This window comes from Crocodylus porosus, unplaced genomic scaffold, assembly GCF_001723895.1.
Source record: "Crocodylus porosus isolate Cpor-Errol unplaced genomic scaffold, CroPor_comp1, whole genome shotgun sequence".
NCBI lineage: Eukaryota > Metazoa > Chordata > Crocodylia > Crocodylidae > Crocodylus > Crocodylus porosus.
The window spans coordinates 88,299,573-88,422,100 of NW_017728947.1; the positions used below are offsets into that span (position 1 = coordinate 88,299,573).

The 122,528-nt window shown below is 42.9% G+C and overlaps 2 protein-coding genes and 1 long non-coding RNA gene across 5 annotated transcripts; 1 reads left to right on the top strand and 2 right to left on the bottom strand.

Moving 5' to 3' along the window:
- Positions 1-6,380: 6,380 nt before the first annotated feature.
- Positions 6,381-7,282, bottom strand: LOC109320952. The gene is made up of 2 exons (XR_002103896.1): positions 7,103-7,282; positions 6,381-6,819 (listed from the first exon to the last, which is right to left on the bottom strand). It is a non-coding gene; the product is annotated as an uncharacterized LOC109320952 (long non-coding RNA).
- Positions 7,283-12,245: 4,963 nt separating this feature from the next.
- On the top strand, positions 12,246-61,662 carry CUNH14orf159 (chromosome unknown C14orf159 homolog). Of its 3 annotated transcripts, XM_019552408.1 has the most exons (13): positions 12,246-12,321; positions 13,349-13,460; positions 19,018-19,171; positions 19,923-20,121; positions 24,112-24,262; positions 26,858-26,980; positions 30,415-30,609; positions 37,146-37,406; positions 39,536-39,635; positions 43,527-43,675; positions 51,951-52,070; positions 55,449-55,600; positions 61,051-61,662. In XM_019552408.1, the coding sequence occupies exons 1-13, from the start codon at positions 12,289-12,291 to the stop codon at positions 61,189-61,191; spliced, it is 1,890 nt and encodes a 629-aa protein (XP_019407953.1). In that variant the 5' UTR covers positions 12,246-12,288; the 3' UTR covers positions 61,192-61,662. The 3 variants fall into 3 exon arrangements, with proteins under 3 accessions (XP_019407953.1, XP_019407955.1, XP_019407956.1); XM_019552410.1 differs by lacking the exon at positions 37,146-37,406; XM_019552411.1 differs by lacking the exons at positions 26,858-26,980; positions 30,415-30,609.
- Positions 61,663-64,990: 3,328 nt separating this feature from the next.
- Positions 64,991-76,475, bottom strand: GPR68 (G protein-coupled receptor 68). Its single transcript, XM_019552412.1, has 2 exons — positions 76,320-76,475; positions 64,991-67,749 (listed from the first exon to the last, which is right to left on the bottom strand). Exon 2 carries the CDS (start codon positions 67,617-67,619, stop codon positions 66,528-66,530), a length of 1,092 nt encoding a protein of 363 aa, XP_019407957.1. The 5' UTR covers positions 67,620-67,749; positions 76,320-76,475; the 3' UTR covers positions 64,991-66,527.
- Positions 76,476-122,528: the final 46,053 nt, after the last annotated feature.

The following is a 122,528-nucleotide window of genomic DNA, read 5'->3' on the forward strand; positions in this document are numbered from 1 at the left end:
CCGACCCAACAATTCACCCCCGCTCCCCCAAGCATAGGCTGGATAAATACCAGCCCAGAGCTCCATCCCCTCTCTTCTCCCTCTCCCATCATGCAGACAGCACTGGGGGTACAGCTGGCCTATATCAACTCAGTCCTGATCAGAGAGGATTAATGAAGGTCCTCCACTTCAGCATGCCTTCATCTGAACCCTCATGTAATGAGGATTAATTTGCTATGCAGAAGTCAACTTTCAAAGTGCTCTGCAGCCGTGTACTTCTGTAAGGGCATAACTAGAGCACTTTCAAGGGGCCAATTGCCTGACAAATGCCACTTCTGTCAGTGTCCTTTGAGAAAGCCAAATGAGAATGCTTTTTGAGTACAATACCAGTTAAAATGGCAGGCCTAAAATTATGAGCAATGATATTGCCTCATTTTATATTTGATCCTACTGTACTCAGAGACTGAACTTCATGTACATTCTCTCCAAATAAATAGGATTGCATCAGAAAAATGTTCAATTATCAGTTTTTTCTGACATAAAGAACCTGCAAGGCCCCAAATATTGGCTAACTGAATTGGCCAAAGGAGGCAACAATATGTGGCTAAGTTCATTTCACTTTATCTGAGAAATGTGTGAAGCAAAACAGCAAAGTCAAATATCCCTGAACTTCATCCAACATCATGTTAAGCTGAATGAATTGACAAGTGAATTAGTGTCTAAACATACATAAGTACCTCTTCTATATATTTGTAATGATTCATAGCTGTGGAGGCACAAGTACCATCTACTGATTCTTTAACTCATAAACTATGCAACTGATTAGAAAATGGATAATAAATACTAAGAGCATTCTCAAAAATATGCTTTTTTTTAGAAATGTAGTTGATCAAAATGTTCTAGTCAGCTCAGTAATTCAGCAACAGAGCAATTTAGGCTGTCTCTACATTAGTAATTTCTGTAACTATAATTCACCACTAGTACAGCTGTACTGGGGAGAGATATACTGAAGATAAAGCTCACTTAGATCCTAATGATATGATAAGGCAAGTGGTGCATGTCTGCTTCAGTTTATACTCTTTCTCACATAACTGCAGTTTAGCTTGAGGGTATTTACACAGTATATTTGGAGCCTTTCCAAAAGGAAACATTTCCAAAGGACAGCAGCTGTTAGGTTCTAATTGTTACATGTTGACAAGGTGGGAAGGATATAAATGTAGCAAAATTTCTCCAACTTTTAACATTTGAAGGAGCATGAGTAAAGTTGGAGCTGTTTTGCTATATTGGTATCCTTCCCAGTTTGTCAACATGTAACAATTAGAATGTAACAACTGCTGCCCTGTTGAAACCTTCCCGTTTTAAAAAGGCTCCATACTCACAGATGAAATATGAAATGTCCTAAATAAGGCCTGAGATTAGACCACTGTACTGAATTGTCCTTTAACATTAAAGCTCAAAAGCGGTGACTGATTTCCCCAAAAGAAAGCCTTTCATTTTGGGAGTATAAACCCATTGTCTCACCCTTGAGTACCTGTGAAGTGACTGTGAAATATTGAGATAATACCACCCCCACACCAGGACAACTGCAGCTAATTCTAGTTCATTGCCATTCAAGCTGCTGTGTAAACAACTGTCTAGGGCCAATTTTGGTGGGAGTCAAAGAAAGTCAGGGATGATCAACCCAGAGATAAACCAGTCCTCTGTTTTTAGCCTAAGGTACTGGTAGATCCATAGAAGTAATTCAGTGTTCCATAATATCAGAGACATGAAATAATGTTTAAACATCTTATTATCTTTAAACTATTTTTTTCTTTCCTGTAGTTAACAGTGTTGTTCCTACTTCTTTTGATAAAGTGTCACACTTTCATCCAACAAACTGAAGTGCTTTAATTTGATTCTATAGCAGTGATTTTTAAACATTATTTTCTTAAGTATTTGTAATCTGAAATGGTAACACCAATTCTGAAGATATTTTCATTCTACTGAGTCACTTTTATCTGAAGCAATATATTGCAATTTTATCTGGTGTAATTTAGCACCTCTTTATATAGGCATACCCACTGCATCACTTCAGTCTTTCTGACACACAATTTTGCTTACACAAGCTGTTAGTGAAAAATGTTATCCCAGTTGTGGTCCTAAGAGGAAACCATACTCTGTTTAAACATCTGCAATTTTCTCTAACATTTCTAAATCTGTTCAGTATTAATAATAAAAAGGTATCCCATTTCCTCTTTTGTAGCAGGTCAAAATCTATTTTCAGTGTGAGTATCTAAAAATATGACACTACAGCTTTTACCTGTCTCAATTATATGGGCAGTCATAGGTGAATGAGTTTAATGTAAAAATATTAGCTTTCTATATGGACAATCTAAAACCTTTCAGGCTCAACATCTAGCCTACCTTAAAAATCATCAGGGTCAAATTCTTATCTGTTATAAATTTGCATAACGCCACTGGGTTCAGCTTTCCAAGCTATCATTCCTGGATGTGCTTCCCAGATTAGCATCACCAAGGAGAGAAAATCTTTCTAAATGCATATTTTTAAAAACAAAAAATATGTAATCTGAATGCAATAGTGTTGCTGATGAGGATGCTATGGGTATCCTCTAAGTCGCATAGCTCAGGATTCACTCCAATCCATACTTGTATTTATATAGCTTCTTACGGATAATCATGTTTTCCAGATTTGAAGCTCCACCTTTTGCCAAGACTTGGTAGTACAGTTCAGAATATCCTGTCCTTCATTGTGTTGTTACATTAAATGTGAGAGCCATTAATATTTTAGACAGCATAAACACTGATCATAAAAGTTCACATTCCTAAAATTTAAACTTTGCAAAGGAATATGTTGGACCTCCATATGAGCAGCCAAAAAGAAAAGTATTTGTTTAGTGCTGACCATTTCAATAAAATCTTTGTGCACTTTCAATAAAGATTTGTGCACTTAAGTAAAATTAAAGTTATGCAATATGATGAAAACAATTTGATGTTGGGCAAGATTTTCAAACCTGAGTACCTAAAGTAAAAACAACAACAACAAAAAACTTATATTTGATCAGGCAGTTAAATAAGTGCCTTGGTTTTCAAAAGTGCTAAGAATCTAACACTTAAGGCAGGGGCAGGCAATTATTTCGGTAGGAGGGCCACTTACTGAGTTTTGGCAAGTCATCGAGGGCCGCATGACAGGGAGCCAGGGGCAGATAAATACTAATTTTCTAAATTTTTTAGGGGCCCTGTGGGCTAGATAGAATGGCCTGGTGGGCTGCATCTGGCCCCCAGGCGACATTTTGCCCAACCCTGTCTTAAGGGCTTCAAAGAGGTGCTAGTGTGCTTTTTCAGTTGCTGCCATTTAACAGTGTTTAGGTTCAGTGAAAAGAAACCCTCCAACAACCTTATTGAAACTGGAAAGGAAAACTAGAGAAGCAAAATATAACTTTTTGAAGTTAAGGTAAGAACAGTGAAAGTGATACCTCTGTCCGAAAACTGATGAGAGGAACTTTAATTGCTACAGATGGTCATGTGATTTTAAATTTCATCTAAAATACATGAGTCAGGCTACTTTGGCAGGATAACTTTGGGAAGTTAACTTTTAAAGTTTTCATTAATAATTTACCAACACTATATGTTACTTTAAAACTAGGAGCCTAGATTCACAAGTGGGACTTAGGCACCTAAGTCCAATATTCCAGCCCCAATTACATTTATAAATACCACATTAGCTGCCATCTAACCTTAGAGATGCCTAAAGCCCTTATGTGCCTACATTTTAATTATGACGTTCCTGAGGTCCCTACATTTCTGGTGCAGGGCATACCCACAGATGCTGAACTCTTAAAACTTGCATAGGTTTAGTACCTTGCTCATTCCTCTGCTCTGGCTCACTTACCCTTGCCCTTCAGTCTTACCCATATGATCACGTATGTGTTTTTAGAACATGCACAAAAAAGAAAAACAGAAAGTAATTCTGCCAGCCCCACTAACTGCCTCCTAGGCTAGGGACAGACATTACACACACAGTGGCTTAAGTGATCAGAAACTGGTTGAAACCTGTAACAGAAAAGATGTTCAGTGCACATAAACCAGTTTGAAAATGGCTGAAACTGGTTAGAGATAAACCTGGGTGAATGTAGTATCAGACTTAACTGATTTGGCTCAAACCAGTTTCTGCAATGTTTGTCCCAGACCCCTTGCTGGTTTAAGATAAACCAGACTTCCCCAGCATCCCAGCATGTTCTCTGAGCTGGGTGGGGCTTCACCGCAGGGCTGGCCCCTCCCCTCTGCTCCCTGGCTGGAGCTCCAGCAGAGACTGCAGGTACAGCAGAGTCTGCTGGCTTCCCTCTGCCCTACCTCTCCCTCACTGCTTGCTGGAGAAGCAGGGATCCTCCCCTCCCTGCCTCCCTCCTATCTCCCACAGCACAGACCCCAGCCCAACAGATCCTAGGCATGTGGTATGCTAACTAATGCCTAGAGGTGCCTCTGTGTGTGTGTCTCCAATTTCACTGGGACAAGCAGACAGAACAGTAAACACTTAGGGCTTTTTGGAGCTAATCAGGAGATCAGCTGGTAAGCTGTTTAAGAGGAGTTTAAACTAATGGAGAGAGGATATTGTTTTGCTGATGAGGTGAAACACTGTTATCAGTCCCCTGCTGGCTTGCTTGCCTGTCTGCTGCAGAAAGTATGAAGAAGCAGCGAGAGGGAGATTGAAAAGCTCTGCATCATCGACAGGACCACAGGTATAGATGGCTATACCTTGTACAGGAGAGATCTTGTGGAAAAAAGGGGTGGAGGAGTAGCCCTTTATGACCAGGAAAGCTACATGTCCCTGCAAGCTGACATCGTCACCCATGGAGGATGACTGGAGACCCTCTGGGTTAAAATACTTGGGGAACGTGGCACAGGGGACACAATGGTAGGAGTCTACTACAGACCTCCAAATCAGGAACGAGAGCTTAACCAGGAATTTACCAGGGAACTGGCTGAGGCTGGACGCTCTCAGTGCATGGTTGTCATGGGAGACTTCAACTACCCAGACATCTCATGGGAAGAGCACTCAGCCAAATCTGAACAGTCACAAAGCTTTCTCATGTGCATGAATGAGCTCTACTTGACTCAAGAAGTCTATGGACTGACAAGAGGTAAAGCGCTGCTGGATCTGGTACTGGCCAAAGGGGGTGATCTAGTCAGTGGCCTAAGAATTGAAGGAAAGTTGGGAGACAGTGACCACCAGCTGATCACTTTTACTATCCATCCCAAAGCTGACAAGTCAGTCAGCAATGCATAAATCCTCAACTTTAGGAAAGCTGATTTTGACAAGCTCAGGAAGCGTGTTGTTGAGGCCCTAAGGAGCCATGACTTGACAGGGAGGGGAGTCCAAGATGTGTGGTTGTTCCTCAAGGGAAAAATCCTGAAAGCACAATGGGTGTCCATCCTATCTTGGAGGAAAGATAGCAAAAGGGCATAGCAACCCCTTTGGCTTAGCAAGGAACTTGTGGACCTCCTACATCTAAAAAGAGAAGCTTATAAAGGATAGAAGACCTGAAACACCACAAAGGAGGAGTATTCTGAACTGGTCAATACCTATAGGGAGTGAACCAGGAAAGCCAAGGCTGCAACCCAACTCTAGCTGGCTACATGTATCAAGAGCAATAAAAAGTCCTTTTCAGATATGTAGGGAGTCAGAAAAAAAGCAAGGGTACCATTGGACTTCTGCTAAACTGAATGTGACAACTGACAACCAACACCCAAGAAAAAGCCAACCTGTTTAATGGGTACTTTGCATCAGTTTTTCACCAGCCCAAAGGGACCGCCCTGCTTAACATGATATGGGATGGCCAGGGTGAATTTATACCCAGCATCGGTGTAGACTATGTAAAGGGACACCTTGAGAGGCTGGACACCTTTAAGTCACCTGGTCCTGACAGCTTGTACCCCAGAGTACTTAAGGAGCTGTCAGGCATCATAGCCCAGCCACTGGCAAGGATCTTTGAGAACTCATGGCCCTCAAGTGAAGTACCTGAAAATCGGAAGAAGGCCAATGTGCCGCCTATCTTCAAAAGAAGGGGGAAAGAAGATCTGGGTGTCCGGTAGCCACCGGGTATGGGTGTGTACCCTTACACCCTGATGATATCCACCCACCCTCTTGGAATGGCTACAGCCTGTGGTCGGTCTAGGTGGGGTCTTACGCTCTCTCTCTTCTCGCCTGCCATAACTTTGATGTTGAAGAAATGTTATTGAAAGGGAGGCAGTTACTACCCACCTCCAGCTCAACTGACCGCCGGTCCTTGCCCCGGTGCCCGAAACCCTGGAAAAGGATGAGGAAAATAATCATCCGGAGGCAAATCTTTCTTTCTTTTCTTTTTTTCCCTTCCTTTTATTATATTTTTTTTTCTGGGGTTTTTTTTCTCCTTTTTAGTCTGACTGCTGCTGAACCAAGTTTCAAGACACTTGGGTTCCCATCATTCCGCAGGTGTGGCAGTGGCTTCTTCACAGCCTTGGGTTTTCCTTGTGTTCCTCAGCACATTGGGGAATCTGCTGTTCTCTTCTGCTAATTTCTGCCCTGCCAGACTTAATTGGTGGCATCTGACCCCTTAACAAGCAGGGGAAATCCTTGCCACTGATAGGCAGCATGTAGTGGGGAGGGTTTGGTGTTCCCCGTCACTCTCTCCTGGCTTGTACCAGCTTTGCATCCCCGGGTCCCACAGTGGAGCCACTGGGGCAATGGATCCTTCTTCCCTCCACCTGGGAGTCGTCTGTTTCCTTTTAAAAATCTTCATTTTGCCGCAGCTGTCTCAGGCTGAAATGGACAGCCCGCAGCGATGGATCCGCGCCTCCCCGGAACTGGAGCAGAGCAAGAAAAACAAAACAAAACTGGCAAACCACAACAAAAAACCCAGAGCCAATGGCTCAGGAGCACCCTCCTCTTCACCCGTTTTTAGCGTGGTTCATCTGGCTCTTCAGGGCCCAATTGGATGCTTACCTGACCCTTGCCATACTCCCCCCGTGTCTCTTACCCTCAGGCTTACTTCTTGCCATCTCCTCTCGTCCTCGCTCCTCCCCCTTTCACTCTTTCCCTTGCCCCTGTATATTGCCCTGGTGGCAGATGGGCACCAATCCATCTCACCTGCTGAGGTGGTAAAGCTGGACTGGGGTGAACTGGGAGCTCCCACCACAGCATGGAAGTCTTGCTTCAGTAAGGTCCTTGTTCCTGCTTGGTAAGGCATCCTGGGTAAGTGTCTTCCAGCCCCTTACACTGGGGAACTACAAGTCAATCAGCTTGACCTCAATCCCTGGAAAGATTTTGGAAAAAAGTTATTAAAGAAACCATTTTAGACATCCTGAGGGATAGCCAGCATGGGCTTCTTGCCTGACCAGTCTCATTTCCTTCTATGACCAGGTGACATATCACCTGGACAAGGGAGAAGAGATTGATATAATATATCAGGACTTTTAAAAAGCCTTTGATCTGGTGTCCCATGATTTCATGGAAAAATTGGCCAATTGTGGCCTCAGCTACATCACAGTCCAAAGGCTGGGGAAATTGGCTCCGACGTCAGACCCAGAAAATGGTAGTTGACGGAAGTGAAACATCATGGTGCTCTGTGTCCAGTGGTGTCCCCTAAGGCTCCATCCTTGGACCTGTACTCTTTAACATCTTCATTAATGATGTGGACACTGGTGTCAGAAGCAGACTGGCCAAGTTCGCTGATGACACCAAACTTTGGGGTAGAGCATCCACACCTGAGGACAGGCTGGTGATCCAGGCTGACCTTGATAGGCTTAGAAAGTGGGTGGATAAAAACCTGATGACATTCAATATGGAACCGGGCCTCTGGTATGTCCTGCTTCAAAATAGATGTCATGATGCGTGTTTCTGGGCACCCTAGCCTTATGGGCTATGTGTGGCTCCAACCACATCTTTACCACATCCCAACCCTTGCAGATGGTACTGATGTTGTCTGGTCTGGGCCTTGTTGTAATTTGGCCCTCTTGTCCTCCCTGGGCTCTCCGCAGCCCTGTCTCACTCTGCGCCTCACTGGCGCCAGGGCTTTCTGCAGCCCTGCAAAGTGCTGCACGTAACTGGTGCCGGGACTCTCCACAGTCCTGCAAAGTGCTGTGCCCTCTGGCGCCGGGGCTCTCCGCAGCCCAAATGCCATGCCCTCTCCACGCTGCCATGGGCCCCCAATAAGGCCTCCTGCTTCCCCTAATAGCTTCATCCAAACCACTGGTCTTCTACAACAGCAAACAAAACACAAGCCCCTGGGCTATAACATCATTCAAGCCACACCAGGGGTGCTCCATCCCTCACCAGTATCAAAAACTTTACTGGTAATCAGGCCTCTCCCCTTTGCTTGCTCTGAGAGAGTTCCTTCCCCCTTGGCTGCTGGGAGGGAACTGCCTTCCTGGCCTCAGCCCTGGGGTTTATATATGAGCCAGGCCCTGCCCCTTCTGGTCAGCTTACCGGTGGTAGGTGTGGGCCCCTAGCTCGTTCTGGCTGCCCTGGTAACCAGCAGCTGGGGCTTCCAACTCACTGCTAGGGCTCTTCCCCTAGCAGTTTCAGCTCTTTAAAGGAGCAGGGCACCATAGTGCCCTGCAATACTCCACCTTGGGGAAAAAACCCCACATCATGCTTTTAGGCTCAGCAGTGCTATGCTTGCTAGCACCACGGTCGAAAGGGACTTGCAGGTCATGATTGACCACAAAATGAACATAAACCATCAATGTAATAGCACAGCTGGTAAAGCAAAAAAACCTCTGGCTTGCATCCATAGATTCTTCTCAAGCATATCTCAGGATGTCATCCTCCCGCTGTACCCAGTCTTGGTGAGTACTGCATCCAGTACACAGCTGGAGTACTGTATCCAATTTGGGGTTCCACAATTCAAGAAGGATGTGGAGAAACTTGAGAGAGTCCAGAGGAGAGCCATGTGCATGATCAGAGGGCAAGAGAACAGACCTTATGAAGATAGGCTAAGAGCCATGGGACTCTTCAGCCTGGAAAAGCACAGGCTTAGGGGTGACCTGTTGGCAGCCTATAAGTATATAAGGGGTGTGCATTAAGATCTGGGGGAATGCCTGTTCGCCAGAGCACCCCCAGGGATAACAAGATCCAATGGTCATAAACGCCTTCAAGACCATTTTAGGCTGGACATAAGGAAAAACTTCTTTACTGTCCATTCCAAGGCCTGGAATAGACTTCCTCCAGTGGTGGTGCAAGAGTCTGGACTCTTTTAAGAAACGTTTGGATGTTTATCTTGCTGGGATCCTTTGACCCTAGCTGACTTCCTGCACCATGGGCAGGGGGCTGTACTCAATAATCTTCTAAGGTCCTTTCCAGCCCTCATGTCTATGAAATTTATGAACAGATGCATGCACTACACACACACACCCTTCCCTCAGAGTGCTAGTAGGCATCTGGCAATACTTCCACCCCTTGAGCAGCCAGTGGGGAAAAACCTGGGATGGTGCAGGCAGACCTCCCTAATCATAGCATCCTGCCAGGGCCTGGCCAAATTCCCCTAAACTCAGCCTTGTGGAAGGGAAGGGAGGACTGCTCTAGCACCGCCCCCAGCTTCTAGTCTGAGCCACTGCAGGCATGTGCCTGAATTTCCTCAGTCCAGATAGAATGTCTGTCCAGTTACAAACCGGTTCAGCCTAGCCAGGTTAGACTAACATGTGAGGGTTGAATCAATTTAGGCTCAGGCTTTTTGAATATCTGTCCCTAGCCCAAAAGCCTGTAAAGGGATGAGTGTGACCTGGATTCAAATTCTTTATCCTGAATTAAATTTATGTCTCCCATGAGAAAGCCATGATCTCTATGCCATATTCTGCAATAGACTCCTCTTAAATCTCAGCTATTGAAGATCTGTCAATTCATATAAAATACTTGATTATTAAACCAGGGAGAAATTAAATTGGAGGTGTGGAGAGATGCTATAACTTGGCAATTACATCTCTAATCTAGGTGAACTGGGTTCCAATTCCTACTCTAATGAATATTTAAGTACTTGATACAACATCTAAGACTCCTTGGGTACATCTACATGTGCAAATGCTGCTTGGTGGGTTTATTCTAGAATAAATTACTCTAGAGTGAACCCACCCCTGGCAGGTGTCTACACATGTGGGGATGCAGGACCAGATTTGCTGTTCCTGGCAGCAGTCTAGTCCCACCCCCTCCAGCCCTGCACCAGCCCCCTGTAGCATCCAGGGGGAGCTCTATCTCCCTCTTGGTGCTACCCCAGGTGCTGGCAGGGAACATGGGGTCAGGAGACAGCTATCTCCTGGCAGGGGCTGAGGCATTGCTCCCTGCCTCTGGGAGCTGCCTGTTGCAGGATGGGTTCCACCACCGGATCCCAGGGAGGGACAATGTCTCACTGCCCTGACAGCATGGAGCTCCTGGTTGGGGTTCCCCAATCAGGGGAAGGGGCTTGGAAAGAGCTGCAGGGGAGGGGCAGTTCCCAGTCCCTTGCCCCAATCTGCTGATGGAGCAGCTAGCAGTGAGCCCCTGGCTTGGTAGGCAATCCCTGGTTTTTCAGTGGAAGAATTTCTAGCCAGCTCTGGGCTGCACAAGGAAGTCTGCACATGCAGCCTGAAGGTAGCTAGGGACTGTCCCATTGTCCCAGTCAGGGGTAGGTCCTGATTGGACAATTGAAGCATGAAGCTTGGAAGGAACTGCAGGAGAGGGGCAGGTCCCAGCCCTGATCCACTGCTAGCTGCTCCACTAACGGATCGGGGCAGGGGGCTGGGAACTGACCCTCCCCTGTAGCTCTTTCCAAGCTCCATGCCTTGATTGTCCAGCTCATTGGGACAGGTCAGGAAGTGGAAGGCATGGGTGACCACTGTGACATTGCAGAGGTCACCCACGTAGAGGACTTTGGTGCCTCCCTGCTGGTAAGATGTGCAGATCTTGCTGCTGACCCAGTGTGGCAGGTATAGCCACTTCTTCAGCAGCCACTTTTGGACTCAGGCTCAGTGCAGAGAGCGCCAGTAGGTGCAGCATGGGGGGGGGGGCGCACTGACTCCGAAGGCCAGTGAGGGTGCAGTGTTGGGGGGGTGCCAACTCCAAGTGCCAGTGAGGGTGCAGTGTGAGACCAAAGAATGTCAGTTCCATCTGCAAGGCTTGGGGCGTGGTAAAGGGATGGTCGGAGCCATGCATAGCCCATAAGGCGAGGGTGCCCCAAAACACTCAATACAGAACAGGTGCCATAGGGGTGCAGGATCCCTGGGGCCAATATACAGCCAGAAACTGTGTCCAAGAGGACAGAAAGGCAGCCTCCCTATTGTATATTATCCATCAAAGACGTAGCGGGTGAGAATTGAGGGTGCCCTTTAGGACCTTGGCATGGCCTTAGGGGAGATCACGGTAACCCCTAAGATACCAGGCTGTTACGGTCAGGTATGATCTTCCTTTTAATAAAGGCTTGATGATTTGTCCTCAGCAAGTCCTGTTCATCCATATATTAAAATACGTTTTTATTATTATTGTTACTACCAATTTACTAGGAACAGAATTTGTACTCACTGGCCTGTAGTTCCTTGGGTCTCCTCTGGAGTCATTTATAAAGATAGGAGTTATATTGGTAAAATATATCCTTCCAGGCAGTTATCAAGATTTTTCAAAGTAGTTCTAATTGGCAGTTAAATTTTGGAACATAGTGATAGCTCTATTCTATCTCTGTTATCTAAAGTATTACTATAGTATCTGATAACATGGCAATGTGTAGTTCTCACTGCAGCATTTAACTCTCATATTCCTGTAAAATAATTACCAGATAAACTGAGAAAAGGAAGGAATTTAAGGAAAAGGGATTAATTCACTAAAAGAGTGGGTTTTTTCCCTACATTATTTATCTGGGCTGACAACCTAATATATAAACACCTCTAAATTAATGGTAGAAGGTTTAAAAACTAGACCAAAAAATCTAATCTCAGTTTCACAGTTGAGCAAATCAGAACACTACATTGGAGTACCTGATACTTTTGGAGGGATTTTGAAATGTGGATATAAAATCTGCTGAGAATTTTACAATCAAGGCCCATCTATTCTTTTTGCAGATTAACAAGAAATATGTTATCAAGAAATGTACATTCTCATAGTCATTTGTGCATTACCTCTTATGAAAAGGTTCTTGTAGATCTTATACTATTACAGTAATAACCCAAAACACTGTTGAATTTTAACAGAAGAGTTAACATTTACTAAAAAAGACACCCCTTATTGTACATTAACTTACCAGCTTTTAAAAGTACAGCAGTGAGTTTTCCATGTTTACAACTATTATTACTTCTTAAAGCGTTATAATAAAAATGGCTTCTCCAGAGGTAAAAATAGCCTTGGAGGTGAGAAACTTTGATTTTCTTGGAGGCTGTTTGGTTCTTTACAAATTTTATTTTTAAAAATGAGAAGTGGAACCTAGTCTTAGATAACTGGAATTGGTTAATGATTAGAGCTGAGTATCTCTTCTCTCAGGTTAGCTTAGCTTAGAAGGAAAGGGCCAAGGTTTTTTTTTTTACGGCTAAGTAACATGTATTAGTTAACCTATTCTCAGGATTTTCTCCAGTATAGATCTAATTAACTCCTTTTACCTCTGTTAAGCTGCTTGAAGTTAAAGAGGAACCAGTGTGATCTTTTTACCTAAATCAAGGTAAAAGCTGTTAGCCTACCTCAACAAAATGTCAAAGGAGGGTCAAGTAGGCAATACAAGTAACTATGGTCAGTTTGCCCAGTGTAAATCAACTCTCATTGTATGACAGATCAATTAAATCTCTTGATGTCTATGGAAAAATCAGCATGAGACTATCCTTTTCTGTATGGTAGATACTTTTGCAAAGTACAATTTATTTTAAACTATTAAGAAAACAACTATGTTAAAAAATATATATTTTTTTATCACCAAGTCAAATTTCTAATATTCTATTTGGGCCTTTTCAGATACAAATCAATTCTGTAAATTAACTTGTGGACTAACCCATTTATGTTATTTCAGTTCTAAAATAGTAGAAGTTTGTCAGAATGAATACTTTAGAATTTGAAAACTTAACAAAGATGATAACACTGTACAGTGCTGTAAAAAAGCTAACTTGATTTTGTATTCCAGCCAAACAGATAAGCTGCACTCTGATTCGTTTGTTAGGAGATCGACACTCCCTTTAATCACACACTGTTCTGTGAAACAAACCTTTGAATTGGTTATTTGCATTTTGTCTTGAGACTAAGAATTCCTCAGAGAAGGATATTTCTGCAGAATATGATGATGAAACACCAACCTTGAAACTGATGTCCTGCAATAAATTTGATTTTGAAGCACTAGTAAAATGCAGCTATGTGTTTAAGCCTTATAACAACATTACGGTTCTTCTGTTCAAGAGTGAAGAGATGGCTTTTACAGGAGGCCTGAGATCTCTTCTTCCCCTTGCAGTAAGAAATCTAATTCGTTTCAACAAACTTAATACCAGCAATACTTCTGGAATGGCTGAGGGTAAGTGAATATTACATCTGTTAAGTAGATGGGCCCCATTATTTAGATAAGACAAAGCTTGGATTTTGGGGGGAGCAGGTGTTAGATTTTAAAAAGCATCCAAGTATGAGAAGCAAAAGTCCTATTGAAAATCTAGAAGACCTTTGCTTATAAGTCATTTGGATGTTTTTAAAAATCATACTCAAGTATCTAAATCACTTGGGTACATTAAAAATCCTACCCTACTAAAAGGTAGGCTTCTAAATCCATATTTACGCACTTAAATAAATGGCCTTGATTTAAAAAATACACAGCTACTAGTGATGTCAGAAGGAGAGTTAATGGGTGCTGAGCACCTTGAAAAACTTTACTCCAAATTCAGCCCTCCTGTATACCTGCATTATGAGGTAGATTTTTTCCCCCCCCAAGGGCTTCTGCCTTATTTAGTACATAGGATACATTTGCTTTGGGGAGACTTCAGGATTTGAGTGAAGGAGAAAATTAGTTGTAGAACCCTGCTTCATTTGGTCCAAAAGTTGGAAGGGTACATAATGAGCAATGGAGAAGACTTCAGGGAAGAAAAAGAACAGTCTCATCAATGATCATTAAGGCTGTCTAGCCTGCCTCTATTATAGGGTGTACCAGCACATTGTTCTGTAACTTTTTTCATAAGTTGTCACTATTGTAGAACCTGGATACTTTTCAGGGTTGTATTTCTAATCCCAAAGATAAAATGGAGGCCCCTGAGGTGAGGGAGGGAGTAGGGCAGAAGCAGGGGCCGGGGTGGGTCATTCAGAGGCATGGTGGGGAGGTAGAGGTAGGCTGCCCACTGTGGGCTGGGGCTCTGAGCCCTGCTGCCTTGCCCTGGGAGCTCAGCTGCATGACCCCAGTGTGCCTCCTGCCACCGGGCAGGCAGAGGTTGTGCCATATGACCAGTGTGCCCCTTGTCCCTGCCAACCCAATGGGTGGCAATGGCATTTTGTGGCTGAGCTCCTGGGGCAAGGCAACAGGGCCCAAAGCCTCAGCCTGCAGCGGGCAGCCCATGCCTCCTTCTCCCCCGCCCCTCATCCCTTTTCCTCCACTTACCAGATTGGAAAAACCAGAGATCTGAGGTTTGGATCAGGAGATCGAGAGTTGGAGTTATTGTGACTGAAATCCCATGTCTTGCTATGGTTTCACAACAGTTGGCATTACTGATACCCTCTGAATAAAAGCTTCAGCACACAGCTGATCATCTTATCCTTAATTTGCTAACCTACTGTGACTTCAGTGGGTTGTGGACTACCCAGGTACAAATAATCTGGGTTCTACTGTACTTGTGTGCTCATTTTCTGAGTAGCCAACTCAAGATCTGGATTCTATTTTACAAAAGCGCTAAGTGCTCATAGCCGCAACTGAAGTTACAGGAGCTGTGCTCTGAATATATAAAGTCCTTCAGAATATTAAGCACTCTGATATTTGGGCACCCAGAATTAGTGAACATATTTGATTTTAATACCTTAAGGCTGTGTCCAGACATGTGTGGACATTTGATTCCCTGGGGACAACTGGTGGTACACCTTGTGCCACTGCTAGTTGTCCCTGGGGAATGCCTGTGCCACGTGTGTGCTGGCTTGTGGCAAGTTACTCCAGGTGGGGTAGGGGAGTCTGGGTCCAGTACTGGGATGGATATCCAGGGGTCAAAAACTCTTCCATGTTGCTCCTTTGCAGCATGGAGAACAACAGAACTAGTGGCATGGCTGCATTCACCTGAATGCAGCCTGGGAGTCCTGTTTTACAGGAGATTATGGTAATCTCTCACCTCGCGGGTTATTGTCAAAATAAGTACATTTTGTGAAGCATTCTGATGCTGTAATAATGAGCACATATAAGTATATTCAAATCAATTTTCAACAGCATGTAGTAAATAAGGAGAGGGACACGCACTGAACAATGAAGATAAGGCTAAATGTGGAATAGATGCTCAGTCAGTGAGCATCACCTATTTTGTGCAGTGGGTTACAGAGGAGCCTTGCAGAAAAAAAAAGTTGTAATATAATTAAAGACTATTTTGCATAGCATACACACAAGGTGCCCAAATACAGACCAGCCTAATTCTGACATTTTCTACATTCTGAGTTCTTCACTGTGCAAATTGAATGTTCTTTTATTTTTTTTTCTATTTTATTTTATATATATTTATTAATAAAAGGGTTAATACATTATATGCTATTTTGTTTAATAAACTTCTACTCAGGGTTTAGTTACATATATGTTTTACAGATAAAAGCATACAACACACAAAACAAAAATAAATCAAGCTAAAACAACACTGCACAGCATACTAAGGATGAAATTTTGACCAAACTGAAGTCCAAGGAGACTTATGGGCCAGGTTTATGCATGCCAAAGTTTATGCATGTGCTCAGCTTTACTATCATAAGTAGTTCAATGATCAGTCTTTGCAAGATATGAGTGGAAGGGATTTTAAACCAAAACATGGGAGAAAGATAGGCAGAAAGTAGTTCCTTAACTTGGATTTTAGTGAGGAAACTGATTCATATGCCTTGCAACAAATGTCATGCAGATCATTAATATGAAAAAGTGGTCAACACTTAACTTGATTTACTTAGCACTAATGCTGCTTTACACCACTCCAGCTGTAAAAAAGAAAATGAATGAAGGTTTAAGGCCTTGAAACACAGCTCTGGTAATGTAACTGGGTGCATCTACATGTGCTATTAATGTGCAGCAATAAACTCCGGGGTAGTTTAAGCTGAGATTTATTGCTCTTTAGTGCACTGTTTGACTGTGCACCTGGAAGCAATTAACTCTGGAGCAATAAGCTCCAGAGTTTATTCATGCACAGCATATGGAGCTGGGTCAGAGCAGCCCTGGCTAGTAGGTCAGCCTGCCAGCTGGGACTGTTCCCCTCAGCTCAGTGTGCTGTGGAGGAGCTGACTGAGGTGCAAGGGAGCTTCAGCATGGGGCTTGCTGGCAAGCAGCCCCCACACTAAAGTACTTTCATGCCCCAGTCAGCCCCTCTGGTGTCTATACATGTGCTGCTGCAAAGTTTTTCTCCTTGGCAGGATGGTATTTATATTTGCAAAGTAAATTTAAGTTTACTCCAGCCTCATAAGGGTACATATGTAGATGCCAAGACCTCTACTGTGCAGCTAATTGGTATATGTGCAGTAAATGCCTTGTGTAGATGCACCCACTGAGAATAAAAGGCCAGGATTGCTTTTTTTGTGTGTGAAGACTTTTATTGGACCAACTGTATAAGTTGTGAGAGACTTTCTATGCAACTGGTTCAATAAAAGTTATCATAAAAACCCTTTCCTCTCTCTTGTTTCTTGTACTGTCATAGCTATAACATGCCAAACCTACCACTGAGGATGAGTTCTTTCTATTTTTAAGGCTCGTGTGAGATAATTACATAGTTTTGAATCTTGACATTATAGTTATCTTTTCCTTTGGCATGAAGTAACCACTAAGTTGATCAATATACATACAAATATTTAACGCTATTTAATTACAACTTGCTCTAAATATATTTTAAATATATATATTTATTAATGTATCTGTTTTAAATCTTCAGAGAGCATGTTTTTGCTACTTATGAACAAAATATTTAGTTTAAATATAAATTGGGCTTTTAACCCTGTTATTTGGAGATTTTGAAATGCACATAATTGGCAATATCTCAGAATCCCTTAAAGAATCTTATATTTACAAATGGTGTACTGACATGCCCAAGTCCTTCTTGTCATTCTACAAAAGAGAAATAGAAAGGCTTCCAAAACTTGTCTTGAGAGAGAGAGCAACCAAATAATACACCAAATTAATGTGCGAGTTGGTTAGCTCACCCAATTTTGCTAGCATTTCATCTACCTGAAGGATACATCTGCATTTTGTTTTTGTCATCTAAGAATTTGTTTGATCTGGAAAGGAAAAATACTTATCCTTGAAATACTTTTTAGCTTAAAAAATACTAAGGATGGGTCAGAAGAGGATGGATTAAGTTGTTTTAAGTACAAGACACTTAAATAGCATATTCTGAATTTATAGTAGGTTTATACAGTCTCTGGATACAGTATGTCAGATGATGTGATTAGTGTTTTTAAGCCATATGTGGACATTTTCAGTCCTACTGAATTAAAACAGATTTATGCATTCTGGAATATTTTCAGTGAACAGGAATGCCAGTGGATTTCATGGTGAGTGATGAGGGACTATTTTAATTTAATATTATATTTATTTAGTAATAAATTTAGCACATTTACTTACTAATAAAATATGTCTATTTAATACCTGTATGTAGTAATAAAATGTATTTCTGTGCAGAATGTTCCCTGGAGGCTGGCTTGTGGGGCAGTTCAGTACATAAATATGCTTGCTTCATTTTTCACTATTGCTTTTCTGTTCTTTAAGGTCAGAATAAATAAAATCTTAAAACTGTCCTCTGTCAGTTTAGAACAAGTCTATGATATTAACTTATTTTGTATTTTATTCTTTAAAAACTGATATTTTATTTCAGATATTTCAATAGAATTGGTGCAACTTGGATACAACACTATAATAATTTAAGGCAAATACGACGTGCCATCTGGCCTTTTACTTACAGATCTCTAACAGATAACATAATAAGAATTTATCTCAAGACAATACAATATATGACTGTGCTAATAACATGGTTAGGAATTCTTAATCTGTATGTTATTTACAGCACAGATCAAATTAGATCCCTTGACTGTATCCCTATTTTTGGTCATTAGTATTTACATATGAAAAAAAACCTCAGCTGCTTAATATAGAATAGCTATTTAAAGTTGAATGTCTATTTAAATTTCTATACCTGGTATTTAGCATAAATTGTACCTGCCTCTTTCCCAGACTTGAAGGAGGACATTTTGTGCTCAAAAGCTTGTCTAACATCTCTCCCAAGTAAACAGTTGGTTTAATGAAAGATATTACCCGGCAAATCTTGCTTCCTCATGTCTAACAGGCAAAATGTAACTCTTGGACTACAACTTCTTGTGCTAAATTGCAACCCAAATATGTTTTCTTTACCAGGAAATACCCTCCTGTTTTTGGGGAAAAAAAGAGCCATATACCAAAAATATAGGCAGTTATTTACTCATTAGATGTGCCTTGCATCACGGTTTTGTCAGGCCTAGAAAAATGCTGAATATACAAGATACCTTACAGTGTTTTTATGCCAACATTTACATCAAATAAGATGTTTCATAGCATTGTGATTTGCCAGGCTGTTTCAGCAAATAGCCCCTTTGTAAAGTCCAAGTTTCCTCGTAAAATAGCTAATTAAAGAAAATATATCAACCCTGGTCTAAAATATTAAATGTGAATGCTAAGTATTTCAAAAACTGAAATGACTGCAATGGGCACTGTCAATTGAGTGTATATCTAGGAGTTAATTTTTAAGTTTAGTAGCCTACCTTTATAGTTTAAAAATAAATAATAAAAGGGGATTTTTTGGGAAAGAAAAAATCCCTAGGTAAGATCCATACAGAAATCATACTGTAAAATATATACAAATTGAATTTAGAACTGATCATTTTTTCTTATAAAATTTTAGGCTATAAGCAGGCAAATGTTGTAATCTTGCATAAATCCCTTGCTGACAACTTTGAAAAGTTTTGCCGAGCAAATAATGGGCCTCTGCCACTGCTGTACAGAAGCAAGCCTGGTGACTGGAAATGCCCTTCTCTGAGCAGCAATTCTGACATTAGGTAGGTGTGGACATGACTCTGTCACAAGGTCTAAGTGAAAGCTAGGATTAATTGGACAATAACATTTTCTAGAGTACAGGCCAGCCACAGAATTGTATACAATAAGCTTTATTTCTTCTCAGTTACAACAGTCAATTGACTACATTGGTGTAATAGACTTAACATTTTGCCAGTTTGACAAAATGATCCTTATCATAATGTCAATGTTTCACTGACAGCAAAAAAGAAGTTTTGTTTAGTTGCAAAGATCTTCCAGTAGATCAAAGATCTCTCAGCTGAGAGTCAGCTGACAGTATTCCCTACCAGTATTCCCTCTTCCTAATTTTATTCAATACCAGTACTAACATGGTGACTCTGCGTTACTTGGAATAGTCTGGGAATTAGAAGGACTTCTGAAGCAAGTGGTCAAAACAGGAGACAGAACTTAAACAATGTCTCTTAAACATTTTATTGAGCAAAATGGGGGATTTCTAGGGCTTTCACCTGTTCACAGCAAAAAGTGCATTTCGCTTCATCACATGTACCCAGTTTCTGGCTTTCTGTAGCAAATGTGTGGAACACACAGACTTTTCTATTCTTGTGACCTAGACTGGCACCAGAAAGGAAAACAAAATGGACAGAACAGGAAAAATCCTGTGCTTTTAATGTTTCATTAATGTTGATTAACCAGCATTTCTTCTTATAATGTTTCATTCTACTTAAAGTCTGGGACAACTGTGAAACTGATAGACTGTTCCTTTACGCCACTTAGAACTGATTGCCTGCAGTACAGAATATACGAGTATGGACTTTGTACTGGAACTCTGACAAGTTTGAAGGAGTATTCTGACCAGCTTAAAGACATGGTGACTTTCTACTTAGGCTGCAGCTTCTCATTTGAAAAGGCAGTCCAGAAAGCTGGTGTTCCTGTAAGGAATATTGAGCAGAAAAGTAATGTAAGCATGTATAAGGTAAGAAAGTCATTAAATTACATCTACATTCAGTCAATTGTATTGGCACATTTTTCTGTAAAAACTTGCAGTGATGACCATGTCCAATAAATACAAAGTTAATGATTAAGAAACCATTTTTAGTATCTTTGCATGCTTTTTCAGGCCGCTCAAAGTGTAGCTCTACTAGGCAATAATTTGCATCTACACATGTGATTAATGTTAATGAATAAACTCCTGAGCTTATTGCTCTGGCGTTTTTTCACTCCCAGGCATGCCATTTGACTGTACACCCAGGATCAAAAAACTCTGGAGCATATTGCTCCAGAGTTTATTCATGTGCAGCATGTGGAGTCTGGTCAGAGCAGCCTGGGCTGTCAGGATGCCTGGTGGGGGTCAGCCTGCCAGCCCAGGGCTGCTCCAACCCGGATCCATGTGCTATGGAGTGGCTGGAGTATGCGGGTGCTTCAGTGCAGGGGCTACCTGGTGGCTAGCCCCTCACTGAAGCACTCTCATGCTCCAGCCTGCTGGGACAGCATCTACCCATGCACTGTTGCACACAGAAAAGCTCTGCAGCAGGGTAGTACTTACAAATAAAAGTACTACCCTGCTACAGAGTTTATTAGTTTCGTGTGCCCTAATAGGGGCTCACATGTAGATTCTAAGACATTTTAGTGTGCAGTTAATTAGTCAACTGTGCAGTAAACATCTCGTGTAGATGTGCTCACTGACTTTTTTTTCTCAATGAAGAGAAAAAATATCACTCGTTATTGAGACCTTGTGTGAAACTTCAGCTTGAAGGAAAAACATGCAGTGATTTGTAAAGCAGGATTACTTTCTAGAATTAGGAAAACATCTTTACTGCAGTATTGTCAACATGATAATAATATAAAATTAACATAGACCCTTTGTGTGGCACCTGTCTCCTTAATTATATTTCTGTACTTTATAACTGAAATCTAATGGTGTTTAAATATTTCCCATGCAGATAATATAATTTGTTTACCACTTCTTGAGTGCCATTTTATCTAGACTTGTTTTTCTGAATAGGAATGACTCATCAACATCCTGATAGTCAGGACCTTAACATTCCTTCAGGTCAATCTGTGGCGTCTCTTTTGCATCACAAAAGACAATGGCCCTATGAAACTTGTGTATTCCTACTATGATAATATGAGATTACTAGTATTGGGCACCTGGCATCAGTGGGTTTGACCTCTGCACTTCTATAGGAGTTTGGCTGGATTATAGTTTCCTTTTATTCTAGGATGCAAGAATGGTTTGGGCCCGTCAGTCTGTGACTGTGCTTTTATTAACCTCCTGTAAAAATATAGCACTAGGTCTACCATAGAAAGTCTATCTGAAATATATGTTCTTGCCAAGTTGCATACTGTAAGTACTGAATATGGATTTAGACTTTAAAATGATTCAGAATGTTTCAGTATGATGCATCTTGCTAATAAGAATTAAAGAGCGGTTTGTTTGGTTTCTGCACTAATGATTGTTGTGAAAAACTGATTATTTTAATTGGATGCAAGAAACAAAATTCACAAGAGCATTTAAATTATATCATAAATGGTGCCCCTTTTCACTTTCAATATAGTAGATTCCTTTTTATTTACATGGCCATTTTCTCTTAACAAAATTATGCAAATAAGTGGACTATGCCAGTAAACAGAAGGGAGGGGAGATGCACCAGAATCAGGTAGTATAATTCCTGATCCTAGGGGTGCTTGTACACATGATGAAAAATTGGCCATTTTTTGCAGTTTGAGTCACTCTGTACACCTGTGTGGGGGGGGGGTTACAATTTAAATGAGTTGTTACATTGCAAACTAAACCACATCAGCTTGTACTTTGGTTTGCAATGTAGCTATTTGTAATGTTGCAGCCTTTTGACAGCTCCCCCTTCTTCCCCCCTCCCCCTGCCCTGCCATAGGAAAGGTGGGCTGAAGGCAGAAGTGGTGAGAAGCCTGATACTTTTTTTTTTTTTTTGCCCATAAAGCCTGCCCGCATCTCCTGCGGCCAGTGAGCAAGCTGCTGGCAGTATGAATGGGCTGTGGGGTGCCCCTAGTCCTTCCTTACACGGTGGCAGCACCCCTTGGGACCACACGGGTGGGCTACTAGTGAGTGGGTGCTGCCTCAGCTTAGGTTTGGATCGGGCCAGGTGCTGCCTCTGAGCTGGGGCAGCACCTGCATGAATGATGTATGCCCCTGGGAGTTGGGGGGGCATGGCAGTGACAGGAGCACAGTGATGGCAGAGGGAGCGCAGCAGTGGTAAGTGGAGAGCTCCTGCAGATGCCGCCGGTGCTGTCAGCACTGTGGTGGGGGGTGATGAGCACTGACCAGGGGTCAGCGACCGACTGCAGACACTGCTGGCAGCATTGGTGGTGGCCAGCAGCAATTGCTGACCACCCGCAGATGCCACCAGTGATATGAACAGCAACTGACCACAGGTGCCACCAATGCTGTCGGTGCAGTCTGCAGGTGGTTGCCAACCCCTGGTCAGCGCTTGCCACCCCCCGCCACTGCTGACAGCACTGGTGGCATGTGCAGGAGCTCCCCGCTTACCACTGCTGCGCTCCCTCTGCCATCACTGTGCTCCTGTCACTGCCATGCCCCCCCCCAGCCGCCGGTGTGGGGCACCACCACTGTGGTGGAAAGGCCCAGGGCCCTCAGCGGCAGCAAGGGGTCTGATCCTTTTTTTCCCTTGCAGAGCCTGCTTGCCTCTCCCACAGCCAGGGGGTGAGCTTCTGGCAGGCTCTGAGCTGTGGGGGGGCCTTGGTCCTTCCCTCCATGGTTGCAGTGCCCCCCAGGGCTGCCCAAGCAAGTGGCTAGCAGGTTAGTGCTGCCCTGGCTCAGAGGTAGCACCTGGCCCAATCCAACTGTTCCCTGAGCCTGAGCTGGGGCAGAACCCACCCACTACCAACTCATCTGGGCAGTCCTGGGGGTGCTGCTGCCACTGAAAGAAGGATTGGGGCCCCCCACAGCTCAGGGGCCTCAGCCCGCCGGCAGCTTGCCATCCCACTGCAGGAGATGTGGGCAGGCTCTGTGAAAAAGAAGGAAAAAAAATTGGGCCCCTCACTATAGCAGTGATTTAAGCCCCTACTTTGAAATGGTGCAAATATTTAATTATTGCCATTAAAAACCCACCATATCAGTTTAGGGGACTAAACCCCCATTACATGTACAAGTGCCCTAAGATAGCATTTCAAGTTGTTTCACACTTTTTTTGGTCAGGTCAGACTTTCTAGAAATACATTGAAAATTATAGCTGTTCAGTTGTACAATCATACAACTGAACAGCAATTCTCAATTGAATCTTAGGCCCCATTGTACCCTCTAATTTGACCATGTGCCTATGGTCAAATTAAGAAAGAAAGCCTCACACACAAAAACTTAATTCTGTTTCTTTTAGCTGTGCCATTGAATGGGTATTTTAATATGGCAGCTAATGGCAGTTAAAGACAGGAAACACACAAACTATACCTCCCAGGTGGAATGTGCTTATTAACTTGATACAACAAAATTCACCATATTACAAAAATGTTTCACAATTTGAAACATTTATGATATGAGAGGTAAGGATTTCTTAGGGTGATTTATCTTTTACTGGACCAGCTATATAGTTGAGATAAAGTTAGATAAAGGTTTTGAATACAAGACATTATATAAATTCTGTTGTGAGTAGAAATCTCTCTCTGTCCACTATACACTCTTTACATTATTCAACTGAGCAATATTTGGGTGCTTTGGGGTCTCCCCCCCCCCCACACACACACACTTTTTTGGCTTATTCAATAAATTGAAATATACTCAAAGCCAAAATGCAAATAAGCAGGAAAAAATGACTGAACAGCTAGGACACATTTTGTCCTATGAGGAATTATGCAAACAATTGAAATATGTGAATGTGATAAAGTGGCATATATTGTAGTAGTTTTTTTAACTGAAAATTAGTCTTCAGGCAGATTCTTGCTAACATCCTGGGTCCTTTTTACATTTTATCAGACAGATGTACCTTGCCACAGTGTTGCTACTTTTTGCTGCAACTTAGTGGTCACAATGAGACCCATTCCTGAAGACAAATTAGAAGCAGTTGTGCTAGCAACTTATCCATTGAAAGAGTCGCATGGAGCACCAGTTCACATTGGTGATGCTGGTCAGTGTACTTTCCATTTATTTAATACTTTGTCTGTGTTGCTTAAATCTAAGGAGAAAATGATAGAAAATGGTGGGATAATACATTCTTCTTAAAAGAAATAAAGAAACAAACAAACTCTGACCTTTAGATAGGTAGGTAGGTAACCACTGACTTGTTTTAACTGAAAATGCAAGTTTTGAAGTGACTAAGCACAGAGAGCGTGTTGGATAAAGAAGTGAATGTCTGGTACAGGGGAAGTAGTGAAGTAGTCTATTTGGTTTTGATAAAGGATTCAATTTAAACTTGTAAATATTTATGTAATTTAGCTTATGTACAAACACTGTCCATCATTAGAAGGCTCCCAGAAAAGGGGTATCAGTAAGTAGCAGCATGGGGAGCTATGTACTTGGATACCTATAGTGTCTCTAATGTTGGCACTGGATTTATGACCTAGATACCTTGATCTGAACAGGCCCAAACCCTCAGATGGACCATAATTTTTTCCATTCGATAATAGGCAAATGTTATTGACACACAGTGATAGTGGATAAGAATAATGCAAACCATTCTATATCTACTAGTCCCAGGTTCACAGAGTCAAGGTACATCTGGCAACATGAACGTCACTCCTGAGGTTCTTTCTTGAATGTCAGATATCAGCAGCCTGGACGTTGAAGGCTGAGGCCCCCTCCCCTGCCCCCCCAATGCTCCGCAGTGGGATGGGTGAGACGGGCTGGTGGTGTGCCTTCTATCCATGGTAGCCTCGGGTTTGCTGGTCTGAAAACGCAAAGATGAGTCCTCCAATGACTCATCTTTGGGCATTGTTGATTGGTCTCCCTGTGGTTGTCATACTGTCTACATTCTAGCCTGTTAACATATTCCTTTGTTTCACATCACATGCACACATCCTATTTTGGGTTTCTCCTAATTTGGTCCATCTACCAAAACTGGAAATCCCAAGTGCTCTGTGGTGGGGCATTGTGACTTAGCCAATGGTGCAGAGTCCTTTACCTCTCTAATGGAACAGCGTGGTACGTCTTCAATTTCCCAGCCTGTGCATCTGCTTGCCACTTGCCTGTGTCAGACACAGTGGGCCTTGAAACTGTCACAAACAGGCTTTTAGAAATCAATTAACCCTTGCTATCTCCCTGGAGCATTGTTGTAATGCATAGCTACTTTACCTACAAGCCAATTCCCAAAAGGAAGCCCCTAAATGCCATTTTTCTAGCCAGCAACCAAAGTGACCTTGAAATTTAAATACAAAATTGCATTCAAAAACTTTTAATTAGATTGTATGGAAGATACCAGGAAGTACAGGGGAAATCCAGTTGACTTGCATTGTTCCTCTATGTATTTGAGTTTTGTAAGAGACAAGGATTTTTGTGGGTTATCTTTTATTAGACCAAATGTATAATTGGGAGGGGTATAAAAAAGGTTTTGGGTACCCAGAAACCTGAGGAAGGATACTAGTTGCCTGAAAGTTTGTCTATAGCCCTCATAACTATATAGTTGGTCCAATAAAAGATATAACCCACAAAAATCATTATTGCATTTTTCCTGAACCATCGCAACTGTCACCCTCAATACTACAGGAAAAATCAAACTTATAATCAACATTATTCAATACTAACAAATGTAAGCTCATTCTTGTGGGGAAACATTAAACAATTTAATAAGATGATTAAGTTCGCAAAGTAATCTATCAAAGGTGCTAGCAGAAAACAATTTTTTTTTTGATCTGGCTCGAAAAAAAAAAAAAGGTGTAGCTTTAGGCTGTATGTGCCAAGGGATCACATCATAGAACATGGAACTGATAACACAGTAGTTATAACAGTACATACAAGTCTGGTTATTTAATTCCTAGAAAGTTAGCTCCAAATTGCTGTTTGGAGAAGACCAAAAAATTATAAAGGAGCCATTAGATCTTACAAGAAACTGAAATAGTAATATGTATTGCCTACTTGAATTAATTCCAAAACGAGTGGAGGGATTGCAGAAATGCAAGTATCTGAAGAATGTACACTTGGAGCTGTGGTCCAGAATAATACCTATAATGATTGAATCAAGCAAAGGAAAATTTTAGTTGAACGGCAGAACAATTTCATAGCAGTGAAATGTAATAGCATATGGAATAATCCACAATGAGCGTGGCCTATTTCTTTGTCCAGCCTGCTTTTTTGACCTACAGCAATCTAGACTGGTGCAGAGAACATATTCAACTGGGAAATCTGAATAAGCTATCAGAACTTTATGAGTATAGGTCTTCAGTGAACTGGTAGTTAAGCTATTATAAGAATGTTTCCTGGGAAGTTTAGTACTCAGAGAAGCCCGTGGGTTTTCTTGTTCCAGAAGCAGAGTGAGCTGACACATAGAAAAACAAAAAAACCTCATAATCCATATGTTACGATGATAAAACTGGAAAAGGTAATTTAAGGAGTACAGTACTAAGACAGGTATGAAGGCCATGCACACAAAAGGAAAACTATGGAATTCTGGATGTGGTTTGGGATTGTTATTGTTTCAATTCCAGATCAGTGCCACTGGGTAAGCTTGGCTCCATACCACTGCTGCTTAACTAGAATGTAATGTGGCTTTACTGTTTACTAATTATAGGCTTATTAGGAATCCAAGACTTTTCCAACCCAGACTATGGAGATCCAGTACAGCCTCATCCTGGGGATGTTCCAGTGTTTTGGGCCTGTGGAGTAACAGGAATGGAAGCAATCAGTAACTGCAGTACGTACTGTATATAATAGAATTTTTAGATTGAAGTTCATTTTTACATAGTTTTCATTACGCATTTCTAATTAGCGTGATGTGGTTATTGGGTTTCATTTCCATTGCCCTGCTTTATGCTAGTTAGAAAATGTTGGATAAAGCTATTTCCACTTCAGTGGAACTAATAGTTTATTACTGAGAATTTTTTTGTGTGTGAAATAGAAGAGTTAGTATTAATGTCAAAGCATCAGACATTGTTTTTAGCATTCAACACCAGAATAAGATTTCTTATTTTGAAACCTCATTTCTTTGAATGTTGTTCTTTCATTATAGCAATTCAAAATCAAGTAAAATATTTAATCTGAGTCGAAACAAATGTTTTGATTGATCTGAAATATATCAGAATTTATTTTATGAAGAATTACAAAATTTTAAGGTTTTGTTCCAAATTGGAATGAAAAGAAATGTCATAACTTTGACATCTTCACAAAACAGATTTTTTTTTCTGCAGTGCCACCTTGTAAAGTAATTTATAGCACTGCAAAATGAGTGTACAGGACATGCTTCCAAATCAAAATGGCTGTATTAGTTACTAACCTAAATGACTACACTGTGTAAGACAACAAAGAATAAGATTCAGCATCTTTTTAGGGGCATTCAAAAAATGAGCTCAGTAACACAGCCTGGTATTGTGCTTACAGTTGTGCGCTATATGTTTTACCAATTTTTTCCAACTGAAAATATCTAAAAATTGAATAACACGGGTCCAAATTCTGATGGACTTAAATGGGAAGTTAAAGTGCTCAGTGCCTCTGTCAGGCCCTAAGTTACTCAAGCTGGATACCAAAACATATTTACTTTTGAAAATGTAAAACCAGGTATTATTCATATTCATTTTCATGTAGATATTTCTTAAATGCAAAATGCATTATCTGATCCATAAGTACACAGTTCGTTTCTCAAGATCAATACCTGCTGCAATGCTAGTAAGAAAACAGCTATCTTATGGTGGCTGAACAAAAAGAGCTGTTGTTTTGTACCAATATAAACAATTGTATATAAAATTTACTTTTATTAGTTTCCTTTATACCCTTCATAGGATTGTAGGATCCTATGATAGTAGGGCTGGAAGGGACCTTAGGAAGTCATCTAGTCCTGTCACCTGCTCAAGGCAAGATCATACCTGACTAGGGGTGCACCGATAAAGATTTTTGGGGTCAATATGAATGGCTGACTATTAATGAGCCATATCAGCATATACTGATGTGATTGCCAATATGCAAGCCTAGCAGCTTAGAGAGCAGCATCTGGCTGGTAAGTCTGTTGCAGGGAAGGGGTGGGCGTAGGGAAGTAGCATTCAGGGGGGCATGGTGAGGGAGGGAGTGGGGCTGGGGCAGGTGCAGAGGCAGGCACTGCCCAGACAAGGTGGGGTGAGGCACAGGATGGAGCCATGAGCGGCTCATTTGGGGTTGCAGGGAGTGGAGGGTGGCTCCCACTGCTGTGTGCACCCCCAAGGGAGGCATGGGGGGGCACATGCCCCCTGGATCTGTGTGCAGGGTGAGAGTGCGCTGTCCACTGCAGGCTAGGGCTGGGGGTGGTACCAGGCTCTTCCTGGTGGGGGGTTAGGCCAGGGCTGTGCTTAGGGTGGGTGGTGTGGTGCTGGGATGGGGTTTGGGAGGGGGCTACAGCAAATTGTGGGGTGGCCATAGCCTCCCTGAACCATTCCTCCCAGTGCTGCCACTGCCTGCCCCAAGCATAGCCCTGGCCCAACCCCCCACACCAGGAAGAGCCTGGTGCCACCCCAGCCCATAGTAGCCTGCCCTCACCACACACAGATCTGGAGGGCACATGCCCTCCTATGCTTCCACTGAGGGTGCAGATATTGGTGGGAGCTGCCCCCCCAAGATCTGCTTGCAGCTCTGTCCCATGCCCGTCCCCGCCCATGAAGCACTTGTCCCCAGGGCTGGATTAACACATAGCCAAACTAGGCACATGCCTAGGGCCCTAAGTGAAGAAGGAGCCCGGTTGTACTCATTTTACAAATTATAATTTATTGAGTGAAAAAAGTAATATGAATATACAGTATTAATTTGGGGCCCACAAGTTTGTTTGCCTAGGGCCCACTAGAGGATTAATTTAGCCCTGCCTGCCCCTGCCCCACTCCTTTCCTCACCATGGGAGCTTCCATCTGCTTCCCCCGCCACACACACAATCCCCTTCTCTCCCCACTAACAGACTTACTGCCTGGGCACTGCTCTCCAAGCTGCCGGGCTGCACTCCTGGCCACATGCATGCTGCAGCTGCACCCATGCATGCAGCATTTATCGGTGACATTATCAGCAGCATCAGCCAAAAAAAGCTGATTGCCAATAATTTTCGTTTTCCTTTTATTGGTGCTGATACGATATGGCCTGATGTACCAGTGCACCTCTATCCTTGAGTATACCATTCCAGCCAAATAATCTTTCTAACTTGCTCTGTAATATTTCCAAGGGTGGAGATTCCACATTTATTTTAGGTAGCCTAATGTTTAAACATCCTCATAGTTAGAAAGGTCCTCCAAATCTCCAAATTAAAATTCCTCTGCTGCAGCTTGAGTCCTTTGCTCCTAGTCCTGTTTCCTGCAGCCACACAGAAGGGCCATCTCCATCCTTTCTGTAATCACCCTTCAGGTATTTTAAGTTTGTTATCAAATCCCCCATCAGTCTTCTGTTCTCCAGCCTAAATAACCCTAGCTCTTTCAGCTTTTCTACCTAAGTCCTGCTTCTGAGGCTCCTAGTCATTTTTGTTGGTCTTCACTGGACTCCTTGGCTGTGCCTCCACAAGTGAGAATGTGCACTTTGTGGCACCTCAAAGGCTTTTGTGTTGCCACAAAATGCACACAGCACACATGAATAGGTTCTGCATTGCAGAGTAAAATTAGGTAACTACAACTCCTGGTATCATCCCCCATCCCCTTCCCCCCCAAAAACAAAACAAAAACAAAACAGGGCAGAAAAAAAGTGAGGTGGTACATGTGACTGCAGCATGTACTGCCTGTAACTGGAGCCTGATCAGCTAGAGCCATACTCTGGCCACCGCTCAGGCTCCACATGCCTGGATCACTGCCGTTGCAGCCCTACGAGGCCCCTGGGGCCTTGGGTAAGGCTTCTGGTCCTGCCCAGGTGCTGGCCCCAGCCTCTCCTACCCCATTTGGGGCAATTTACTGCACTCCAGAGTGTGAACAGGGGCATTTCCCCGGGGACAACTAGCAGCAGCACAAATATACATGCTCATGGGGATGCACCCCATGTGTCACTTGAGTGTTTTGTTTTATTAAGACTTATGTGATGGAGACAACATTCATGTTTAATGATGTAGCTTTTCATAATTTTTGTCATTTTAATGATTTTTTGATTAGTTGTTGTTGTTATTATTATTAACAGTAAGTGGAAATCTTTCATCTATTTTAGAATCTCCACTAGCTTTCACTCATTCCCCTGGCTGCATGTTTATTACTGACCAGAAAAACGAAGATGCTGAAGCTTACCTGAAAGAAATCCCTGAGGTCCACTGCATTTCTCAAAGTCCTTTGTATTACAGCATTGTATCAGCTGCAGCAGTAAAAAGGATAAGAGATCTAGAAAGTCTAATTGGAATAGATCCAGGTAAAAAAAAGTTTCTAAGTTGCTTTTCATTTAGTGAAGAATAAATAGTTCTGGAAACTAAGATTTTGTCATGTAAGATTAGTATACACGATCTATCCAGTTCATTCAGATAGTATTTTAAATCAGGAATGCAGTAAGAAAATTCCAAAAGTTACAATGCCTTTGTAAGGTTATTCTGAATGATACTGTTGTTCTCCCTTTCCATCTTACCATACTGATCAGTTTGAGCCAGCCAGTCTGCTTTAGCTAATGGGGCATCAGTATACTTTCCATTCCTAGTTTTATCTGCATGTTAACATATACTGCTATCAATCTCTAAGTTCTAGATCTGGCTTATACCTGTGCTTCCAGCATGACTTAGGACCCACAGGGTTACTCCCATCAGAAGGGAGTCTAATTGTTGTGTATAAACTGATAAGTAGCAGGAATTGTCCATCTGTGAATAGCGAAGTAGGATAACATATTAATACCAGCTCAAAAAATACTCCTTATGGTGAGCAATACAACATCCCTTAAAACTTCTGCAATACCATTCTACTCTTTCAAGTGTAGAACGTTCTAGAAGTTGATTTTTGTATCTGTTCTTTCAAAAACTGATGTTTTCTAGATGAATTAATGTCAAGCTGGGATGAGGATTACCTGATTATCTCAGAAGTGGGTGGGAGGGATAGAGAAAGATAAAGGATGTAACAGTTCCTAAAACCAGTATTGGCATGCCTCCCTTTCTGTCACCTACACCCCATTAGTTCTAGTCCTATTTTACCCATACGTTCTTCTGCCTTACTGAACAAGGTATAGATTTTAGAAGGAGAAAGTAGGCCTGAATTTGTGATCATAGAATCATAAACTAAGGTTGGAAGGGACCTCAGGAGACTATTTAGTCCAACCCCCGCTCAAATCAGGACCAGCCCCAACTAGATCATCCCATCCAAGGATCTTAAAGGTTTCCAAGGATGGAATAATGGCCACAGATTGTTAAAGAGAAGGTTCAGACTAGACATCAGGAGACACTACTTTACAGTTAGGGTTGCCAGGCTCTGGAATGGGCTCCCAAGGGAGGTGGTGCTCTCTTCTATCTTGGGGGTCTTCAAGTGGAGGCTGGACAGATATTTGGCTGGGGTGATTTATGACCGTGGCACCTGTTTCTGCCTGGGGCAGGGGATCGGACCTGATGATCTGTTTAGGTCCCTTCTAACCCTAAGCACTATGATACTATGATAGAGATTCCACAACCTCTCTGGGTATCCTATTCCAGGGCTTTACTACCCTCCTTGTGAGTCTTCCCCCAATAACCAACCTAAACTTCCCTTGCTGCAGCTTGAGACCATTGCTCCCTGTTCTGTCATCTGTCACCTCTGAGAACAGTCCAGCTCCATCCTCTTTGGAGCCCCGCTTCAGGTAGCTGAAAGCACCTATTAAATCTCTTCTCAGTGTTCCATGACCCACCCCTGGGCATTCCACTTGATATTGGCTGCCACCTAGACATCAAGCCATTGATTACTACCCTTTGAGCCTAACGATCCAGCCAGTTTTCCATCCACCTTCAATCCACAGCATTCAACCTATAGATCCTTAGCTCACTTGCAAGAATGTTTTGGGAGACTTTAGCAAAAGTCAATGTATATCATGTACACTGTTCTCCTGGCACCCACAGAGCCAGTTATCTAATCACAGAAGGCAATCAAGTTGGTCAGGTATGACTTGCTCTTGGTGAATCCATGCTGACTGTTCCTAATCACCTTCTCTTCCAAGTGCTTAGAAAAAGCTGTGATTAGCTCTTTCATACTTGATACCATTCTTCCCCACAGTGTTTCCAAATTCATGGGAAATTTGTCGCTGCTGTTACCTGCATAATATATCACTGGCTTTTACAGAAAAAAATAGCAGTGCTATAAACTCTATCTAAACAACCTGCTTTCCTCCAACCCTTTTATCTAAGTTCTCCATAGAAATGCATGGACTAGGTATATGAGCTTTCTTTATCCAATAGTGCTTTTACTATCCTGGCATTCAAAGTAGCAAAGAACATTTGCAGGCTCTTTTGAGAAAATAATTCCTTTTGAGGGAGATAACATAATTTTCTATGGTAACCAGGAATCCTGGCTTTCTCTGACTTAAAAAAAATCCCCAACTTTTGAATTAAAAAAAGTAACCCCAAATCCACATTTTTCCATGATTAAAATGAAACACCTCTCTCTCTCTCTCTCTCTCTCTCTCTCTCTCTCTCTCTCTCTCTATATATATATATATATATATATATATATAATATTAGCGGTGTTTCATTTTAATCATGGAGAAATGTGGATTTGGGGTTACTTTTTTTAAATTCAAAAGTTGGGGATTTTTTTTAAATCGGAGAAAACCAAGACCCCTGAGGATAACATGTTGTAACAATTTCTTAATGGGAAAATTCCAGTCTTTGTGTTTTAGTCTGACTACAGTAATAGTAAATCTGCATATAGTGAATAATACTGCAAAAGCCATTTGCAGTTCACCTTTAATAGATCATTTCATTTTCCTTAAGGACCATCCTAGCCCATAGGCTTAGTTATCTCACTAATTCCCAAAGTCTTAGAGTAACTGAAACATTTTAAAGGTGGTGTTGGTGTGGCTTGATACATTTCTATAAAACAAATTCTACTGCTTTGCTGCATCTACATGTAAATTAGGACATCCTCCTTGATTCCTTGTTCTGGCTGCAAGTAGTGCCTCAGTAAGCAAATGGGATGTGTCTGCATCTCAGTAGGGACTTCACCTGTTGGCAGCAGTTCTGAACAACAGAGATATCAATGTCTCTTCTCTTTTTCAGTTTTTCTACTTAATTTCCACCTTTACTTCTGTACAAACCTTTTACCTCACTCATGGCATGATATGCATTTAATAGCCTTTCTTACCAAAAGCAGAACCAGATAAATGGGTTATACCTGTAGCCAGGTCTGTTGTTACCATTCATTCAAACTCTTAAATAAATTAGTCTATGTTTTCTCTCTCAACATATTGGAGTAATTTTGGCTCTCTACAATTCCACAAACTTACAGTAGTCCACCTTGGGTCATAATATGGAAGCTGATATTTATATATCTGTGTTACAGGGGTGTTGGTTGTAGCCATGTTTGTCTAAGGACATAGGCAGACAAGGTCCTTTGGGCAAATGTGATGTCTTTAATTAGCTCTAAAGAACTGGATATCTTTAATTAGCAACTAAAGAAGTGGAAAACAAATTCTTTTAAAAGTTCCTGTTTACTGGCCAACTAAATAATTGGAAAAAATGTTCTTTAGCTGGTCTAATAAAAGAGATCATATTTACCCAACAAACCTTGTCTACCTATACCTGTGTTAAGCGCTCATACAAGGCCCTCCCCTAAAAAAAAATCACTTGACTTCAAGTGATCTTATCAGGTATTGAATAGCCTCATATTGGGCCTCTCTCTTTCATCATTGTCCTAGTCTTCCACAAACTGCATGAAAAAAACACTTAAATCGAGAACAGATACCTTGATTCTTGAGGATAGTATTCTCCAAACAAAATGAGATTCAGGAATTGCCAGTTTCTCTTCTTATCCCCTCCCTTTTCCTCTTACACCCTCACATGGAGTGGACAATATTTTTTTTAGAAAGAGATCTAGCCTCCCTGCTGATTTCAGAAACTGCAGTCATTCCTGTTTACTGGCTCATGTTCCTGCCTGATCCCCACGAGGACCCCACCTCTCATATCAGTAAGGAAATGATCTGGAAGGACTGTTTCACAGTCATCTGACCAATACCAAAGAAGTAGTGGTGGAGGTAAGGAATGAAAGAAACTGAAGGATGTGACTGTTCCTAAAAAGGGGTGTATTGATATTTATTTTATTATTACTTCAATGGCAGTATTTCTTTTACTCCCATTTCTTTCATAAACTCTTACTTCTGCGGAAATTTCCTGGTCTTTCCAGGAGTGCTCTACTCTGTGTACCACTCTCCCCAAGCAAGACATTTTCTCTCCTTCTGCCCCTTTGGAACTCCTTTCCCCTAACAGTAACTCAGTTTCATGAGCTTCTTTGTTGTCTTTTCCCCCTCACTGACATTTGTGAGCCTCAGACCCCCAACAACATCTTAATTGGTTAATTAAGTAGATCCAGCTATTTGCACAGGGTTCTCCAATGGTGTGACAGTCCATGCTGTCACATTTGGCATGGTTTCTATCCTCAGCTGGCTGCAGAAAATATATACAAGAAGAAGAAATGCAACTGGTAAAATTTAAAAGAAGAAAGCAATGAGGAGAAAAAGAAAAGTGGGAGGAGATAAAGATAAGAGGAGAATGAGGTAAATAAAGTCAATGGGAAGTGTCTTTAACCTTATAATGCAGCCAGTCCATTCATTTTTCACACATACCAGCAAGTCTGAAAAATAAGAAATCTATTTTTTTCTTTCCTCTTTTCCATTAGGAAAATATCAGAAATATGGATATACTGGCTTTAAGTGTATAATATTACTCTGTAATGGCTGACTTACGGAAAGGGTAAGAGCCATTAATGGAATAGTTGCCTCATTTCAGGAGTATAGGATCTGATCATCTGCTAATATCACCATACTACAAAAGTATTACTTAGCATGAGTAATTCTGTGGGTTATCAATAGCAAGAGATATTTAAAACTTTGCTCTCTACTTCAGTGAGGGTACTATTGTAGAAGTTCAATCCAAGAATAAAATTCCTAATATCCATTTGTATCCCATAATCTCATCCAGTCCTTGGACATTACCTAGTTTCCAAGTTAAATCAGTTTAGGAATTTACCTCTTTCTCATGGGAAAATAGAAGATTAAAAAAAAAAAAAACAGAAAGAAGACACAAAGATAGAAATACAGCCAGGCTGCACAGTTTGGGTGTGAACTGAAACTTTTCTAAAATCTGTGAAGTTTGACTTGGAGTCCACTCTAGCACAGATATGAATACAGATTGAAAGAAAAAAGGTGAGACATTATTTATCATGCTCTTGAAAAAACAAGACAAATTGCTCCAGTACAGAAATAAGAATGATTCATATTAATACCTAAAAATATCAATACAGTGAATTTTTCAGCCTGGAATTGCAGGCCATTAGTATAACTATTTCAAACCTCATACCACTCCACCTTTACCCCCACCTTTACTGACTCAGCAGGAATCAAGACCCATCATCATTTGATCATTATTCAGACTGTTTGGGGAAGCTTAAATGATGTCTGTATCTTCCTAGTTAGAAGGTAGTCTCATGCTATAAAATCCACTGCTCTGTCCTGATGCAGTTTTCACATGTATAGATGTACATTTGCAAAAGCATTAGTTTGTGCAAGGCATCAGAACTGAGATCTGTCCCTGTGACCTGGATTTCTTTTTTCCTGTCATCCATCCTTTCAAGCAGTAGAATATTTTACCCCAAAGTCTTGTTCTGCGACATAGGCAATATTTTGGATGGGCAGAGCCAATGGAGATGGGTCTGGAGCCATCCATTCATTCATAGTGTCACCATTGGTTATGCCAAGCTTAGAGCCTCTGTCCTTAGCCTCTCTGGGCTGATCACAACATCTCTTCTGAGTTTCCATGGGATTGTAACAATGTGTGTCTTACTTTCATGGTCACTTTATTCTCATGATTCTGCTCAGTCAGGAAAGGCAGTCTGTACTTTCCCCTGAGAACAGCTGGAAGAAATCAAGGGCTAGTGATTCACCCCCCCATTGAGACTGGCCAGAAAGTTCTCCAAATTCCCTGTAAGAAGTGTGTGCGTTTCCTTCTTCAGGATGCATCAGGGTGATGCCAGTGACTACCACACCTCATCATGTGCTCCTGACATTTTCCCTTGCGTTTTTGCTCATTGTTCCTTTTCCTGGGCTACTTTACACCCCTCTCCTCTCTCTGGCAGGCAAATATCCGTTGTGTGGATGTCTGCTCCAATAGAGGTGTATTCGCTTTCCCTGACCCAGTGCCACCTCCACCCTCTCTCCTACTTCTGTCTTGGTCCTGAAGACTTTTTTCCTCTTGTAGATAATGTTGCAGCTCTGTTACAATGTGTCTTAGGGTCTGGACTCCCAGCTCTGGTACCATCTGTCTATATAGCCTCCAGTACATCGTTCATCTTCTCTGTGCCCACATTATAGATAACAAGATAAAAGACCTCTGAATCTTTCTGAACAAATTTAATTTAATCAAATCTGAATTGCACAACTGAATTTAACAGAGAGTTTAAGTTTGAAATTGCATCTGCTTCTGAAATTCCTCAGTGGTCCTTTAATACATGCTGAAATATATATTTTCAATCCATTCCTGATTCTCTTCCTATGCTAACCTTGCAGGAGGCGATGAGTTTTGCTGAGAACCCCCATTTCTTTCTCTGTATCTTTTGCTGTATAAATAGTAAGCGAGGGACCTGGGGGCAGGGTTGTTGGCTGCTCCACATTTTGGATCATCTTGACACCTGGCAGTAAGGGACAGGGATTGGCTCTGACAAAATCTCCTGGAGAGAGCAGCATGTTAAAAATCTAGCCTTGTCCTTCAAAAAATATGCTTTTATTATTTATAGGACATCGAGGTGTGAAACATTTGTTCTGTCAGGATCAGCTGCTAAAGGCTTGTCTGTCCATTTCACATGCCCGATCAGTGCTCATAACCACAGGATTTCCTACACACTTCAACCATGAACCACCTGAAGAGAATGATGGACCTCCTGGAGCCATTGCTCTTGCAACCATGTTGCAGGCCTTGGGGAAATATGTTGTTATAGTAACAGACCTAAGAGCCATGAATTTATTTAAAGAGATTATTGAAGAAGCTGTTCAGCAAGGTACAGCATGCAGTTTTTTTCTCAGTTTTAATTTGCTGATGTGGTTCAAACTCTGTTTCAGTGAACGCTTTTTAAAATAGATCAAGGCCATGAGAAGTATTGTAAGTGTATAGACTAAAAGAGCCAGAGAATCAATCAATTCACCATATTTTCTCACTTACAATGCACCCACCACAACCCCTTAATAAAACCTTGCTTTTGGAAGGCAGAATGTAGAAACAACACTTTTTTTTTCCCCCGGAGTCATGACTGACTGTGACAGTAAGTGCTCCTGTGAACATAAAAGTCCAGGAAGTTTGGCATCCCAGGAGACTATCTGGGTGAGGCAGCAGGCAGTAGGAACTTCTTACCACACCAGGAAGTTTCTGTTGCCTGCCACCTCACCCAGATGGTCTCCTGGAGTACCACACTTTCGGGACACTCTATGTTCCCAGGAGCACTTACTTTCTGTCACTCAAGGCTGGGCCTCAGAACGTTGCATTGCTATTAGCAAAACTATTAGTTCTTAACTATAAGTAGTCTTTTATGTTAAGTTCCTGTCAACAAAATATTCTTTACATCACAAGACGCATCAGGATACTTACAGCAGCTCACTTGCTGCTTCTGGCACAAGCAACAGTGCTCAGCCAATAGCTACAGCTGTGAGATGGTTAACACAGGACACTGCCCCTTCACCTGGCTAAACTAGACACACTGGCATATGGGCAGCTGCATGGCAAGCAGTGTTTCCATCCATGTGACCTTTTTCCAGTGAAGAAAATAGCTTTCATGCTTAATACATGCACCCCAATTTTGGGGGGCTGATTTTGGTGGAAAGGTGTGTTGGTTGTGAGAAAATATGGTAAATTGCCATAATTTCATTGACTCGAATTGAGCATCTTGCCCCAGATTTTTTTAAATTCACTTTAGGGCTACTAGTCTATGATCCTGTGCAAGGAGCCATTCTGGAATTGTTATTCCTAATTAAATCCCTGAGTGTCAAATATAAGGCCTGCGGGCCAGATTTGGCCTACAGAACTGTGTGATTTGGTCCATGAGTTGCTGGATTGATCCCATGTGCCAGCCGCAGCCCCATGCATGCAGTTTATGTACTACAGGCAGCAAAGGGGGCTGGCATGGGGCATCTGCTGTATGTGGCAGACCACCAGATAAGCTCTGCATACTGGCTCTTGGGCCCTGGACTGTCCCTGTGCTGTCTGCAGAGCCAGATCCAGTCCACATGTCACAGCCAGTGTGCATCCTGTGCTATCCCTGGTGCCTGTACATGATATGCAGGCTGGACGGTGCCATGGATACTGCAGAGGGGTTGGTCCTTGGGACTGCCCCAGTAACAGCCCTCGGGGCCAGCTGAGTTTGTTAGCCCTGCCCTGTATGAATTCTCTTATGCTGGAATAAGTATATCTAATTCCATATTGGTTTAATTGACTCCCCAAGCCCTTTTTATTTGTATATAAGAACCTACCCGCAAAGGGAGGTGGCCAAGTAAGCTAAAGTGTAAATTTACATGCAGTGCCAACTCCATTTGTAGTCAGTTTTAATACACATCGGGCACATCTACATGTTGCCCTACAGTGACCTTGTTACAGAGAAGTAGCTGCTGGTTATGTGTAGATGCCTGTGGACACTATGTTGCCATACCACATCACTACGGCAACATAGTATCACATGTAGACTCACCCATTTAATGTGAGATGGCTTACTCCACTTTAAACAAAATCTACCTTGTACTTACTTACTGCACACTGAGAACATCCAAAAGGGCACTTCTAAAATAACTTCCTGCATAGACAAGCCCTAAAGTGGATTTCAAAAGATTTGGGGCAAGATATTTAGTTGGAGTTGCATCAATTCACACCCTTAGGTAATTGTTTAGTAATGTCCCCATCTAAACAATGTGAAATAGATAAAGCGACTTTGGAATAAAACCCTTTTTTTCCCCCCGCAACAAAAATGCCCACATGGGAAGGTAATTAACAAAAACTATTTTTCTTTAAATTCACATACTGTCTTAATTTGAATGAACTTCCCTGTCAGGAAGCCCACACTAGTTCTGTTCTGTTCTGTGAAAATCCAAACAGATCATGTAAAAAAGATTCATGATACCTGTACTGAATTTTTGTTTGACTTAGGGTTACTGAAGGCACCAGTCCCTCTGCTGAGTTATCGAGGAGATGCTTCAGAGTCAGCTTTGATGTTTTTGTGTGATGATGGAAATGTTAAAAAACCCAGGTATGTTCTCAAGAGTTAGGGACAGATATTCAAAAAGCCAGATCCTGAGTTGATTCAATCTTTTCAGGTTAGTCTAATCTACCCAGATTGGTTCAATCTGCAAGTGAATAGACATTCACAAAATGCAGCCACATGCCAGCAGTGGCTCAGGCCAGGAGCCAGGGGGTGCTAGAGCAGCTCTTGGCTGCAGGGAACCTGTGCTGGGGGAGTAGCTTGGAGTGAATGGGCCAGGGAGTGAGTTTAATTCCCCTTTCCCTTCCCTGTCCCAATGGCATGGACCTGGGCCGGGGTCCACTTGGTGCTCCCCACTCGCTGCTACAGCAGTGGGGCCAGACCACAGCCAAATGCCACCCGGCATGGCCTCTGAGGCAGAGGGGGCAGGGAAGGGGGGTTATTGCCCCCTCCAGCCCCACCACCCTGTGGGACCAGAGCCAGGGTCTGCCTGCCCCAACTGGCACCACCGCTGCTGCTCGCTCCCTGCATGGGGTGAGCAGCAGGATAAGCCCACTCCTGCCCCCTCCACCAGATGCTGAAAGGAAAGGGAAATGACCCTCCTACCCAAGGGGCCTCTGGCTGGGCCCCTGACCCTCTTGCTTGAGCAGTGAGGGGCCAGGACCCTGATAGGGCAGCAGCCTCTCTCCTGATGTCTGGGGAGTGTGAGCCACTTCCTGGGGAGGGGGTGGAGGCATGAGTGGGGGATCAGAGCTGCTGTGGACTGCACGGGGTGAATAGTGGCTATAGCCCCACAAACCCTCCTAGCGCCATCACCTCTTGCCCCATGCAGTCTGTGGCAGCTCTGCTTGCCCCGCAGCATGGGCCCTCTGCCTGGAGCATGGCCCCCTGCCATGAAAAGGCTCACACCATGACAGGGGCTGCAGCCCCCCTCAGAGTTGCTCCATCCTCACAGGTCCAGGGTGCGGGGCCAGAGGCTGGTCAGTGTGGCCCCCTTAGGTGGGGGTCAGGGAGCAGGGTTATTTCCCTCTCTGACCCCAGGGTACCACAGTGGAGGCTGCTTTCCCCAACCAGTGGGTGAGTGGTGGGATAAACCCCCTTCTGCCTCCTCTACCAGATGCTGGAGGGAGTGGGAAATAACCCCTCTCCCTGCCCCGCACCTAAGGGGGCCATCCTGGCCAGCCTCTGGCCCCACCCCTACCGCTGAAGCAATGAGGCATGAGAAACTTTGACAGGGGGATGCAGCCCCTGTCACAGTGTCCTGGAGTCCGAGCTTCTTCCTGGTGGGGGGCTGTGCTGTGGGTGGGGGAGAACTTGCTGCAGACTGTGTGGGGCAAGCAGTGGCAGCACTAGTGGGGCTTGGGGTGCTATGGCCCCCTCCAAGCCCTAGTGCCACTGCTCACCCTGCACAGTCCACGGCAGCTCTGACCTCCCACTTGCAGTCCCCATGCTGGGAAGACTCACGCTCCCTGGACACCAGGACAGGGGCTGCTGCCCTATTAGGGCCTTGTACCCTTGTCCTTCAGTGGCAGGGTCGGTGGGAGAGGCATCCAGAAGCCAACCAGTGGAGTCCCTTAGGCAAGGAGGAGGGAGAGGGGTTATTACCCCCTCCCTCTGGCATTAGTGGAGGGGGCAGGAGTGGGCTTATCCTGCTACTCACCGCACACAGGGAATGAGTGGCAGCAGTGGTGGTTGGGGAAAGCAGACCCTGCCATGGTCCCCTGGCGGCAATAGGGGTAGAGGGGGGAATAACCCTCCCCCCTGTCCACTCTGCCTCAGGGGGCAATGCCTGCTGGCATTTGGCTATGCCCCAACACCGCCACTGCAGCAATGGTGAGGGAGCACCCGGTGGACCCTGGCCCAGTTCTGTGCCAGTGGGGCAGGGAGGGGGGAATTAAACCCCCTCCAGTTCACTCCAAGCTACTGCTGTGATTGGCCAAGCCCCTGCCGCTGGAGCAGTGAGCAGGTAAATGCAAGTCTGCACTGGTGAGACAGGAGAGGGAGGGGGCCAGCCTCTGGCCAGGTCCCTACCCCTGCCTGTCCCTGCTTTGGCTAGGGAGCAGAGGGGCAGGGCCAGTCCTGTTCTGCTGGAGCAAACAGCACAGCCCAGCCCAGAAAGTATGCTGGGATCCTGGGGGACTCTGGCTTAACTTAAACCAGGAAGGGGTCTGGGACAGAAATTGCATAAACCGATTCGAGCTCAATCAGTTAAGTCTGATATTGCATTCAACCAGGTTTATCTCAAACCAGTTTTGGCCATTTTGAAACTGGTTTATATGCACTGAATTTACATTCTGTTACAGGTTTAAACCAGTTTCTGCTCACTTTAATCTGTCTATGTGTAACTTCTGTCACTAGCCAAAGTGAGAGGACTGGGGCTATGTAAAGTCCTAGTAATAGGAGAAGTCATGATCACATGCAATATAATGGTTGCAAACAAATCCTTACAGAATGAAGAGCCTGTAATTAATTATTTTGATTTTTTTTAAAATTGCTATATTTAACAAATCACATTTTTATTTAAAGTCATCCTTTTATATGAGTAAAAGAATGTACATATACATTTAAGGATCTTGCCAGAGACTTAATAGGCTCCTTTTAATAGACTTCAGTGTCTATTTCATCTTTTTTGACCTTTTTGAGTCACAGTCACATTCTTTTAGCCAATTCTCTTTAAAGAAAATATATATTTATATATATCTAAATATATATTTCTTCAGTTCATTCTAGTCTCATTTCTTTCTGCAGGTTAATATATACTGCAGTTTCAACAAATCATTATCTTCATTTCTCATGCGGAGGGAGCATAATTTAGTGACAGCTAGTTTCTACTTCAATCGATCCCTTAATCCCAAGTATATAAAAATATATTTGAACTGAATATATTTTTTTATGTCGGGACTTCCATTGCATGAAGTCTTGTGGGCTTATGGTAGATATCTGTAAAAACAGTGACTAACTTGGCACAATTAGAATTCAGTAGATTCTATTCAGCTGAATGTGTTCAGTAGAACTGGCCTGGCAGAGGTGTTGCATATTAGGTTCAAGACACAGCAGCAGAACACAGGAGAAGATTCTTAAGCAAGGACCTAAAACAGACCTTGCACATGTTCACTTTCACAAGCAACAGGTTTGCCAAAATTACGAAAGGAAAGACATGAAACAACTGAATAATTTACAAGCACTGCAGTACTTTAAATTGGGATTATATTTACAATGAACTGAACTTTTAAGAACCTCCTTAGGAAGATCTTAAAATGCTTTGCAGACACTAAGAAATTATAAGCAACACTCCTGTAGGAGGTATTACTTAATATTCTAAGCAAAGCACATCAAAGTGACTTGCCCAAAGCTCCATTAGTTGTGGAGAGTTTCAGTTGTTACTCCATTTGCTGCTGGCATCAAGAAAACAAAATGAAATGTTGTAACTAAACTATACAGGATTAAATTCTCGAGTGACACATACGGGGGCTAAGTTATTTGTTGGGAGTAAGTCAGAAATAAATGTACACAACGAAGTCCATTTTAGCATTCTGTGGCTGTATAAAATGAATGTAAATTACCATAAGTGGACAGAAGGAATAGGGGTGGGGAAAGTACCTGACAGTAGAGTCTAAGATATAAGCTTTACATCTGAGACTCACATCCATTAGCTAAATCGGGGTGGTCACAAGTGGCACCAGCCACCCATGTGTGGCATGTGTCAGATTACGGAGGAAGCAGGGAGCACAGTGGCAGATGGGGCAGAGAGCACAGGGAAGGAAGCAGAGGAGCAGTTCAGGCAGAGAGCACAGGGCTGAGAGCAGAATGTAGAACTGTGGATCAGGCAGGGGAAGGGTGTCACAATGGCACTCGGGGAAGATACAGGACTAATTTGTGGGATGCCTGCCAAAAGGGTTGACCCCAACTAAAATAAATTATCACTTTATTTCTGACCAGATTTGATCACCTCATAGCAATAGAGCGAGCTGGGATGGCTGCTGACGGCAATTACTACAATGCAAGGAAAATTAATATTAAACATCTGGTGGATCCCATAGATGAATTGTTTATAGCAGCACGTACAATACCTGGAGTCACAACAACAGGTAGGTGTGATGCTCCCACTGAAGGATCTAACACACAAGAAAAACAAAAATCAATCAAATTTGGAAACTTATAATCTTGAGGCTGATCTATTAAGTGTATTATAATGTTATCACTACATCATCCCCATCCCACCCCACCCCATGTATTCCAAGACTTATACTCAGGTATGTGTACAGGTACCCAGTCAATGCAGACCCCGTTATGTATGCTTAGTCTATATGCACACACTTGCACATCCACAATGCCTGGGTAAGCACAAAAATTACTCAGGTACAGAGTTAGAAAACTACCATTTAGGTGCACAAATGGAAACAGAATTATGCCCAGGATGTATATGTATGTACAGAGCCTGAGGTACATCAACTCTTCGCTGTCCTTAGTGTACACCATTAAATCACTGAATGAAAATATATAAAGCAAATATTACATGTTTATGTTCTTTTTATGATTGTTGAAATAATGTCAAAATTTAAAAAGACTCTTAGCTACACTCATGTAGTCCTTTTATATTGCAAGCTCTCTTTAGTAGCAAATACTGTATTTATTTGCATACCACATGCCCCAAATAAGATGTACCTTGTTTTGGGAATGCAGAATGAAAGGGGAGAGAGATTTTTCATTTTAACCAAACAGTTCAGAATCAGTTCTGTCATTTAAGATACACAACCCAAATTTCAACCGCTAATTTTTTTGGGGAAAGATGAGTATGGTATGTGAACAAATGAGGCATGTCTATACTGCCCTGTGGGGTCTTCTCCTAACTGGGACCTACCATAATAGAAGTAGGGCTCCTTATGAAACTTTTTATCAAAACTGTTAGCATGAACAAAGATATTTAAGTATTACTGTTATTAGCATGGCTTTCTTCCCCCTACTGTAAATAGTAGGGTAACCCTGAAAAGCATGTTGTTACCATATTTCTAAAATTATACAATAGGCCACCTCTATCCTTAAGAAGGACATCTTAGAAAATTCCCATGCAGATAAACTATGCAAAGATCTTTACTACAAATACTGTATTTTCTCACATAGCACATGACCCCATATAAGAAATCTACCTTGTTTTGGGGAAGGCAGAATGAAAAAACCAGAGGAACCAAACTCTCATATGTTTGATGTTATTTTAAAGCCCTGATAAATGTGGTGAAATGTGTAGCTAGTCTCAGTCCAATTCCATGTGAATACATTTTCTAGTAATGAAGCCACCATTATAATTAGTACCCTATTGACTCTTTCAGCAAAGAGTCCAAGGATTAAATGGATATGATAGAGTTATACTTCTTCCATAAAACCCTTCAATAAAATACCTAAAAAATGTCTGCTGCATTCAAACTGGTTAGATCTTTGACTTAAAAACAGACGCAAAGTTGTAAACGTGATTTTTTTAAAAAATGTTTTAAGGTAGTTGGTGGAGGGACTTAGCTCCTCCTCAGTATGACATCAAACACATGGAGAATATTCAATAAAGTATCCTGATCCCTTGAAACTTTTACTCTAGAATTAAAGTATATTGTTAATTTGGGGAAGTTTATACTGCACAAACTTCAGGCTCCATGACAGACAAACTGACACTATTTACCAGTAGCGTTTAATTTTAAAAACTTCAGAGTTATTAGAATATCCTTTAAAACTTCAGTAAAGAAGAACCAAGAAACAATACTTTGTGAATAATAAATAAATTAAGGAAGTAGTGATCCCAAGTCATTGTCTCCTATACTGTATTTTGAAATTTCTCTGGAGAGGCATTTTAAAAGAGGAGGACTTAATACACAACCTTTCTAATATAATTAGCAGTATGGCAGTAATAATCCAGAATGAAGCATTATCTAGGGTAGTGTTTTTTTCTAAACAGGGTTTGCCTAGTAGTTAAATATTCCAGAACTCTGGGTCAGCCATTGACTTCAGTGGATAATCTGACAAGATCTCCTATAAAGTTGGGTAAAAATTGCATATTGACAAAGTAATTGAGCATCTTTAGAGCAATACTCTATCTTATTCTTTCCATTTGACGTCTTCCCTCCTCTTGTTTGTCACACTAACCTCTTGTATCTGGTCTTAAATTTGATCATAGCTGTTTAGTGAGGGGATGAAATTTTTTTGCATATTTGTACAGTTCTTAGTGGAGTACCAATCTCGGCTAGTGATGAGGAGGAAAGGTTTGAAAGCGTGATTTTTTTCTACATTAAAGAGAACATTGAAACTATTGATTAAATACAGAGTGTGAGAGTTGCTAGAAATATGTTATAGCACGTATGAGAGGTGTGATCTCTTGAGTATGGCTGGCTGTAAAGAATAGAAAGGGATAAGAAAAGAACTCTTAGCATAACAGCATGTTCAGTTGCAAGGAACACTGTTTTGACAGATGGACAATATGAGTGTGTTGGAGCATTGCTGCCTGTATTTACCTTGATATACTATTGTTAACATTTTCATTAAAAAACAAGATTCAAGTATATTGCATTCAGTTCATTATGTAAAATAATCCCTTAGCCTGGGAGTATGACTATAGCTAAATTATGAACAACATCCATAGCTTCTCTGAATGCCAGTGTCATAAGAGGATATAAAGCAAATGTGGACCCTCAGAAGCAGGTTTAGTCAAAGTGAGAATTATGTGAACAAGTAGGGGCACAGTAGGTGTGGCACAGATGTACTGAAATAGATCATTAAACAATTATGTTCTGAAAAGATCATGGTGATTGTGGCAGGGCACTATGTGTGCCTGCCACTTGAAGGCCCTGGAGCTGGCAGCCTCCAGGTGCCTAATGAGGGCAACAATTTTAGGCTCAGGGCTGCCTGTATAAACAAGGCAGTTTGGCTGCTGGAGGTCAGGCAACAACACCGCCTGGCCATAGGTCCACTGAGTTTCATCTGGAGGTAAGGGAGGAGCTGTAGGGGATGGTGGGAGGCTCCTGGTCCTGGGTACAACCTGGAACTACACCCTGCCAGGAGTAGGTGGCCTGGTGGGGCTCCCAGTGGCACAAGAACCCCCAGGAAATGCCAGGCCAGTGATCACCCCGGTGAAAGGCGGGTCAGGGCGCCTTAACTCCTAGCCCTCACCTTCGGCTGGGTCGCGTACACCAGAGGTAGTTGTGGGGGTGCAAGCCCCAAGGAGAAGAGTTGGAGGCCAGGTGTGGCCAAGGCTGCCTGAGCCCTGCAGGGGTTCGAGACACTGAGGCGGAGAGTTGGGGCCAGGCATGGCTATGGCCACCTGAGCCCACCTGTGGAGGGAAGCCCCAAGACCCTGAGTAAAGGGGGTGTTATGAGCAGTGTGGAGCCCCAAGTGTGAGGGGGGCAGAGTGTGGAGCCCTGTGAAGGAAGAGGGGGCTCAGCCAGAGAGAGAGAGCTGAGTCCTGACCCCAGTAAGTCCTCCAATGCAGGGAGTCAGAGTTTGGGTCGAATATAACACCAGTAGCAGCACCATGACCTGCTACCCAAGGGGGGAGTGAGAGTCCCTGAGGCACCAGTCATGGTGTGAGGTAACTCCAGCTCCCCACATCTGTGGAGCAGGACCCAGAGAGAGGGACCCTGGGATAAGAGTATGGGTCATACATTGAGGCCTGCCAGAGCTTCCCCTGTGTGGCCCAGGTGGGGGCTAGGACCAGGAGGGTCAGAAGGGCAAGGAGGCCCACCAAGAGGAATGCCTAAGTGCCTGGGGTCCCGACCAGCCTGGAGGTGGACTGGGGCTAGTGTGAGCCAAAGGTCCCAGTGAGGGGACCACACCCGAAGGGGAACTGATGGTAGGGTGATACGTGGCCTGGTATGATGGCAGCAGTGTTCGCCTGAAGGGAGGAAACCAGGTGGGGTCCTACAGCAGGATTCTGGGGCCCATCACGGAGGACTAGTGCATTTGAAAACATCATGAGGTCATCTGCGAGGCTTGGGCTGCAGAGTAGGGGAGGAATGGAGCCACAGATAGCACCCCCTCACAGCGGGGCAGTAAATGAGCAGCCTCCTGCCTAAGTACATCTATTAATTAATCAATTAAGTCCAAGACATGGTGGGTGAGAAGGCGGGTGGTTAGCCCAAGAACAGGTGTGTGGGCCACGGCTGGATCAGCCCCGGTAGGTCCCCTGTTACACTGATCTTCTAAGAAAGCGGGGGCCAACCTTTTGGCAGGCATGCCAGAAATTATCCGTGCAACCTCCATAAGTGCCATTTTGATCCCTTTACCTTCTCCAGGGGTATCAAACTCATCTGCCTCACAGACTGGATGAGTGGTATAAAGCTGGTCCAGGGGTAGGCACCACTTTTTGGCGGGAGTGCTGAAAAAACCACAATGGCTACTTTGAAAGGTGCCGGAGTGCCAGCATATCAGAAAAACAAAACGAGAGCAGAGAAATACATAGCAGGGCACACATAGCAGAAGCAGGAGGATATAGCAGGTTGAGGCTGTCGGTGGAGCTGGGATGGGGCTGGGGCCCAAGCAGGGCTGAGGTTGGGATAGGGCTGGGGCCAGGGCTGCTTGGCAGCACATGGCTGGGCCCATGGGCAACATGGGGCTGGGGCCAGGGCCCACCGGCAGCATGAGGCTGGAGCCATTTGCAGCGCCGGGATGGGGCTGGGACCCATGCAGGTCCACAACCCTGGGTCCATCCCTACACTGCCGATGGCCCCAGCCCAGCAGCATTGTTGGGCTGGGCTGGGGCAGGCGGTGGTGGTGCTGGCTGGGGCTGGGCCCACTGGCAGCATGTGGCTGAGCCTGCTGGCAATGCCAGGATAGGGCTGGGGCCCATGCAGGTCCATGGGCCCAGACCCTGGCCTCATTCCGGTGCTGGCACTGGGCTGGGGCCTGTGGTGGTGCCAGCCGATGCCAGGCCTGCCAGCAGCACATGGCAAGTTTGTGTGTCCAGGCCCCATCCTGATGCTTCCAACAGCCCATGTCCAGTGGCAGCACTGGGCGGGGGCAGGCAGTAGCGGTGGTGGTGGCTAGGACCGGGCCTGCTGGCAACACGTGGCTGGGGCTGTCCGCAGTGCTGGGATCGGACCCGGGCCCATGTAGGTCCACAGCCCTAGCCCCAGCTCCATCCCAATGCTGCCAACAGCCCTGATCCAGTGCTGGCACTTGGCTGGGGCCCGCAGCGGTGCTGGCTGGGCCATCAGTGCAAGGGTGGGGCCGGGGCCTTCAGAGTGCTGCCGGCCCCTGGCTTGGGGCCGGGACTGGGGCCAGTGGTGGTGCCAGGCTAGGGTTGGGGCCGGGGACTCTTACCTGGCTGGGGTTGGCAGCGTGGGTCAGTGGCAGTGCAAGGTTGTTCCTGGGCAGCCACATGCTGCTCGATCTGGGCACAGGTCTTCCTGCCACTTGGGCTGTGTGCCAATAGAAACCATGCTGCATGCCACTTCGGCACATGTGCCATAGGTTGTCAACCCCTGGGCTAGTCCATGGGCCAGATGAATGGTGCATAGCCAGCCCCATAGGCTGAATCAGGCCTATAGACACCCTCCTCCAAACCAGGTGAGGGTGGGGTGCCACATGCAGTGCAGCCTGGCTGGAGTGGGCACCAAGTGCAACATGTGTCCTGGGCCCTGTGCATGGAGCCAGTCCAGTGTGCACCATGTGGGTCAACTCCAGATCCAGGGGCAGCACTGGAGGCCAGATCATGCAACTGTAAGCCACCTCTACTGTACTTTATTCAGCTTTCTACTTCCTGCACTCTGCTCCATAACCAAGCTGCTGCTCTGACTTCTACTTCCTACATTGTGGTTTCTGCCTGGCATAATGTTCTGTTTTCTGCTTCTTGCCCTATTTGCCACTGTGGTGTCTGTTCCTTCCCCAGAGTGTTGTGCACTGTACAGAGGCTACCCATGCCACCTCTGACTTAGAGTCTTAGTGCTGATGATGCTTCTGTATGATCCCTTTAGCAGCAGTTAATGAAATACTGAAAGGTCTGAATAAAAAACAGTCAAGCTTTTTGTTCTTTCTTTGTATTTTATGGCACAAAGGGCTGACATTTTAGACAAGTTTAGCTATCATGGCTTCAAGGATTAAGACAGACAGTGAAAGCTCATTTAGAAAATCTAGAGGACAACCACATATCTGCTTCCCCAGCACTACTTCCTGAAGGCTGGGCTCTTAAGGAAGGAGCCATTAAAGTAGGAGTATGACATGCAGAAAAGTAGGGAAAGGAAGTAAGCCATCAATGAAGGAGAAATCTCTATGAGGAAGACGAGAAATCTTTCCCTGCCCATGAATAGGTTAACCAGTGGGATATATCCAAAACAATATATCCTACCACTAAACAACCATACCTGAAACAGCTATCCCACAGTAAAGCAAGGAAAAATGAAGGCAAGCCCTTGGGATTAGTATCTGTAACTATAGAACCTATGTAATATCATTAAAAGGCAAGAGTTAATTTAAACCCCCCCCTAAAATTGTGTCATTTTATTTTATTTTTTTGTCCCTGGAGGCAAGAAATCTATGTATCGGGTGCTTACAGTACAACAATCATCATTTCATCAAGATCAGATAAAGGCAGACCCAAAACCATTTGAGTTGCTCTCCAAAGAATCCACACCTAAAATGTAGTATCAGCAAAATGAAGGAACGATTTAAGCAAATTATTTAATAAGTGAATAAAATAAGATCCAATATTCCATTCCTGTATTGTTATAGAGTTGAACAGAATACTGAGGCAGAAGTTGTTGGGTAAAAGGTAGAGTAAACTGAATGGCAAGAAGCAAACAAAATGTGGGCCAAACATCAGACAGTCACCAAAAAATTTATGCTCATTTTGAATGGATCTGTGTGAGACTTAATGACTTAACCCACCATCTTCTCAGGGCTCAGTCCTGTCTCAATCTGAAAATATAGAAGTTTGGAACTAAATAGTCCATTCCTGTTGAAAAACAGCTTTCAACTTGTCATATAAATTACATGCACTCACAAATACAGTTCTGGAAAAATTCTGCATTTATCAAATTTCAGTTAAGATTCCACTGATCATACTTTATTAATTGCATCTTATTTTTATTATGTAACATGCATTAACAACCAGACGCATTTCAGTTATTAAAACAATAGATAATGATGAAGAATTTGGTGCACAGTACTGTTTTGTAAATATAAATGTTTTCTATTTTACAAAATATGAAAGAGTAATTTTCCTTAAAATCTTCAAAGTCCAAAATTTCAGTTTTAAATTAACAAATAACTGAAATATGTCAATTCCTGATTAAGTAGTGTGTGTGACTGCATAATTATTTGACACTAAGAGGCAGATTTTGTGAACTTGCTCAGATTGATATGTAATAATTTATATGGCATTGTGTTCTTTAAAGTTCTGATTATCCAACATATTTTTCAAAAGGGCCTTATTTTTGGCTGCCTAAAATGTGACACCTGGGACAGCCAACATCTTTTCCTCCTAACATGCCCAGTAATACAGTTACTATTGGCTTTACTGAGACTGAAGATACTTTACTTTTATGAAAGACAAGCAGTAATCAAGTTGAACACCTAAAATATATATATACACACCCAAAATCAGAGGCTACTTTTGAGAAAGTGTAGTTCTCAAACCATGGAGAAAAATGGTTTGGAAAATAAGCAGAAAAAGCAAGAGGTCTCTCTATATAATGGCACAGTAGGACCCAGTAGCATAAATAAGTGGGGGTGACAAGGGCAGCAACACTGGGTGCCCACTTAGGAGGGAGTAAGGGTGCCCGAACAGCAACTTCTGTAGCTACCAGAAGCCCTATAGCCAACACTGCCTTGGGAGCAGAGCTGCCGTTACATCTCTGGTAGAACAAATTGTTAAGTTCTTTCAAAAGAGCTCCTGCTGTTCCCAAAATCATTGTGTAAACTTTTTGTATATTTGTACAAAAACTATTACTATTTGTTTTATTTTCTCTATACTAACAGCATAAGTTGCATTTTCCAAATGACTGCAGTTACGTTTCATGTTTCACATGTTATCTATACAATATTGTATTACAGGACATTTAGCTAAGCGTTTCTACTACTTTCTGTTAGACAGAGTATCTCTTCATGAGGGTATGAAAATATCATCCTTTTGTTGTTTGCAGCTTGTATGTTTAATTACGACACATCTGTAACATCTTACAGATAAGTACATAATATCATTATGCCTCCACCTATGTTTTATGATCTCCTGTTTTGTGGCACTTCTGAAAATAGGAAAGCACTCAGCTTGAAAGGAGAACAGAACTGTAACACAAGCTATTGTGAAAGGCAATGGATAGATTATAAAGAAGTTTATATTTGTTAGATACAGTTTGGTGCTCATACAATTTATTTTCCTTTTAATGAAGGCATTGGAGATGGAGGAAATGAACTGGGAATGGGGAAAGTAAAAGAAGCCGTAAAAAAGCACATAAAAAATGGAGATACTATAGCTTGTGATGTTGAAGCCGATTTCACTATTGTAGCTGGTAAGTAAAAAGAAAAATGTTTAATGAAAAAGAAGTGAAAATATAGCAAGTATGTTGCAGTTAATTCTACATTGACTTTTTCTAAGTGACAAAAACTCAATTTGTTTCTGATTTTTGTATCAAAATCTGGTCATGTAGCCTAAGTTTGCTAAAAATATGGCAAAACTGGGTTAAGTGAAAGCTACACAGGATTCATGTCTCACAAAAGAAGTGGAATTCTTTTTTAACTATTAGCCGTTTGAGTGTTTGCCTTTGTTTCAAACCCCAATGCAAAACTAAAGTAGGGGTTATGTAAACCTGTATCAATTTAATCTGAAATAAATGTTTAAACCATCAGCTAATATTTTTGCTCATCTTTAAAATAAATACATAAATGTAGGATACAACACATACCAATACAAAAGGAATCCTAAAGAATAAATGTGAATTGGAGTGGCAAAATTATTGTATCAGCCAAATGAGAGAAAATATGTTGCTCAAGATTCTCAAGCTCTATTCTTGACTCAGTCCCAGAGTATTAAAATGACCCCCATTACCCCCAGTACTCTTTCTATGTACACTAAAGAACTGATGTTACAGGAATGTCAAGAAGTGTATGATATAAATGGTGCAACATAAGTCATCTAAATTTAATTTGGAGAATTTTGTTGGGGCTATAGAATTCCATGTGAAAGGTTTTTCCTTAGAGTGTTCCTGTAAGAACAAAAATAAAATGTACTATATTTTAAAAATAGAAAATCTCTGTGGTACATTTAATCATACAATACACAGCTATTCTTATAGACTATTTCAGTCCAAGGCAGGCATCAGGGAAAACTACGCCATTAAAATGCATCAAAACGTGTGTTCTACTATTGGTTCATAATTTATTTTTTGTGATTCTCTCTGCATCACTAGTAATCATAAAAGCTAGACCTTACTCATCTGTAGCACTTGCCAGCTGAGTTTTTCAGCATAGTACATTTCTAAGCATAAAACTGTATCACATAACGGATAACTTCTCAGAGGGTGCATCTATGCAAGACACTTAACATTGCATTAGTATAGTTTACTGCAAAGTACTTGTGTGTAAGCACATGCATATGCTTACTTCTCATCCAGCTTCCCTAATACTGAGTAAATTTGCTACCAAATTTACTTGGCATTAGTAATGGCACCATAGTGCTCGTGTAGATACCAGGAACAAAATCTGCTCCCAGTCAGCCGTCCACTAGGGGGCAGGAGATAGCTGCCTGGGCAGGCATTGCCAGAGGAGCCCAGGTGGGGATTATGTCCCTCTGCCTCAGCAGTAGGGAGCTCCAAGCCCCCTGCTCCAAGATTGCATTTGGGAAGTAGGGTTTGGGAGATCCTTATCTTCCAGCCCCTGCTTTGCCATCATGATTGGGGAGTGGGGAGCTGGGAGACCCTTATCTCCCAGCAGTGGCCCCACAATCACAGAGCCAGCCCTGGGAGCTCCCTGCTGGCGGGGGCTGGGGAGCTTGTTTTCCCCCCCAGCTCCATGCTCACAGAGCTGGGCAGGGAACAAACTTCCCAGCCTCACCCTGTGTGCCTGTGTGGAGACAATGTCCCCCTGCCCCAGCAGCAGGGAACTTCTAGCCCCCACTCCCAGATTGCAATCACAAGGTGGGGACTGAGAGCTTGTTCCCAGCCCCTGCTCCATGATCGCAGAGCTGGGGCTGGGAACAAGCTCCCCAGCCCCTGCTCCGTGATTGCAATTGTAATCATGGAGCAGGAGCTGGGAGCTTCCTGCATGGGGACAGTTTCCTGCCCAGCCTGGAGCTGGATGGGACCTGTCCCAGACCAGGACAGGTCCCAGCCAGACCCAGGCTTCACAGGGAAGCAGTGCAGCCTTTTTTGGGAAGTCCCCAGTCCTGTTGGGCAGTACAGCCTGTCCTGTTTTGGGCAACCCCAGCCAGCTCCAGGCTGCACATGCAGACTTTCCCATGCAGGTGGGGGCTGGCCAGGAACTGTTTCAGTCAGGGGTAGGTCCCAGCCCCAGGCCCCAATCAGGTGATTGAGGTATGGGACTTGGAAAGAACTGCAAGGGTGGAGTAGGTCCCAGCCCCCTGCTGCAATCCACTGGTGGGGCAGCTAGCAGTGAGCTAGCTGCTAGCTGCCCCACTGGTGGATCAGGTCAGGGGGCTGGGAACTGCCCCTCCCCAGCAGCTCTTTCTAAGCCCCGTGCCTCTGGTCGGGAAGCCAGGACCAGGAGCTCCCTGCTGCCAGAGCAGTGGGACATTGTGCCCACCCCAGCAGCAGGATGCTCCCTGCCAGCCCCTGGGCTAGCACCCAGAGCAGGGGCAGGCTATTATTTTGGGTGGAGGTCCGCTTACTGAGTTTTGGCAAGCCATTGAAGGCCACATGAAAAGCAGCTACAAGCAGATGAATATTAATTTTCTAAATTTCTGAGGGGCCCTGCAGGCCAGATAGAATGGCCTGGTGGGCTGCATCCTGCCCGCGGGCTGCATTTTGCCCACCCTGATCCAGAGGGAGCCTGGAGTTCCTCCTGGTGGTGGCAGGGGTATATTGCATGGCTGCAGGGAACTGGGACCAAATCTACTCACTAATCCCTGCATGTGTAGACCCCTACCCAAAAACCCTTACTGGGCGCGTCTACACATGATGCTACAGTGACAGCGTTGGTGGTCAAAAACCATGATGGTGCAACTATGTCACCATAGCAAAGTGTTCCCTCATTATAGCACACTGCCACAGCCACGTAGCAGCTAAAAATAACTGTGCACAGCTGGCACAGTGCAGTAACAATGGCACTGTAGGGCCACGTGTAGATGCACCCATTGTGCAGTAGCATAAATCTAGGCTGAAGTAAATGCATGTGTAGACAGACACACCCAGGATGTAGCAAACTAGTGTACATAGTGTCATATGTGAGGTATTAAAAACCTCTAACAGTTCCATATAAGTGTTTTTAGGCCTTTCCTACACCTCCCCCTACCTTTCTTACCACCATTTGGCTGCAAACATGTCACATTTATTCTGGGACAAAGTACAGTCATATAGACACCAATATCTGTTTTCCTGAGATGCTAAAAGCATTTCCCAGATAGGGGATAGTAACAGTTTATCCTAAGATACTGCAATGGACTTTTGTATAGTTATCTGTGATTGCATTGTTGAATCAAAGACAGAAAAGCACTCACTAACCCTGATTAGAAGGATGATGTACAGGCAAGATACTTTTGTTCGAGGACAAACACAGGCACAATTTATCCAGAGACAAATGCAGTCTCTGTTCCTAGTCTTCGAGATTCAACTGATATTGCTTTGGGACTTGCAGATTACATTCACTTGCTTTTTTTTCTTTAAGATTTTACATTTAATTTTTCTGTTTAATTTCATAGCAACTTTCTCTTGCAGGGGTCTCTAACTGGGGAGGTTATGCTGTTGCTTGCTCTCTCTATATCCTCAACACCTGTGAGATACATGATCGCTATCTGAGGAAAGCTATTGGATTCCCCAGATTGTCCCAAAAGGTGGCTTGGGCATCAGCTCTTCCATCCGTTACTAAGGTATTTTGGTAGATTAAAAACATCAGCAGATTGCTATAGTAAAGTGAACCAATCAGCAGTTGATCACTGGTTGATCACTGGTTCTAATCCAGCCCAGACCAGTGGGTCAAAAGCCATTGGTATCATATTTGAACTTTTAGTTTTTAATCCTGGTGGATGTGTCACACTACAGCTGGCATATTCTACAAAAAAGTCTAAGGATTAGGTGAGCATAGAAAATTGTTCACTTCTTAAAGATAGATGTGCCTGCCAGAATGAGGCAGTGTAAAAATTTTTATATGTTGCAGATGTCTGTCTTTATATAAACAAGATTTCAGTCTGAGTGGTTGCTAACTAGACTTTCTTCACTAAACTAAACTAATTTAAAAACATGTAGACTTGATCTCTATGACATACCAGCTGTTGGGCTTCTCTGAGCATTTGGATTAAATTAGCATAAACAATTTGAAGGGCGCATATAAACAACTGTAGGGTTTTGCTGTTTTTTCAACTTGCACTATCAGTACCTTCCATCTTCAAATGTAATCTAACTTCCCTCTTGAATATGTTTATGTTGCTAGAAACCAAGATGATTACAGTGGTGCCTGATAGTGTAATTTTAATTGGAAATCTGCAATATTTTCCATTTAAAGAAGCCAGCCACAAAACTTGCTGTTGATTGAAATTTAGCACATGGAATTCAAGATCATACAAGATGTAATACCTGCTCTTTTAGATTATTCAAAATTAAAGGAAGGAAAGAGTATTAAAGTTCATTAGTTTTACCAATGTAGTTCAGAACTAGGCATTATGCTGTAATTATGGATATTTGCAAAATGAGAAAAATATAAAATGGTAGAAAGGGATATGAACTCATTGTGGCATGTGACGAATTATAGTTTTATTTTTTTCTTTGCCATAAAAGGTCAATTTAGCAAAGAAACAGGATCTGCCCTGGTGTGCTAGCACAATGGTTTGCAGCACTTAAATGTTCAGGAGAAGAATAGCCGTGGTTGTGGCTTGGAAAAAGTCGATACAATTTGCATGATCTGCAAGTACATCCATGTATTTATCTGCCTGTCATATATATCAAGCTTATCACGGTAGTACTTCTATGGAGATCATAATAGGTTTTACTCAACAGTTCTCAGAAGTAACATAGGCTGATGACAATCATGGCTTTATTAGCAAACACCAAAAAAACTCAACCAAAAACAAACAAACAAAAAACCCCAAAAATTGTGTTCCACACCAAAAAAACACAACAAAGCCTAGATACTCAGAGTTTATTTCTTTATGTCACGAGTTTGAATCACTGACTATTGCAAGAGTTTCTCAGACCAGAACATGCACTTTTTGCTTATTGTTGTTACAAGTCATGAGGAGATCAGAAGGAGACTATTGAAACTGTCCCCTTAGTTGTTTATTTGTATGTAGTGGTCTTATTACTTGACACAACTTGTGGTATCTATCATCTCCAAATTGAAAGAGACATGTCATTTTTTAGTTTTCACTGATTTTTTTCAGTTACAGTAACTTTTCATTCCCCTTTAATGCCATATGACTTGAAACCTAGTTTAATTGAATCAGAATCCCTGGTAACGAAATATTGTGATTAACCTCAGTCTCTCATGCAAAATTCTGTCTTGCATTTATATTTTTATTAAGTTCTACAGCTAATAGTCTGATAATGGGAAGCACCCTTGTAACTTCAATAATAAAATCTATTCAGATAAAATTCATGGGAAGAACTAGGTAGGCACAGATAAAAGAAAATTAGAAATTATGACAAGGGGCTATGGTGGCTTTAACTGTAAGCCACAAAATGGTAAACACTGCAGCAGGTTTCCTGAAGTTCAACACATTATTCCATTAAGTGTAAAATAAAAAATAAAATTGAGTAAGAAATTCCAGATAAGTTATGCTTTCAATGGACAGTTTCTGTGCAACTGTAGCAGATTCTAATACTCTGGCTAGTCGCCCAGAAAAGATAAAAAAAGCACCATTCTAACTCCCTTCCCCCCACCCATCACTGCTGATGCTGTTCTGTGCTTAGAAGTTCTGAACAGCAAACCTAAATGCAAATAAGATATTTGAATGAGCCTCTGTATACCAAATAGCTTCCTTTATCTGCATTCAAAACTCTCCCCAATATGGCACTTCTTCTATGAAACCAATAAATAATAATCCACTGCAGTGAAAAAGACTGCCATGGAAACATGGATGTCATTTCCCACCAAAAATACTGCACCCTCATTCTGCCTGCACTGCAAAAAAGACCAGAGGTGTGGATGTGCCTCTGTTTTTACAATGGAAGACAGAACAGATTCTGAGTCAATCAATTTCCTCCAACAAGAAGCATTGGAAAGCTTTTATCCCATGTTGTATTCTTAATTAGAAAGAAACAATAGACTAAAAGTGACTGAAGTACTGTGATGGATGGGATATAGTGTTCAGGAAGAACAGGCAGGGCAGAAGAGGAGAAAGAGTTTCACTTTATGATTGTATGATTATTCAGAGGGACAGTATGAAACTGGAAATAGGCCTGTTGAAAGTCCCTGGGTTAGGGTCAGAGGGGAGGGCAACAAGGGTAAAGTTGTGGTGAGCGCCAGCTATAGACCACCACACCAGGAGGATGAGGCTTTCTTCAGACAGATAGCAGAAGTTTCCAGCCTCTGGTTCTCATGGGGGACTTCAGAGCCGTAGCCACTGCCCTTCTCCCGACTGCCTCTGGCCCCGCCACCCACCTCTGTCCCCCACTACCTCTGCTCCCTGCCAGCCCTGCAGCTCCCCACCTCTGCCCTGCCCCTCACATCTGCCCCCGCTGCCTACCCTTCCCTCTCACCTTCCCCCCAACAGCTCTGACCCGGAGCATGGAGCAACCTGCTGGTTCTGGCTCCTGCTTGGCCTGGTAACTGTGGTTGCACTGATGGCAGCTCAGGCCTCAACTCCAGGCCTGGAGCTGCCATCATCTCAGCTTCTGCTGCATAGATAGGCTAGAGCCAGTAGGTGCTTTGTGCCCTGGGCTGGAGTGAGGCTAGAGCTGAGTCTCAGTTTAAGTAGTGTTAGGGAAGCAAGTGGCAGGGGGGAGCAGGCCCTGCCAGGAAAGGGGAAGGCACAGAGGGGGCAGGTGGTAGTGGGGGGCAGACACCAGGGGACACAGGCCCAGGGGAGAGGAGTGGGTGCTAAGAGATGCAGGCAGCAGCATGGCACCCCAATGGCAGGTGGGGAGGGGGGTCAGGCTGCTTGACGACTCCGCTGCTTGCCACCCCTCTTCCTGCTCCCACCACTGCTTTCCCTGTCATAGCAGTGGGGGGAGGGCAAATGTAAAACAACCCTTCAATAATTAGATTTTATCCATGGCATTTTTTATTATTTTACAAATTTTCCATGTGTAGAATTTAAATACTGTGGGGGGAGGGGGTTGTCTTAAATTCAAAGGCATCTTGGACTCAGGTAACTATGGTCTGTAGTAGTTTGATTGTTCAGTTTGACACAACATACCTTTGCATTTACTAGTTCTTTAACATAAAAGCAGCAGCTTATTTAAGGCTGCTTTTGCTCTGAACTATATCAAATGACTACGAAAAGTAAGAAAGGCAGCTAATTGGCTTGTGGGGCTGTATTTCAGTGCTTCTAGAAATGCTTTTTCAAACATTCATACAAAATTACGTTAAACATAAATATAATACTACCTTAATAGTACCATGTGTTGTAGTAAAAATACTGTAAGAGGTAGGATTTTGAAATATTGCTGCACAAATACTGTAACATTTGATAAAACAGATGACTGACAGTTTAGCTTTGTAAAGAATTGTATAGGACTTTTGGGTAAAGCCTATAATGGAATTTGCTATGTATAATTTTGCATGAAGTGCAAACATAGGGCTATTTCACATATGAAAGCAAAGTATAGTCCTATCTGTCAAGGTTAGGACATTCCTTTAGTAATTTCTACCCAAGCACAAGATCTCACACAAATGGAAAGAAAAATATTAGAATAATAACAGAAAAACTTTCCTAGCAAGAGAAATTGATTGCGTGACATTACTTACAAGGCCAGTGAACTGCATAAAGGGGAAGAAAATAGAGAGTGCCTAGGCTTTTCCTACTCTACTTTTTTTTATTAACATGGTATTGAAATAAGGTCTTTGTCTACAGTCAGTGTTAATACAAGAAGGTTCTAACACCTAAATTTAAATGGCAAAAGAGCAACTGGAACAACATTTTACTGTATTTGCAAAATTCTCATATACTTGGTAAAGGAATAGATCATTTTACTTTGAAAAGAAAAACAGAAAAGGGTGTTGCCTGTGAAATGATTTATGAAGTGTGATCCATAGGAGAAAATGCTTCACTGATCTTTATGTAATGTCTATATGGTCCCCCCCCACACACACACACTTTTAAAATATGACTGTAGGCATTTTAATTTTTCAGGTTGAGTTAGGGTTCTTGAGAACCTATTCCTCCCCTGCTTCCTTGCATCATATTGCTACTAGCCTGCACCCCACTGAGACAAGGTTGTTTTTTTCCTCGCGTATACTGTAACAGCACAACTTGGAATGCATTTTCTCATATATTTACATAACTGCTGGCCAAGACAGTACACCATAAACTTTGATTTGGGATCCAATTCCAAACAAAAAGTATTATGCTACAGGAATTTAAAATGTGCAATCATGGAGAACTACAAAGAGTAGGGATTTTCTTTTTCTTTCCAGCTTGTCCTTCTCTCATTTTATTACAGTCTACAATATGTGGTGGTAAGCTTCCATAGGTCTCTAAGAAATTAATAGACCCTGCAGGCAAGATAGGAATCCCTGAGAGAAACTGAGGAAAAATGATGGGTAGGGTACCATGTTTGTCCCAGTATTTTTCTATCCCTCTTTCTCTTCATCTATTCTTTTTTCTTATGTTCTTTCTTTTACTAATGTATCTATTTCTGGCTGCTCTCTATATTAAGAAATACATTTATTTATTGAGGAATGAGAAATGAATTTATGCCAACTAAAGCGGAACCACAAACATGCATACACATGCATGCATGCACATAGAGGCATGCAGTCATGCGCGAGTACACCAGCTCTGGCCATTAACTACAGTCAGATCCAGACTGCTTTAAACCATTACTTTCTGGGTGATCCAGATGGTGTTTAAGACACTTTGCATGAGGATGTGTCACTAAAGAGAATTCAGATTTCTGAATGAACACAAATAGATTTTTTTGTTTAGGATCATTAACAGTGCTCAGTAAAGGGTATCTGTGAAAATAGTCTTTTCTCAGTCCCTCAGCATTGAGATTTCCAGCTAACTATACTCTTTGGTCACTATAAAATGGTGATGTTTTCAATACTGCTAGCTAAAATAAATGCTGAAGAGGATGTGGTCACAGTTTCTCCAAGGTTTAACTGAAAGAGCGTGATACCATTTGCTTGATTAGGGTACTCATTATATTTTTTCTTTTTAAGGAAGAAAATTTGCTGCAAATACTTAGACATCATGGAGTTCGCAGTGGAGTAACTGCCAGTCTTGAAATGGAAGTGGATGGTCTGTCCTTCTATAGCACACACTCAGATATGATTGAAAAGCTTCTGGGAGTACTACATTGACTTTCCTTTACAGACTTCCAGAGTTACTATTAGATTATCCCCCCAACACACACACCTGCTAATAAGGAACTGCTAAAGTTGGGAACAGGCAAAATAGATGGTCCTAGAAACCCTTCACTAGCACCTGTGCACCTCCTACTCTTTAATTATTATCCATACAGCATGTGAAACTGCATCTCCATCTGGAAAATGAAGAATAGAAACAAAAAGTGACTAAAATGATTTGGCCAAGCTCACACAGGAAGTCTGTGGCAAAGATAAGAATTAAATAAAGATCTAAGTTCTTGATTGTGAATCCAGTCCAGTGCCTTCATCACAAAACTTTTTTGTCATGGTGTTAATTTTATAATATTATTTGAATTGTAATGAAACACAAGTACACACTGTGGTATTATATAACATAATGAGTGATCCATTTTTTATGTACAAATTGTAAGTCCCCTTGCATTAAAAATAGAAGTGTTATCATGATTGCTGTTCCTGTTTTACTAAACCTCATAACTGCAGCAGGAAGTAACACTTGTAGCAAATTGGATTTTAAAATACCATGATGGTGGAGAAAGCAACTGCAGTGACAAGATAGGTGTAAAACAGAAAAAAGGTAGTTTATAGCAGTGAAAGCCCAAAGTATAACTTACCTACACTTTTCCTTCAGCCCCTCTAATGGTGTGCTGCTTTGGTTGTAGCTAGTAATGGGGAGGAGGAGAAAGCTTACCTAGAGCTAGTGTAATAAGTATAGCACTGCATGACTTCCAGAAAGGGCTAGGACATAAATGTAAAGCACTTACTGTGAAGAAAACAAATATATAATGCTAGTTCCTCTTAGGTGCTCTTCAGGCCTAGGTGAAAACGGTGATGGAAAGGTAACTTAAATATCAAGAAAACTCACTTTTCACTGAGGCCTGTTAGATTATGGAACAGTCAGCTGAGAACAGAGGAGGAAGTCCAATGACTTGGGTCTCTAACAGACATTAATTTTATCCTGGGACAGTTGCTGCTCTCCCAGGAGAAACCATGAGTATACAGAAGTTCAGGCTTTTTCTCTCAGAGTAAAATGACCACTCCAGAAGAAATATAACCTGGGTACAACCAGGGTTAAAGCACTTCCTGGAGAGTTTCTCCTGGGAAAGCAAATGTCTACATGCTGACAACACAGATTGACCATGGGCAGTCTGGGTTACCCAATTAGGGCTGCCCTATGCACTACTACCATCTGTTGCCAGGCAGATTAAGGGAACCTGCAGAGCATACTGAGATGTGTGCACAGCCCCCCAGCCCTTACACACCTTGTTGCACAGTGTCATTACTGCAAGCTGTCTACTCTTCAGGGCCTCACCATTTGAATGTCTGTACACATGGTTCTGGGTAAGTTTTTCTACCATGAGAAGAAACCTTTGAGAATTCTCCCAGATTATTTGAATGTCTGTACACAGCTTTGACCATTTAAAATGTGCTGGCTTTATAACCCCAAAAGATATGTCAGATTTGAGCTTCTGTTAGACACCAGGCTCAGTGATTGAATGAAAATAATAGTCTGTACAGTACCTTGCATACGCTAAAAGCTGTTGCCAGCATAGTATTAATATTACAATGCCTTAAACATAGCATCAGTTATTCCCTCATAATGGGATAAAAGTAATAATTCTGATTAGCCTATTCTTGTTCCAGAAGGCTGGGCAGCAGCACTGTTATGTTTCTGCAGTGAAAGACATCTTGCATTCACTTCCCCTTTGAGCAGGCAGCTTTTGTTACCATTGTTAAAAGGATCATATGACTTTTGGTAACTGAGGAAAATCAGCTATATTTTCCTTGACAGTGGTACCTGTACCTCAAATATTAATTTCCTGAGCTGAGTGAAATACATTGCTATTAAAGGCAGAGTCTAAACGTGCTTTAGGTTGGAATCTTTGAAGTCTAAAAAAAAAAGTGCTCACTGACAACCACCACAGAGCTTTCAAGGCTCTTTGTATTTATTGCAAGGCTTGATTCTATGATTTGGGATTAAGTTTATGTTATTTAAAATTGTAAACATTCTTGTGATGAAGAATTTTGGAATAAAACCATCTTTACAGTTTAATGATTAGAAAGGGTTTTTTATTATTTAATAAAAAAGGACAATCTTAGTTTACTTTTGGACCACAGTATAAAGAGTAAGAAAATGGTTTCACATGAAATACTGTAGTCTTGCCTTGTGCACTATTTGCATGTGTGGCATGTTAAAGCTGAGCAGCACAGCCCTGTGGCAGGTTGCAGTGCTCTGCTTCCCAGGTGTGAGAAATGGGTCCCTTCCCCACTTGCTTCAGCCTTCTCAGTTGCCGGCCCATCTGGACTTTTTCTATCCATACTTTGGAGTCTAGGAGCAAGATCCCAAGCTTCACATGTGCCAGCAAGTTGAAAGGACACTGCAGGAAGCACAACATCAGCGACTGCTTAATGTGTTCATGTGAAGCAGACAGAGAGAGGGTGCCAGCAGATATTAAATTAATGTGTGATTAAATCTATTCCTGATCCCCAAAACTGTGCGTCCTGCCCTGCATATGTGGCATAGTAGGACACCCAATTGTTAGCATCCAGGATTAGATCTCACTGTGCCATTAAATTTAACACCTACCAGTGCTCTCTGTCTGTCTGTCTTGCATTGAGACAAGCTGTTGATTATCACTTACAACATGCAGTATATTTTCAAAAACTAGCTTTTGCCAAGAAAGATCGGGTTAGTAAGGCTCTGTGATTTTATTACTTCTAATTATAGGATATGACAGCCAGATTTGACTGAGAAATATCACACAATATTATTTTTCTCTAAAAATTCTCCCCAAATTCCCATCTCTTACTCACTGATGAGTCCCTGGTTTTAACCTAGTGGTAAAGGACAGCATTTCCCTGGCAGCAGTTTGTAGCTTCAGGTGACATTTAGGGTAACAGGCTGTCATAGGGGAAAGTTGTGGTGATATAACGCCATAGCATTAGGGGTATAGTTGTACAGGCTTAGCATTTCAGCTGTCCTGCAGGGTAAATTTTATTGAAGAACAAATGCTGAAATTGTGTTTCCAAAACCCTAACCCTTTTTCTTCTGGCAGTAGCAGTGAGCATGTAAGGTTCCAAGGATCAAATTCTGGACTCTGTTACACAGATTATTATCTGATGCTATGCTAGGATAGCTGAGCATAATTTGGCCCCAGAAATATATCAGCTCAAATAAACAGACAACAGTTGTATGTAATATGTCATACTGTGAATTCCTGTCTCATATTTTAAGCACCATGGACGTTTATAAGTAAGCCAAACATAAATAAAAGCAACAAATGTATCCTTAGGACAAAGCATGCGTGTGACTTCACTTATACAAAAAGTCTGAGCGGTAGAAGAAGGCTCTGTTTCTAACAACATACTCGTTTTGCTTATTGGAATTTGAAACCAGTGGTCTTGTGACCTAGGCAGAATAGAATTGTGGAAGGATTACAATAATGTTGAAGAACACTACAACTTAGGAGAAAAATGCATCTTTGAGGAAATCAATCTAGCCTGGTGAGAGCTCTAAACATAAAGAAATGTTAAAGAATTAAACAAACTGAGTGTTACCCTAAGCAAATCTAATCCTCTCCTGGGAGTGGGGTATGTTTCCTTTATGCAAAAGGAGGGAAGAGAACCATCTGTACTATTCTAAATGGAGTGTGTGGTCTAAAGCCAAAAGATAGTTATTCCAAGTTCAAAGTGCATGAATATGAGAGGAATGTATAATAAAGACATTATTGCAAATATATTATGTTATTGAAAGTATAATAAATAATTTAACATTCCATATATAATTTATTATGAACTGATAAAAACCATGGCTCTATATAAGTCACAGTGCTTGACATTATAAGAAGCGTACATTTGGCAAAGGCAGACAACATTCACCAGACAGAAGATGCAAAAGGTCTCTGAGAGTCTTTTATATAAAACAGATATTTACAGTGCAGTGAGTTACTGTGAATTGCAGAAGTGTTGCTGTGTTTTATGGAAAGATCTGAAAGTAGAGAAGGTAAGTACCTGGAGCAAAAGGATACAAGAATCCAGGTTGTTGGGTTTAAAATTAAAGAAAATGTATAATGCAAAAGATGAGATGAAGTAAAACCAAGACAGGATTCACTGGTAGAGCAAAGAAGGGTAATGAACAGAAGATATGGGGAAGGAAGAAATGTGCAGAGCATATGACTTAGTTGTTGCATTACCAGTGGCATCAGTCCCTATTTTTTCTGTTCTTTCTATGTAAACTAGAAAATATAATACATTTCTTTCTCTACAATATATCTGGGTACTCCATTCTCCGAGAAGTGGTTCCTTTTATAATAAATCATTAAACCATAAAATGAAAAAGTCTGTAGAGTAGTGTGATGCAGCATTTACACATATCCTGTACATCGGGCTCTCCTACATAGTATTACTTGTTAAGTTTTTTTCTGTACGAGATAAAGAAACTTGGATAAACACAACAATCCAAACGTTATGAAAGGTTAGCAGAGTTTGGATTTAAATCAGCGTATCTTCAAATACCATAACCTAAGGCAGTGATATGCAATGACAACAATGCAAGTACCTCCAAGCTAGTATTCCTTTTGAAGTCCATAGGATGAATTCATTACCTGCAAAGTACTGTATCCAGTTCCTTCTGAATGGGAACTCTTCCTCTGATTTCAAAGGACACTGGACCAAGACCCAAAATTAACCTATGACATTAATTTAACTATTAGTTATCCAGAAACCCTTACAATTCTTACATCACATGATTTTGCTTCTTTGCTTTTTTTCTGTTTGGTTGGGTCTCTGTATTCGTTGCTTGCTGGCTGTTGTTACATGACTTCAGAATGAGATGACTGGGTCAGTTACAAGCATCACATAGACATGTACACATACAATTTTCTTCCTGATAATGCTCATGAATTCCCTTAAGTTGTTCTACCTTACACCTCAAAAAGGTGATGATAGGGTTTGACAACCTTATCCTAACATCACTACATGGACAGACATCAAGCAGTTAATGACCATTATGGCCAATTCACACATCATTCAGACCAGTCACTGGAGCAACAACTTACCCCAAATTAATACTCCTGTGAGTCAGAAATACATGCATAACAGTTCAACTAAACTGACCTGGTTTATATTTTCCCTGTCCCACGTAAAGGTCCAGATTCCTCAAGGGAGCTCAGCTCTATATACTATAGTGCTGAGCTTTTTAAGTCTCTGGAAAGTAAATTAGTTACAATAAATTTATAAACCAAAGATTAGTGCACAGACTCAGTCATACTTGGAAACTTTATATTTGTTTCCCTTTCCTGTTGGTGCTACAGTCAGTCTGTACTGGTAATGGAAGACTCTTTCATTTTTTTAACAGCATGTACATTATTTAATAATCCTGGCTCTTGCTCAGCATGTGCCCCGCTACTTTTCCTGAAATTTTCTGGGATATTCAGCTGGTATGATTCTTTAGTTTCAGTCCTTAAACACTTTAGGCATGCTGAACAAGAGTCTCGCATTTTGACAAAGTCCTGATGGGTGTTTTCACTGGAAAAACAGTACAACACTGGATCAGCAACACAATTAAAAGTAGTCAGCAAGAGAGAAATATGGTAAATATTGAAGATCTTCTCAGCAAATGTGCAGTTGTTCTCAAATACACTGCGAATCACCAAGAGGATGTGGTATGGTCCAAAGCAAGCCAAGAAAATGGCAACTGTACTTGAAACAAGCCGTTTGATTTGGATTTTTTTCTTTTTTTGAGTGCCATGGCTCTTGTGAACCACTTGTAAAATGCCACAGTAAGAAAAAACCAGAAGAAAGAAGGGGAAAAAAAACCCAGCAAAGAAGCGGTAGAAATTGAGATTATGCTCCCAGCTCTTGATGGGATAATGTTCAAAGCATACAGCATGACTTTCAGCATCCTTACTAACTTCACCATGCTTAAAGACAAACCAACTTGTCAGAAATTCTTTGGACCAGATAACAACGCTCACTACAGCAGCAGCCTTCATTGTCCGAAACTGATGAAAACGGAAAGGATGCACTACCGCTAGATAGCGGTCAATGGAGATGCAGCAGAGGAAGCCCACGCTGATATAGATATTCTCATACAGGAGGATTCCACATATTTTGCACAACAGTTCATTGTATGGCCAGTTGTCCTGCTGTAAAACATACTGGAGCCAAAAGGGCAAAGAAAAGATATAGAACAGGTCTGCCACAGTTAAATTGCACAGATAGATGCCCAGTTCATTTTTAGCCTTAATCTGCAGGTACCCATAGTATAGTGAGAGGCAGTTAGCTGGGAGACCTAGTACAAAGACAAGGATGTATATGACAGGGGATAATGTCTGGTGTATACCATGGTTAATGGTACAGTTTATTGAATTATTCCCAGATGCGTTCTCTGTGAAATTCTCCATCTTCTAACAATGACCAGATCATTCATGAGGATCCCAAGTGGGTAGGTGTAGATTTTAATTTCACACATAACTCATTCCTTCCACACAGCCTTCATGCTGAAGTGTCTGTTGGCCTTAGGATGCTAACAACCTGAAAGCAAAACAGATGAAAATTCTTATAAGGAATAACACTGGAAAATATGGTCTAATTTAAGTAAGGTAGTCCCCAGATTTCTTATGTTCTTTAGTGCAAGTTAAACCTACCTGAGAAGTCTTGTGATGTAGGAATTGTAAATGTGTGAATTAATACTTTACACTTCTATAGAGTTTTCTGTAAAAGGATCTCAAAGACCCTTACAAACATTAGCCAATTTAACTTTTCACTCTTCTATCAGGTGAGGAAATATCACCTTCATTTAAAAAATGAGGCACAAGAGACATTTATGTTGACCACTCAGGATCATAGGATTTCTCCAGCAGAGGAACAGAGGCTTTTTAGACTGCCCTCAGGTCAGTGCAGCACATACAAAAATAGAGTACTTTAAAGAAAATACAGACTTCATTCGCTAAACTGTATATTTATATATTCCTAATACATAAATATTTACATAGACATATTGGAGAATTAACATCACACACACACACAAGCTCAATAGGGGAAGCATGGAAAACATTTAAATTTTCAAGCAACATCTCTTGCACAAGTACAGCTCCAAAGCTGCCTTTCTCTACTGAGAAAGAAGAATTCCATAAAAATCTTGCATCAATTATCTCTGCCCTGCCAGACAGTCCATTACAAATTTCCTCAACTACAAAAGGACCCTAAAAATGCTAGCTTACTGCATATTTCCTTAGGTACATCTTCATTGTGCTTGATGTAATTATGGAGTAACAAATGTTTGTATAATCTAGAAACCCAGCCAAACAAATCTTGTCTGTGTTACACACTTTTACTGTGTTGGAACATGGTTGTAAAAATCAAGTGACATGACTCAAGGCAATCTCGGCTCAGCTCTGCAGTCAGTATGCACCAGGACAAGTCACATTCAGGAAATGGGCAGCTAATAACAAAATACTGGTGTATGCCAACCACTATATCATTGTCAATATCGTATCACCTAACATGTTCAGTCACCTTTATGCAAATGTTCACTGGTAGATGCAAATTTACCAATGCAAAGGTTAATAGTTGAGATGGTCTACACATCTTAAAGCTTCCATTAATTTGGATGATGGACCAGGAAATACAGCATGCTGCTGAGGACAAGTGAAACAGGCCTGGGGGTTTCTGTCTGTTCCCATCCCAACCTGATTTCATTTTTTAAGTGAGGTAGCTAGTTTAGTGGATGAGGGGTATGCAGCTGACACAATATACCCAGACTTCAGTAAGGCTTTTGACCCTGTCTAACATGCCATTATCAGAAATAAGCTTGTGGAACTAGATGTTTCCATAATTGGTTGAATAACCACAAACAAAGAGCAACTAAAAATGGATCATTGTCAGACTGGCAAAAAGTCTTAAGTGAGGCTCCACATAGGGCTGTTTTGGGATTAGTCATGTTCAACATGTTTATTAGCTATGTAGATTGAGAGGAGCTGCAAGCTTTCTGGAACACAGGATTAAAATTCAAAGGTGGTATAAACCAGGGAACTTGGCTGTAGAAAATCAAATGAAATTTAACAAAGACAAATATAAGATACTACATGTAGGGAAGAAAAAACAAATATAAAAATAGTGAATGGAGGATAACTGGCTAGGTAATAGCACTGCTGAAGATTAAGGTAGATCTTAATCCGAGTCATCATGTTGGGCGACTCCCTCCTGAGAGGAACGGAGGGGCCCATCTCTTGCCCTGATCCAGTGGCATGGGAGGTAGGTTGCCTGCCTGGAGCCCAGATCCAGAACATCACTGCAAGGATTCCCAGCCTCATGTAGCCCTCTGATTACTGTTCCACGGTCCTCATCCATGTGGGCACAAGTGATGCAGCCTGGAATAGTCTGAACCATATCATAAGTGACTACAGGGCTCTGGGGGCCAGGCTTAGGAAGATGTGGGGGACAGGTTGTCTTCTCATCAGTCCTCCCAGTCAGTGGTCATGGTCAACATCACAAAGCCTGTATCAGAGAAGTCAACCTGTCGCTCCAGAGTTGGTGTCATTAAGTGGGTTCTCTTACAGGTTGGCTGATCTCCTACACAGGACTTTAAACTAGATTCACTGGGGGATGGGGATGCATGAAGAAGCAATATATATCTTCCATAATCAGGATGGGATCAGAGGAGGGGCAAATTGATGTATTGTGGGTCAGAATGCAAGGGGGTCAGGGGAAAGGGACTTGGTAGTCGGGGTCTACTACAGACTGCCACATCGGGAGGAGGAGTTGGACATGGAATTCTCCAGACAGCTCTCAGAGGCCGTCTGGTCAAGGGAGATGGTTGTCGTGGGTGACCTAAACTACCTGGACATCTGCTGAGAGGAGTAGTCAGCTAGATCCAAACATTCACATAGATTCCTAACCTGCATACAGGACCTTCACCTAACACAGGAGGTATACTGTCCCACTAGGGGAAATGCCTTACAGGCTATAGGGGATGATTTGGTGGGGGATCTACTGACACAAGGTAACCTAGGGGTCAGTGACCATCACTTGATTGAATTCACTATCCAGTGTAGGGTAGGAAAGATAACCAGTAGGGAAGAAGTGCTAGAATTCAGAAAGGCTAACGTCAGTGTGCTCAGGAGATTAGTTAGCAAGGCACTGAAGAACAGGAGAATTGGTGAGATGGGAGTCCAGGAAGAATGGTCATTCCCAAAGGGAGCAGTCCTAAGGGCACAGGAGATGATCCCCTTGTGCAGGAAAGGGGGCAAAGGGGCCAAGAAACCCTCTTGGCTGAACAGGGAAATCCAGGATTTTAAGTAGGTCTTCGATAAGGTATATCATTATATTTTTTATAGATAAACTGAGTGACTGTGATGTAGATGATTACATGGTCAGGTGGGTGGCAAATTGGCTTAGAGATCAGAGAGTGGTGGTGGATGGGTCAGTATCAACTTGGAAAAATGTGGACAGTGGAGTCCCACAAGGCTCGGTCCTTGGACTGGTGCTGTTCAATGTCTTCACCAGTGACTTGGATGAGGACGTGGAATGCACTCTGTCCAAATTTGCAGATGATACCAAATTGTGGGGTAAAGTTAATGCACCAGAGCGTAGGAAACAAATCCAGGTGCATCTGGACAGGTTGGAAAAGTGGGCAGAACAGAACAGGATGCAGTTCAACAAAGACAAATGCAAGGTGCTGCACCTAGGGAGAAGGAATCATCAACATACTTACAAGCTGGGGAGGACCTTCTGAGCAGCACAGCAGCAGAAAGGATCTTGGAGTCACTGTTGACTCCAAGATTAACATGAATTGTTAATGTGATAAAGTGATCAGTAAAACTAACTGCACTTTATCATGCATTAGCAGGTGCATGACAAACAGGTCCAGGGAGGTGATACTTCCCCTTTATGCGGCATTGGTCAGGCCGCAGTTGGAGTACTGTGTCCAGTTTTGGGCACCACACTTCAAAAGGGATGTGGACAACCTGAAGAGGGTTCAGAGGAGGGCTGTTCATATGGTTAAGGGCCTGCAGGTAAATCAAGGGGGTCGGGGGACCCTGGATCTCTTCAGTCTCTGCAAAAGGAGGCTGAGAGGTGATCTTGTGGCTGCCTACAAATTCTTCAGGGGGACAGCAAGGAATAGGAGAGACTCTGTTTACCAGGGCACCCCTTGGGGTAACTAAGAACAACGGCCAAAAACTGACAGAGAGCAGATTTAGGTTAGACATTAGGAAGAACTTCTTCACAGTAAGGGTTACCAAAATCTGGCATGGGCTTCCAAGGGAGGTGGTGCTCTCACCTACCTTCAGGGTCTTTAAGAGGAAGCTAGGCATGCACCTGGCTCTTTCCCACCCAAGGCAAGGGGTCAGACTCAATGATTTGCCAAGGTCCCTTCTGACCCAAACGTCTATGGATCTTAAACTCAATATGAATCTACAATGTGATGCTGTTGCAAAAAAAATAAAAAAATAAAAAAATTGGGGTGGCTGTAACAAGCAATGGATGCAAGGCACAGAGCATGCACGTTAGCCCTTATGTGGAGTACTGGGTGCAGTACTGGACTCTGCACTATAAGATGCAGAGAAACTGGAGAGGTTCCAAGGCAAGTGACAAATATAATTAAGAGTTTAGAAAGCAAACCATATGAAGGAAGGCTGAGAAGTATGTATGTTCAGTTTGGAGTAAAGTAGCTTAAAAGGGGTAGAGGAGACATTATAGCAGTTCTCCAATATTCAAAAGACTACTCTATAAAGAAGATAGAGAAATATTGTTCTCCCTTGCCACAGAGGGCACAAGGCACGAGTCTAAATTGTAGCAAAACAGATTCAGATCAAATCTCAGGAAAACTTCCTAAACATCGAACAATAGGATAAGTGAAACAAGCCTCACAGGGAAGTTTTGTAATCTCATTCATTGGAAACTAAATAGGAATAAGAATTCAAGAAGAGACTGGACAGGAATAGCAAATCCTACTTCTGTCCAGAGGGCTAGACTAAATGACTCATGAGGTGTTCCAACCTTACAGTCTCAACATATTTGTAATTCTGTTTGCTTCCCTTTAACTCTGTGTAGGATGGGGATATATGAACTCTCCCAGGGCTTCCTTTATAAAAAATGTCAACTAGCAATAATTGCGCCTCAGTTGAACCTCACAAGCCATGATAGTGTTACTGCACAAAGCTAGTTCCACTTTTCTACAGCTCAAAACACTGCAGGAACACTGTTGTAAGCTGCAACTTGTGATGCCACTACTGTAAAATCTTCTGATTTTTATTATAAGTCTTTTAAAGAAGATAATGGCTTTAGTTCTCTGAAGGGGCCTATAAAAGCATTAAAAAATTACTAAAATAAAAAAAAATGCCCCCACCCTGCAGAAACTTATGCATATGCTTAGCTTACCCATTTGTGGGGTTGCCCACATAGTCTACATCAGAGTTAAGCACAAACACAAATCTTTACAAAATGTAGGCCTTCAATTCTCCTGCACCTTTTTCCTCACTCCCTCAGAAACATCAGGAATTTTAATCTTGGCTTTTACTAGAGGACTTCTTAGTGATCTCAGATACACTCCACTCCAACGCTGGGTTTGAAGGGGTAGTCACTTGCATGGTATCATTTCTTGCAAGGGGTAATTAAAGCATTGGAGTTGAGTTAAACACGTCAGCAAAAATAGCTTTTTAGTAACCTAATGAAAACCCACTTCCCCTGTCTATTGATCAACTTTCAGTTTTCATGGCATGTCACAGTTTAATTAGTCTTCTTCCCATCAACACAGAGTGCCCATATGGACAAGCCCATAATCAATGGATAGATTTCACTAAGGCCTAGTTACGTGGCTAAACGTTACAAGACTGAGTGTTAAAATATGATTGTTTTTTATCTTTGTGCTTTTTCTACATTAACTGAAGTCTAGGAAAGAAGAGATAGCAAGGACACACAGTTTGCAGGGCTGCTTCTGGAGATTCCCTTCAACAACAGTATGGGGCCAAATACCAATTTATGGTGCAGGGGGAGTGATCAGGAGTGAGTAATTGTGACTCACTGAGAGGCACTGCAGTATGTGCATGACTGTAAAGCTCAATAAGGAAATGTGGCTGCTTCTGTTTATTTGACAAGGATGGCTAGAACTTGTTAACATTTTCTACCCTAATCACAGTTATTCCATTTTACAAGACAGCACCTCCTGCCTTGTTTGTCTAACACAGGATTTTACCTTTGAGTGGGTAAATTACTGATTTTATGTTTTAATGGATTTGTGTAAGTAAATAAAATAATCTTTTTATGCAGCTGTCACAGAAGCAGAGTTTACTCAAGAAACTAACTTTGAGGAATGCACTTTTGGTTAATATGTAATGGATCTAACATGGGGTGAGATGTGTAAATGGTAAAGGAGGGATCACTGTCTTCTCAAAAGTAGGGATGAGGTATCTTTACACCACTTTCACTCCAGCACATTTAATGGTCAGAAACCTGAACAGTTGGACCTAATTCTGCTTGCAAAATCCTTTGCAAATGGCACTTTTCCTCCAAGGAACCCAAATTATTATTAATACAAATCAGGTCATGGAGCACCCTGAATGTGAAAACCAAACCTGTCAAGTATAAGATATCTTCACATTAGCTGGATTTGTTTTTTTGGAATGCTTTACCAGAATTCAGAAAGGAGAAGAACAATAAAAAAAAAAGGAGAAGGCCACAGAAAAAAGGTGTATTGGTATAACAGTGTTCTAAACAAATCCATCTTAAACTGACTTTTGATTACAGCAAGGTTTCCTGCTACTATATAAATGATGTGGCCTTCCAGAAGTACTAGAGTGTGTTGTCTGAGTAGGATGGGAAGGGTATGCTGGCCTCTGCTGATGTACACACTAAAGCCTACTTATGTTACAAAGGCTATGGACAGACATTTAAAAAGCCAGAGCCGGAATTGATTCAACCTTTGCAGATTTGTCTAATCTACCTAGGTTGAACCGGTTTGTAACAGGACAGACGTTCTCTCTGGACTGGGGAACTGTGAGCACATGCCTGCAGTTGCTTAGGCCAGGTGCTGGGGGGCACTAGAGCACACCCTCCACTGCAGAGGAGCTGTATTTGGGGTTGCGGCATGTCCAATCTGGGATGAACTGGCCAGAGAGGGGTTTAATTCCCCCTTCCCTGTGCCACTGGTAGGGACCTCAGCCGGGTCTGCCCGCATTCCCCCCTCACTGCTGCTGCAGTGGGGCACCATGGCCTCTGAGGCAGAGGGGTGCAGGGAGGAGGGTTAGTCTCCCCTCTACCCCAGTGCCAGCCCAGTCTGCTCATCGGCACCACCACACTGGCTCTCAGCAGCAGAATAAGCCCCCTGCTGTCCCCTCCACTGGATGCCAGAGGGAGAGGGAATAACCCCCATCCCTGCCTCATCAGAGGGCTTTGCCAGCTGGCATCTAGCAGTGCCCCCACCCCACCACTGCAGCATAAGGGGGCAGGGCCTTTGATGGGGACAGCAGTCCCTGTCATAATGTCAGGGAGCATAAGCCCCTTCCCAGTGGGGGTGTTGTGCTGAGGAACTGGCAGAGCTGCCATGGGGTTATTCTCCACTCTGTCCTCAGGGCACCACAGCTGGGTCTGACCAGCCTGGCCGCAGCCACTGCTCGGTCTGCGCTCGGGGCAGCATCTGGTGAAATAAGCCCCCTCCTGCCAGGATGGGCCTGGCCTGACTGGACTTGAGCAGAAGCCAGCCCAGAGAGCACGCTGGGATGCTGGGGGAGTCTGGTTTAAGTTAAACCAGGAAGGGGTCTGGGACAGACATTGCATAAACTGGTTTGATCCAAATCAGTTAAATCTGATACTACATTTAACCTGGTTTATGTCAAACCAGTTTCGGCCATTTTGAAACTGGTTTATGTGTCTGTTCTGGTACAAGTTTAAACCAGTTTCTGATCACTTAAACAGGTTTATGTGTAATGTCTGTCCCTAGGCAAAGGGCTTCAAGGGGAAGAAAACAAAAATTCATCTAGACTATTAGCATTGCAGCAGCTGCCTTATTCTGCTCTCTGGTGTACTCTTCTTTGGGAGCCTATAGGATTCTCCCTCATTGTCAGCCTCTTCCCCATCTTTAGTGTGGGGGTCATGGCCAGGAGAAGGGACTGTGCCAGAGCACCTTTACACTCAATTGTACTTTGCTTCCACAATTGCCCCAGACACCCCTGTGACCAGACGACTCAGGATGAGGGTGTACAAAAGTGATTTAAATCTACTTTTTTCCTTCTCCTTCTGCCCCCCATGCACCAAACACAATTCAGATGCAGCCCAGGATTCGACAAAGAGTATGATGTGCATTTCTCTAAAATGAAGAGTATTAGAATGGCTGACTGCCATGCCGACCTTTCTTTTCTTTCCCCTTTCTCACTAATCCTCCTTGCTTCCTGAGAAGTCAGAAGAGTTGTTCTTAAAGAGTATATTATTGTGAGGAAACTGACACACAGCCCCTTATGAGCAACACTGGAATTGAAGAGAATGACAATGACAGGTAAAGGAAAGAGATAATCATCAGTAACTCCCTCTCTCTCTCTATGAACCCAGAAGCATAAGAATAGAAAAAAGAAATGATCTCTCATGGCTCACAAATCTACCAAAGCCAATTAGGAATGGTAACACAAAGGCACATTTCTATTAAGGCAGCATTATAAAGAAAATAGCTGTTATGTTAGGCTTCAGAGCTTGTTTTTTTTAACTCTTGCTTCGTCTCCAATCTCTAGCCACAGTCCATCCCAATTATTTATCATATTAGCAGTAATGTAATTCAGGCAGGACAACTGGGGCAGCAGCCCCAGGTGCCGACTTGGGGCAGGAGAGAGGGTGGGGAGCAGAGAGCGAATGAACACAAAACTAACATCTGCTGCCACAGCTGTTGATCACTGGCAGCCAGAAGCTGCTGATGCCGTAGGTGTCCAGCTGCCTTGTTACATCTCTGTTTACTGGCCCTGCCTGATCCACAAACTCCATTGCACTGTTGCCTTTCAGGAGACAATTCATTTCTCTAATGGCAGAAAATTAGAAGACCTTCAGCATCCAAGAAAACCCCCCAGATTCCTCCCATTCCCAGATTAAAGAGGAAGCAAAAGTAAACAATTACTACTCACTGTTCATACCCACAACAGGTTTTCTCCTCTCCCATCTCTGTGTGTACAAACTGCAGCTAATAACATGATTCCCAGCCAAGGAAGTTCAAGTGTAAGAAATCCATACAAACTAAGCAATGCAATGTATATGCTGAGTACTGCCTGCTGGCAATAGCATGGGAAACATCTAAGAGTCACTCATAATGGCTTTCCCCCGCTCTGAATGATTAATAATATGCAAGTAGGGCGGGTTCTTCTGGCTTTTTGCATCACAGGAAGTCAGTTTACAATAGGCCATCACCTTATTCATGGTGCAGGAGATCCTATTCCAAGGGGCCTCCTGTGTGGATGTAAACAGAGGTTGCACACACAACTTTTCTCACGTACAGGCGGTAGCATAACCAGGCGTGGACAAGCAGGACATAAGTGCAAGGTGCTGAGTAAGGGGAGACATCAGAATGGAGGCCATGGGGCTCCAGCCCTGGACTGCTGAGGAAGGAGTCCCCCCCCCACTCAGATTTCCCTCATCTTCCTCCTATGGGAGGTGTCATCCTGGCCAGCAACCACAAGGTTAAGGCTGAGGGGTGTAAAGGCCCTCTCATGTCTCCACAACCACTTTTCTCACCGCCAAACTCAACAGTTCACATGGCCATTAGGGACAAGAATTGCCTAAGCCTGCACTTGGGGTTGTGAGAAAATTCATATATCTGGCTAACCACATGAACACCTTCCCCCCACAGCAGCAGCAGCTATTCCTGGATGGCCCAGGGCACAAACCCTACCAGTTATGCCTCTTCATACAGGACAATCATCTCCAGGAACAGAGTGGATACTGGATGACTCTGTGGCAGCCAGGCTCTATTTTTAAAACCCTAGGAAATACAGACAATGACTTCAAAAGAACATTACAATAATATATTAAAGGCACAATAGCAAACTACAATGATGCAGAGGTAATGATGCAGAGACCAATATGGCTGCATCAGGAGCTACTTCACGACCTGCAAATCTGGAAGGAATTATACAAGAATGGAAATAAGGACCCATGACAAAGGATGAGTATTTAGGAATAAAGCCACCATAAAAGGCAACAAGTGAATGTTCTATAAATACATTTGAAGAAAGAGGAAGGCAAAGGAAAGAGACCCTTATTAACAGGAAGAGAAGAATATGTCAGATGATGCAGAGAAAGCCAATGTATTCAATGCTTTAATCTTCACAAGAAAAGTTAATTGTGAGCAAATACTTTACAACAGGTCATTTTGAGAAAAGCACAGGAGCCCAGGCCAGAAAACTGGAGGATTGGTTTAAAGAATATTTAGATAATGTAAATATATTCAAATTGACCCTAGAATACTTATCAAAATAGCTGTTGCACTTTCTGAAATGTAAGCAATTATCTTCAAGACCTCATGGAGAATGGGTTTGGTCTTGGAGAACCAGAGAAGGACAAACATCATTCCAAACTTTGAGAGCAAAAAAGGAGCATCTGGGCAATTATCAATTGTTCAGTCTAACTTCAACATCTAGAAAGATACTAAAATAAAGTAGCACATAATAAAATTATGGGCAGCGAGAGGATAATAAAATGGCAGTGGCAGACTCAATGCACCTAGTATCATCTGTTCTTGGAAGCTTAGGTGCCCTGGCCTTGGCTTGTACTTGGACAGGATTATAGCTTGCCATTCCAGCTGAAGTCAATACAAGCCAAGGATCTGTGTTCAAATATTTAACAAATGCTAGACCCTAGAGCCTATGTAAGTGGTAAGACTTCATTCTGGCAAATTATTGCTGCTGAGCTGACAGATGGGAATAAAAAGGAAGGGGGAAATAAGAGCAAATTCTGTCAAACTAATCTAATTTCCATTCTTCTTTAAACTGTAGAATCCTTTTGCATTTCCTTGGAAAAATGGCCTACTGGGTAAACACAAAGTAGTAGATGTGATATGTCCTGACTTTAGTACACTTCTGATGCTCTCCCACATTACAATACTATATTAAAGGCACAATGGCAAACTACAATGATGCAAACTAGAGAATAAGGATCTCACTGTAATGAACTGAAAGTCTGCACTCAAAGTGTCATCATGAACAGAAAGACATTTTTACTGATCTCTCCTGGATCTAGCCCTATTTATTATTTTGTCAGAGGCTTAAATAGGGAACAGGAGAATGTTTGAACTTTCTGCTTATGTTGAGACACCTACTGCTATCACAGGGTACAGCCAGGTCTAATCAGTTTGCCAAAAGTGCAGTAAAGAGAGGGGTATTTTGGATTCATTGGTTGTAAGGCTGGAAGGGATGTTGGGAGATCATCGGGTCCAGTCCCCTGCACCAGGCAGGAATGATAACTGGGGGTCAGGTGACCCCAGCAAGGTGAATGTCTAGTGACCTCTTGAAGATTTCCAGGGTAGGTGATTGCACCACCTCTGGAGGCAGCTTATTCCACAGTCTGGACACCCTGACTTCGAAAACGTTTTTCCTAATGTTGAGCCTGAATCAGTCTTCAGGAATTTTCTTTCCTGCAGTAGTTCCAGAAAGGGATCATTTGTATGTGAGGCAGCTGCATGGAGAAGCAGCCTTCCTAAAAGACAGTCTTTCCAGAAACCTATCCACAAAACAGGTACAAAGCGTTAAGTCACAAAAGCTGGCCCCATCAGCTGAATTCATTTCCACTGAACGTGCCTCACAACATCACTGTTCCTCAACCCAGTGACTTCAGTTCCCCGGTAGACTCCCAGGGTGCGAGTGGCCAGGCAAGAGCTAATTACATGATGACATGGTTTTCTGATGCATCTTGGTGGCACTGTTGGGTCCAGCATCAAGGAAGAATGGCCTAACAACTTCATAACAATTACCAGTAAATACTTTAGTATTACTTACAGTCCTTTGCTCCACACTATTGTCTACTTCTAGGACTGGTGGGCAATCTCAGTATGTGCCAACATATATCATTTAACCTAGATGGAAAACTGGCCAGGTCTGCCCTAGTGCAGTCTCCCCTCTCTCCTTCCCCCTGTATCTTCTTTCAGAGCTTTGGCTCTGGAGGCTCCACCAGCAGGCAGAAGCCACAGTTGGAGTTTGCTGCTCAGTTTGCTGTTGCTGAGGAGAGATATCATGCCATTTTTTTGCCACATATGCCCACAATGAGTGTCCAAAAAACACCCATTTTTGGCAGCAAAGATTAGACTGACATCTCCTGCCAGTAACAGTGAACTCCACTGCTGCTCCAGAACTACATTCACCCACTCCCAGATGCTTCACTGCTACTGCCACTCTCCTGCCAGAAATGAAGCCAGAAAGCTGCTAGAGGAAGGAGGATGGGAGACAGGAGGGTGGGGCAGACTTCATTCTGCTCCTGCCCTCCACGTAGTGTCCAGAGCTCATGACCTGCTCAATCACCCATCATTACATTACTGATTCCACCCAGTTATGCAATCACAACACAGAATACTGTTGAAGAGGAAGGAACTAGCTCTTATTTAAAGAGGAGTTGGAAAGTGGGTTTGTTTTATATTAAGCACATGAAACCAACAGGCAGGTAACACAGCTCCTGTCCCTAAGAGCCTAAAAACTGAAACAAACTTTGCTTTTACCTGTGCCAGGCATGAAGAGCAACTATCAAATGTTTTGTTTCTGCCTTCATTTTCTTTGGGCTGAGTGAAGGCTGCCTCAAAAACTTACTGCTATACCTGCCCTGTGCACATTTCTCTGTTTGTTTTTTTAGCATTAGAAAACTCAACTAAATGTTTCCCTCTTTTGGAGGAAGCTCTTGCAGATGTACAGCAAAAAGAAGATTCGTGTGAAACTTTTAAAAATCTAACACTATTTTTATTTAACGTAAAGCAGAAGTGAAGGGAAAACCGAAGCTTCAGTTCTCAGACCTGAATTACAGTTTAAAAAACTTAATTCAGATCTGAACACAACTGACCTGTAAGTGGGCTCCTCTAACTTGTATTGGTATGTACAATAATAATTATCCACTTGTGCAATTGTTTCAGTGGGAAGAAACCATTGAAGTATTTTGTGAATTACAGACGTCTTTACTTCATTTATAAATTTACTGTCAAAAAAGGAAGCCAGCACTATTTTAAAAAATCTGCATAAACAAAAGACATATTAGTCATCAATGTACAATGTTCCTCTAACACAGACCAGCAAGTATTCATTGCATTGGCTAAATTTCTCCACTTGTCTCTGCTCTGTCTGCCTAATAGTTTCCCCCCCAAATGTTTAACTTCCTTTCTTCATCTGATATTTCAAAAGTCTGAAATAAGTCTGTCTCCTTGGATAGTCCACTACTAAAAAGTAATCATTTCAGATCCATATCCAGGTCATATTTTTTTGCAAATTCATGACTCAATGCCTGTAAATATGTTGGTAAAAACTTGTTTAAAGGATTTAGGTAAGAGTTTCATATTAAGAAACTTCCTTTTGTTCTCAAAATTGAATGTGCTTACTAGATTGGACACTTTTTCTGTGTAGAGAGAACTGCTATCATATCTTAGAGCAAGTCTAAACAATATAGCTACTAACCTGCTGTGAGACCAGAATACTGCAACACATTAACTGATAATAAAATGTTTTCTTCATGCTCCTTCACTACTTACCTCTATCTTATTTCATCCCATTCTAACCCATCAATGAAGCTCTTTCAGATCTTGTATAATGGGGAAAGTAGTATAAAGTTAGTAGATTTCCAGTGTGCTAGTTGTTGCATGCTAACTCATGGTACAGACACACTTGGTGTATATTATGTGCATCCACAGGAAAACTAGTGTACTGTAACACACACTAGAGTTAGCTTTGCACTTATTTTGTTGTATAGATAAGATTTAGTGTGATCTGTTTTCAAAATACCCTTCATTCCAATTTCATGCCTGAGTACCCAATACCATATATTATTTCTTATACTTGTCAGTCCCAGGCTACCCTTTAACCAGCCTTTACTTTCTCTAGATCTGTATGCATTTGATTTAATAAAAGCTGGAAACAAATATTCTCTAGTATAAGTGCACTGAGGAGCAGCCATAGAACACTTTCACCATCACTACCTCCAATATGACTAAGCATGAATCTGGAAGATTACTTTTACAGGGGTGGGGGGAGTTCAACCTCTGGGGAACGTTGGCATCTTAGTCATTCTGTTGAAAAAATTACTGAAAGTGGCAGTTATTGGCAGTGGCTTTTTTATGTTATAATTGAATACAAAATGAAACCAGTACAGACGTCAAGCATGTGAGCAAGACACCCCATACAGGCATCTGAGAGGGTTCTCAGAGCACTGGCTCAGTTGCAGCCAATCGCTAATGTTTCAGAGACTGGGTATATTCTAAGTGTAGATTTCTTTATCAACACAGTAACAGGAGACACAAACCCAGTTACTTGGACACAGTGCAGGGGGATGAGAGGGGAACATGCCCTTGCTGGGAGCCAGGTTGTGGGGACTACTCAGCTAAGACTGGAAGGGGGAGGAAAACCCAACCATCATCTCTGGAGCATGTGGAGATAATGTCAGACAGCAGGGACAAACTTGGTAGAAGCAGCCTGCTTATGTTTCAGTGGTGCTAGTGTATATTCCTTGAACATCTGGAGGCCTGGGAGTGGCTTTGGGGTGAACAGAGGAGGCCACAAGTAGGATACATGGTAGGCACACTTTGCTGGGAGGCTGAGGCACGGAGAGCCAAGGCCCAAGTCAGTGGACCTGGGTTGAGGGGCTTCAGCTAAAGGAAAAAAGGGCCTAAGGCCAAACAGGCTGAAGCCTGGACAAGGGTTGGGGTCCAGGGGGCCCAGTATTAGTCTGAGGCAAAACGGAAAAGAGAAAAGAGACTTCAGGTGTTGGGTCTGAACTCCAAGCCAAGCGGATGAGGGTGAGCCCACAGAATAGCAAAAAGGGACTAGGAAGAACACCTAGAGCTTGCCAGCTTCTAAGGGCAGCCTCCCCTCTTCATTAACAACATCACAGCATGGCAGATGAAAAATCAAGGAAAGACCCTGAGAGGTGGGAGTGAGTGCTGGACAGGAGTAAGGTGGCCATTAAGGGCAGGGGAGCATGGTATCACAGCAGCCCATGGGCATGTCCTGTTACAGACATACATGCACCAGCAGTGGAAGAGAGTACAGTGGAACAACATGTAAGTCCATATGAAATGCTTCCCAGTGCCCCCAGAAACCAAAATCTATTGAAAGCTATATGATTCCACAAAAAACTCCAGTGTGATTGAAAAGCCAGTGTCTAAGAGGAAAGGAGTTTTGATTAAAATTTTCTAGTAGGTGGTAGCCAGCCACTGGACTTCTTCGATGAAGTAAGATAAACTTGGGACAAGGAGTCCTGGTATATGCAAGAAAGATACAATAGTAAATAGAGTTTGTTCACTACCTAAAGGATCATCGTAGCAGTCTTTCTTTGTTTGTTTGCTGCATGGAGGGGCTTACCAACTTTTCTGTCAGAACCATTAAAAGTTCTTTGTGTCAGAACTTGTGTTCTTTGTGTAAGCGCTGTGGCAGTGATTACAGGAGTCTAGTGTTCATTCTTTGTGCCTAAAATATCCCTTTCTGGTTCTAATTTTACCTGTCTACTACCTCTCATTGATATCAACATGTATAAGTGCATGTGGGATCAAATAGAACACTGCCATTATGCCACCAGGTGTTGAAATCCAAATCTTAACACATCTATCCCTAAAAAAACCACCTGACCCAACAACCAAAGAAAAAAGAAAAGAACACCACAGTACAGTATGGTCTAAACACAAAGCAAGGTAAGAGGCCTGTAATCATTTGCAATCACAAAGCAGCATTTATAATCCACATTTAAAGTGACAACATCAGGTAATCCAGATTTGTTCACACATTACTAGCAGAAACCCCAGGTAGCTCGTGAGTAAATATATAAAAATCAAGAATAAGGAGCAAGTGTTAGTTATATATACCCAGAGGCACAATATGGAAAAAGTTGTACTATAGGCAGAGGCCAGGAAGTCCTACACTCTAAATTGCTTTTGAGGCACACTACACTCTATAGCCTTGGACAAATCACCTAAATTCCACAGTCCTATTGTTAGGGGCCTCGACTATCAACTTTCTGGTGAAAGAGAAATCAGGTGAGACACAATCTGGATATATTCTAGGTGTAGTTTTCTTTTGACACACAGCTGCGGAAAAGAGGACAGTCAAACAACATTCAAGACAATCTTTTCTTTCTCAACCCATCGTTTGTACTTGGTTCCTACAGAAACCTGCTCAAGGATTGGCTAAGCAATCAGAGACAAGGGAAGGAAAACTCCTACTGTTTGCACAGTTCCATCTCAAAGGACCACTATCACTACGCAGATAGTTACATAATCAAATTCAAACATCGACACAGCATATCTTCTTCAACAACTGGTCACGCAGTAAGAAAAGTAACTGGGAAGATTATGGGGAACAGCACCACACGGTGTCACTAGCCAATGTTTTGTCAACCTATCTACCCTGTACAACACTGTAAAGGTTCCTTAGTCAACACAGGACAAGCGCTTTGAAAATGTAAAAAGCTGGACAGTACAAGAGATTAATATAATTGGTAACGTAATATTTTAATGAAACAACCAAGGTAAAAGTGTTTGAAGTTTCAATTTGTCAAATGAAACTGGAAAGTGTGTGATCACAGGTCTATTTACAGCCTGCTACCTTTAGTCCAGAGGTTATAATCTACCACTGAGTATTCATCACAGCAATCATGTCCCCTCTTTTAGTTGTATTCCAATAGAAGCAATGGCTCTATAGCACTGCTGGGAAGCAGTTACTTAGACCATGAGACAAATCTGCATTTCACTAGCAAACAAATAGGAAAGGCTGCTTTTAAAATTAATACCATTTGCCATATCCCTCTAACTGAAAAGTGATTGAGATTCAGCTGCTCAAAAATGTATTTCAGTATTTGCATGCACTATATTGTACATAATCAAATCACGATACACCTGATAATATCAACTATTTTCGACACTATTTTCTGCACATATGATTCACCTTGTCATTTGTTTAGGGCAGCAACAACTTTAAAATAGAGAAATAGCGAAAAGCCATAATTTTGAGATTTCCTTTGCCTACATCAGAATTCTGTGCCTTTCCCCCTTGTTAACCAAACTGGATATATGTATCATAAGATACAAGTCAGCTGAATTTCAGGGCCTCATCTCTTATATCCTAGCCATGTACAAATCAGAATTATTCATTTTTTTTTTGTACTATGTTAATGTTCCTGGCTTAGACTGAATTATTGGAAAACTGGCAAAATATAGGAAAGGTAGTACTGGGGAGGGAAGTGTAGATGGTTTAGGGGTTGAAAATGGGAAAAGTGGTGTTTGTCTTCAATACTTGACATTAATTACTCTGTCCCAGACTGGCAGCAACAAGAAATATGGGAATGGCTGTGGTGCATTGTAATGTTAAAGTTATAAAGCTAAATTAATTATCAGTGGTTTCCAGATCTTGTGGACATGTAAGTATATTTATCACACCCCCATCTTACAGTTATATTTTCGGAAAATGATTAGTATTAAATGGGCAAGTGGTTGAAATGGCAGCTATTAAATTTTCCCAAGTGGAACAAAATGTAAGGCTCTTCTGAGGCAATAGTGACAGTGCTAGAGAATTTAGTCTCCCTTTTCCATTAAGTTAATTCCTAATGTAAATACAATTGCAGTGGAAATTGTGGCTAGTTAAGCTAGAGCTGAATTTGGTCCAGACACCACATGGACAGCTGTGCAGGCTTCTATGACTGCAAAAATGAATTCCCTATTTGTGCATCATATATACAGTTCTAGGTCATATTTTTACTAAATCCACTTGAGACTAGCACTGAAATCAAGATCTATTTCCTCACCCTGAAATTGGGACAAGCCAGGATTTTGGACACTCTTAGCCTCTTTTAGTGTTTAATATTCTTTTATATGCACGCTTATTTCAGTAGAAAAATATTGCACAGGACTAGAGGCATTATTAACATACAACCCTGATTTTATTACCCTGGCATTAGCTTCTAATTAAAACATTACAAATTGATCCTTTATCATCAGTACACAAAGGTGGCTTCACACAATGGTGCCTCACCATAGATTACAGAATAACTCATCCAAAGGACCTTTGTACTGGTTGTGTTTTATGGTCAAACATTAAATATGTTTTTGAAGTATTCTCTCAGTGGTTACTTTAAGATTCCTTCCTCTTTCTTCTAACTGCTAAGTGCTATTATGGGGGTTCCCAGAATTGCACCCCTTTTATAATGTGAAGAAGAGTTTCAAATGTGGCCTTAAAATGCATTTGTTTTTTATTTTGGCTCTTCACATTGCTGCATGGAAGCCCTGTTTGTCATCATGAGCAACAATGTGCTTTTCATTCCCTTCAGAGGTGCATTTACAGCTATTTTAAGGGAATTGACACCATGCATAAGAACAGTTTCCATAACATGTGAGCTGATGTTCTCCACCCTAGCTACTTCCAGGATGAGCACAAACCCTAGCATGACATGCTCCTTCCTAATCCAAGCAGCTGAGACACTTAAATTAGTGGGAGGATTATGATATGGAACCTATGGTCAGCCTGGGTCACTTGTCAGTAATACATATAAAGGGAGCAGTAGTCTGCAGCTGTTTGCAAATTAGGTTCTGCTCTCAGATTTAGAGCTGGCAACTCAGCTGGACTTTACATGAAGAACACCAGACATGTCTGCTACTCAGCCATACTTTCTTACTTGCCTCCTGATTGATGCCAATACATCTCAGTAGTGTAAAAAGAAGTTGTTGGGGACAAAATGTGAGCACACAAAACAGATTTGGCCTGGAACTGATATTTACTGTGATTTAACCATTGCAGTTTTGTGTGATTTTAAACATACACACAACATTACTGGGAGTCAAAAGAAGGAAAACTTTGTTTGTTACTGTCTGTTACAACCACAACCTACTACTCTGATCAAGCAGACTGTTGCCTATGAAGGCTCATGCCTCTCTCTCGCAGTCTCTAAGGTGGCACCCTGTCATGCCTTCTGCCTGGCAGCAGGCTAACATGGCTAACCGCCTCTCCACTATTCTGAGGAAAAGCCAACACACCAGCGATACTTACTCATCCAGAAAAAAAGAACTTCAATCCATAAATCAAGTATCAGTGTAAAGGATCAAGACATTAAGGGAACATAAATAACACTTCTCTTGAATTATCTGTGCATTGATTTCACGGAGGAAGCAACAGCCTCAATCTCAGAGTACACAATTCAGATTATTCAACAGGTCAATGACTAGAGAAAGTGGTTATTTTGTGGGAGATCAGATTTTTATAGTAACATTCTGCTTTTGTTTAATTGGAGCTGAAATGAAAAACTTGGATCAGAAGATTTGAGGCTCTAAAGTTGAAAAGCAGATACACACAAATGATACCAAACAGAATGTCACAACCAAAGTCCAAGTGTCACTGCATTGTATTATAATTTAGAAGTTCAGGGCATGTGTTTGGTCTGGCCTGTGCACTGAGGTTTGAATATAAACATTTAGATGCAGTATCCCAGAGTTTGAGATGTTCTGATGAGAAATTCTGGTTTGTGGAAACACCTAAAATAGCTAACTCCCCAAATGAAACAGGTGTGTAGAAGCCAAGTCATTATCCAGCACAGACCAGATGAATTCTGATAGCTGTTTTATTGCCATGGTAAATGGAAGATGGGAAAACTTCCAATTTAGTGCCCAGAAATTGTATGATCATAATTTATTAGTTATCAAAAGGTTAAAAAGTTGAGCCCCAAACCCCACAAAACAAGCAAACCCCCAAACCAAAGTAATCTGCACCTGTAAAGTGGTGTTTTCTTTCCTCTATTTCGTACAGATGTTATTATAGCTAGGGACCTACCTAACTCAAGGGAAGAGAAAGCCATTTTCACAGCTTGGTCATGGCCCAAAATGCTGATGCTGCAGTCATTTTGCAGCAGCCTCGCCCCTCAGCACTGATTGGCAGAGAGGCCCCAGGGGGAGGAAGAATAATGGGGTGGCCACCATCTTGACTGCTGGCTGCCCTTTGTGCTGCCCCACTCCTTGATTGGCAGAGGCACAAGAGGGCAGCTGCCATCTTGCCTACTTCCCTTCATGCCAGCCTGCTAACCAGTGCCATCCCCTTCTGGCTGGATAGCAAGGACCGTTGGCTCTCACTGGGGAGCCAGAATTTTATATTTATTATGGGTTTTTTTGTTTGATTTCCTGGGAAATGGCAGCCAATTCCATTTTTTGGGAAGACTGCTGTTTTTTGCTGTTTTCTAAAAAATTGCAAAACCACAATTTAAGTAGGTCTCTAATTATAGCAGCTTATATTTGATTGTTTTTGTAACTCATCAGTTTCAGATTTCTTTCTCCCTCCTGCTAGTCAAGTGATTACTTTTAAAATAATATTACTAGTGCTATGAACTCAGTTAGCAATGAACAGCTCCAGAATAAGGAAGTGTAAAGTTTGTAGGCGGGTAATGACAGCAGTGATATTTGGGGTAACAGATTGAGATCATCGCAGCAGCAAGGGCTGTGTGGCAATTGTTGAATGGGACAATGTCAGAAGGGTATTGGTCACACGGGCTATTGTATCAGAAGCATAATGGACTGTGCCCCTAGTTCCTAAGAGACTAGAGAAGCTTTAAATATTTCTGGCCCTTGACATGGAGAGGGCTCTACCACAATCTCAGACTCAAATTCTAAACCAAATCATCTGCAAAGAAATTTGGTGCCAAGTAAGTTACTGAAGCACAGCTCCTTCTCTCTTGCCTCCATGGCCCATGACTCCCCTCCTCCCCTGCAGATCTTGTATGCACATAGGCAAACCCATTATCAGCCTCTTCCTCCTAGAAAGATAAAATACAAACATTTTTTTACAAGACTGTCCAATTCAGTCCCACTCCCCAGACACATTATCTAGAGATATCCAAGGAAGTGGCTTAAGCCTGTGCTCCCTCTGAGGTATTGTTATACTTAGCATGTACCAATTGTACTTACAATGCAACTGTCCAAGTATTCAGGCACACATGCTGAGTACCATCATAGTACCGTAAAGTTAGGACTTTTCTGGCGAGGAATATCTCCAGATCATATTATCTAGCACTTGTTGAACTAATGGCAGACTGCTCCCCAAGGCTATGGACAGACATTACAAATAAACCAGTTTAAGTGACCAGAAACTGGTTTAAACCTGTAACAGAACATCAGTTCAGTGCACATAAAACAGTTTCAAAATGGCTGAAAGTGGTTCAAGGTAAACCTAACTGAATGTAGTATCAGACTTAACTGATTTGGGTCAAACCAATTTATGCAATATTTGTCCCAGACCCTTTCTTGGTTTAAGTTAAACCAGACTCCCCCGGCATCCCTGATGCTTTGCATCTCTGGGTAGGGCAGTCTGCTCCACAGAGCAGAGCTGGCCCTGCCCCCTGCTCCTTGGCCAGAGCTCTGGTAGAGACTGTATGTACAGTAGGGTCTGCCTGGCTTCCCCTTTCTCCACCTCCCCCTCGCTGCTCAAGCACGGATTCCCCCCTCCCTCCCATCTCTCACAACATGGACCCTAGCCCCACAGCCCCTAGGCATGTGGTGTGCTAGCTAATAAAGAGAGGTGTCTATGTGTGTGTGTGTGTCCAATTGCACTGGGACAAGCAGACAGAACAGTGTCCACTTATGGCTTTTGGAGCTAATCAACTGGTCAGCTGGTAATGTCCCTCCATTCCTTCCTTGAAAAAACTGTTTAAGAAGAGCTTGAACTAATGAAAGAGGCTTTTATTTTGTTGATGGGCTGATAAACACTGCTAAACCCTGCTGGCTCCTTGCCTGTCAGTTTGCTGCAGACAGTATGAAAAAAGTAGGAAGTGGGAGATTGAAAATCTCTGTATCATCAACAGATACATACACTGCACACCACCTCCACTTTACTTCAGAGTGCTAGCAGGGGGCTGGGGTCTGGCAACACACTCACCCCTTGAGCAGCCAGCAGGGAAAAGGCTGGGATGGTGCAGCCAGACCTCCTTAATCAGAGTGTCTTGCTGGTGCCTGGCCATGCCCTCCAGGTCAGCTCAGTGGTGTGGAAGGAAAGGGAGGGCTGCTATAGCACCCCCTGGCTTCTAGCCTGAGCCACAGCAAGCATGTGCCTGAGTTTCTTCAGTACAGAGGAGATGTCTTTAAAGTTACAAACCAGTTCAGCCTAGCCAGGTTAGACTAACTGGCAAAGATTGAATCAATTCAGGCCCAGGCTTTTTGAATGTCTGTCCCTAGCCCAAAGGTAATATGATTAGGAGACTCCAGAGTGGTGGTGGTGGTAGTGGTGGTGGGTGGCTCAAAGCTCATAAAAAGGCTGGCAGCTTGACAAACAGTTCTCTCAGCTCCCACCTAACTCTACCATCCTAGGGCTGAGACCAGAAATCAGCTGATTTTCAGAATAAGCTCTGGGACCATGCTGGTGACATTTCAAGACTCCAGTGCGGTGTAATGGTCTGCTTAGATTGTAGTAAGCAACAACATGCAACTGAGCGGAAAACTTCCTGAGTCATATTAATGCTTATTACACTCTAAACAAAGTGAGCTGAGTGTAACATAACAATACCCTGAGATTCACAAAGCTTAAAGAGGGAGCCCCCCGCCCGAAGGGCAGGAAGTCAGCTGGGGTCACAGGATCCCAGCAAGATAAACATCCAATTGACTCTTAAAGGAGTCCAGAGTAGGTGCATGCTCCACCTCTGGCAGCAGTCTTTTCCAGGCCTTGAGGGCTCGGACTGTAAAGAAGTTCTTCCTTATGTCCAGCCTGAAATGGTCTTGGAGAAGTTTGTGACCGTTTGACCTTGTCATCCCTTGGGGCACTCTGGTGAACAGGTGTTTCCCCAGATCCTCATGTACACCCCTTATATGCTTATAGGTAGCCACCAAGTCGCCCCTGAGCCTGCGCTTCTCCAGACTGAAGAGTCCCATGGCTCTCAGCCTCTCATCATAAAGCCTGTTTTCCTGCTCTCTGATCATGCACGTGGCTCTCCTCTGGACTTTCTCAAGTTTCTCCACATCCTTTTTGAATTGTGGAGCCCAGAATTGGATACAGTACTCCAGTTGCAGCCTCACAAAGGCCGAGTACAGTGGGAGGATGACATCCTGGGATTTCCTAGAGAAGTATCTATGGATGCAAGCCAGAGGTTTGCTCGCTTTGCCAGCTGCAACATCACATTGGTGGCTCATATTCACCTTGTGGCCAATCATGATCCCCAAGTCCCTTTCGGCTGTGGAGCTAGCAAGCATAGCACTGCCGAGCCTATAAGCGAGCTGTGGATTTTTCTTCCCCAGGTGGAATACCTTGCATTTTTCAGTGTTGGAGACCATCAGGTTTTTATCTGCCCATTTTCTGAGCTTGTCAAGGTCGGCCTGGATCACCATCATGTCCTTGGGGTGTGGACGCTTTACCCCAAAGTTTGGTGTCATCAGTGAACTTGGCCAGTCCACTTCTGACACCAATGTCCACATCATTAATGAAGATGTTGAAAAGAATATGCCTTGGGGGACCCCACTGGCCACGATGCACCACAATGATTGGCTTCCATCAACTATCACTCAGACTGGCTGACCTGCTCGACCGGGCTTTAAACTGAGCCCGCCAGGGGATAAGGTGAATAAGCTCAGTGGGCAGCTTTTGTAAACCCAGCAGGCTAAGGCACTCAAGGGAACCCACCCCTACCACAGCCCCAGAGCAATCTGTAGGGAAGGCAAGGGCCCCCAATGATACACTTACGTGCCGGTACACCAATGCCAGGAACTTGGGGAACAAACAGGAGGAATTGGTCCTCCTGCTAAACAAAAAGGATTATGATCTCATAGGGATAAAGGAGACCTGGTGGGACTCCACCTATGACTGGGCCACAGGTATATATGGCTATACCTTGTACAGGAGAGATTGTGTGGAAAAAAGAGTTGGGGGGTACCTCTCTCTGTCAAGGAAAGTTATGCATCCCTGCAAGCTGACACTGGCACCCAGGGTGGATGACTGGAGACTCTCTGACTCAAAATCCATGGCAAACAAGGCACAGGGGACATAATGGTGGGAGTCTACTACAGACCTCCTAGCCAAGATCAAGAGCTTGACCAGGAATTTGCCTGGGAACTAGCTGAGCTGCATGCTCCCAGTGCATGGTTGTCATGGGACATTTCAACTACCCTGACATCTCACGGGAAGGGCACTCAGGCACATCCGAACGGTCACAGTTTCCTCATGCGTGTAGATGAACTCTATCTGACTCAAGAAGTCTATGGACCAATGAGAGGCAAAGCACTGCTCGACCTGTTACTGGCAATGGAGGATGACTTAATCAGTGACCTAATGATTAAAGGGAAGCTGGGAGACAGTGACCATGAGCTGATCACCTTTACCATCTGCCAGAAAGCTGGCAAATCAGTCAGCAAAGCAGAAGTCCTCAACTTCAGGAAGGCTGACTTTGATAAGCTCATTTGCTGGTGAGGTCCTAAGGGACCACGACCCAAAGAGGAAGGGAGTTCAGGAAGAGTGATTGCTCCTCAAGGGACCAATCCTGGAAGCTCAAGCAATGTCTATCCCGTCTCAGAGGAAAGGCAGCAAAAGGGCACAGCAGCCTCCCTGGCTCTGCAGGGAACTAGTGGACCTCCTGCATACAAATACAAAGAAAGACCTATAAAGGATGGAAGGCTGGATCCACCCCAAAGGAGGAGTACTCTGCACTGGTTGGACCTGTAGGGAGTGAAACAGGAAAGCCAAGGTTGTGACTGAACTCCAACTGGCTACACGTATCAAGGACAATAAAAAGTCCTTTTTTAGATATGTGGGGAGCCAGAGGAAAGGCAAGGGTAACATTGGACCCCTGCTAAACCATATGGGTCAACTGACAATTGATGCCCAGGAAAAAGCCAAGCTGCTCAATGGGTATTTTGTGTCAGTTTTTCACCAGCCCCAAGGGATGGCCCTGCTCAATATGGTACAGGAAGAACAGAGCAAGGGAGAACTTTTACCCTTCATCAATGTTGACCATGTGAAGGAACACCTTCAAAGGCTGGACACCTTCAAGTCAGCTGGCCCAGACAGCTTACACCCCAGGGTACTTGAGGAGCTGGCAAGCATCATAGCTCTGCCACTTGCACAAATCTTTGAGAACTCATGGCACGCAGGTGAAGTGCCCGAGGACTGGAAGAAGGCCAATGTGGTGTTTAACTTCAAGAAAGGAAGGGAAGTAGATCTGGGGAACTACAGGCCCATCAGCCTGACCTCTATCCCAGGGAAGATCTTGGAAAAAATCATCAAAGAGACCATTCTTGACAAAATGGCTGAAGGCAACTTCCTGAGGGATAGCGCGCATGGGTTTGTTGTGCGTAGGTCTTGCCTGACCAATCTCATCTCCTTCTCTGACCAGGTGACATATCACCTGGATAAGGGAAAAGAGATTGATGTCATATATCTTGACTTTAAAAAAGCTTTTGATCTTGTATCCCATGATCGTCTTACAGAAAAACAGGCCAACTGCAGCCTCGGCTACATCACAGTCCTCTGGCTGGGGAATTGGCTTTGAGGTCGGACACAGAGGGTGGTAGCCAAGGTAAGAATCCTCTCATCCCCACTAAGACTCCTGTCAGCTGCTTCTGAAGTGAAGTCACCTTGCTGGATTCTCTGTTCAGATCAAATGGTCTGATTATCTTGATGCCAGCAACAGGGTAGGGTCAATACATCCTGGCACTGATTATAATAATAGTTTTAAAAATGAAAACCTCAGGTCTGCCATTCCTCATTTTACCTTATATACTGTGGTGTTCACCATCCCAAAAGCAGGGGGAATGTTATTGTATTTTATACACACTCACATCCCAGCATATATTTGTGCATAGTGCTCCCTTATATCATCACATGTACCTCACAATATGCTTCACAGCCCCCTCAAATACTCCCAAGTAATGGCTGAAGTGGAGGGAATGCAACTCACATTATAGTATTTTTATAGACCATTTCAAAGTATCAAACATGTATTGAATGTTTTACATCAGGGTTCTCCTCTCATAAAGACCTTATAGTTTCATTTCAGGTAATAACATCATGATGAGGGGCAGCAAAACAAGCTGAGGTAGAATGGCGTGCGGCCGCAGAGGCTTACGTATAGCACAGGAGAGTCCATGTTAGTAAATACATGCATTTGAGTCACTTCTTAATGGCGGGAAGCAAGTTGAAGGAGGGGAAGTGGTCAGAGAGACTGGCTTGAAAAGGGCATTCCACACAGTATGTCACTGGGGCAAAGGCAATGAGGATGTGGATTACCATACAGCCATGGATGACAATGACACTGCCAGGTCTTGTGAACCAGCATCTGGCTGCTTCTTCTTGTCCTTTTTAAGTCTCCATAAGTTTTAGGATTACTAGTAAGTGCAGATGCTATGAACATGGGCAGTCTAAGCCCAAGTATTCAGCCCCACAAAACTGATCCCTTGGTGATTTATTTTTAAAAGAAACATCAGGAGCCTGAGAAAATTCTCAGCAGCACAAACAACCCCACAATAAGAAACCCAAAAACACAACCCTGTAACAAGCCAGCATGTTTTTGGATAGCAGGAATATTATTTCATAGAAAAGAAACCTTCCCAGGAGTCATTATAAATAACAGCAAGTAAAAATAGTTTACAGATGAGAAACCACTTTGACTGAGTCCTGTTGAGTGATCAGGTACAAAGATAAATCCATACAGCAGTGCACAGCATGTGTGCATATCATCCTGCTTGGTTTACTAGCTTCCCACTGTATTTACTGCACTTGCTTAGGAAACGTGAGGTATTTAAGGCTCTTCTCAATCAGTTCTAAACTGGACGTGTTTTAATTTTCCAACTGAACTGCTCTGGCAGTGCCTAAAGGAATCAACATCCAGATGGGGCCGTAGTAGGTAGACTATTTCACACAGCTCTGGTAATCCTTTGTGCGCCTTTGACATTTAAACTCCTTCTTATCTAAATAAAAGGTCTAAGTTCCTCAACAGCACCTCTCTCAAAAGCACTTCTACAGTTTGGATCCGGCTTTTCAGAGCCCAAGGAAATTACTTTCAAGTTGCATTTTTTCTGTGTACATCACTAGATTTTTGGTTTGCTTTGATTTTTGCTTTTAACAGATCATCAGACACCAATAACTAAAAATGCCCCCTGCCACCTCCCTTCAGGGGCCCCAACACTGCAGTGTTTTATATCAGTGATGAAAAACTTCTTTGAGGTTAAGAGCAAATAAATAAAGATTGAAACTCACCTGAGAGACGAGCCCACGTGGGGGGTGCTGGGATTTAGGAAAGTTCACCGAGGTGCTCTAAGACAAAGCTGCAGACCTCCTTGCTCCTGAGTCAGGCTGCTGGCTAAGCTGACCTTCTCCCTGCTCTGTGTCAGTGAAACAGTGAAGAGGAGGAGGAGATTGTGCTTCAGTTCCTGCTGCTCTTGCTGGTACCACTGCTGAGGAGTCAGACATACCCAGTTCCTTCCTGCCTCGCTCCTTCCCACAGACACAAAAACCACCAGGCAATGAGCAGACCATAAACATGCAGCTGTCCAATATACACTGTCACAAACAAACAGGCACAGACCTAACCTATAAACAATTTCAGTAGATACAGCCAAATTATACTAAACAGAATGTCACAACCAAAGTCCAAGTGTCACTGCATTGTATTATAATACATCTAAACAACTTCCTGCAGGACTTCCTAGTGCACATCTATGTGGTGCACACAAAGCATTCAGCGTATTAGTAGTTGTTACATGGGTTGTAATGACCCCTAGTTGCAACTGAGGCCTTGCATGAAGTGCAGTCCAAACACACAATGGGTTGGAAAGACTATCCCTGCCCTGAAGACCTTAAACAGATGAGAAGGAGAGAAAGGCAGGAGATAAGGTGTTCTAGTACCTGGTTTGACAGACAGGGTAGAGAAGCGAGGCCCAGGAAAATTAAACAACTTTTCTGGAGTTGTGCAGGAAATGTGTAAGAGCTAGAAATGGTACCTGAATGCCAGTTCAGCAGTTCATACCCAAACCATCCACCCTGCTCCGCGCAGAGGGGGGAACAGCAGACACTGCTCGTTATATACAAGAGGCTGTGTGACAGTTTGGTGGCTATGTGTCCCCTAAGTAAAATAAAAGCCCAACACCACCTCCCCAATACACTCACACTTAAGTTGGAGACAACTTGTGTGGCCCAACCTTCCCCACCCACTTTATTTCCTCTTTGCTCCAGCATTTCCCACTCTTGCTGCGTTTTTAGCTATACAGCTCTAAGGAGATATAAAGATTCTGCTCCCTATGTACTGTGCCTTGTCACATTTTATTTTCTGCAGCTTTTTCAGATCATCTTTGCAGCTTTTAATTGTTCCTCTACATCTCCCCTGTTGTCCACTAACAAGCACCACTGTTTAACCCTCTGGGGTTCATATTCTCAGAAGCCCTAAAGAAGCAATAGCCGTTGTATAGCAAGGTGACCTTTCATACCTATACAGCCCTTTGCATATACTCAGAATAAGGAGCTATTTTGAATCCAGCATTTGCACAACTCACAGCAGTGCCTGAGCTGGCTCCAAAAGCCAGTTCAACTTCTATAAATCTTACTGCACCCTCATGACCAGTTTTCCTTCTTGCAATGAGAAGCCAGATCTGTATTTTAGTCCATCTAGATCTAAAGAGAAAGTCTTTCTCAGATCGTGCCTTGTGCAAGTCTCCCACTTGCCAAATCCGTGGTCTCTATATCTGCCTATAACTTCCCATTTTCAAGAAGTCTTTTTATGATTTTGAATGTGTGCAGGAGACAGGGATGCATGTGCCCAACTACATTTTTGCAATGGAACTAAAGAAAAGGGGAAAAAAACCCTCAGAAAGCCACAGGCAAAACCCCCCCAAAAGGTTGTAAAGCTAAGCCCAAAAAGCCAGAAAGCACTTGGGAGTTTAAGGGCAAAGAGTGCCTGTCTGTTTTTATTAAGGTCTTTATGGCTAAAAAGTTCAAGGACTACTCCTTCATAAATCGCAACGCTGAAGGCTATGATGGTTACTTCATTGTTAGCCACTGAAGGAAAAAATGGGTGTTAAACTAATCACTCAGGGTGGTAAACTGATGTGAATAGAAGTGACCAGGCTAGGCATCCGTTTCATAGATTCTTTAAACTTTTTGCCAGTGAAACTTAGCAGGCTTCCACAGGTGATGGAGTTTGAAGGATGCAAAGGTTATTTCCCACATTTTTTTAACATGGCAGAAAACCAAAGTTATGGGGTCCTCTCCCAAAGGTGGAGTAGTACAGCATTGAAAATATGATGTCCGGTGAGAAAGAACAGTTTTTTGAATGGCATCAGAATAACTGTGATAAGACCTTTGACCTGCAAAAGGATCTGGCCTATTATTGTCAGCAGGACGTAAAAATTTTGCCTCTACAGGGATGAAATTATAAAAAAGACATGGCAGGTAGACCGAGTGAAAATAGATGGTGAACTCCAAAATGTAGAACACTGCATAGATCGCGCTGCATAGATCCTTTCCAATACCTCTGTCTGCATGGCCATGTACAGGTTTATGTTTTTGGAACCGCAGATCATAGTGCTTCTCCCTTTCATAGTGCTTCTGGACAGCTATCACAGAAAGAAAAAGAGGTTTTCAACCCCTTCTATCCAGTAGCTAATGTACATTTCGGAGAAAGAAAATATTCATATTTGACATGCCTTACAGGGTGAGGAATTTCAGGTAGGCCCCAATTTTTTAGATGGTTATGCCAACATTGATGGGGAACCTACGGTGTTTGAATTTAATGGATGTTTTTTCCATGGTTGTGTCACTTGCTACAATGAGAAAGACAAGAACCCATTGAAGGGGACCACCTACGGGTTTCTGAATTACCAGGCATTGCACAAGACTGATTATCTCGAGAGAGGGGTTTACCATTAGGACCGTTTGAGAGCACAAGTGGAGGGCTCTGTTAGAAATGGGAACGGGCAGATTTTTTAAGCAGAACCCTGCTGCCTTCTCCGCTGGTGCCTAGGGACGCTCTTTTTGGGGGGAGAACTAATGCCATCTATCTAAATTATCAAACTAAACCCAGCGAACAAATACACTATTACAATTTTACTAGTTTTTACCCCTTCATGAACACAACGAAGGAATACCCTGAAACCATTCATGACAATTTCCAACCTCTGTTGAGCTATTTTGGAATAGCCGGCATGGGTTTGTTGTGGGCAGGTCTTCCTTGACCAATCTCATTTCCTTTTATGACCAGGTGACATAACACCTGGACAAGGGGGAAGAGATTGACATTATATACCTCAACTTTAAAAAAGCCTTTGATCTGGTATCCCACGATCACCTCTTGGCTAAACTGGCTAACTGTGGCCTTGATGTCACCACGATCTGCTGGCTGGGGAACTGGCTCTGCAGTAGGACCCAGAAGGTAGTGGTCAATGGGAGCAAATCATCTTGGTGCCCTGTGACCAGTGGGGTCCCACAAGGCTCTGTTCTAGGGCCTATACTGTTTAACATCTTCATCAATGATGTGGACATTGGTGTCAGAAGTGGACTGGCCAAGTTCGCCAACAACACCAGAGTCTGGGGTAAAGCATCCACACCTGAGGATAGGAGAGTGATCCAGGCAGATATGGACAGACTCACGAAATGGGTGGATGAGAACCTGATGGTGTTCAACACTGAAAAATGCAAGGTTGTCCACCTTGGGAGGAAAAACCTGCAGCAACCTTATAGACTTGGCAGTGCTATGCTGATTAGCACTACAGATGAAAGGGACTTGGGGGTCATGATTGATCACAAGATGAACATGAACCTTCAGTGTGATGCTGCAGCTAGTAAAGTGAGCTAAATGCTGGCTTGCATCCATAGATGCTTCTCAAACAGATCCTGGGATATCATTCTCCCCTTGTACTCGGCCTTGGTGAGGCTGCAGCTGGAGTACTGCATCCAGTTTTGAGCTCGACAATTCAAAAAGGATGTGGAGAAGCTTAAGAGGGTGCAGAGGAGAGCCATGCACATGATCAGAGGTCAGGAAAACAGGCCTTATGATGAGAGGCTGAGAGCAATGGGGCTATACAGCCTAGAAAAGCTCAAGTTCAGGGGTGATCTGGTGGCCACCTATAAGTTTATCGGGGTGCTCATCAGGATTTGGGGGAATGTCTGTTCACCAGAGTGCCCCAAGGGATGACAAGATCGAACAGTCACAAACTCCACTGTGACCAATTCAGGCTGGATGTAAGAAAGAACTTCTTCACTGTTTGAGCCCACAAGTTTTGGAATAGACTGCCACCAGAGGTGGTTCAAGCACCCACTTTGAATGCCTTCAAGACACATTTTGATACTTAACTTGCTGAGATCCTATGATCCCTGCTGACTTCCTGCCCCTGGGGCAGGGGGCTGGACTCAACGATCCTCCGGGGTCCCTTCCAGCCCAAATGTCTATGAAATCTATGAAACTGTACCCACCACAAAGTCTTTTTTTCCCCCGTGCTACCCATCAGGGTAAACAGGAAACTTATGTTTACACTGTGCCACCTCTGTGCGGAAACAAGACAGCAAAAGTGCGACCACACTGATGAAGAGAAGGCCCTCCTAGGCACGTGCTGCACACTAGAATTGAATAAAGCTATCACCAAGGGGTACAAAGTAGCTCAAGTCTATGAAGTTTGGCATATTGCTGAGAGGTGTAGCACTCCTTTTCCATGGTACATAAAAATGCACCTCCGACAGAAGCAGGAAGACTCAGACTACCCCGCCTGGTGTGCCAACCAAGAAAAACAAAAGAGCTATGTGGTCAATTTCTTCAAAAAAGCAGGTGTGACCTTACGCCCAAGGCATATCAAACCCAACCCTGTAAAGTGCCAAATAGCAAAACTGTTTCTTTGTAGGGTAAATTCGGTCAGAGAACCAACTTGCCCAACACCAGCACCATGAGAGACCCTGAAGAACTCTTTGGCTACCTCTTTTCTCTCGCCGATGAAATTTTATCTTGCGACTTTATTGATGATGAGGCAGCCTGTGTGTCTTGGAAGCATGCCAAAGACTGTTACACACTCTCTGGTAACACAAACATCTTTATAGCCTGTTTCACCACCGTTTATGCACGCTTAGAGTTGTACGAGTTGTTAGACAGCCTGCAAGACCGGTGTCTGTACCACCACACAGATTCTGTGATATTTGTGAGCCACGAGGGAGAGTGGAATCCCCCGCTAGGCGAATACTTAGGCGAGCTCACCGGCGAAATCCCACCAGATGCTCACATCACGGAGTTTGTGTTGGCTAGTCTGAAAACCTACAGGTACAAGTTGTCCAGGGGAAAGGTTTGCTTGAAGGTCAAAGGGATTACCCTGAATGTGGCCAACTGTGAAAAAGTCAACTTTGAAACCTTGAGAGATCTTGTTCTAGTTTGTAGGGCAAACCCCGCTGGGGACACCCCTAAAACAATCATGATACAACAGCGCTCTATCGTCAGGAACAAGAGCAAGCGGACAATAGAAACCAAAGCCATGAGAAAAACGAAGAAAGTTGTTTATGACAAAAGAGTCCTAACAGAAAACTTTAACAGCATCCCCTATGGTTTTTGAACATGGATATGCGCTGGAAGCACCCCTTTGCTGTGATTTTGGCAGGCCCTGGCAACTGTGGTAAAAGTTACTTCATAAAAAGCCTTCTGGATCACGCTGACAGAATGCTGCCTGTTGTGCCTGAGAGTATTGTGGGGCCTATAGCTGTTGGCAGCCTTTGTAAAAGGAACTACTTTGTAAATCCCTTTTATCAAGTTTGTGGAGGGTTTACTGGATAGTCTCAACGATGACTGTTTGTTTCCTCCTAATAAAATAAATATGGTTGTGGTAGATGATTTGATGGACTCTGCCTGTGACAGTGGCGAAACTGAGAAAGCCTTTACCAAGTACATGCACCATCGGAATCGTAGCATTACGTGCATATATAGTTCAAAATGTTTTCCCTTAACACAAAATACATGGTTTTGTTTAAAAACCCCAGGAATAAGTTACAGATAGTGTCCCTGGCCCAGTTCTTTCTAGAAGCTTTTTGAGGATGCCACTAAAACACCTTATGGGTATCTGGTGGTTGATTTAAATGCTTCTACCCTAGATGCTTTTAGATTAAGAACTGGGCTTTTTCCTCCCAACCAACCTGCTGCTTATACTTTTAAAAAAGCAGTGGGTGGGAATAAAAAGAAATGATGTAGCAGCGGCCTCTTCTTAGCTCTCGAGACAGTGGAAGGGAAACATGTCTAACCACATAAAAAGAAATTTGGCTCTCTTAAAACTACTTCTTCAATCCTCCCCACAGCAGAGAAAAGCTATACTCTACTCAGCCTCTGACAATTTAGTAGTGGCCATTTCAGAAATTGCTCTGAACACCTTAAAAGGAAACATGTCTTTGACACCGCATCAAATTCACGTGCTGAAAGAGAGACACGGGATCATAAAAAACCCAAGTAACAAAAGATTGCCTCTTAAAAAAAAAAAGGAAACAGCTGGTAAAACAGTCTGGGGGATTTATCAGCCTTCTGTTAAGTTCTGCTCTCCCTCTGATTATGGGGCTTTTGACTAGCTGGTGATGGAGCATGCAGAAAAAATGTACTTGGTGCCCAAACATGAGCTGGAACAATTAAGGGCTCCTCCACCGCCTTGGGAAAATATCAGAACCAAGGCAACCCACTTACTGGATGCTGAAATGAGGGATATTCTCCAAAGGCAGGGTTTAGCAGAATATGATAAAGCTAAACTGTATGCCGCTGTGCTTCAAAAATACCTGACCTACGTAAAGCAGGGTGATCTGGACAGAGGGAAATTAACCCTGTTTCTGCCAGAACAGACTCCCCCAGAAGCCGGAAACCCAACAAAAACCTACCCTGTCATTCAGGAAATATTGGATAACGTGCATGCCCGATACAGGACAAATGCTAAAGTGTTGCTCACTAAGCTGAGCCAGCACAAGGGTATTTCTTCCTGGGAGGATCAAGGGGGTTTCGTCTACAAAGGGATGCTCGTTAAGGGTTCTAACATACTTGACTTGGTCTGGGGAACCCTTCAGGCTCATGCCAGGTCTACTAAATGTCCACCTAAAGGCTAGGACATGTTTATGAAAGCCATGGCCGAACTGAACATACTGTCTTCTGTTATGGGCAATGCCACAAATCGTGATCATCTGGAACGCCTGAAAGCATTTGCCTCATACCAGGAAACACCAACAGTGCCACCTTAACAAGCTGTCTCTAAAAGCCATTGGCTCTCCATGTAAAGTTTCACGCTTTGAATTAAACTAGTCTATTCTGCTACAATCTTTGTCTACAAAGGATTTTTTAAAATGAAAACACACACACGTTTAAACAGCAACAGCTTTGTTTACACAGCATCAGCTGAGTGTTTTATTTAGACAAAGCGTTCGTGAAAGTCATAGCAAGAAATACATGTCTGGGCATGTTGAAACTTGTTTTGAGCAGGCCTGGCCACACGGAAATTTTTATATATACTTTTTATTTTTATATACTTTTTACAAAATGCATCACTGCCCTATCATTTTGTGCTAAATCATTGGAATAATACAATTTTAAAACCTGTTCAAATGGTAGCCCCTTGCTATGGTGGTGCAGGAAAAATACATAATGGTATCCGCAGGCGACAGATCAGGGGGTCTTGTAACTGTTTCATCTGGAAAGGAGTGTCAGTAGCTTTCTTGTTTAAAAAGAACATAGCGTTTGAGGAAAGAGAGCACTGTTTGGGGGGTGACCATACAAGTCGAAAAATTCCCTGCAGTTCTGATCCTCCAAATAAACAGCTAACCAGCGTTCTCCGGGCTGATTATGCGGGTGTGTGTTGACCACCAAGCTCAGGGACCTTTTAGACAGTCTAGCCTTAGGAAGCCAGTCACAGGGGAAAACGTCTAAGAAAGTTTCTTTGGCATACAGGTCTGAGGATAAAACCCTGGCGAGCTGTTCAGTGTCCGTCTTCACATGTAGTCAAACAGGACATTTCTTCTCTGATTTATTTCTATGATGTTGTCAAAGACCCCGTACATTATCATGTTAACCGTGGTTAACATGCAAAGCCACAGCAAAACGTATTTCTGCTTTCAGGTTTCTGGTTTTAATCAGCAAATAATGATCAGCACACTCCTGGTCATGAGACAGGTCAAAGGCAAACATGGTGTAGTCCTCACAGTTGATTATCGGGGCCCGGTTTTTCATATGTTTACCGGCTGTGTGTACCAGCTGCATATATTCTCTCATGCAGTTACCATTTTCAAAACCTGGTTGTAGGGGCTTTGTGAGGGTTTGTTCTCCATTGATGGAGAGGGTCACAAAATTAATATTGTAATGTTTAAAGTTAAAGGGGTTCTTAGCATAATTCCCGCTAAAAGCACCATTATACACAAACCTAATGACGATGAGTTTGGGCAACTGCCCCAGAAACAGATTCTCCAGGTTGCTGACTCAGCTGCCGGCAGGAACGCTAATCACTTTCATACCCATGTGGTCTGCGCGGCATTAGGTGTTGGCCATAAGCAAGGCCTCTGCGTGGCCCAGTTGGACGCTGGGGATACCTTCACTTTTTTCACAAAACGTGAGGCGGTTGTGATTTTCAGTTTATATGGCCCGGCTGCTGCAGTACCCATCAAGCAGAAAGCATCTTTGCTGCATGTCAGTTTAATTTTCATGTCTATGCCGTTCAGCAACAGTTTTTCTTGAAAAAACAAATCACTATGGAGATGGCCAAAGCAGCTCTATCTTTTTGCTCTGGTCTGTCAGGTTTGCCCATCTCCAAAACCTGTGATTATCGCCATCCCATGCGACCATTTCATGATGTCCGGGGGTATCTTTGTAAAACAGGCTGGCAGAAAATTGGGTGGCGAGGGTGTCATCGCTGTAGTTGAGAATTGATTTGATGAAGGCTCGATAAAGGTAACAGTTTCATAACTCCAGCTTATGAGACGGTCTCCCAGAGTGGCATCCAGCTGACTGAAGACAGAGACCAGTGGGTAATTCGCCAGACCCACCGCTGCTCCGGCATCAAGATCAGTTCCATTGCCTTTTACAATCTTGTAGTAAAGGTACAGCAGCGTATTATTCAAATCCATGTAATCTTCGCCATTCCCAGCTATGAAAAAGTCAATGGTCCGGACTTACTAATAGCTGAGAGTGGGGGGATCTCAACATACAGGCTTTTCTCAATGCAGGTCTGCGTAGGGGCTATTTGAAACACATCTCGTTCAGATTTGGAGCATTCTTCAGACCCACAGGGAACAAAGGCCATGGCAATTAAAATATATTTCTGTTTTCTCCAGGAGAGTGCCCCTTCTTTCTCCCAGGCTGCTTTTTGGTTTTTCGTTTATGGCTGTCCCATTGACTTACTCTCTTCTTTTTAAGGGGTTGAAGGGGTCCTACACGTCTGGAGAGTGGTGCATCTCTCTTTCTTTTAAGGCTCTTTCTTTGAATATACATGAGGCCAGACCCCTCCTGCTTTGCCGGCTTGACCACCTTATCCAGGACAGCTTGGGAGATGTGACCGATCATGACTTTGGCTATGTTTTGCGCCACATTTTTAGCATGGGGCTTAATAATCTCCAGACCCGTTCTCAAAAGCAGAACGGCTTCTCTAAAGAGGCTGAGGAATATGCCTCCCACACCAGCCCCATACATCATGGGCACCCCTTGATATCCGGGAAGACCATACCCAGCCTGGGCTTTATAATAATTTCTGTACAAGTAAGGGTCCCCATAGTTTTTTACTATCACCATCATGCTTTTACTTATTTTAAAATCTCAAAGTCTTCCAGGGGCGTAGGTGAAGCTTAGTGATCACTTTACCAAAGCAAAACGAGACATGTTTGTTCTGGTCCGTCTTTATTTCAATGCTGATTGTGTCAGTGTGGTGCTGACTAATGGGGAAATAATGCGGCTTGTTGTATGTGATGGTGACAAACTTGTTGTTGCTCCCACGGACAGGGATGCAGCGTAGTAAAGGAACCAAAAAGTCCCTGACAAGGTGATGTTCCACAATGTGGTGTAAAAGCCGCTAACACACATCTTGGTCTTGGTCTTCTGACTGAGGTACCCTTATATGTTATAAACTTGGGAGGCTTCCACCTAACCGTTAAATTTAGCCAGCCACTCTAACCATTTCATCAACAACTGCTTCTTTCTTCCCTTTCCTTTTGTTGCTAGAACTTTTTCAGCCCTGTAAACTCTGTCCTGTTTGGGGTTCACTTTTTGTAGTTCTTCAGGGTAGAAAGAACCCTTGATAGGTTCATCTTCGTAATCTTTTAGGTGGTATACAGGCATCTGCACACATTTAAGGACTTCATCCACTATGAAAATCTCATCATTGAATGTTTGTTTATAATCTTTTTCAAACCTCCCTTTGGTCCTAGACACCCTCACATGGTCTCCTTTTCTGAACATGGGTGCTGCTGCTTTTACTTTGAAATAGTTCCTGTACACAGTTTGAGTTTGAGAAGTTCACGTCACCAGGCCTGGTGCGGATAGTTCTGTGAAAACTGTGGTTGTAGCTCTTTATAAACTCTGGTAACACATCAGTGTAGCGAAAGGTGTTGCGGGCTGTAAAATACTTCCACATCTTTGATTTTAATGTTCTGTTAAACCTCTTTACCACCGCCGCTTTCAATTCACTATTCATCACAAAATGGTGAATGTTATACTGTTTTAACAGTTTGCTTAAAGACTTATTTAAACATTCTTTCCCCTGATCAGTCTGTAATTTTCAAGGTACATGGTCCTCTGTAAAAATGGTTTTAAAGGCCTGAGCTATTTCACTGCCTGACTTGTCTTTTAGACCTATGGCCCAGGCATACCTTGATAATTTGTCTATCACTGTTAAGATGAACTTAACCCCACAATTGTGCTTGGGAAACTGCTGCATATCCACTGAATCTGCCTGCCACTGCGCATCAATAGCTGAAACAACAGTCTTGTTTCTTTTGAAACATCTTCTTACCGGTTTCTGTAGGGTGTAAGCATCCTGATCTGAAAGCCAGGTGGCTACCCCACTTCTGTTCAGAACCTTATTCTGTCTTTTGGTGGCTTCAAAAAGTGTGTTCACTCCACCAAAAGTCCCAGCTTCACCAGGAGAGTAATCAACTTCCTTTAACAAAGCCTCCTGTGTAGACATGTCTGGTAACCGCTGTGCCCCACCCTACCCCACCCCATTCTAACACCCACGTGGTGCATTCAAATGCTTGAGGACAAATTTAAATCATAGTAAAACAAGGTTTAGGTAAGAAATACAACATTAACAGAGGTCTTCAGTCTTGTCTTGAACAGCTGTTCAAAACCAGGTCGTGCAAGAAACCTTCTTCTGAACGGAGTTGGGATACTTTTTTATTTGAGAATAGTCCCCCAGTGCACCCCTGCTTTGTGACCTCCACGGCCTCGTAGCCCTGCTCTGTGACCTCCATGACCTTGTAGCCCTGCTTGGTAACCTCCATAGGCTCAAAGCCTGGGCTAGCGGTCATTGTCATTGGACAAAAATGTTGCATCAGTCTTTGGTCTCAAATTGCTCTGTTTTGGACATGAACAAAAACAGTTCATGCAAAAGACCTTTACTTTTGGTGGGGTGCCAATGTGCAGGTTTTGAAAGCTCTCTATGAAGATGTTGTCTAGCTGCAAAAACATTGTTATTAACACAGGCCCAGACAGTTACAAGAAAAGCACCCCACTAAACTCATCTAAATTAGTTACCTCAGCAGAGTTCCTTGAGACAGAGTTGTCCATGCTCTCCATAGGCAGGTTGGATATGGACTGCTCGAGTTCTGTCACGGTCCCTGGTCTTGTTTTGGTAGACTTGGCATCCATTTCACACTCCTGAATCTCCCCCATGTCTGCCTCTGCTTGCCTTAGCATGGTCTCAGACAAACAGAGGGCTCACTTGGGAAAGCAGACAGACCTGGTGGTCATGCAACCTAAGCCCCCCACACCCCTCTACCCACTACAGTTGTTCGGTGTCATTCTTGGGGAGGTCGGCCTCTGAAACCCCACCAATTGATCGGGGGTGGTGGGGTGGGTTGTTAGAGGTGTCACACCACCCCATAGGCCATGCCTGTGCCCTGAGAGCTAGAGCAGCCTGGGGCCTGATAAGTCATAACTGTACCACATGGTCTAGGGTGGGTCTTGCAGCATGAGGGGGTGGGCTTTGGGTGGGGGCTCCATGAGCTGTCCTTCTGATGTCATGGACCATGTGATGGTGGTGTCACATACCATGTGACTGGAGGGCAGGGGTGAGGTTACTGATGTCACACACCATGTGGCTGTGGGTGAGGGCGGAGTTGCTGGTGTCACACACCATGAGACTGGGGTCAGGAGCGGGGCTTGTGACATCACACACCATATAAGGGGAAAGGGACAGGTGAAGGGGTGGGACCTGTCACATTTGCATTGAAGGGCAGTGAGCCTATATACTACTGCCTTTAATCCTAATCTTCCTATTCTATTAGCATATGAGGTCTTTTGTTGGATTTTTCATTTCAAATGTCCTGCTTCCAGGACATGGAAGGTGCAGAGAACTCTAGCTGCCCTGTAAAGAATCTGGAGGCATTATTTTGGGGTAATTGCACTTCATAAATACCACTGTCATAAGCTCCTAGAAATGGTACTAGGTCCAAAGCAGCTGCCAGGACACTGAGATAAATATGGAAGTTAGCTACATATCAGGAACAAGCCTTCAGAGGAACATGCCATCACCAGTGCACTCTCCCAACTGCCACTAAAGTAGACACATAGCCAGAAATGAAACTGGCAACCAGAAACTCTTTCCTAGACACCGATGTCTCAGGAAGGTCTGATTGCTAGAAATGCGGAGCACTGGGATTCTAACAGGAATTAATGTGGGGCTCTGAGCACTCAGCATCTCTGAAAATAAGACTGCAGGACTCTGGAAAGACCAAACCAGATTCTGTTCCAGCTAGGTGTCTACATGATATTTATGTGCCCATGTGCAATCCCTTTCCACTATGCTTGAGTTCTTAAAAAATCATCAAGGCAAATGGTGCATTCCTATCCTCTGTGCAGCTCCAAGCCATTTTTATGACTTCCCTGTCAGCCTCCAAGCTCTTATCAGAATGCGGGAGCAGGGGAGGGGCAAAGGGAGCAGAGAGAATTTGGTCTAGTTTTTTTCCCCAGCCCCTGCTGGGGGGGTAGGGCAGGTGTACTGGAGCCTCCTCCAGGGTGGAGGACTCATCCACCCTAGCCTCCAGCACCCACTGGCTGCTAGAGGAAACTGGCTACAGGTTGGCAGCCAGCAGCTAGATTCCCCTCCCCCAGGAACCAACAGTGAACTTCTGTTTGCTCCAGAGGATTGTTATGACTCAAAATGCTTCCTGCAAAATGTTTTTAGTGGGGAGCTGCACTTTTACACCCTTTGTCTTTAAGCTCATCATGTTACAAAAGTAGACCCATTATCAGTTTTTCAAGTACTCAGGCAGGGTAGAATAGGATTCCATTTAGATACCTAAATAGACATCAAGTAGCTGTATCAGGATCTAGAGGATTACTCCATTATAATGCACCCAAAAGGCATCATTTTTGCCAAGTTCAGTAAAGCAGGCTTTGCAGAAGAAACTGTCACTGTGCCTCTTTTGCAGCCCTCCCCATTCCCTGTCTCAACCCCCAATGAAAAAGGAAGACCAAAATAAAAGCAAGCAAACCCAGCACCGTTTGTTTTTTGGCTTTTGTTTCTTCTATTACATACAACTCTTCTCCATCAAATTCACTGAAGTGGAAGTTGAAAGATTTGAAAGTAACTGGCTGTGTGTGTTGGCAAACATCCATATAAGCTTTTAAAAATGGAAGATAAACATGTGTTTGTGTGTGAAGCTGCCGTAGAATACACAGCTGGGATACTGGGGAGTGCTTAGGAACGGTGCCTGCGAAGAACCGGACCAAGGACAAGGAGATTCTGGTCAGGCGCATAGTTCATTTACAAATGGGCAGGACAAGCTCTATTGCCCTTTAAAGACAGACTGGTGGATCGATGGGGACCCCCCTCCCACAGCCCCCCACACCTTCTTGGCACTTACTTAAATCTCAAATAAAATGTATTACAGTGCTCATAGTCTTTTCTCTCTAATTATGTTAAAGCATTATTGGTATTTAAATGATTCCTCTGTGCACGTGCATGTTACAGTTATTCTTTCCTCTTTGCTTTGCACAGACCATTTTTACATTGTGATGATTAAATAGCCCCATTGAGTAGAACAACTCCTGGCATCCACATGTCATAACCAAAAACAACATTGATTAAAAAAAAAAAAAAAGGAATGGGGCTAAACCAATGGTGTTATTGCCACAGAAATCATAGCCATGTAGTCCATCCCCCTTCTTTGGGGCAGCATTAACCCCAACTCACTGAGCTAACCTGTTTTTAAAGAACTCCAGTGAAGAGGATTCCACGTTCTCCCTAGGTTCTCTGCTCAATGCTCAATTGTTCTGATAATTAGGAAGTGTTTCCTAATCTGTAAAATACATAATTTTTGCTGCATATTAAGCCTATTACTGTCTGTCCTAATGCTAGTAGGCACAAAAAAAAGATCATTATTATCTAGAGCAATCTTTTGCATATTTGAAGACTTTTTTGTGTCCCTGCAGCCTGTTAGGCTTCTCTTTTCTGGACTAAGCAACCCCCATTTCACCAGTTTTTCCTCCGAGTTTACATTTTCCCAACCTCTGCTTCATGTTACTTGCCTCTGAACTCTCCCAAATTTGTCTACAACTTCCTTAACATGTGGTGTCCAGAACTGGGCACTGTGCTCCAGATGAAGCAACATGAGATGCCTTTCTGACTCATATATCATTTCTATGATTCTATGAATTCATCAGATGCTCTCTTTCTTCTGTTTAAAGTCCCCATCAGTTACCAATTATGGAGATATTGTCAATTACTTTATATGTTTTTTCAATTTCCAAATGGGAAGAATACACCCAAAATGGAGCTAGGATCATTTTTACTAGCTGGAGAGCCTTCAATAATTTATCCAAAAAAATTACCATTCGGATGATTTGCAACTTGCCTGATCTCTGTCCAGGGTAAATTTTTAAATGAAAGTTTGGGTAAAATCCTCTTTTTAGCCTCTTGACTTTTGCATGGATGCACATGATTATAACTTCTTTTGGGGGAGAAAAAAGTGTTTCTTAGAAAAAATGCCAAAAAAAGATAATTGCTGTAACTTTAACTCACCTGAGAAACAATAATCACTGAGAGTCTGTTAGCTATAAATGGTAGCCTGTTCCTCTTTACAGTCACTTGTACAGCAACATTATTTTTTTCTGTGGCAAAGCTGCATGCTTATGTTAAAGTCAATAATTATAATTTAAGATGGGAAAGGACCATTCCCCTTGATTTTAGTTATAAAATATAAATGTGGGATCAATTAATTTAATATGGCTGTTAATGTCTGCTCTGACTGATACAGCTGGTTATATGAAAAAGGAAACAGGTTAATGTTCACAGAAGCACTGTGACGAACATGGGAGGAGTGGGTAGGTGGAAGCAAATTCCATATTGCCAAATGGAAGTCATGTTAACCTCTGCTGTCTTTGATACAGCTGTTTGTATAAACAAGGAAACAGATTCACCGTCACTGTGGGGCTCCATGACGAACACAGGACAGGGTGGCAGGTTGAAGGGAATTCAGCATTTGCCAAATGAAAGAGGCCAAAATCTGAAAGGAAGGAAACGTTCTTTTGAAATTCTCAAACAATGGCAATAAAGTGGAAATTTTAACGATTAAAAATACTTAAATCCAAATTGATTGAAAGTTTCTCAATGCATGCAGTATGCTATTGACCTCTTTAAGTGCACCTATCCCTCTATTGATAATTTTTAGTGCCAATTAAGTCTTCTAGAACATAGGTACTAAAATAGGCCTAACAATAGTTTTAACAATAGCTCTGAAAACTGGTATAATTAAAATCCTGTTACATGTGTAGCAATTTCTGTACTTATTTTGATTTAGAAAATTAATAAAGGGGTTATGTCTTGGTAACTAACAGAAAACAGTTTTGAAATGAGACTGAAAAACATATTGGCTTTGGTCTTCATTAACACACACCAGTGATGCACCAAATTTATACAGTACTTTCCAGAGCTGGACACATTTCTGTCCCAGAGTGTTTATAGTCTCAGCTACCATGAACAATAAAAACAAAGCAACACAAGGTAAAAAAAACAAACAATGGGGGTGGGGTGGGGATTGCATACAAGGAAAACCTAGGAAAGGTTTGCAGCAACCGTGCATATTGTGGAGAAATTGGATGTCTCTTGGTGGACACTAAAAGAAAGATTACACCATAAGGTGCATGGACAGGGAAAAACCAGAGGAGGAACTGAGAGCCAATACATGGGTGGCAACAACACTAGGTGTCGGTGGGGCCCTGAAGGTAAGGATGAAGTCTGAAATTTGTATTATAAGAAACAAGAAAACATTACATGATGATGTAGGTGAAACAAAGGGGAGACTGCAGTTAGAAGTCCTCCTCCCCTGCTGAATGAGGAGGGAAAGCTTGTAACAGACAATGCAGAGAATACTGAAGTATTTATTGTTAGGGTTCTACTTAATTTGTGGTTCATAGTTTTTGTGAAAACCACAAAAAAACATGTTGTCCGTAATCACCAGGAAATTTCATAGATTTCATAGACATTAGGGCTACAAGGGACCTTGTGAGATCATTGGGTCCAGCCCCCTGCCCGAGGGGCAGGAAGTCAGATGACCCCAGCAAGATGAGCATTCAAGCGTTTCTTAAAGGTATCCAGAGTAGGTGCTTGCACCACTTCTGGGAGAGAACTTTATTCCAGACTCTGGAGACTTGGATGGTAAAGAAGTTTTTCCTTATATCTAGTTTGAAACAGTCTTCCAGGAGTTGCGACTATTAGACCTTGTCTTCCCTTGGGATGCCCTGGTGTGCAGACGTTCTCCCGGTTCCTGATGCACATTCCTTATGTACTTACAGGTTGCCTCCAAGTCACCCCTGAGCTTTTGTTTCTCCAGGCTGAAAAGTCTCATGCCTCAGCCTCTCCTCATAAGGCCTGATTTCTTGACCTCTGATCATTCACGTGGCTCTCCTCTGGACTCTCTCAAGGTTTTGCACATTCCTCCTCAAATGCGGGGCCCAAAACTGCATGCAGTACTTCAGCTGTGGCATCACCAAGGCCGAGTAAAGTGGGAGGATGACTTCTTGGTCTTGGGTCTTGCTTGAGATGCATTGGTCAATGCAAGCCAGAGTTTTATTTGCTTTGTTGGCTGCAGCATCGCATTGGTGGCTCATGTTCATTTTGTGCTCAATCATGATGCCCAAGCCTCTTTCAGTTGTGGTGCTAGTGAGTATGGCGCTGCCAAGCCTATAAGTATGATGTGGGTTTTTTCTTCTGAGGTGGAGCACCTTGCATTTCTCTTTGTTGGATGCCATCAGGTTTTGATCCACCCACCTTGCGAGCCTGTCCAGGTTAGCCTGAATTGCCAGCCTATGAGCCTATCCTCTAGCATGACCACACTTCCCCATAATTTGGTGTTGTCTGCAAACTTAGCCAGTCTGCTTCTGACACCTGAATCAAGATTATTAATGAATAAATTGAAGACTACTGATCCAAGTACTGAACCCTGGGGGATGCCACTAGTCATTATGCGCCATGCTGACTCAGTTCCATCAACTATCACTCTCTAGGTCTGACCATGGAGCCAGTTCCCCAGCCATTGGACCATAAGGTTGTCGAGGTCTCAGTTCCCCGATTTTTCCATGAGTATATCATAAGAGACCAAGTCAAAGGCTTTTTTTGAAATCCAAATATATGACATCAGCCTCTTCTTCCTTGTCCAGGTGATGCATCCATTAGCCTGTTGTTGATAGTTTCTTTGATGATTTTTTCCAAGATCTTTCCAGGGATTGAGGTCAAACTGATTGGCCTGTAGTTCCCTGGAACTTCCTTCCTTCCTTCCTTTCTTGGAGCTAGGCACCACATTGGCCCTCTTCCAATTTTCTGGAACTTCGCCTGAGTACCACAAGTTCTCAGATATCCTCAACATTGGTCATGCTGTGATATCAGCCAACTCTTTCAGCAGAAGATGGACTTTTTATTGTCAGTTTGAGTTCGGTTTCAGCTGAATATTGCATTGGCCATGATTTCCAGTGAAATCAACCTTAAAAAACCCAGTATATTATTCATATTATACAGTTTTAGAATGTCCCAACGCATGCCACAATACAAAGACAACATGATAATCACTGCAGCCATAGATCATATGACTGAGTTACTGTCTGCTAGTGATGTAGACTAAGTGAAAGCGCCAGTCAGTGAAGTGACAATATTTTTATTAAGGTTAGCATTAATTAGTATTTCTAAACTTTTTGTAGAATGCTACATATGTAATAAATTATGATGATATGTTACAATGTATATTGAATATCAATTTATATTAATAACACATTTAGATTTAAATGTATATTTAGCTTTATAATAATATTATAAATTATATGATATAATTTACTTTCCACAGAATTTGCTATTAAATTGTATGGTAGATGCCTCTCCACCAGTCAGCAGTGAGGGGCGGGGCCACAGGGAAATGCCTGCAAAAATCAGCATTTTGTGCTGTGACCAAGCTGTGAAAATTGCTTTGCCTCACCGTGAGTTAAATACACTCCTATTTATTTTCCTTTTTACTTTAGGCTTCACAGAAAAGATCAGGTGTCATATCTGACACCCAGTTAGGTAGTCAGCCTATAGAAGGGATAGAAATAGTTAGTGATTACTTAGGTAGACAGGATGTTTCTAAATCAGTGGGAACAAGTGAAATTTGTCCTATAGTACTTAAAGAACTGTCTGAAGGGATTGCAGAGGCATTGGCTATTCTTGATGAGAACTCATGAAGGTCAGAAGACTGGAAAAGGGCAAATACAGCACCCTTATTTACAAAAGAGAAAAAATGAGAATCCAGGAAATTGCAGACCAGCCCGTCTAACTTCAATATGTGGAAAGATACTGGAGCATATAAACAAAAAATCAATTTGCTCTTACATAGGGGATAACAAGTTGATAAGTAACTGCCAATATGGATTTGTCACCAGCATGCCATGCCTAATCAGTGGGGGTACGGCAATAGAGATTTTTCTGGGCTGATACCAATGGTCAATTTTTAAGAAGCCATATTGGCAGATACTTATCTGATTCCAGTGCATGCCAGGCAGCATGGAGAGTGGCATCTGGCTGGTAAGTTTGGTGTGGGGGAAGGAGTAAGAGGATGGAAGGGGAGTGGGGCATGCAGATTGAGGCCCCCATGGTGAGGGAGGGAGTGGGACTGGTGCAGGCACTGCTCAGCCAGAGTGGGGCAGGGTGTGGGATGGAGCCATGAGAAGCTCATTCAGAGGGTGCAATGGTGGGGTGGTAGCTCCTGGGGTGGGTGCATGTGCCCCAAGGGAGTACAGCCCGATGGCCTGGAAAGCAGCATCTAGCTGGTAAGATTGTTGTGGGGGGAGGGAAGGGACATGGTGTGGGTGGACAGATTGAAGCAAGATAACTGGTGGTCAGGTGGCCCCAGCAAGGTGATGGTCTAGTCTCCTCTTGAAGATTTCCAGGGTAGGTGATTGCACCACTTCCAGTGGGAGCTAATTCCACAGTCTGGACACCCTGACTGTGAAGACGTTTTTCCTAACGTTAAACCTGAATTGGTCTTCCAGGAGTTTGTGGCCATTACTTCTGGTTTTCCCCTCCGGTGCCCTGGTGAAGAGTTGCTCACCGAGCCCTTAATGTACTTCCCTAGTGTAGCGGTAAGCTGCTACCAGGTCCCCTCTCAGTCTTTTTTTCCCTCAGGCTGATGAGTCCCAGATCCCTTTTTTTGTATGGCTTGCCTTTTAAGACTTTGATTATATGGGTGGCTCTTCTTTGGACTCTCTTAAGCTTGTCCATGTCCTTGTTGAAGTGTGGTGCCCAGAATTGGACACAGTAGTCCAGCTGCTATCTCACCAGTGCTGAGTAGAGTGGAAGAATCACCTCCTTGGTTTTGCTGGAGATGCATCAATTGATGCATGCCAGAGTATTATTTGTCCTTCTGGCTACTGCATTGTACTGTCAGCTCATATTCATACTGTGGTCTATTATTACCCCCAGGTCCCTTTCATTCATGGTGCTAGTCAGTTTGGTGCCACTAAACCTGTAGGTGTGTTGGGGGTTGCTCTTCCTGAGATGGAGCTCTTTACATTTCTTGAGGTTGAACATCATCAGATTCCAATCCGCCCGACTTGCTAAGTTGTCTAGGTCCACCTGTATCGTAGCCTATCTTCAGTTTGGTGTCACCCTCAAACTTGGTTAGTGAGTTCTTCACCCCTACATCCAAATCATTAATAAAAATGTTAAAAAGTATTGGACTGAGCACCAACTACTGCAGGATACTGCTGCCCACTTCTTGCCAGGATGACACAGATCTATTCACTTTAACTCTCTGGGTCCTATCCTGCAGCCAGTTCCCCACCCACCTGACTGTCTCGGTGTTAAGCCCACAATCCTCCAATTTTCTTGTGAGGACATTGTGGGATACTAGATCAAAGGCCTTTTGGAAATCTAGGCATACAATGGCAACCTGCTCTCTCATGTTCAGGTGGCAAGTTACCTGGTCATAGAAGGAGATGAGGTTGGTAAGGCAAGACCTGCCCATGATGAAGCCATACTGGCTGTCATTCAGAATCCTACCCTCTGCAAGTGTCTTGCAGATAGACTCCTTGATGAACTTTTCTATCATTTTCCCTAGGATGGAAGTTAGGCTGATTGGCCTATAGTTACCCGGTCCTCCCTCCTGCCCTCCAACACAGGCCCTCTGGAAAAGTCCCTGAAGACTGGAAAAGTGCCACAAGCTGAGCAGTCTGCTGTGCTGTTTGGGACACTGGTAGCCTGACTCTGCCTTGAAGAGGAAAACACCCCCTTCCTGGAGGTGACAAAAGAAGCAGCTCTCCAGGGTGGGGTGCTATAGACCAGGGGGAAGCCAAGGACATAGGAGAAGCCTGGGTCTCAAGCCATAGGCTTCCCTAGAGAAGCCAGGCCAGGACTTGCTTCAAGTGGTCCTGAGGGAAGGAGACTGAATAAGGCTCCTCTCAGAAGAGGTGCTGATCTGTGAGAGATGGCATCAGCAGTGGGATTCCAGAGTGCCTACCCAAAATAGTGGCTGAGGAGTCAGTGTACAAGCAGCTCTCTAAGGAGAAGGCTGCAGAATTATGCCCCAAGGGAGATGTAACCTTTGGAAGGGAACAGAAAGCTCAGGTAATCAGATGGGTTGTACAGAGCAACTGAACTCAGGACCTGGGATGGCTAGAGAGCATGGGAGAACAGTGCTGGAGAGATGCTGAAGGAACTGACAGCTTCCAGCAAGGGGAGGTTGCAGAGGTAATTCTGCAGGCAGAGATCACCAATTCTTTGATTGATGATGTTGTATGTGAAGCCTCAGACCAGGCTGAGTTTATATGGGAGCAGGGAGTAAACCTTTCATCCAGACAGCTTGGGAGCCGTGCCTCTGTGCTCCGATGCAGATAGAGGGAGTGCTAAAAGGTTTCCTGGGGAGAGCAGGTCCCCAAGCAAAGATAATCCAGAGGAAGGGGTGAAGGGTTTTGTAACTATTCTCTTAGGAGTGTGGCTGATGGCACCTGAGGAGAAGGAAGAAGGCTCAGAGAACTGGAGAGAGAGAAAGTAGTCCCTGTGGGGACAGTGTAGAGTTCAATGAAGGACAGAGGGCCCTACAGTGGCGCAATAAAGACTGTTTGGAGGGGGCTGTCTGCTATGCTGTTTGGGACACTGGCACTCTTGACACCCTGCTCCCTCTCTGATGAGGAAGTCCCTCCCCATCCCAGGAGCTGAGCAAAGGAGGAGTTCTCCTAGATGTGGGGTGCTACAGGTCACCAGGGAAGCCAGGGACAGAAGACAGCCAGGGTCCCAAAACCAGGGCTGGCTTCAGATGGGATCCTTCAGTAGAGGGAGATCGAATAATACTACTTTTATGGGAGTCTTGAGGCAGAGCTTCCCAAGAGGGCCATGATCAGGCTGTTATAGTAAAAGAGGGCAGAGATTCTTCTGTGCATGAGGACAAGTAGTAGTAACTTTAAATTGCAGTGAGGGATGCATTAGCTTAGCTAATAGGAAGTCTTGTAACTCTGGAAGCCATGGAGATTAACACTGCCACTACTCTCCCTTAACATTTCCAGACCTGTGGGTAGCCCCGCGGGCTGGGTGACAGCTCTCCAGGCAGGATTCAGCCCACAGGCCAAAGGTTGAAGACCACTGTCCTAAGGAACCGGCAGCTTTCAAACACATCTGCAGATTACCTAGTGTTTTACAAAGGCATGGTAGACACGCATAAAAATCCCAATTTTCAGATAACCAAGAAAATACCTTTGCAATAATTCACAAGTATGCGTAGCATTTTTCATGGGTTTAATGGGAATTTGAGAAATGTTGGTCAAATTATATTTAAAAATGCAATTAAGAAAATCTTGTGAATCTCATGACCTTCAAAGTACCCTCCAGAATGGTAAAATAATCATCTTCTTCCAAGCACCAGAGAGGATTTGCTTCCCTCCTTCACAATCATTTTTTTCTACTTGCAGTTCGCAGAATCTCTCTCACTTCCGGTCTGTCTCTCGAGGTATTTTAGTTTTCCACTTGGGAATTCTGGTTCTCAAGCTTAAATATCCTGCTAAAAACTCTCACATTTTTTTCCTGGAAATTGTAATTATTTAATTTTTTCTTCTTGCTCTCATACTTCCTCCTAAAACTTTCCTTTAATGCATCTTTCACATAATAGTTGTATGTCAATTAACTAAAGAGTGATCTCTGTTTCCTCAAAAGACTTTTCATATGAAACAGGTGAATGATCCATTTTTTATTCCTTGTTATTGCTGACATTTGTCAAAGTCTGATATGGGAGAAGGAGATGTAAAGCTTCCTTCAGCCTTTTATAATGCTATGTAGAGTACCGCATATAATCTAGTGATACAGAATGTAACTGTGCATTCTGTAGCAGTAGGTGTAGCACTCCTTTGAGATCAGCTCATGCTGTAGATAAGAAGATTAAAGGCCTTTACAATTTTATACCGATCTATTTGGTTCCATAATTTCCTGCAGTAATTAGTTCTATGGGGGGATGCTACATAGCAAATAGTGTCTTACTAGGGCCTAAATCTCCAAAGTCTCATGTTAGTCCTTCACAGGGCTCTTTGCAGTCCTCCTAGTCTTGATAAATCAAAAATCTGTCACCAGTAACATTTCCTAAATCATTATTCAACATCCTTACCTGCTCAAACGCTAACCTCTTAAAGAGGGTCATTCTTCTGAAAATCTACAGGCCTCTACTCAGCAGTTCCTGCTTGCCCACTATTGTGTGAATGTTTTTATGGATTCTAGGGAGTTCAGAGGTGCACAATTTATTCTTGTAGAAGCTGCCGTGTTTTTTTGTTTCATTATATTCATCTCAATGCTTTATTAATGTAGTAATTTTCTCAACTGTTCTCCTACTGGCATCATAATAAGGCTCTGCTTACTAATTCTGGTGATCGTCTTTTACATATGGGCCTACGGGTCACAATCTATTTCTCTAGTTTAGGAGCTATTTTCAGTGATAAATTACCTCATTATTTTTAGCAGTGAAGCTATTTCATTCTTCAGTTTCTTCTCTGCTCTGATTAATGTTGTCTGGTGGTCGGCAATTTATCACGCAGTAAGTTTTCATGTTATTGCCTGACTATTTTTGCTTTGGGCATCTCCATTGTTATGAGGCAGGACTCCAGTTGACAGGTGGGAGTTAGACATCATGTAAACATTTGTTCATTCATTAAACAATCACTTTTTTTTTTTGTGGACAAGAATGACATTTAATATATTACAAAAATTTGCATGAAGTATTATGCAAGCAAACTCAGTCTAGTAGGATTTATTTTTTGATTTAATAATGGTAAGGCTAATTTAATCTCCTGCTTTCCTCATATTCAGCTAATAGGCTGTAAATGCTTTTGTGATTAATTGAAGATTTCCTCAGCATGTTTTAGATTTCCTATTTCAATATCACTTATTTAAGATCAGCTTAAAAAAAGAAAAGAATCCCCATAACATCTGGATGACCAGTAATAATTTCGAACCATGCAGTGTATGCCTATCACAGCTCTAGAAATCCACTTTCTAGTCAATCATTTTTATTCCTCTTCTGCAATTTGCTGTATTTTAATAGAAGTTAAAGTCAGAACAAACAGTCTGTGTATCCGATACCTAACTTTGGCCAGTGACAGCTTAACATCCAGCAGTGACCACTCCTGTCACAAGGTTGTCTTCAAAGGCGAAGGGCTTCACATTTCCTAACCAGGAGATACTAGATCATGCTTCTCAAACTTTTTTAGATGGAAGGCACCTCACATTAGACTTTCCATACCCCTCAGAAAATGCCAGCTGTCGTCTTTCATTCATTTCTTGACTAAAGCAAAAAGATAAAAGCAATTCTTCTCTTGCAAAGGACTCAGAAAAACCACCACACGAGAATGGCTGACACTCTGGATTTCTACACGAACTATCTGAGGTTTTTCTTGTAAATCATGTGTAGGTGTTACCAGTGCTAATACTCCATGGCACCCTGTGGCACCCTTGTGGAGACTCACTGTATTAGAACATTGAACAAGACGCGGTCTCTCAAGAAGCACATTACATACCAGCTGCTGCTTTTACTTCAAGAAAATAACCGGGTAATGATGACAATTGAAAGCCAAAGAAATGGCATACTTATGAGCAGCCCCCCTTGTTTGTTTGAGCACACTGCAGTGAGGGTATCTCCACTGAGACAAGGCTTAACAAGAACACAATGTATTCATACTTCTGGCTGCTTTCTTAATCTTTGGCTCTGGTGGGCCAATCTCTTTGGAAACCTGTCTGCTTGCTTAAATATCTGAGTGGAGCTGAGCTTTCCTCTGGAAAATCTGCACTGACTGCAAAAGGGGATCAGAAGAAAAACAGTGACTCTGGACCTCATCCATATGCTATGGCAAAGAGATCTATAAATGGCAGCAGGTTTTGCAATAAAAACGGAACAGAACCTCCCTGCTGCCCACCCGAATCTTCTCAGTGCCATAGCTTGTTTCACGGAGACACAGCCTCAGACTATGTAATAACCCTTCAATGCCCATGAAACAAAATTTGTCTACATTAGCCTGTTTTTTTACATGAGCTGCTTAAGTGGTGGGTATTCCACTGCTTCCCTCAGGAGACTTGTCTTATATTTTAATTTTCAACAAATATGCACCAAGCCACGTACTTTCCATAGCTCTTTTTTCAGAGGGAGAAAGACTTAGCAACTGCTCACACACACACAAAAAAATCTAGGAAACTTATGAGGTCATTTACTTCATTCTGTGGCAGCGACACAGGAGCTAACAAAACTATATTAAAAGAGGAGTGAAAACACACATTGAAGATGCTGCTGTATAACATTCCCAAGTTCACTTTTTAAAAATAATTGTCATGAGAGTGCTACAGCATCATCTACTAGAATGAGTGTCTCAAAGTAGTTTTGCTGTCAAAATCACTTTTAGTTGTACTTATTGTACTGTATTAAGACTCCACGTCCTTAAAATTATGCAATTCACGTAGAATACAAAATAGGCACAATATAAGCATGAACAAAACATAGGGATTGAAAGGATAATTAGAAACACCTCCTACACAAGCTTCATACATGATTAGAAACATTGTGTTTGAAGTTAAGAGCCCAGGGTTTGATAACTATGTGATTCTACATCCAGCATGGAGCATAGCAGCTGTGGCTACAGGAGGCAGTACCTGCCTTTTACAACTCAGTGGCTAGAGCCTTACTCAGGAAAGTGGAAGATTTAGGGCTAAGATTTCTCACCATAGATTCAAAACCACATTTTCCACTTCCTACCAAAGTGCAACACATGCACCAGGCTACAGAATATGCCCAGAGAAGGGCATGCCACCCCTTACTCTACATTGAATTTTGGCCACTGGGCAGAAAAATTCAAGGGGCCAGAAAAGAGCAAGTAAGGAGTCCCACTGTAGCCCAGAAGCTCCAGGGACTACTTATGTAATGGATTTTACCCTAAAAGGAGTTACTGGATTAAAACAAACAAGCAAGCAAGCAATCAGAAACAAAATCAGAAAGCCTCTGGAGCGAGACTAACCTCCATGGGTACAGACAGCATTAACGCTTGTAGTTCTAGTGCCAACAAAATGTGAGTGTCCATGTGTGAGAGTGGTCCATCATGCCATGATTATAGCTACAGAGGTCCCTGCAGAGTCCCTGGTTTCTCTGGGGTGGGCAGCAACGGGCAGAACTGCCATCTGCCCCACAGGAAAACTGGGAAGAGCTGCTGTTCCTGAGGTGGCAGCAGTGAGAGGAGGCATGGCCTAACATCAGAGATCAGATTCCCCTTGCACCATAAAATGAATGTGTGCTGGGGGCTTTAGACTGAAAGAGCAGGAAACACTGAAACTAACTTCACTGCTCTGCTTCTCAGCCTTTTCCCATTTTCATAAGGTCCCTTAGATGCTAGTAATGAAACATCATGTAAACGCAAACTGGTTAAATAGTAATAGCAGGTCTGGTGCTGTTGGAATGGTCTCTGCCACAGGAGTTGCAATCTGAGGGAGTTTATACATGTGCTCTGAGTGTGTGGGGGGACGCTTTAATTAGAGCAGCTCTGAGAACTACTCTAATTAAATTGCTTGAGTGTCACATGCATCAGTGTCTTTGTGCTGAAAAATGACAATGGGGTGCTTTAACTAAAGCTTGAATGAGCTTTAGTTAAAGCACCCTCACTGCCATTTTTCAGCATGGGGATAAGATACTGATGCATGTGACGGTGGAGTCTGCTGGAGTGTGGTAATTACCACAGTGCAGCATACTTTATTAATCGAGTAATTACAGGGCGTTGGGGCAGCCTCGCTACATGTGCTAGGCACCCTTTGTGCCTGGCCCTACAGGGACAAACAAGCCACTGAAGTGGAACTAATTATGTGAATTACGGCATTAATAAGGGGATTGCAATTTGAAATAAAGCTAACGTGGCAACATTTGTAATGAGCAGTCCAACTACATAGTACAAATACCGTATTTATGCAAGCTCTGGGGTTACCAAACTCTGGGGTAAAGCATCCACACCTGAGGACAGGAGAGTGATCCAGGCAGATCTTGAAAGGCTCAGGAAACGGGCAGACGAGAACCTGATTGTTTAACACTGAAAAATGCAAGGTTCTCCACTTTGGGAGGAAAAACCTACAGCATCCTTATACGCTTGGCAGCGCTATGCTGGCTAGCACTACAGACAAAAGAGACTTGGGGGTCATGATTGATCACAAGATGAACATGACCCTGCAACGTGATACTGTTGCTAGTAAAGCAAGCAAAATGATTCCTTGCATACACAGATGCTTCTCAAGCAAATCCCGGGACGTCATTCTCCCATACTCGGCCTCGGTGAGGCTGCAGCTGGAATACTGCATCCAATTTTGGGCTCCACAACTCAAAAAGGATGTGGAGATGCTTGAGAGGGTGCAGAGGAGAGCCTCATGCATGATCAGAGGTCAGGAAAACAGACCTTATGATGAGAGGCTAAGAGCCATGGGGCTCTTCAGCCTGGAAAAGCGCAGGCTCAGGGGTGATCTGGTGGCAACCTATAAGCTCATCGGGGTGCTTAGCAGGATCTGGGGGAATGTCTGTTCAGGGCATGACAAGGTCGAACAGTCACAAACTCCTCCATAACTGTTTCAGGCTGGACATAAGGAAGAACTTCTTCACTGTCCGAGCCCCCAAGGTTTGGAATAGCCTGCTGCCGGAGGTGGTTCAAGCACCAACTCTGAATGCCTTCAAAAGACATCTGGATTTTTATCTTGCTGGGATCCTATGATCCCTGCTGACTATCTGCCCCTGGGGCAGGGGGCTGGACTTGATCTTCCGAGGTCCCTTCCACCCCTAATGTCTATGAAATCCAAGATAAGCTTCCCTCCCAATCAGCATGGGGAAAAAGCGTAGTCCTGGATTTGAATACCAGCCCGGGGCAGGCAGCAGCTTTGACTTTGGCCCTAGTTCAGGGCTGAAGTTAGAGCTGAGCAACCACCTGCCCTGGGCTACAATGCCTTGTTTGGCAAGGGCAGGGCAGGGGCATGCATCATGGGGGACTACAGGAGAATCAGAGGGGGACAGGACACC

Coding starts and splice junctions, on each gene's coding strand:
- GPR68 (XM_019552412.1), bottom strand. CDS start 67,619: ATGGAGAATTTCACAGAGAACGCATCTGGGAATAATTCAATAAACTGT.
- CUNH14orf159 (XM_019552408.1), top strand. CDS start 12,289: ATGGCTTCTCCAGAGGTAAAAATAGCCTTGGAG. Junction 43,676..51,950: donor ACCTGGAGTCACAACAACAG/GTAGGTGTGATG, acceptor CTTTTAATGAAG/GCATTGGAGATGGAGGAAAT. Junction 55,601..61,050: donor CTCTTCCATCCGTTACTAAG/GTATTTTGGTAG, acceptor TTTCTTTTTAAG/GAAGAAAATTTGCTGCAAAT.